Source organism: Sus scrofa, chromosome 1 (genome assembly GCF_000003025.6).
Source record: "Sus scrofa isolate TJ Tabasco breed Duroc chromosome 1, Sscrofa11.1, whole genome shotgun sequence".
In the NCBI taxonomy this organism is placed as follows: Eukaryota; Metazoa; Chordata; class Mammalia; order Artiodactyla; family Suidae; genus Sus; species Sus scrofa.
The window spans coordinates 238,221,602-238,365,780 of NC_010443.5; the positions used below are offsets into that span (position 1 = coordinate 238,221,602).

Below are 144,179 nucleotides of genomic sequence, written 5' to 3' on the forward strand. Positions count from 1 at the left end.
CAAGTTATTTGCCATAACGTCGCTTGAAGAAAAAGAGACTCTTTGAAGAAAAAGAGACTATGGGCTAGATGCCTGTACCCTTCATAAGATTTGCAGTGGAATAATCTTTTTTTTTTTTTTTTTTTTTTTTTTTTGCTATTTCTTGGGCCACTCCTGTGGCACGTGGAGGTTCCCAGGCTAGAGGTTGAATTGGAGCTGTAGCCACCGGCCTATGCCAGAGCCACAGCAACTCGGACCCGAGCCACGTCTGTGACCTACACCACAGCTCACGGCAACGCCAGATCCTTGACCCACTGAGCAAGGGCAGGGACCGAACCTGCACCCTCGTTGTTCCTAGTTGCATTTGTTAACCACTGTGCCTGATGACAGGAACTCTGAAATAATCTTAACTTACGGGTGTTAACAAAATGAAGTCTGTTTGCTGGAGGCAAGTCTCTGTGGTCCTGACCCATGGGACACTTAACAGCAATGAGGTCTAAGAAAATGTATTTACCGTACTTGCAGAGGGCCCAACCTGGAGATAGCTAATTAGGTAAAATTCTTTCAAGTGTCTCCTTGTAAGAACTTGATTTTGATATAGTCATACTTAGAAAATAGTTGCACGAATGGTACAAAGAACTCTGTATCCTTGACCCAGATTGTCCAACTGTTCGTTTGTTGTCCTTTTATTCCTAAGAATGAGGACTTTCTCTTCCGTAAGTGCATCACACTTAACAAAAGCAGGAACTAGAGCAATGATACAATACTGGTATCTATAGCCCACAGCTCATTTTGACATTTTGCCAATCAGACTTTTTTTTTTTTTTTTTTGCTTTTTAGTGCTGCACTAGCAGCATATGCAAGTTCCCAGGCTAGGGGTTGAATCGGAGCTACAGCTGCCAGCCTATGCCACAGCCACAGCAATGCTGGATCCTTAACCCATGGAGCGAGGCCAGGGATTGAACCCATATCCTCATGGATACTAGTCAGATTTGTTTCTGCTGTACCACAATGGGCGCTCCACCAGTCACACATCTTTGGTGTTATTTAGTCTAAAACAGTTCCTCCATCTTTACCTTTCTTAACCTTGACATTTTGAAGAGTAAAGTCAGCTATTTTGTAGGGTATTCCTCGATTTGGGTTTGTCTGGTGTTTCCTTAGGATTAGTTTGAGGATATATGTTTCCCGGCAAGGAATTCACAGACACGATGCTATGACCCAAGTGCATCATAGAGGCATGTGATGTTGGTTTATCTAGTTCTTGCAGATGTTAACTTTCACTACTTGGTTGAGGTTAATGCTCTCTCTGCTGCGAAGTTACTATTTTTTCTTTTTGTAATTTTTTTTTCCCACCAATACATTGATTTATGCAACTACAGCACTTTTCCCTTTAGGACACATATCAGAAGATGGGTGGGGCTGGCTGGAGGGGGGGTGCTGGTGTCTCATTTTCTGAGACCTCCTGGGAAGTGCCTCATCTCTCTGGGTTTCATCTTTTTTTTTTTTTTTAATTACTCAAATGAATTTATCACATCTGTAGTTGTATAATGATCATAACAATCTGATTTCACAGGATTTCCATCCCACAGCCCAAGCACATCCCCCCACCCCCCAAACTGTCTCCTCCAGAGACCATAAGTTTTTCAATGTCTGTGAGTCAGCATCTGTTCTGCAAAGAAGTTCAGTCTGTCCTTTTTCAGATTCCACATGTCAGTGAAAGCATTTGATGTTGGTGTCTCATTGTATGGCTGACTTCACTTAACATGATAGTTTCTAGGTCCATCCATGTTGTAAAAAATGCTGGTATTTCGTTCCTTTTAATGGCTGAGTAATATTCCACTGTGTATATGTACCACATCTTCTTGATCCACTCCTCTGTTGATGGACATTTAGGTTGTTTCCATGTTTTGGCTATTGTAAATAGTGCTGCAATGAACATTGGAGTACATGTGTCTTTGTGAGTCGTGGTTTTCTCTGGATAGATGCCCAGGAGTGGGATTGCTGGATCAAATGGTAGTTCTGTGTTTAGTTTTCTGAGGAATCTCCATACTGCTTTCCACTGTGGTTGCACCAATTTACAATCCCACCAGCAGTGCACTAGTGTTCCTTTTTCTCCACATCCTCTCTAGCACTTATTGTTTGTAGACTTTTTGATGATGGCCATTCTGGCTGTGTAAGGTGGTACCTCGGAGTGGTTTTGATTTGCATCTTTCTAATGATGAGTTACGTTAAATATCTTTTCATGTTTCTCGGCCATCTGTATGTCTTCTTTGGAGAATTGTCTGTTTCTGCCCATTTTTTGATAGGCTTGTTTGTTTTTTTGGTATGGAGCTACAGAAGTTGTATATAAATTTTGGAGATTAATCCCTTGTCAGTTGAATCACTTGCAAAGATTTTCTCCCATTCTGTGGGTTGTCTTTTTGTGTTGTTTAGGGTTTCCTTTGCTGTGCAGAAACTTTGAAGTTTGATTAGGTCCCATTTGTTTATTTTTGTTTTTGTTGTCAATACTCTGAGAGGTGGATCTGAGAAGATGTTGCTGTCGCTTATGTCAGAGAGTGTTTGGCCTATGTTTTCCTCTAAGAGTTTTATAATGTCTGGTCTTATATCTAGGTCTTTAATCCATCTGGAGTTTATTTTTGTGTATGGTGTTAGGGAGTGTTCTTATTTCATTCTTTTCCATGTGGCTGTCCAGTTTTCCCAGCACCACTTACTGAAGGGGCTGTCCTTTCTCCATTGTATATTCTTGCCTCCTTTGTCACAGATTAGTTGGCTGTAGATGCATGGGTTTAATTCTGGGCTTTCTATCCTGTTCCACTGATCTATATTTCTGTCTTTGTGCCAGTACCATGCGGTTTTGATGACTGTTGCTTTGTAGTATAGTCTGAAGTCCGGGAGCCTGAATCCTCCAGCTCCATTTTTCTTTTTCAGGATGTCTTTGGCTATCCTGGGTCTTTTGTGCTTCCAAACAAACTTTAAAATATTTTGTTCAAGTTCTGTGAAAAATGTCCTTGGTAATTTGATAGGGATTGCATTGAATCTGTAGATTGCCTTAGGTAGTATAGTCATTTTGATAATATTAACTCTTCCAATCCACGAGCATGGTATATCTTTCCATCTGTTTGTGTTATCTTTGATTTCTTTCATCAGTGTCTTATAGTTTTCAGAGTACAGGTCTTTTGTCTCTTTAGGTAGGTTTACTCCTAGATATTTTATTCTTTTGGATGTGATGGTAAACAGGATTGCTTCCCTAATTTCCTTTTCTGCTCTTTCATTGTTAGTGTATAGAAATACCATCGATTTCTGTGTATTGATTTTGTATCCTGCAACTTTGCCAAATTCGTGGATGAGCTCTAACAGTTTTCTGGTAGAGTCTTTAGGATTCTCTAGGTATAGTATCATGTCATCTGCAAATAGGGATAGTTTTACTTCTTCCTTTCCAATTTGGATTCCTTTTATTTCTTTTACTTATCTGATTGCTGTGGCTAGGACTTCCAGAACTATGTTGAAGAGTAGTGGCAAAAGCGGACATCCTTGTCTTGTTCCTGATCTCAGTGGGAATTCTTTCAGCTTTTCACCATTGAGAATGTTTGCTGTGGGTTTGTCGTATATGGGCTTTATTATGTTGAGGTAGGTTCCTGTTATGCCCACTTTCTGAAGGGTTTTTATCAGAAATGGGTGTTGGGTTTTGTCAAAGGCTTTTTCCGAGTCTATTGAGAGGATCATATGGTTTTTATTCTTCAGTTTGTTAATGTGGTGTATCACACTGATGGATTTGTGGATATTGAAGAACCCTTGCATCCCTGGGATAAATCCCCCATGATCATGATGTATAATCCTTTTAATGTATTGTTGGATTTGGTTTGCTAGTATTTTGTTGAGGATTTTTGCATTGACGTTCATCAGTGAAACTGGCCTATAGTTTTCTTTTTTTGTGGACTCTTTGTCTGGCTTTGGTACCAGGGTGATGGTGGCCTCATAGAATGAGTTTGGGAGTATCCCTTCCTCTGCAATTTTTTGAAATAGTTTCAGAAGGAGAGGTGTTAGCTCTTCTCCAAATGTTTGATAGAATTCGCCTGTGAAGCCATCTGGTCCTGGACTTTTGTTTGTTGGAAGTTTTTAAATCACAGTTTCAATTTCAGTTCTTGTGATTGGTCCATTCATCTTTTCTATTTCATCTTGGTTTAGTCTTGGAATATTGTATTTTTCTAAGAATTTGTCCATTTCTTCTAGGTTTTCCATTTTATTGGCATATAGTTGCATATAGTAGTCTCTTATGATCCTTTGTATTTCTGTGATGTCTGTTGTTCCTTCTCCTTTTTCATTTCTAATTTTATTGATTTGAGTCTTCTCCTTTTTTTGTTTGATAAGTCTGGCTAGGGGTTTATCAATTCTGTTGATCTTTTCAAAGAATCAGCTTTTCGTTTCATTGATCTTTTCTATGGTTTTCTTTGTTTCTATTTCAGTGATTTCTGCTTTGATCTTTATGATATCTTTCCTTCTACTAACTTTAGGTCTTGTCTGTTCTCTCTTGAGCTGCTTTAGATGTAAAGTTAGCTTGTTTATTTGAGCTTTTTCTTGTTTCCTGAAGTGGGCTTGTATTAGAACAGCTTCCCTCTTAGAACAGCTTTTGCTGCATCCATAGGTTTTGGAGTGTTGTGTCTTCGTTGTCATTTGCTGCTAGGTATTTTTTTAATTTCCTCTTTGATTCCTTCAGTGATCCATTGGTTGTTTAGTAGCATGTTGTTTAGTCTGCATGTGTTTGTGTTTTTTGCAGTTTTTTTCTTGTTGATTTCCAGTCGTATAGTGTTGTGGTCAGAAAAGATGCTTGATATGATTTCAGTTTTCTTAAAGGTACTGAGGTTGGATTTGTAGCCCAGGATGTGATCAGTCTTAGAGAATGTTCCATGTGCACTTGAGAAGAGTGTATATTCTGTTGCTTTTGGATGAAATGTCCTATAAATATCTATTAAGTCCATCTGGTTTAATGCATCATTCAGGGCCTCTGTTTCCTTATTGATTTTCTGTCTGGTTGATCTGTCCATTGCTGTAAGTGGGGTGTTAAAGTCCCCCGCTATGACTGTGTTATTGTTGATTCCTCCTTTCTTTTTTTATTGTCTTTTTGCTATTTCTTGGGCTGCTCCCACAGCATATGGAGTTTCCCAAGTTAGGGGTCTAATTGGAGCTGTAGCCGCCAGCCTACGCCAGAGCCACAGCAACGCAGGATCCGAGCCGCATCTGTGACCTACACCACAGCTCACAGCAACGCCGGATCCTTAACCCACTGAGCAAGGGCAGGGATCGAACCCACAACCTCATGGTTCCTAGTCGGATTCGTTACCCACTGCACCACGACAGGAACTCTGATTCCTCCTTTTAAGGTTGTTAGTAGTTGCCTTATATATTGTGGTGAACCTGTGTTGGGTGCATAGATATTTAAAATTGTTGTATCATCTTCTTGGATTGATTCTTTGATCATTATATAATGTCCTTCTTTTTCCCTTAAAATATTCTTCATTTTAAAGTCTATTTTGTCTGATATGAGTATTGCTACTCCAGCATTCCTTTGATCCCCATTTGCATGAAATATTTTCTTCCATCCTCTCACTTTCAATTTGTATATGTCCCTAGAAGTGAAGTGGGTCTCTTGACGACAGCATATATATGGGTCTTGTTTTTGTATCCATTCAGCAAGTCTATGTCTTTTGGTTGGGGCGTTTAGTCCATTCACATTTAAGGTAATTATTGATATGTATGTTCTTACTGCCATTTTATTAATTGCTTTGGATTTGTTTTTGCTGCTCTTTTTTCTTCTTCTCATGTTCTTTACTGCCTATAGAAGTTCCTTTAGTATTTGTTGTAAGGCTGGTTTAGTGTTGCTGAATTCTCTCAGCTTTTGCTTATCTGTAAAGGTTTTGACTTCTCCTTCAAATGTGAATGAGAGCCTTGCTGGGTAGAGTAGTCTTGGTTGGAGGTTTTTTCCTTTCATCACATTAAGTATATCATGCCACTCCCTTCTGGCCTGCAAAGTTTCTGTTGAAAAATCTGCCGATAGCCTTATTGGGGTTCCCTTGTATGTTATTTGTTTCTTTTCCCTAGCTGCTTTCAAGATTTTCTCTGTCTTTAATTTTGGTCAGTTTGATTAATATGTGTCTCGGGGTGTTCCTCCTTGGGTTTATTTTATATGGTACTCGTTGTGCTTCCTGGATTTGAGTGAGTGATTCCTTTCCCCATGTTAGGGAAGTTTTTGGCTGTTATCTCTTGGAATATTTTTTCTGTCTCCTTCTCTCTCTCTCTCTTCTCCTTCTGGCACCTCTATAATACAGATGTTGGTGCGTTTAACATTGTCCCAGAGTTCTCTGAGACTCTTCATTTCTTTTCAGTCTTTTTTCTCTTTTCTGTTCTGCATCTGTAATTTCCACTAATCTGTCCTCCGCCTTGCTTATTCGTTCTTCTGCCTCGTGTATTCTGCTGTTAGCTGCCTCTAGTGAGTTTTTTACTTCAGTTATTGTATTTTGCATCTCTTCTTGTTTAAGTTTTATATCTTATATCTCTTTGCTGTTTCTTGTAAGTTATCCATCTTTTCCTCCAGTTTGTTTCCAATGTCTTGCATCATCTTCAGCATCAACAGTCTAAAGTCTTTTTCCTGGAGGCTAAGAATCTCCTCCTCGCTTAGCTGTTTTTCCGGGGTTTTTTCTTTCTCCCTCATCTGAGTTATAGTTTTCTGTCTTTTCATTTCTATAGGTTTTTGGTGTGGTGACCTTTTTACAGTTAATAAGAGTTATAGCCTTTCTTACTTCTGATGTCTGCTCCCCTGTGGCTGAAGTCGGTATGGGGGGCTTGCTGTAGGCTTCCTGATGGGAGGGGCTGATGCCTGCCCCCTGGTAGGTGGAGCTGATTCTAATCCCTCTGGTGGGTGGGGCTTAGTCTCTGGATGGGATTAGAGGCAGCTGTGTGCCTGAGGGTCTTTAGGTAGCCTGTTTACTGAGGGGAGGGGCTGTGATCCCACCTGGATTGTTGTTTGCCCTGGGGCTTCTCAGTGCTGACTGACAGGTGGGGCCAGATTTTCCCAAAATGGCCACCTCCAGAGAAAGGCACTGCTGCTGAATATTCCCGAGAGCTTTGCTTCCAGTGTCCTTCCCTCACAACAAGCCACGTTCACCCGTTTTCCCAGATGTCCTCCAAGAACTGCCGTCAGGTTTGACCCAGATTCCCATGGAGACTTTGCTTTGCCCTGGGACCCAGTGCACATGAACATCTGTGTGCGCCTTTTAAGAATGGGGTCTCCGTTTCTCCCAGTCCCGTGGAGCACCTGTGCACAAGCCCAACTGGCCTTCAATGCCAGATGCTCCAGGGCTTTCTCCCCGCTCCAGATCCCCACACGTGAGAGTTTGATGTGGGGCTCAGAACTCTCACTCCTGTAGGTGAGTCTCTGTGAACCAATAAATTTCCAGTCTGTGGAGCTTCCCACCCAGGAAGGTATGGGGTTGTTTATATCGTGAAATTGCCCCTCCTACGTCTTGATGTGTCCTCCTCTTTTTCTTCTGGAGTAGGATATCTTTTTTAAGGTTTCCGGTCCATTTGGGTGAAGAGTGTTCAGTCTTTAGTTGTGAATTTTGTTGTTTTTAGGAGAGAAGTTGAGCTCCAATCCTTCTATTCTGCCATCCTAATCCTGTCTCTCTTCTCTCTTTTTGTAATTTTTAAGTAATTTGTGGAAATACACTTTAAGCCTGAAAATATCCTGTTCCTCATCAAACTTCTATCACTGAATTTTAGCCTTGATTGATGATTTTGGCAGAATCAGTTACTAAGATGGCTTCAAAATGGTGAGTGATTTTTCTAACTCCCAAGGTATTCTTGTATAAGCAGATGCTTTCTTTTCATTATTTTTTTTCATTTAATTATCATTATGGACTCTTAGATTCTTATTCTGTGAATGTTGTTATTATCATTTATCTTGATGCTCAGATTGTACTATATTTGTCCTGAGCTCTTTCAAGCTAGCTCCTGTATCTTCATCATTTTAAGCGTGCCTCCATAATTTCTGGCACAAGATATTCTAGCTGTCTTGTACTTTCCCTGCTTTAGCCCTGGAATTGGCCTTTTATCCAAGGAGATGGGTAGATGACATGAATGATGGGCCCAAACCAAGAAGTGAAATAGCATCCTGACAAGACAGACGGGATCTTTGGCCACACGCAGGCAAGAACTGCTTTCTGAGCAGTGGTGACAGTTGTGTTGTGACTACACCAGAGGGCCACGCTAGGCTTGACTTCATTTAGAAAGGATGATAATCACAGTGGATGAGGAGTTCCTGTCGTGGCTCAGTGGTTAACAAATCTGACTAGGAACCATGAGGTTGCGGGTTCGGTCCCTGGCCTTGCTCAGTGGGTTAAGGATCCAGCGTTGCTGTGAGCTGTGGTGTAGGTTGCAGACGCGGCTCGGATCCTGAGTTGCTGTGGCTCTGGCATTGGCCAGCATCTACAGCTCTGATTCGACCCCTAGCCTGGGAACCTCCATATGCCGCGGGAGCGGCCCTAGAAAAGGCAAAAAGGGGAAGAAAAAAATCACAATGGATGGGAGAAAAAGAACTGGTGGGATGAGCGCGTTCTTATTGGGAGACTACTCAGGTTTGGAACAAGCCCAGCAGACCCCGTGTGAGTCCTCCAAGAGGAACCATTCAGAGAAGAGCCTATCTGTGCTCTTGGGAGGAAGTGGGGAAGAAGGTGGGCCCAGGGCTGCTGCCGAGGACAGTGTAGGCTCAGGTGCTCTTCTAAGACCCAACTGGCTCTTAGGTGTTCTGGCCACACCACACCCACCCACCACTCCCTGTAGTCAGGACCTCCTGTGGTTACAGGGGGTGGTGGCCTCAGCAGGACTTGGAGGCTTGGATGATGAAGTTGTATTTGGTCCTTTTTTTTTTTTAAGTTGAAATATAGTTGAGTGACAGTGTTTTAGGTGTACAGCAAAGTTTAATTCAGTTATACACACGTGTGTGTGTGTATAGATTTAGATTTTTTACCATTATAGGTTATTACAAGATAATTGAATATAGTTCCCTGCACTATATAGTAGGTCCTTGTTGTTTCCAGACAGAGAATAGACGTCCTTGGGGGACTCCAGAAGGTAGTGATACTAAGAATGGGGTTGGGTATGTATCCTTGTCTCTCCATCCATGCATCCAGCATTTAGTGAGTTTGCTCTGTGTTGGGTATAGAGGATCAGCGAGGCTTGACCTCACAGGCCATAAGGGAAGAGGGAGGATCAAACAAATGAACAGACTTTCCATGCAGAGGATTTGGTGCCACCATGGGGATAACACAGGTGGGAGCATGGAGCACGTGACTAAGATCTGAAGAGATCAGGGAAGGAGGTCCATAGAACGGTGATGAAGTAAGATCTTGAAGTATTGGGTAGGATTTAGCCAGGGACATAGATTTGGGCGTAATTAAGGAAACAATAATCAGATGGAATAGGTTGTCTTGGGCAGGTCTGGCCTGCTGTGTGGGAGAGCCAGTCCTGCACCCTCACCCAGTGCAGGCTACTGCAGAGCAGTCTTCCCTAGCCACAGAAGAGCTAGCATGAGCTGGGTGTTCTGTGTTCCTCCCACTCTGCCTTCAGATGACTTGGCAGAAGATGGGCTGTGTGTGTGTCCCGGCTGCTGTTACAGAAGCCCTAGGTCACAGCCCCACTCACACCTCTCTGCCTACAAGTGCTTAACATTTGGTAGGGATCTTTCACCTTCTGGGCCTTGGTAGGCATCAGCACTCAGAATTCAATTCCTTCGGTAAAGAAGGGGCAGTAACCTCACCAAGTCAGTGCTTAATATACTGTTGATGGGATGTGGGGTTTAAGATGATTTTAGTGACATTGGAAGTATATGAGCCTCTATGAGGTTATGCTAATTAACTGCAGTAACAAATTTCCCCCAGATGTTTGTTTTTTCCTTTTTATGGCCGCATCCACAGCCTATAGAAGTTCCTGGGCTAGGAGCCAAATTGGAGCTGTAGATGCCAGCCTACACCACAGCCACAGCAACCCCAGATCCAAGTGACATCTGTGACCTATGCCACAACTTGTGACAATGCTGGATCCTTAACCCACCGAGTGAGGCCAGGGATGGAACATGCATCTTCATGGATATTAGTCAGGTTCTTAATCCACTGAGCCACAAGAGGAACCCTCAAATATTTGGTTTATTTGCTTGTAAACTGTGGATATTTTCATTATAATAGTGTATTTTAAGACCACTAGCTTTTCACTTAAAGTATTGTAAACATTTTTTATCTTTTTTTTTTTTTTTTCAGGGCTGCACCAACAGCATATGGAAGTTCCCAGGCTAGGGGTTGAATTGGAGCTATAGCTGCCGGCCTGTGCCACAGCTCATGGCTATGCCAGATCTACTGAATGAGGCCAGGGCTTAAACTTGCATCCTCATGGTTACTAGTTGGATTCGTTTCCACTATATCCCAAAAGGAACTCCTAAACATTTCTTTTTGGTTAAGTGTTCTTGTATAGGATCCTGGGATGGAAAAAGGACGCTAGGTAATGACTAAGGAAATCTGAATAAACTATGGACATTAATGAGCCAGTAGACATAATATCATTACCCATCTGGTAAGGTTTTTTTGGGTTTTTTTTTTTTTTTTTTTGGTTTTTAGGGACGCGCCCATGGCACATGGCAGTTCCCAGGCTAGAGATCAAATCAGAGCTGTAGTCATTGGGCTAAGCCACAGCAACTTGGGATTCGAGCCGCATCTGCGACCTACACCAGACCTCACGGCAATGCCAGATCCTTAACCTACTGAGCAAGGGCCAGGGATCAAACCTGTATCCTCACGGATACTAGTTGCTTTCATGAACCGCTATGACACAATGGGAACTCCTATAAAATAGGATTTAAAAACATTTAAGCACTTTGTTCTCAACTGACATAAGGATATAGCAAAAACAATAAGATGCTGAGTGACTGAAGCTGGAGAAAATGTGGCCATGGATCTGAAAACCCTTTGCAGACCATCAAGCTACCCACACGAGGGACTTCGCTGTTGACATTCACCAAACCCACAGGGCATGCAGTCCCTGACTGATGCTCGAGGATACAGACCTTGGGATTCGGAATCTGTGGGAAGAGGCTGAGTGGACAAGATGGCCCGGGGTCTCCTGTCTCTTTCAGGGGAAGCAGTGGTGCCTGGGGGAGGTGGCGCAGTGATGGGACAGCATCTAGTGCACAGGAACCTTCGCATAGACCCAGACCCAGGAAAAGTCCCCCAAAAGTGCCTCTTTTAAAATATAGAATTTTATTTTGGTTACTGAAATTTTCATAAGCACTTGGTTCACAGAAAAGTCATTTCTTACAAAATATCAAAAGGCAGCATCTTGTACAGCGACTCACACTGGGGCCACAGAAAAGTGCAAAGGACAGTGATGGGGGGAGAGAGGCCCATGCTCTTGTGCTCAAAGTCCTCAGGGAAGCAGCCCATGCTCCCAGCTCCCACGAGCCCCCACCCTTCCCCACCTGGGAGAGCAGCACCGGGGGCCCTGGCAGAACCAGCCTGGAAAGCCAGCTGTGAGGTGCAGGACAACGATGCTACCAGGCTGGTGAGGCCCTGAGCGAAGGGCTGGGGACTGTTCTGGCTCAGCCGGGCCTGCATCAGGCTTCATTCCTTGAGCAGCGGGTCTGAACCTGCCTGGCCCTGGAACTTTGACACATTCACAGTTTGGTTCAGCACAACCCTTTCTCCTCTCCTCACTCAGGCTGCTACCTCAGCCCTGGCCCTGGTCTGGGGACACAGATGGTGACCCTCAGGGAGCTCAGGGCAGGAGAGTGGAACAGGAGGCAGAGGAGGGGGAGCAGTGCATCTGGAGGGTGTCCAGTGTCAAGCCTGGAAGGATGGGAGAACTTGGGTGTGTGCGGCTGGCAAGGAGGGCGCGCCTGGAAGAGGGGAGAGCGTGAGCCAAGGCACAGAGTGGGAAACCACGGGAGGGTCGGTAAAGGCAGGTCAGCATCCATGAGAACGTGGACACAGATGGGGGCCTGGGGCACATCCATCGCCACCGGTGTAGGGCCCAGGAGGGCGGCTGGTTCGGGTGTGCTTGTGGGATTTAAATCCTCGGTGCGGCAGGCACTGAGCCTGCTTACCTCCTCCTGAGTTTGGGAGCAACTGGAGGGGAGAGTGGAGTTGGCTGCCCACACCACCCAGCCCAGCGCTGTGGGGAAGCTGCCTCCACCCATGCCCTCCTGTTTCCAGTATGTCCCTGTCATCCCGGGGGCAGCCTGTCCCAAGCCCCCTCCATGTCTGAGAGAAACCAAACCCAACTCCTCCCATCTTGCAGCCAGCAGGGAGGGTGTGGCCGTGTCCCCAGAGGCTTGAGGACGAGGTCTGGGAATGGGGAGAGTTAGGGGGCTCTTTCCGCCTCTCACTAGAATCACTTTCTTCCCTTAGAATGAAAGCCGTTCTTCCCTGAGCAGAGGCGGGGTTTGGTGTATAAAGTACAGCTCCCTGTACCTTAACCGGAGACCCCTGCCCACCGTCTCCGTCTTGCTTCCCCCTAGCTCTTCATACACTCTACGAGAGCTCGAGGGAGGGCCTGGGGACCCACCACCTTCTGTTTCCATTTTCTCCTTGAAAAATAATGTCAAGTTCCTCCTGCTGAAGGTTTTGGAGGTACCTTGTGCTCAGTCCGCAGAAGACTCGGGGGCCTATTTTTTTCCGGGTGGTGCTAAGAGGACGGAGGAGCCCAGCGCCTTCACAAGAGCTACTTCCATCCTGGAGGCTGCAGCCTCATAGCTCGGTGGGCAGGGCCCGAGCCTGAGAGCAGGGCATGTGCTTGCTTCTGGAATCTTCAGACAGCCCCTGAGCTGCCCCACCCTGTGGCTCTCCACTCTCACAGGATCGTGCAGAAGATGCTGCGTTTGCTGTGGTAGCCACCTTCCACGTGGGCGGTGATCCTGGTCGCCATGGCTGTCACCTTCTGCCCACTGTGGGCAGCAGAGGGGCCTCGGAGAGAGTTTTCAAGGTGAGGCCGGGCTGGTGGGTTCACAAGGCGCCACGTGTCAGACCTGGAGGTGCAAAAATGAGAGGGAACTCTGAGCGTCTAGAGCATGTGCTGAATGCCCTGCACAACCGCATCTTTGCCTCAAGATCACTGGGTCCAGGTGTTTAAATCTAGGGAGGTTGCATCTCTACTTAAGTGAGAGCAGAAGGACATGTAATTCTAGTTCAAGCTCTCCCCTCAGTTCTGCATGTAACCTTGGACTAATTCCTTCTTGTCCTGGTTCCCCACCTTTAAACAAGGATCTAGATAAGACCAGTGGCTTTTGTTTTTTTCTTTCATTCCCCCACCCTCAACTTTTTTTCCAGATGTATGACCCTCGGCGTTAGACCAGCTTTATTCATAATCACCCAAGTCTAGAAACTACCTAAATATCCTTCAGCTGATGAATGGATAAACCATGTGGTACATCTGTACAACCGAGCACCACTCAGCGACAAAAGAATGAATACCACAAGTGAACCCCAAATGCACTGGGTTAAGGGTAAGAAGCCAGATTTAGGAGTTCCCATCGTGGCGCAGTGGAAACAAATCCGACTAGGAACCATGAGGTTGCCGGTTTCCTACCTGGCCTCGCTCAGTGGGTTAAGGATCTGGCGTGGCTGTGATGTAGGCTGGCAGCTACAGCTCTGATTCAACTCCTAGCCTGGGAACCTCCATATGCCCCAAAAAGCAAAAAAATAAAGCCAGATGCCAAAGATTGCAGACTGTATTATTTCTTTTATATGACATTCTGGAAAATGCAAATCCATGGGGGGATAGAAACTGCTGGCTTTCCAGTCTCTTGACCTCTTGAGATGATGAAGCCTTGGGACAAATCAAAGGATAGTGAAGCTTTGATGAGGGCTTTCTGCTTAAGTTACAAGGAACTGTCTCTTACAAACATCAAATTCTAAATTTCTTAAGTCAGTAACCATGTCTTCTCTTGTTTTGTTTGTTTTAGGGCCGCACCTGCAGCATATGGAAGTTCCCAGGCTAGGGGTCAAATCGGAGCTCAGCTGCTGGCCTACACCACAGCTCATGGCAACACCAGATCCTTAACCCACTAGTGAGGCCAGGGATCAAACTGCATCCTCCATGGATCCTAGTCAGATTTGTTAACCACTGAACGCCAAAGCAAACTCCTTCTCTCTACTTTTATGATAATACCATGAGTAGGACTATAAAAGTGTGGGTAGAGTCAGAGGTTGGCTACTGTGGGGTCAGTAAAAGCCTGGGACTATGTTCAAAGAATTGCAAGCATTGTTTCTGGCAGCAGAGTGAGCTCCTGAGAAAGGGTGAGGAAGAACAGGAAGTTAGGAGCAGGCAGTGCATGGTGCTGACAGGTCTGGCTGTACCCTGTACCCTCGGGTCTCCAAAGCGGGAGGAGGATTGGACCCCGGGGAGTTTGCAATATAACCTGTTGAGATATGGGAAGAAAATGGCAGAATTTCTACTTATACTTTCTGGGGGGTTTCCTCAAAAGATATTTTTCACTGAGAAAGGACGTAACAACAACAAAAGAGCAGAAATGATTACTCCAGAAAGAGAGGCTCCATCCAAGGTTTCTGACCATGCATATGACCTGACCAGAGCTGATTTAGAAAGATTACTCTGGCAGGACACAGAGTACAGCCTGCAGCGTCCAGGGTGGCTGACGGGGCAGGGGAACTGGGCAGGAAGCTGCTACGACGGGACAGAGGGATGAACAGGGCAGAGTGCTACCTCCAACCATGGCAGTAATCATTATTTTTACAACCAGTATTGCAAACTTGCAACCAATCAGCACAGAGTCCATCCGTAAACTGAAACGGCTGTACTGGTGACAGGGCCATGGGGCAAGGTGAGGGGTGCTGACCTGAACCAGGGTGGAGGCAGTTGGGAAGAGGAGGGGCCAGGGACACAAACATTTTAGAAGCAGAATCAGGTGGACCTGGTAACTGAATGAAGGAGAGGCAAAGGTTTTGCTGCCAGCACAGCATGGATGGCGATGTCGTCAACATGGGGAACAGGGAAGGACAAAAAGGAGGGGGATGGTGAGTGAGAAGCAACTACACTGAGGCAGAAATACGAAAAACAAGGGACAAAAGGGGCAGCAGCACTTAACACTCAGACATGCTGCTAGGTAATATGACCTTATCTTAAATTGGTGTTACAAAGCCATTATTAACTGTATTTTACCAAGGCTCAGAGGTGTTAACTAACTTCCCCAAGGTCACACAGCCAGTAACTAACAGAGGTGAGATTTGAAACGACATATCACTGACTCTTTTTTTCTTTTTTTTGGCTTTTTAGGGACGCACCGGCAGCATGTGGAAGTTCCTAGGCTAGGGTTGAATCAGAGCTATAGCTGCCGGCCTATGCCAGAGTCACAGCAACTTGGGCTCCGAGCAGCATCTGAGACCTACACCACAGCTCACAGCAACGCCATATCCTTAACCCACTCTGCGAGGCCAGGGATTGAACCTGCCACCTCCTGGTTCCTAGTCGGATTTGTTTCACCTGAGCCCCGATGGGAACTCCACCCCTGACTCTTTTGTTGTTGTTGTTTTTTGGGTTTTTTTTTTTTTTTTTTTGCCTTTTTCTGGGGCCGCACCCACAGCATATGATGGTTCCCAGGCTAGGGGTCAAATCAGAGCTGTAGCCGCCAGCCTACGCCAGAGCCACAGCAACTCGGGATCCAAGCAGCATCTGGGACCTACACTGCAGCTCACGGCAATGCCGGGTCCTTAACCCACTGAGCAAGGCCAGGGACCGAGCCTGCCACCTCATGGTTCCTAGTCGGATTCGTTAACTAACCACTGCTCCATGAAGGGAACTCCCACCCCTGACTTGTAAAGCTTATGCCCAGGTTCAGATCCTCAGCCCAGGCCTGACACAAAGCCCAAGCACAGGCCTTTATCTGATCAGAGTCGAAAGCTGGCAGAACCAGGAAGCAAGGGCAGCTGCAGTCACTGGCCTGGCTTCCCCAGTGAACTCCCTGCGGTTCTAGCAAATGGGCTTGGGCAACCCCCGCACTTACTTTTTCTTGAAGACCAAGAACTTGTTGTTTTGCACGATGCATTCTTGGTTGCTGGGAATCTGCTGAAAGATGGTCTTGTTGCTCTTGCCCTGGAAGATGATGTTCTCCTGCACCAGAGCCTTGGCGTGGCCTTGCACTGCAATGCCATAGGCCCGGAATGAATGGATCCGGTTCTTTATTACCTGGGAGAGGCAGCCAGAGCTTGTCACACCTCAGGGACTCCTAGACTGGTAGGGGAGCCAGTAAGTGAATCACCAGTTATAAAACTGAGGGGTAAGATCATGCTAAATAGGTCAGCACGGAGCCATGGGAGCTCAGGGAAGGGCTATTGAGACTAGCCCAGAGGGAACCAGGGATGGCTTCCTGGAGGAGGTGATGGGTAAGCTATAGGAGTTTATTGGGTACAGAGCAGGGGAGAGTTATCCCAGGAAGGAGGAGCCATGTGTGAGGGCCTGGCAGAAAGGCAGGTGGGGCCAGAGGCTTGGGCCCCTGGTGACCCAACTGAGGCAAGAGCAAGCCCTCCTCTCCCTTCCTCTGCTCCCACAGAACTTGGATGTAAAACCAAGGAATTCTTCACTCCTTGCCTAAGTCACTGACTCATGGAGCCACAAAGCCAAAGAGAGGCTTTGGGACTGTAATTTCACAAGGTCAGGGGCTGGAGCTGGCTCAGCGTTGACACTCTGGTACCCAGCTCAGTGCTGTGTAAAAAGGGAGCTCAGAGCTCACCATCCCATGGGGAAGAGAACCAGGCGAAGGACCAGACGCAGAGCACTGTGGGAAGCCTACGGGTGGGCCCGAGCACCTTAGCAGGGGTCCAGAGGAGGGGTACCTCAAACAGCCTAGAGGGGCAGGGAGGGCTTCCTGGAGGTGACAGCCAGGCCATAGGCCGTAGGAAAGGGGGGAGAAGTCTACTCCAGTTATACAGGGAAGAGTGTGCAAAGGCCCTGAGACAAGACTTCTTCCCTCATTAAGCACATACTATAATCCTGTATGAAATTACTTTCTTAGGGGAAGAGAGCTAAAATAGCCCTAATCTTGCCCTGAAGACCATAAAAAATGCCTTGGGTGGCACCCCCACCCCAGCTTCCTGCCCGCAACTCTTGTTTGCCTTTCAGAGCCCAGCTCATATGGCTCCTCCTGCATGAAGTCCCACCTGCACCTCCCAGGCTGGGTTTTGGCAGCACCCTTGCAGAGTGCTGAGAGCTCATGCTTCCGCTCAGCAGGGAGGGCACGAGGGCTCTCCCAGGGCTGTGCCCTGAGTTGCACACACATCACATACATCACACATACACACACACCTTTGTGTCGGATGTGGGCAGCAGCTGGAGCCCGCTGCCCCGGTTGCCAATGATGTCATTTTCAATGACGACGGTGCTGTCACCCTTGGTGATGATGCCGTGGCCCCTGTTGTCATAGATACCATTGCCCCGGAGCTCCACCTTGCACTGGGCCTCGACCTTGACCCCACTCTGGCGATTGCAGGAGATGCTGTTGTTGGCCATGCGGGTGAGCTGGCTGCTCTGGGCCACAGTGATGCCTCTGTCCCCGTTGGCATGGATCACATTGGTGATGACGTGCAGCGCCTCACTGCTCTGGACATAGAGTCCTGAGGCTACGGGTGCAGTGACAGGGGAGCAGAGAAAGTACGGGGGGTCCCAAGGTCAGTGCTGACAACATGAGCAGGAAAAGACTTCCTAGACCTGTGCACCCAAGAGAAGGCAGGGGAGGAGAGGTGGCACGCACAGAGCCAGCCCTTGGAGGTTATACCTTCCACGCTGATGACAAAAGCAACAGCAAGAAAACTCTGTTCTTCCTGGACCAAGTCCTCATGAAAGTGGTCAGGGAAACATGTGAGAAGATTCCTTCAGCTCTCGTCCTGCTCTGGAATGCCTCCTGTAGCACCCTCATCCTACCCTTTCTGCATGTGTAAGGGGGGCGCTCACTACCTGCTCAAGGCTGCCCATTCTGCCTTTTAACAGACAGACCCCACCTGCTAGAAATTTGTTTTGTTCCTCTTCCCATTCTGAGCTAGGATCTGCCTCGGTACTGTTTTGGAAAATTTTCTTAAGAAATTTCTTAGAGATACTATGTGCTTGTAGAAAACGAGCACGAAGCAGACTTGGAGCGGCACGACTTGGACAGGAAGAAGCAGCATGGCAGGTGGACCAAGGGTGAGGAAGAGGACTCCACAGTGGTGACATCCACCCACCTCAGGAGCAAGAGGCCTGGGGCAGCGCTTGGAGGAGGGTGTGGAGGGCAACGACTATGGGGTCATATGGGAGCAGTCTAGGCTGTGAGCTTTCAGGCACAAAGCTTTTGATGCCCCCTGCCTGTTGCTTCTCCTGACTTGGTTGAGAACAGTAAAAATACATCAAGTATTTATGAATTGATGTGGCTTTGTTTGTCCGACTGGACAGCATGGCCAGGTGGAGGAAACCCTGAACTCCACAGGTGGAGGGGACAAAACTCATTTTCCGGATAAGTGGCTGGGGCCACTGGCTAGCCAGCCCCCTGCCTCTGCCACTCCCAGGGGAATGAGCTTACTAGGGCCCAAGAACATCTTTAACAAGCCTTGCTCCATCAGCCCCCTGGAAGTGATTCTGCTCTTCAGCCAGGTTCAGGAGCCCTGGAGGTGTTTTGTTTTGAATTGGTCCTAAACTGTTTACGGCAATAAACCAAATATATTTAACATTTATGCAAATGTTTAACCTTCCAAAAAAAATACAAAAAAAAATTTTTTTTTTCACAAGCTGCAAAGCCAGGAAACAAGTTTCATTGGAGACACCACTGTTCTACCAAGGATAGACAGGAAGGGAACCTGTGATCTCAGCAGATGGCACACAAAGAAAAGGATGGACTCTGCCCTGGTCGGCAGGGGGAGCCCTAGAGTTAGAAAAATTCCACAGTATTATTTTTTTCCCAATTCAATAAATACCTACTATCATTTTTATCAAGATTAAGATAACATGGATTTTAAATATTTTCTGTAGCTCTAAGAAAGAAAACAACATTGCTAATTAAACCACGATCTGCCGTCAACTGCAAGAGGCATCTCATCAGAAATGTGCAAGCGTGTGCAAAATGTGCATCTCAGAATTTGATGGGAAACACATATGCCAGGTGTGTGCCGGGGGAACTGACAGGAGTGGGATTCAATACCTTGCCTCAAGTTCACAGCCTGTCAGAGTTGATGAAACAGCCGCAGAGCCAAATACAGTCCCAGCAGCCCCAGGGCCTGGGGGAGGGCACAGGTGAAAGAGGGAGTGACGGAGGGGGAGGGCTGGGCGCAGGCACAGGGGGCTCTGAGCTCCGAGTTGTTTGGGCTGTGTGAACGGGAGAAAGGGAACTGCAGGCAGAGAAATAGAATGAGAAAGGCGGCATGGGGTGGGGGCTGGGGCAGAAAAGAACGGAGTCAAGTCCAGGGGGCTGGGGTACCAGGCTGAGGGTGATGAAGAGAGCAGGGGGGGTTTGGAGCAGGAGCTGCAGGAGAGACGCTCACCTCCATTGTGATTCACACTGTTGGACTCAATCAGAGCTACCGTGACGGGCCGCCGCAGCGGGTCGTCATCCTTCTCCGGCTCCGGCTCCCAGAGGATGGCATCGCCGTCCTCGCTGAAGTTCTCCTGGGCCCCGTGGCCTCCAGGGAACTCCCCGGAGCCATCCTTCTGGCTGAACACTGCCAGTCCGTACAGGCCATTGTAGCTGACGTGGTTGCTGGTGACGTGGGGCAGGCTGGACGACATCATCCACACGCCACAGCCCTTATTCGCTGGGACAGGGAAAGGAGCCCGTCACTGACGCCGAGAGACGGGTGAGGCAGCACCCAGTGTCTCCCTGAGAGGGGAAGCAGAGAAGACCCTGGCTTGGGAGACAGAGTCCCTGATTTGCACATGGCCTTGGACAAGGCACGTGAGGGCCCGGGTGCAGGCTTCTCCTTCATACAGGAGGGGTAATAACAGGTCAGTCCCACAACTAGAATCAATCCATGGGAGAGAAGTGCTCTGGGAGCTGTCAAGGCCGCACTTCCAGATCTAAAGCACACAGGCCCATGGTGGTAGTGCCACAGGTGCCCTCCGTGCCGTGCCCATCTAGCCCAGCCCGCCCTCCACAGAGAGGAAGGTGGTCTCAGTTTGAGTCCCAGCCCTACTACATCTTAGCTGTGTGACCTTTGGCAGGTTATTGAGCCTCTCTGTGCCTGAGTTTCCTCACCTTTAAGATGGACTGAAGAGCTGTACCTACCTCAGAAGGCAGTCATGAGGATTAAATGTGATCATGCATATAAAGGGCCTAGCAAGAGTCTCGCGCCTGAAAGTAGGTCAGCTATGATTATTATTAGAGATGCAGTCCAGAGAGATCGAGGCTCTGCCCAAAGTCACAGAATGAGTGCAAACACTCTCCTTTCTATGATTGCCCGATTTCTCTCATTATCTATTTAGTTTTCTGGATCAAAAGAAAGGATAAGAGGAGTTAGATGCCCATGTGTCAGAAGTGGCCCTGTCCTTAAATAAGATCCACCCCAGCCTTGTGCCATTTTAGGCGAGGATAAAGCGCTCAGCTTTGCGGACCCCATGGGGTCAGTTTGGATTAGAAGGTAACTTATGAGAGGCTCATGCCTCTGAGCGGGGCTGTGAGGCTGTGACCTTCAAATGAACAACTGGGTCTTTGAGGCCCAGGGGAAGGTGGAAACTTTCTCAGCACCCACAACTGGAGATGGACCTGGGCTTCCTGCCCCCAGGCGGGTCTGGGGCCCAACCGCTTCCCCTGGCAACACGCCCCTCACCGTAGATGGTGTTTCCTTCTATCAGGCCTTTGCCTTCATCCCCCACAACCACGCCATCAGAATAGCCGAAGCAGATGAGGTTGCTCCTGAGGGCGGGGACCCCTCCTCGGCGGATGTCCACACCTCCCCACTGATTCTCTCGGATGACATTTTCTATACAAAGAGGCGGAGAAGAGAGTGAAGGGCCACCTCCAGTGATGGCAACAAGGGCCCGGACAGCCTATAGAAAGGCAAGTGCGGAAGGATCCCTAGGTCCTCCCCTGTCAGCGGCAGCACCGTGACTCTTGTCTGGCGTTTTGACTTTCCAGGGACTTCTCTGCTGTCTGCTTTCCCCAAAGGCAAGGTTTGTGTTTGTCTCCTGCTCTCCTATAGCCCCAGTATCCACTGTGCCGAGCAGCCTGGAGGACTGATGATCAGGAATAAACTGGCTTTAAAGTCCCTCAGTCAAGGCCAGGCAGGGCTGTCTGTCCTGGGGGGCTGTCCTCAAGAGGGCTTGAAGCAGAATCCAGCCAATGCCCTCAGGCCCAGGGAGGCGCTCGCTTGTCCTCAGCCTCCCTCCCCCATCCTCTCTGTCTCTGGGAGTGAGGGGGCTGAAGAGTCTCAAGGTAGAAGGGGCGTCCTGGGACACTGCTGCCCTGGCACCGTGGCAGGGCAGACTCAGCCTCCTGTGACGAGACGGTCATGGCTCATGAGACCGTGTGTGACAGGGCCCCTCCTGCCTCTGGGACCCCATCCCATACTGCTCACCCCTCACTCTGCCCACACTGCAGTTACGTGAGTGGCCTCTGTGCTCAGGCATGCCCACCAGGGCTGTGCCCACAGGTGGCCTCAGGTGGAGTCCTGGCTCCTTTCCTGGGCTCTTTCCCATCACCCAGCTTCTGGCTTACATGTCACCTGCTCAGCAAGGCCTGCCCCGACCATATAATCCTAAAAACCCACACAGTTCCCCTATCACCTTATTTTAATTATCTGTAGAGCACTTGTCCCCCTCAGATAAGACTTTTCTTGAAAAGCAATATATGTTTTTTTTTTTTGCTTCCTAAAAATCAGTTCCTGACAGCAGAAATCCTATCTGCTTTGTTCACGGCTGTATCCCCAACTCCTGTGTACAGTGTGTGCTCAAAAAGTGTCTGATAAATGAAGGAAGGCTGGATTCAGTCAAGCGGATTCACTGGCCCAATATTTACTGGATCTCTTTAATGCCCCAGGTATGCCTATGCTCTGGGCTGTATGTCTACACGGATGTACCAGACAGACCTGATCCCTGCCTTCCAGAACACAGCACAGGAGACTGACATTAACCAGGTCACAGGAAATGAAGTAAAATATCCTGCAAGCCTACTGGGTACAGTCAGTGTGTATATGTATGACGGGAGGTCAGGGTGGGCTTCCCTGAGGAAGTGACACTCGGGCTCAGACTCGAAGGATGAGCAGGAGTTGGCCAGGCAGAGGGAAGTGGGGATGGGTTGTCAGAGCAGCAAAAGCCAAGAGGAGGGATTCAGATGGTTTGTGCCGCCTAAAAGTTTCTGACTGTCATGTGAGCCGTTCATTCAGATCCTGTAAGCACCAGGCTGGCAAGGAGCAGACACCCCCTCCCCTGCCTGATAAGCATGGCCAGTGCATGGAGTTGGCATCCCTGGGTGCCACCCACTGTCATGGAAGCCAGTCTGTTGAGGTGAAGGACGGGGCTGGTAGGAAGCCAGGGCTTGGCTGGGGTTGCCTGGCCGGCCGCAGCTCCAGGCAATTCCTCTCCTACCTGTGATGAGGCCTCTGCCGTTCTCGTTCACAGCTATGCCGGCCGCATGGCCCCTGAAAATGTGGTTCCGGCTAGAATGGAAGAAGACAAAAAGTTGAGACCAGACCCATGTCATGGATCAAAGACAAGGCCCATCAAGGGGGCTTCCTTTTGTGGGCTTCCCAGAAGGCTCAGGTCCACAGGGGCATGAAGCACCTCCTCAAGCCCCAGATGCCAGGCAGTTAGCAACCTTGTTACCACTGACCCACAAGGATGTCCATGTCCCTGCAGCCTCTCTGGACCATTATCCACATAGAAACACCAGGGTGGTTTTTTTGGCCATGCCTGCAGCATGTGGAAGTTCCCAGGCTAGGGATCAAACCTACGTCACAGTAGCAACCTGAGACGCTGTGGTGACAATACCCGATCCTTAACCCTCCATGCCACCAGGGAGCTTTAGAAACACGAATGTCATCATTGTGCATGATGACAGGTAAAGTTTTAGTGGTGTCAAGAATTCCTAGGAGGTTGTGTTACGCTTGTCTGGGAGCGATCTGTGTCCACAGCCTGAATCAGACCCTGCCTGTAACAAGCCTACCAGCTTCTGTTTGTATCTAACAGCTACTCTTTACCTTCTTTTCTGTTAACTCCATCACCTATCCACTGAATCAAAACATAAAACAATCACATGTGTTGTCAAAAAGAAAACCAGATTTTTTTTTAGGGCCGCACCTGCGGCATATGGAGGTTCCCAGGCTAGGGGTCCAATGGGAGGTGGAGCCGCCAGCCTACGCCAGAGCCACAGCAACTTGGGATCCGAGCCGCATCTGCAACCTACACCACAGCTGAGGGCAACGCCGGATCCTTAACCCGCTGAGCAAGGCCAGGGATCGAACCCACCACCCCATGGTTCCTAGCCATCGGATCCGTTAACCACTGAGCCATGATGGGAACTCCAAGGATGTGGATTTGATCCCTGGCCTCACTCAGTGGGTCGGGGATTCAGCCTTGCCATGAGCTGTTGTGTAGGTCACAGACACAGCTGGGTTAAGGATCCTGCGTGGCTGTGGCTGTGGTGTAGGCTGGCAGCTGTAGCTCTGATTCGATCCCTAGCCTGGGAACCTCCATAGGCTGCAGGTGCGGTCCTAAAAAGCAAAGCAAAACAAAACAAAACACTCTGTTTTTTCTCAGACAGATCTGAAGCATCTGCTTTGATGTGGCGATGACGCAATCAGCTGATGGTTACTCCAGATTTCTGGAATTCAGGGTTAGATGCAGGCTCCGGGCTAGGGCATGCCTCATCCACACATCCATGTTTCTCAGAGCCATGCCATAGCAGCAAATGCATGGCTGGTATACTTTTAATGCAAATCTCACCTTCGGGAAGGACCTGTGGCCACTTGGAGAAACACGTATGTGTGTGTATATTCAGGGTGGGCAGAATAAAGAGAAAGGAGGTATCAGAAAACTTCAGCAAAGGGGGACAGATCATTGCTCCAAGAACCAAGGGTAGGACGGTAAATACAGATGAGCCAGTCTGAGTCCTGCAGCCAAAGGCAAAAAAGAGAGACCCAATAGGCTATACATATGACTCTCACTGGCAAACAAATATGCTGTGGTTTGCCTTATCTAGGCCACTCCAGGAATCTCAAAATGCATAAGAACATAAGAAAAAGAATGTTATCTATATATATGACGGGGTCACTTAGCTGTACAACAGAAACTGGCACAACACTGTAAATCAACTATACTTTCTTTTTTTTTTTTTTTTTGTCTTTTTAGGGCTGCAACCACAGCTCATGGAGGCTCCCAGGCTAGGGGTCCAATCGGAGCTATAGCCACTGGCCTGTGTCACAGCCAGAGCAACTCCAGATCCAAGCCACGTTTGCAACCTACAATGCAGCTCGCGGGAACTCTGGATCCTTAACCCACTGACTGAGGCCAGAGATCAAACCTGCGTCCTCATGGATACTAGTCAGATTCATTTCTGCTGAGCCACGACGGGAACTCCTTGTTTTTTTTTTTTTTTTTTTAATCAACTATACTTTAATAAAAACATATACAAATAAAACTTTTATCTTACTAAATTAAAAAAAATGGAAAAAAGGGAAAAAAACATGGAATGATGCAGGGAAAAGTTCTCTGAATACAATTGCTGCACATTAATGCCAGTTATTTTTGTAAAGCTCAGATATCACTGTGTGAGTTTTCTGCTCAAATTATGATTCCCCATTATCTAGACAGAATAAACTCCACATTCCTCAATGGACTACATAAGGCCTTCTTCACCCAGCACAAAGCTCTCCACAACACTGCATAGCAAAGATGGACTGCCACAAGGATATAAAAAAGTCAGGCTGCAGTGACCACAGGATCCAACACTGTCTGGGCCAGTCCTGATTTAAGATGTTTTACACCCACGTGTCAGGCTTCCTCAAACCCCAGCAACCTGTGTGTTAACCCCCAAATCTGCTGTGCTCTGCTGCCTTTGCTCGTGCTGCTCCCTCCACTGACGTCCACTCTCCATTTCCATGAGCGTCCAAGCTCTACCCACATTTCAAAGTCAAACTCCAATGCCACCTCCGAAATGAGGCCTTCCCACAGCCCCCTAGTCAGAATGATTCTCTCCCTCTCCTGGCACTACTTGCATAGCATTCATCACAGTCCACTGTATGAGAGTTGGAGGGCACATCCACAGCCCCTCCCACCTACAGCTTACACCACGGATGAACCAGGGCACACTTCAGGCTGAGGTCAGATGTAGCCTCTGAATCTTTTTTTTTTTCCTTGCCAGCTGTGCCCATGGAATGCAGAAGTTCCTGGGCCAGGGATCTAACAGCAGGGACACCACCAAATCCTTAACCTGTTGCGCCATAGGAGAACTCCACCTTTGGATTTTTTTTTTTTCCTTTTCTAGGGCCGCTCCTGCAGCATGTGGAGGTTCCCAGGCTAAGGGTCTAATCGGAGCTGTAGCTGCCGGCCTACACAAGAGCCACAGCAACGCCAGAGCCAAGCTGCATCTACGACCTACACCACAGCTCACGGCAATGCCGGATCCTTAACCCACTGAACAAGGCCAGGGATCGAACCCACAACCTCATGGTTCCTAGTTCCCTCATGGTTAACCACTGAGCCACGACGGGAACTCCCACCTTTGGATCTTAATACAGCACCCCAGGTAGTCACTCTCAACTGACCTGAGTGCTCAGGTGAGCTGAAATCTCTATGCCACTCCTACCCTAGCATTATTCTGGGCCCATGTGTCCTCCAGACCAGAGTAAGCTGCTAGGGAATAGGTTCTGCCCCTTGTGTTCCTTGTTAAAATTATTACAAGTGCTCAGTGGTGTTTGCTAAATAGAATGGCCACACAGTTAATTCGAAGGAACGCACAGAACACAGATTGGCAACAAAAAGTTGTGTTACCGAGGTGGGATTATGGGTGAAATCTGTGCTTGCATCTGCATGGCTGTTTCAGTAAACAAAAATGGTTTTGAATGAAGCAAAGACTGGGAGGAGGGAATGGTGAGGGAGGAGGGAATGGTGAGCAGGATGGTCTGGGGACAGCGGCACCTACCTCACGATTGGATTTCCGTGGTACAGGATATAAATGCCAGCCTCCTTATTTGAAAAGATCTGGTTATTCCGGATGATGCCTTTCCCATTGCCGAGAACAACAATGCCAGAGCGAAGGCCATGGTGGATCTGGTTACACTGCAAGGGAACATCAGACACCAGAGAGGGCAGATCAGACACGCCAGTGAGCAGCAAAGTCAACACCACCCCACAGCACCCGAACTAGCGGAGAAAACCAGGTGGGTGCAGGATCCCTGGCACCAAAGAGAGGATGGACCAGGTTGCTGTCGTGCCTTCTGCACGGGCAGACGTGGACACCTGTGAGGGAGGCTCCCGAGAGAGGAGTCCTTCCCACCCTGCCTCTCAGGATGTAGTTACTGCTGTGGGCTCTCGCCCTTCGCCTGCAATGCAGCTGAAAATTTCAGAGCCTCCAAGAGGCCCCCAAGCCCACCATCATCTGGCTAGGCCCCGTCACCCAGGGTGCCCACCTCTCAGGAAGGGGACAGCACCTTAGTACTCAGGAGCATTGGCAAAGTGCAATCCGGAGGGGCCACCCAGGGAAGGGGGCAGCCACTGGCAACTGGGCCTCCCTTCTCACTCAGGGGGCCTGTGGAGGGTGCGGCCCCAGGGAGCTTAAGTGTCCCATGAGGCATGATGTCACAGATAGTGTATGACCTACCCTTGGAGAAATTCATACTATACCTCTCTGTGCCTTACAGGGAAATGGGCCCAGAGTCAGACGTAATGGTTGTGGCAGAGCCGCACCTGAAACCTTGTTTTTCAATTTTCTAGTCAGCTGCTTTGGCACAGTGATAAAAATTTTAATAGAATTATAATAAATTTTAATAAATTATAATAAAATAACTGCACTCTAATTGTTAATTTACAGCCGAAATATAACCCTACGCTTAAACTAGGAAGCTAACTGTTTCTCTTCCAAAATCACTGTGCGGAAACCAAGTTCCAGTTTGCTTGAAAGGGTATCATGTTGCAAGCTCTCCTATTCTAACTCACTTTCCAGATTTTCCCCTGAAGGATCTGGCTGACTCCCCAGGGTGACTAACCACTGCCTAGAGAAGTTTCTCACAGGGTTGAAAAGCAGGGGGAGAGAGGTGTAAGCAGTGTCCACCCCACACCCTTTCACAAAGCCGGGCACTACTCCCTTGCCCCTCCACCTGCTAAACAGGCCGGTCCTTCTGCGCCTGAGAAGGCAAACTCCTCTCACCTCTGTGACAACAGTGGTGATAATCTAAGCCAAGGCCACACATCACATACCAGCAGCAAGGCAGAAAGAATGAGAGGATCGGATGAGGAGAGGACACTGGCTAGGTGTGCCTTTTGAAATATAGCTAGAAACTTGCCTTTCTCTGCATTTGCAAGGGCAGTTTAGAAATTCTAGGTTAAGAATATCCCAATAAATTCATTTGAATAATAAAAAAAAGAAAAGGAAAAAAAAAAAAGAATATCAATGCTGAGGAGTTCCTACTGGGGCTCAGTGGATTAAGATCCCAACTGGTATTCATGAGGATGCACGGGATGCTCAGTGGGTTATGGGCCTGAAGTTGCTGCAGGCTGTGGCGTAGGTCAAAACTGGCCCAGATGTGGTATTGCTGTGGCAGTGGCGTAGGCTGGCACCTGCAACTCCAGTTTGATACCTGGCCTGGGAACTTACAAGTGCAGCCTTAAAAAAAAAAAAAAAAAGAAAAAAAAGAAAAAAGAAATAAAATCAGTTTTAGGAGTTTCCATCATGGCTCCAGAGTAATGAACCCGACTAGTATTGATGAGGACGTGGGTCTGCTCCCTGGCCCTGCTCAGTGGGGTAAGGATCTGTGAGTCGTAGATTCCAATCCCAGCTCTGTCACTAGACATGTGATCTGTGGGCGAGATCCTTAACGTCTTTTTTTTTTTTTTTTTTTGGTCTTTTTGCCTTTCCTAGGGCCGCTCCTGCGGCATATGGAGGTTCCCAGGCTAGGGGTCTAACCGGAGCTGTAGCCGCCAGCCTACACCAGAGCCACAGCAACGCGGGATCCGAGCCGCATCTGTGACCTACACCACAGCTCACGGCAACGCTGGATCCTTAACCCGCAGAGCAAGGCCAGAAATCAAACAGAAACCTCGTGGTTCCTAGTTGAATTCGTTAACCACTGAGCCACGACGGGAACTCCAAGATCCTTAGCCTCTTTGTGCCTTAGCATCTTCACCTAAAAAATGAGGATAATAGTAATTCTATCTAACAGGGTTGTGTAAAGATTAAACCATAATTAAATACATAGATACCAAGTGCTTTACAACAGTATCTGGCATATAAGCACTAGACATAAGGGTGAATATTATTTTTCCAAGCCCATAAAAACTCTATCATGTTTCCCAGTTTCTGTGAAATCTTGTCTCTCAGAGAAGGCTGGAGAAAAAAAAAAAAAATGGGGCAAGCTTCTCATGTCACTGGCCTCACACTCTAGGATTTTAAGTGGCTTTCACACTGGCATAAGATCAAACTCACTATGGCCTCACGCTATCAGGGAGACAAGTAATCTTCAGAACTAAGTATCCTAAATGTCTTTGCTATAGTAACGAATGAACTACATTTTTTTTTTTTTTTTTTTTGCTGTTTAGGGCCACACAGGTGGCACATGGAAGTTCCCAGTGTAGGGGTCAAGTCAGAGCTATAGCATTCAGCCTACACCACAGCCAAGGCAACGTGGGATCCGAGCCACGTCTACGAACTATATCTCAGCTCATGGCCATGCCGGATCCCTGACCCACTGACTGAGGCCAGGGATTGAACCTGCATCCTCATGGATACTAGTTGGATTCGTTTCTGCTGCAACACAACAGGAACTCCCGTAACTTTATTTTTAATCCATGTGTGCTTTATTTTTGACCCAAGTTATTTTTCACGGCAGATATGATATCTTTATTCTTACCAAACTCAGAGCCCAAGAGAGCATTTCAGGGCTGAGGGAGGGAATAGCCCATGAATGTCCCTGTCTATCCAGTCCTCTTCTTTATGGGGGAGACTACAGGGATGTGACTCTCAATACACAGAAAAAGAGATGCTGAGTCACAAGGACACACAGAGAAAAGGGCAGGAACCACTTGCAAAGAGAAAGCAGTGGAAATTCAAGATGGCAACATATGCTTAAACATCCTTAGAAAAACAAGGTCTGTGAGAACCAAGAGCCACACTGCAAAAGGGCACGAAGGTGGAAGGAAGTACCAGAATGAGAGGGTTGGACTTTTTCCGGATGTCGATGCCGGCCTCCGAGTTGTGGTCAATGTTGTTGCCAGCGATCAGGCCTCCGCCCTCCAAGCGAAGGAAGATGCCTGACGCTCTGCAGTGGTGGATGTGGTTCCTGAGCATGACGACCTGGGCAGAGAAGAGAGAGCCATTCACTCTCCTGTCACAGGGTATGTGTAAGAGGGCTCAGGGAACCCTTCTTCCTTCTCATCTGCTGAGTGCGGTCTACCTGCGGCCGGCCCCGCCACTCTCTACTGAGCCACCTTTGTGCCCTTCCCCACTTGCCCTGCAGGCTCTCTGCCACCCTCCCACCGGTTCTTCACTAAAGCCTGGATCTAAGCTGGGCCCTGCACTTCCAGTCACACCTTCTGAGCAGAATGAAAAAGGAGGCTTGGAGTTCCCTTCCTGGTGCAGTGGTTAACGAATCCGACTAGGAACCATGAGGTTGCGGCAGGTTCAATCCCTGGCCTCGCTTGGTGGGTTAAGGATCTGGTGTTGCTATGAGCTTTGATGTAGGTCACAGATATGGCTCGAATCTGGCATTGCTGTGGCTGTGGCATAGGCCGGCGGCTACAGCTCCGATTAGACCCCTAGCCTGGGAACCTCCATATGCCACGGGTACAGCCCTAAAAAAGACAGAAAGACAAAAAAAAAAAAAGGGGGGGGGATGCTTGGAGGAGATGGGATTTAGTCGTCTGCAAACTCTACATGCACTGTGGTTACATGAAGATTTCCCCAGGGGGCCAGGGGCACAGCTTCTTTGAATGGAATCAAGTGCAGATCCGCCACTTCTACATGCCCCGTTGCTGCAGTTCACCTGCCCGAGGGAGCGCCTGAGGGTAAGGACCCCACCTCTCCCACCTGCCTTTTCACTCTTCACTCTGAAGACAAATGCCCATTCCTGCCTATTCTGCATCTTTCCTGAGGCATCATCCTAGGGTGGAAAACCCACAACTAGAAGTGCCGGTATAAGGATAATGAGGTCTCTTTAAAACAAGGTACCATAACCCAGTGCACAGCTTATTAAGGGCATGCAGTAAAGCCACTTACATTTTCTTTTTACATTTACTAATTACATACAAAATTTAGAATATACATATATATTTTTTCTTTTTCTTTTTAGGGCCGCTCCCACGGCATATGGAGGTTCCCAGGCTAGGGGTCGAATTGGAACTGTAGCTGCTGGCCTACGCCACAGCCATAGCAATTCGGGATCTGAGCCACATCTGTGACCTACACCACTGCTCACTGCAAACGCAGGATCCTTAACCCACTGAGAGAGCCAGGGATCGAACCTGCGTCCTCATGGATACTAGTCAGATTCATTTCTGCTGAGCCACGATGGGAACTCCAAGAACATATATTGTTTTAAACAACTGTACATAAACAATAAAATTTTATGTTAAGGTAAACTGTGTACTAACAATATATTACATTAGGATAAAACTCTGGGCTGGGTAAAGAATAATGGCAGTAAAATTTCAAGGAGAAGCTTTCTGCTTAGGATGGAGAAAGCTGGGAAAAGCATTGCTCCTACACTTAGAACAAGACACCAAACCATAACTTTCTTGAAGCCATCTGAGAGCCTCGGCTGCAGGGACACCCAAGTAGCCTAGAATCTAAGAGAAACAGGTGCCTCTAAGGACACGAGGCATGAACACTTGGTTGCCTCAACTGATGCCAGTGCCAACCAAACTGGTAAGAAGAGCTCAGCTAAACACATTTGTGAGTTGTTAAAGGCTGAATGTGAACTAGTGTGAGAACAGAGAAACTCTGGGAGCAGCGGCATCTATTCACGTCCCCGTGGACCTGACCACATGCTCGTGGACAAAGACTGAGGGCAGGACCAGAGACAGGAGACGGCCTCCCTCCTGGTGGGTGCAGGGGGGAGAGCACATCAGCCACCACGGAGAAGCTCTGGGCCCCTCCTGGCTTTCTCATCCCTAACTTTCCCAGAGAACAAGCCTTTCGCAACTGTGGGGAGGTCAGCAAAACCTTGTGGCTGTTAAGGAAGAGAACAACAAACCCTTTAACCCTGAGGGAGGTGGGAGGAAAATAACCCTGGAAGAAGATGTGGTACATATATACACAATGGAATATTACTCAGCCATTAAAAGGAACGAAATACCGGCATTTTTAGCAACATGGATGGACCTAGATATTATCAGGCTAGGTGAAGTTTGGCCATACAGTGAGACACCAACATCAAATGCTTTCACTGACATGTGGAATCTGAAAAAAGGACAGAATGAACTTCTTTGCAGAATAGATACTGACTCACAGACTTTGAAAAACTTACGGTTTCCAAAGGAGACAGGTTGGGGGGTGGGAGGATGCGCTGGGGTTGTGGGATGGAAATCCTATAAAACTGGATTGTGATGATCATTATACAACTACAAATGTGATAAATTCATTGAGTAATAAAAAATAAATTAAAAAAAAAAGAAAAAACAACCTTGGGCCTCGATCAGGAGAGCCCCTGAGTGCTGGGGGAGAGGCAGGACCACTGCCAAGGGCCTACTGCCAAGGTGCTAAACCCATGGACACAGCACCTACCTAAGACTAAGGATAAACTGGGACACGAGAGACCCCTTACCACCCACCACGCCACCAGGCTGGCTAGCCAGAGCCACCAACGGCAGCGGCCTATTGCTGGGATGGGCGGGAACATGGAGGAGCAGGTGCAAGGACCTAAAGCAGACAAAAGCCCATTGGCAAGCAGCCCAGGTAATGCCAGAGGAATCAGGAGCCTGCGGTTCACCGCCGAAGTCCTCACAACAGCAAGAAAATCTGAGCCTTGCAAAAGAAGTATGCCCCTACCCATGTGTATACACAATTTATTTCCGTCTCAACCGTCCTACACAAGACACCTGACTCTAAACTAAAAATTACCACCAGATAACCAAAGAAGCAAGAACTAATTTCTTTGTTCCTTCGGCCAGCTTCCACCTTCCCGGGGATAGAGGGCAAGGCTGGGCAGTTGCCCTCTGGCCACTCATTCAAGGACTTGGTCCTGGGACCAGCTCACCAGGCCCTGCACTCTGGGCCTCAGCTCCCTGATTGTATTTATGTCACTTGGCATATACGTGTTCCTGAGGCTGGGGGTGGGTTTAATCAAAAACCAGTCACAATCAGTTGTTTTCAGGTGCCCTTCTGGAGACTCACTGGGAATAGCTGGCTGCACGATTCAAGAGGGTACAACCAAAGCCGTGATGACTCCAGCTACCACTGGCTTTCAAGTCTGCACGTCAGGGCACATCTCTCTGCAGAGCTCTAGACCCAAGTGACAGAGGGCACCTGTGCAGAGATCACTGGTGCTCCCAACTCGACATGACTTCTTTCCACACCCTAATCTTCTCCCATGTTCCTGCCTCTGCCTCAGTCACTCCGGCCAGAAATCTAAGCTCTATAGCCTTGACTGCTCCCTCCCCAGGCTGCCCTGTCCCCTCCTCTCCAGCTTTGGACCGTAACTATTTCACTGCCTCTCACTGATTTTGTCTCCAATCTTGATCTCCTCCATCCTACACCAAGCTGACAGGAGGAGCTTTCCAGATGCAGAGCTGGTTACAATTCTCTGCTTAAAATCTCACAGTGAGGTCCCACTGCCTTCAGGACAACTCCAATCTCTCTGGCAAGACACCTGTGCCTCGCTCACTGGCTCCTGCTGACCCCGCCCTCGTCTCCTCTTGCAGCCCTCGTCTCTGGATGCTGAGGTTACTTGTAAATCCCTGAATGTCCTGTGTCCTCTCTACGTCTGGGCCTTCCTGCAGCCTCTGCTGCCTCACAACTTCACCTGCCAACTCCTGGTCTTCCTGGACAGCTTGGCCCAGGCACTACCCTTCATGAAAGCTTTTTTAAAACAGTTAAAAAAAAAAAATGTATGGAGTACCTGCTATGCACCAGACACACTGCTAAGCATACACACACACTCACACAAACACACACACACACACACACACCACACCACACACAACCCTAATTAATCCTTACCACACCTTGGAGTAGGTTGTATCATCATCAGTCCAAAGGAATATACACAGCTATTAAGGGGTAGAACCAGAGTCTTTGTTTTTTTGTTTGTTTTTTTCTTCTTCTGGGTTTCTTTGCTTTTTAGGGCTGCACCCATGGTATATGGACGTTCCCAGGCTAGGGGTCGAATTAGAGCTGTAGCCGCTGGCCTACACCACAGCCACAGCAACACTGGATCTGAGCTGTGTCTGTGATCTACACCACAGCTCACGGAAACGCTGGATCCTTAACCCACTGGGCAAGGCCAGGGATGGAACCTGCATCCTCATGGATCCTAGACGGATTAGTTTCCACTGAGCCATGACAGGAACTCCCTGGAACCATATTCTTAATAACTATGCAGGGAGGAAAGCCTCCCTTAAGGGCTCACCCCAGGTCCTTTCACTGCAGTAACCCTGAGAGCCAAAGCTACCACCCACTCCTTTTATTTGATCATTATTTTTTATGCTCTGTTTAAAGCACAGTCTTTTTTTTTTTTTTTTTTTTTTTGCCTTTCCTAGGGCCGCTCCCAAGGCATATGGAGGTTCCCAGGTTAGGGGTCTAACCAGAGCTGCAGCCACCAGCTTACACCACAGCCACAGCAACATGCGATCCGAGCCACGTCTGCGACCTACACCACAGCTCACTGGCAACACCGGATCCTTAACCCACTGAGCAAGGCCAAGGATCAAACCCACAACCTCATGGTTCCTAGTTGGATTTGTTAACCACTGCGCCACAATGGGAACTTCCTAAAGCACAGTCTTATATGATGCCTTCAGCATAACACCATGTGAAATCCTTTTTGGAAGGGGGGAAAATACAATTAAGATGCAATTGCTATTAACCATTCTAGAAGCCTTCAGAGACTTGCAAGACCCACATGTGACATCTGTACGATGCCCTACAGTTTCCTAAGTGCTTTTGCCAACATCACAGAATTGAATCTTCACAACCCTCACCCCCCCCCCCCCCCCGTGAAACAGGCGGGGCAGGAATGCTTATTTCCACTTCAGAGAAGAGGAAGGTAATGTTCACAGTGAATTAGTGGAGAGGTGAGACCCAAACCTAGAAGCTATCTTGGCTTCCTTCTAAAAGGCCATGTCTTTCCTTTTTCTTCTCATTCTTTTTAGGGCTGCACCCAAGGCATATGGAGGTTCCCGGGCTAGGGGTCGAATGGGAGCTGCAGCTGCCGGTCTGTGTCACAGCCATAGCAACACGGGATCCAAGCCACATCTGCAACCTACACCGTGTCTTTCCTTTTAGAAGCCCTTCCTGGAGTTCCCTTCATGGCTCAGTGGTTAACAAATCCGACTAGGAACCATGAGGTTGAGGGTTCGATCCCTGGCCTTGCTCAGTGGGTTAAGGATCCAGCGTTGCTGTGAGCTGTGGGGTAGGTTGCAGACGAGGCTCAGATCCCACGTTGCTGTGGCTCTGGTGTAGGGCGGTGGCTACAGCTCCGATTAGACCCCTAGCCTGGGAACCTCCATATGCCACGGGAGCAGCCCAAGAAATGGCAAAAAAAAAAAAAAAAAAAAAAAGAAGCCTTTCCTGTCCCCAGCCTTTTACAGGATCTGCAGACTGTCCTGCGGTGCCCGAAAGGGCTGCAGGAACCAGGTGCTGACAGCGTCCAGGGCGGGATGAGCCATACTTAGCATGATGTCCTCACGTCTCAATGGGGCTTTCCAGGTCTTGGGCAAGGTGGCTTCTGCTCACCTCCCCTGCACACTTTTCCACACCTTGTCTGTCTCCACCATGTGGCTGAATTCAGCCTCACACCCAGGCCCCCGGTGCAAGATGTCTGCTGCCTGCATCCTCACGTTGCACCTCTTTTTCACCACATGCATCCCCAACTTGCCTCTCCTCTCCTCGTTCTACTCAGCTTAGCCATCTCCTCACCTAAGAAGCCTTCTCGAACCACCCCCTACAGTTTGGATCAAAGGCAGTGATCTTATCTCTCTGAAGTTTCTCAAATCCAGGCTCAAGAGCCCTTGTTCCTCTTACTAGAAGTTGGGTGACATGTTCAAGAAGCAGCATAACGTAGCAAAAGGAGGTGGAAGACACAGGTCCCAGCCCCCATTCCTCTAAATGGCTGTGTGATCCTGAGTTAAGTCACCTTCCTCTCTCGGCCGGCTTCCCCTCTGTAAAGAGGGAAGAATAGTTTTCTGCCCTGTCTAATCAGATGGCAGACATGACGCAAGTGAGGGTTATAAGCTTATAAGACAATGATTTTTTTTAAAAATGCAGAATTGGAGTTCCCGTCGTGGCTCAGTGGTTAACGAATCCGACTAGGAACCATGAGGTGACGGGTTCAATCCCTGGCCTCGCTCAGTGGGTTCAGGATCCGGCGTTTCTGTGAGCTGTGATGTAGGTCGCAGATGTGGCTCGGATCCCATGTTGCTGTGGCTCTGGTGTAGGCCGGCGGCTACAGCTCTGATTTGACCCCTAGCCTGGGAGCCTCCATATGCTGCGGGAGTGGCCCTAGAAAAAGCAAAAAGACAAAAAAAAAAAGAAAGAAAGAAAAAAATGCAGACTAGCTCCACCCCAGCTCTCCTGCATATGGCCACGGACGCTCCTCCCCACTCAGAAATCAGGTTCCTGGTGACCCAGTGAGGCCTCCCGGGTCTGTACAGGAAGCCCCGTGACAGCACCTTGCTATTGTGAATGCACCGCACCGCGTAAGTCAGGTTCCGGAAGATGTTCCCTTCCATCTTGGCTCGGCCATAGGAGCAAACGAAGACGCCTCCCTTCCCATCCTGGAAGAGGCACTTGCGGATGAGGCAGCCCTGCACGGAGCTGGCCAGTGCCATGGCCTCCCTGTCCCTCTGCAGCTCCTGCTGCAGCGAATTCAGCACCAGGCAGCTGGGCAGCTGGATGGATGCTCCTGGCAGTGGGGGACCCAAAAAGGAGCCCCCCAGGACGGGCCGCGGGCCCTGCACTTGGTAGGACAGTCTGTACGTGAGCTGGTCCTCGTCCTCATCCTCACTGCTGGGACTCAGGCCTCCGTCGCTGCTGTCGGGGGTCCGGGCCACCCGTTCCCCATCGCTGCCCACCTCTGCCTCCCGAGCGCCGGCTTTGGGGGGGCTGGAGGCTGGACTGGTAGGGCTCTGGCTGCCCTCAATGACCATGCCACAGGTCCTCGGGCTCCAGGCCTGGTCTCTGCTCTCCAGGTCCAGGGCCATGACTGAATCAGAGTCCTCTGCTGGGAGCACGCTGGGAGAGGACTTGATAAGCCCTAAGAGATACGTGTAGGCCCAGTTTTTTTCTGAGGACGGGTGGCCCTCAACAGTCACAGAGTTGTTTTCGCTGCCCACAAATTCACAGTTTTCCAGGACACACAGGGGCACGTTGTGCAGAAAGACATGGGTGTTTTTGAAGGTGCAAAACTTCACTTGGCAGGTGCCCGGGCCATGGACCTGGATGTGGCCATTCTCAAAGTTGCAGTTGTCAAACTGGACATGACCCGAAGTTGTCTGAGGAATGAAAGAGAGAAAGAGGTTGTCACAGGGATAAGATCTGTTTTGCTGGGCACAGCTCTAACTGCTCCATGGGGGGGCGGGGTGGAGCCTGGAGGGGCCATCCATCCTGCTGGTTCCTTTCCTGAGCCGCTTTGTATCATAAGGCAGATCATTTGGAGGTGCCTGTCCTTCCCCCCCTTCCAATCCCAAAGGGCAGGGACCAGAGTGAAATGGATAATGGTAGAAAAAGTCATACTCTGTAGCAAGACCCTCCCTGACACCCTCAAATCTCAAGGAAATTCCCCTAATTCTCATGGAGCACTTAGTGAGAATAAAGAGTGTGAGGGGGAGTTCCCATGGTGAGGCAGTGGAAACAAATCCGAAGAGGAACCATGAGGTTGCGGGTTCGATCCCTGGCCCTGCTCAGTGGGTTAAGGATATGGTGTTGCCGTGAGTTGTGGTGTAGGTTGCAGACATGGTTCGGATCTGGCATTGCTGTGGATGTGGTGTAGACCAGCAGCTGTAGTCTGATTTGACCCCTAGCCTGGGAACTTCCATAAGTCATAGATGCGGCCCTAAAAAGACCTCAAAAAAAAAAAAAAAAAGAGTTTGAGGGGTGCCATGGAGAAGAGGGAAGATGCTGAAAGCTCACAGGATGCTGAGTGAAACAGGATGGACATGTGTTAATACCAGAGGTGACTAGGAGACTGGTGCTTTGGGGATGATCAGAAATGATGGGGAAAGCTTCAGATTTGCACAGACACTGGAACTGGCTGGGATGCAAGCCCAGCTTCACCAAGCTGTCTGACGGGTGAGGGGTCCCAGTGTGGTGTCTCAGTTACGCGAAGACTGTGTCCCATTACAGGGTGCTCCTCTGGGTCTCACCCTCCAGAGCTGTCCCTTCATTTGCATCCTCTCTTGGCCCTGCAAGCCTGCCTCCACCTAAGCCTGCTGCCCTGCACCTCACCCCAGAGGCCAGCCTGGTGTCTGGACTCAGAGCAGAGCCACGTGAAGCTGGAGGGGCTGAGCAGGCAGTGGGAGGCCCGGCCACAGATGCTGAGAAAGTCTGCATGGGAACTGATGCCAGTGTGCAGAAATGCAGCAAGAGATGGTAGGCCCCGTCCCTAGAGAGGGGACAAGGAGCTCTGCCATGGTCAGGCGAGCAGTACTGAGCAGTGGCTAAGCGCAAGGCTCTGGGGTCTGGCTGCAGGGCACAGTGCCCAGCTCTGCCCCTTCCACGTCTTCCCTTGGACACATATGTCACTTCTCAGCCTCAGCGTCTCTGTCTGCAGCATAGGGCTCACTAGCTAACCAAGCACCGGGCACAAAGCTGGCACCCAATAAAAGTTAGCTATTATCACCTGGGGTGGGGGATCCTCAGCCCTCAGCACAACTCGCCTGAGCCACTCAGCTCCCTTTGGGCCTGATGGAGAAGCCCTGCCACTCTGTATCCTGAGGAAGAACTGTTTCTGAACTTCACGCCAAGTTCCATGTGATGTATTTGAACCATAAAATGAGGGAGTGCCTCTTGATCCCACTTAGTAATCCTTGCATGACTTTTATATTTCCTAGCAGGGACCTCTCTTGAGAGCTTGTTCCAGAACTTAAGTCCCCTTCACTTCTCCAGCCCTTCACTATGGCTAACCTAATTTTGTCTTGTTGCAATTTAAATCCATTCTCTCTTATCCAATCCTCTTTTTTTGTTTTGTTTTGTTTTTGTTTGTTTTTGTCTTTCTGTCTTTTCTAGGGCCGCTCCCACAGCATATGGAGGTTCCCAGGCTAGGGGTCGAATCGGAGCTTTAGCCACTGGCCTACGCCAGAGCCACAGCAACACAGGATCTGAGCTGCATCCGCAACCTACACCACAGCTCACGGCAACGCCAGATCCTTAACCCACTGAGCAAGGTCAGGGATTGAACCCGAAACCTCATGGTTCCTAGTCGGATTCATTAACCACTGAGCCATGATGGGAACTCCTCGATCCTCTTTGTAGGTAAAGACTGGCTCTTGAGAGACACAGAGCCATTGATTGGCTCCTCCTCAGAAGTTGTAGGAAATGTTTGGGAAATCATCTGGGCCTTTGCTTCTTTCAGATGCAAGACAATCATGGATTGAGCACCAGCATACGCCAAGCACGAAGCCGGATGGTGCACTGGGCTACCAAGTCTACGGCCAGGACTCATCCCTTGGGGATCTGTTGCTGCACTTGGGAGTGGAAAGTAGAGGCTGAAATGACTATACTAGTCTATGAAATGCAAAGGTTCTGGAAATGCACTCTTCTTCTGGGTCTATAAATTGGCGCAGGAGAACCTCATAGGTCCTTCTCAACTGCTCTAGCCCTAAAAAGCAAGGAGACTTTTAAGCTTCCAGGGAACCCAGCACAATGTAATTTCGAAAGTGCTTAGGGAATTTCCGCTGTGGCTCAGTGGGTTAAGAACCTGACTGCAGCGGCTTGGGTCCTGCGGAGGCTCATGTTTGTTCCCTAGCCTGGTGCAGTGGGTTAAAGGATCCAGGGTTGCTGCAGCTGTGGCAATGGTCATGGCAGCAGCTCAGATTCAATCCCTGGCCCAGGGTTTGGCCATTTAAAAAAAAAAAAAGTGCTTAGAAACAAAGGCCTGGACTTGAGTAATTTCTACTTAAGAAAGTTACTCAGCAACTCTAAGCTTCCGTGTCCCTCATCTACAAAATAGCAAGATACCTACTCTACCCCAAATGATTGCTGTGGGGATCAAATGAGGTCGCAGATAGAAAGTCGCCTATATTATGATTATAGGCTTTGGATCCTAGCCTGGTCCCTTACAGAGGCTTAGTTTGCTCATCTATAAAGCCTGGCAACACTACCCATCCTAATCACGGCTGTAAAGACATGCCTGGCACACAGTAAGTACATCATAAATGACTGGTGGCATAATTACGAACCTGAGAGACAATTTCGTTGTTATTGGCACAAGAGTGGCAATATAATTTTTTGTTGACTAGGTACCCAATCTATATATTGCCATCAGTTTCTAGGCAACATAAAAGCTGTAGATTGTTCCGCCAGGAGCTACCAACGCCTCGACCCACGCTTGTCTTTGACCACAACTGCTCTGTATTCCTAGAAGGAATGTGGTCCTGAGAGTCAGTTGTCCTCTCTCCAGTCACTCTTGGCAAAGGCTTGATCTTCTTTGACCCTCCACAGGGTGCGCTAATGGGCTGAAGGTCCCTGGCCGCCAGAGCCTCTCCTCTTTGGCCATCTCTCTGGGAACGCTGTCTTGAAGAGCCAACCTGTTCTCTGCTTCCTGTCACCACGTGGCAGGCTCCTGGAACCTGGCTTTCTCCCCTGGCTGCTCTCCCTGTGGCCTCAGCGGGTCCAGTTTGGAAGGGAAGAAGTACAAAGCAATTTCGGCCTCTAGTCCAAGGCTCTTTTTTTTTTTTTTTTTTTGTCTTTTTGCCATTTCTTGGGCCGCTCCCATGGCATATGGAGGTTCCCAGGCTAGGGGTCGAATCGGAGCTGTAGCTGTCGGCCTACACCAGAGCCACAGCAACACAGGATCTGAGCCGCGTCTGTGACCTACACCACAGCTCACAGCAATGCCAGATCCTTAACCCACTGAGCAAGGCCAGGGATCGAACCCACAACCTCATCGTTCCGAGTCAGATTCATTAACCACTGAGCCACCACGGAAACTCCCTCAAGGCTCATTTTTTAAAATACAGCTTTGAAGTTCCAGTCGTGGCTCAGAGGAAAAGAAAATGACTAGTGTCCGTGAGGACACAGGTTCGATCCCTGGCCTCCCTCAGTGGGTCAGAGATCCGGGGTTGCTGTGGCTGTGGTGTAAGCCGGCAGCTGTGGCTCTGATTAGACTCCTAGCCTCGGAACCCCCATGCTGAGGGTGTTGCCCTAAAGAAACAAGAAAAAAAAAATACAGCTTTGCCAGGAATAAAGCAAAAGTGTGATCTCTACTGCTTCATGTGCCTCTTTCTCAGCTGGTGCAGAACTTAGAGAAGGTTGTCGGAAGAATAATGACTGAACCCTCAACTCCAACAAAAAAGGAGTTACGGACCCACTTAGAAGAGGCCAAAGCCTAGAGTCAGGATGGGAGAGGCCATCCCTGGGAACTGGACACCCACCTTGAACATGAACGGTGAGAACCAGGCCGGCATGAAGACGAGGTTGCACAGGCGTGTGGTCGAGCACTGCTGGTCAATGCTGGCCAGCAGGGCCACTTCGCCCAATTTCCCGTGGCCTACAATCTCCACAGGCACCTTCAGGATGATTTCCCCTTGCTCTTCGTGCAGGCCTGGGAACAGCAGGATGCGGTCAAATAGGCTGGACATGGCCAGGGCACTGCCTAGGCTGTGAAACTCATGGCCTGGCCCGACGCTCAGGGTACGGCGCGTCCTTCTCCGGCGAAACAGAGAAAAGCAGACAGAAGTCTCCAAGATGGGGGCGTTCTTGGTCCACGTCTTGGAGGCCAGGTAGTGCTGCTTGAAGGCCTCCCTCCAAGATGCAGGCTCCACATCAGGCTGGTTGGGCCAGTTGGGGTGGCGGCACTCGATGCAGCCCAGATACAGCTGCCGCCAGCGCGTTCTATCGAGACTGAGGATGAGTTCATACCAGGCCCTGCACACCAGGCTGCAGCGGCCCAGGTCAGGAAGGGGCAGGTAGGCCAAGATCATGCGCCACAGCTCCAGGGGGAGGCCGCCAGCCTCCATGGTCACCTGGGAGACAGACACAGAAGAGAAGTGGTTTTTGTCTACCCTGCTTACGGTCAGTCCCTCTTCTTAAAACATCACCTGCCTTCTGACCCAGGGGTGAACATGCACCCAGGCCCAGCCAATCACAGGAGCCCATCTACTCAGTCAGAATCCTTTCCTGGGATGTTTCTACCTGGAATCAGCAGGAAGACTCTCTTTTCTCTTAAAAACACTGTAAGGCTATGACCCTGGAACTGCTGGCAGCCACGTTCCCTGCCTTGTGGAGAAGCCCAGGAGAAATGAGGAGACGCTAAAGATAAGAATTGAAAGAGAGGAAATTCCCGTTGTGGCTTAGTGGGTTAAGAACCCAACTACCATCCATGAGGATGCGGGTTCGATTCCTCGCCTTGCTCAGGGGGTTAAGGATCTGGTGTTGCTGTGAGCTGTGGTGTAGGCTGCAGACACAGCTCAGACCCTGCAATTGCTGTGGCGGTGGTGAAGGCTGGCAGCTGCAGCTCCAATTTGACCCCTAGCCTGGGAATGTCCACATGCTATGGGTGTGACCCTAAAAAGTCAAACAAAACAAAACACCCCCAAAACAAAAACAGTGCACATGTGTATATGTGTCCTGGTAGAACTGACTCCAGATTCAAGATGGCCTGCAAATCTGAGAGATACCTCAACAGCCTACTAAGAAATCCCCCTTCTGCTTAAGCTGGTTTGATGTGGGTTTCTGTGACTTGCAACTAAAAGGGTTTGCACTAGCACGAAGGGAGCCCACCTTTGGCTATTCCGGTCCTAGAGCTATGTCTCCTTATCATGGACCAAATCCCCATGGGAGACAACCTCAGGGAGACTGCTGCTGGATCAGAGGCTGTGGGGTTGGTCCTGGCTCTGCCACTTGCTACTGATGCAACCCTCGTGTCCCAAACATCTAGTGGGCTGGCTGCCCAGCCGCCTGCCCTCTTATTGTTCTCTAGAAAATATCCCCCCCGCCACCAACAGTTGACACCACTTGGTTACAGAGGCAGGGGCTTCCCGCAGCCGTGTGTCTAGAACAACCCTTCCCAGCTCCCTGGCTGCAGATGCCTGGACTCGGGATGGCTCCACTGGCTGCCAGGACCACTAGGGGAATTGGAGTTGCGATTCTAGAACCAGGTTGATGTCTTTTCTGAATGGAAGAGAACGGATGGCTAAGCTATAAATTCAGGAATAGCTGTTGGTATTTCTCTGGGGGGTGAGGGAGGGTGGAGGCACAAAAAGCTGGTCTGCATTGAGAGAAGAAGGCATCAGGGGAAAAAAGCAGAGAAGCGGGCAGAAACAAGGGGCATCCCAGGGTCTCTACAGCACTCCAGGTCAGGACTCCAGTCCACTCGCAAAGCTCAACTTCATCCTCACTTTTGGAATCTCATCGCAACCTGTGTTCTCTTCCAGCAAATTCCCTTTGTTGCTGAAGCCGACTTCACTGCATTTATGTTACTTACACTTAGATTAAGCTCTCTCTACTTATTAGTGTCAGTCTTCCCACTTAAAAACTAAGGAGGCTGAGTTCGATGACCCAGAGGAACTTTCAAGTCTGAACCCTGTAAAGTCTCTACACAACTAGAAACAAAAGCTGGAAACAGGGCAGATTTCACCATTGACTTTAATCACCAAGTTGTCTACCTCTCCAGGTGTTCCCTTTAATTTTATAAAAAATTATGACCACGGAGTTCCCATGGTGGTGCAGTGGTTAACGAATCCGACTAGGAACCATGAGGTTGTGGGTTCGATCCCTGGCCTTGCTCAGTGGGTTAAGGATCCGGCATTGCCATGAGCTGTGGTATAGGTTGCAGACGCGGCTCGGATCCTGCGCTGCTGTGGCTCTGGCGTAGGCTGCAGCTACAGTTCCCATTGGACCCCTAGCCTGGGAACCTCCATATGCCATGGGAGTGGCCCAAGAAATGGCAAAAAGACAAAAAAAAAAAAAAAATGACCATACTTGTCAGCTCCCTCAAGAAGGCTAGAAGGTTAGGTCTGGAAAAAATTCTTAGCCTCCTCAAGACAGATGTGGTTTTGACTGTACAGATGAGTACTGAGCCCAGGTATATAGGTTTTTCTACCATGATCACCCAGTCAAACTCCATGACGTCCTCGGCAGCACTGACAAACGGTGGCTCCAGACTGGCAAGGGTTCCGTACAGAGGAAAGGCTGAGACGCCCCCAGATAAAAGCCACTTTACTCATGGTGGCCTGCGACCCTGTGTCCCCTGTTCCTCACCCACTCCTGTCACACCACCTTCTCAGGCCTTTAGGGAGTAGAACGTTCTTCTATTCCTTCTCTAACCATTCTGGAGGAGGGATCACATCCATTCCCTCAGCTTCAACTACCAGTGTGAACTCAGGACTACAAAATCCATCTCCAGCCACGGCTCCTTCAGGCTCCACACCTGAACACCCTATTGCTGGCCGGGCACGTCTACCTAGATGTTCCACAGATGCTAAAACCTCAGCAATGCATCCAAAACGGAACCTGAATTTCCACTTCAGGCCAGGACAGAATACCTGGAATCGGATTCACCCTCCTGCCAGAAGCAACTACAAAGCTGGAGAGAATACATGAAGCGACGGAATCGATGTTTTCAGGCCCTGAACTGCAAGTCACACAGGCCTGTGATCTCAGAGAGCAGGGAAACAGGAGGGGGGTGCACGATTGCTCCAGCTGTCATCCTTGGCACCTTCTCACCGTCGGTAGGGAGACGGAGCCCAAGCAGAGAAGCAGTTCGCCAAGCACGTGGGTCTGAGTTCTGTGCTGCTGAGGTGGCGGGAATCTGCGAAGCAGGGTACCCAGATGGAGTGAGTGGCACAGAGTAGCGGTGGGTGGGGTGGGCCAGGCGGGCCATGCACATAGGGTAGGACTTCATCAGACCTGGTGATACCAGAGATCACGTGGAGCTGGGAGACCACAGAACTCCAGCCCAGAATATGGAGCATTCACTGAACAAGCATATGGAGTCTCACATCCTTTCTGAGAACTGAGACTCAGAAAGGATGTGCCATGGGAACGAATTCAAATTACAATAATAAAAGCAAGCCTGACAGGATCAAAGGGTTCTGCCAGTAAACTGACTGCCTTCTAGAGTAGTATTTAGGAATTCACGTTGTGGCTCAGCAGTTAAAGAATCTGGCTAGCATCCACGAGGATACGGGTTTGATCCCTGGCCTTGCTCAGTGGGTTCAGGATCCAGCGCTGCCATGAGCTGTAGTGTAGGTTGCAGACTCAGCTGGGATCCTTTGCTGCTGCGGCTCTGGCGTGGGCTGGCAGCTACAGCTCTGACTGGACCCCTAGCCTGGGAACCTCCATACGCTGCCAGTATGGTTCTGAAAAGACACATACACACACACACAAAAGAAAGAGTAAAATTTAACACTCTTAAAAAAAACAAAAAGCACAACATAATCTAGGCTCCTGCAACATGTCAGCTACCACACAGGGTACTGTTAGTGTAAGAAAACTGGAGAGTCCAGAAACGGATCTGTACATGTATTGGTCAGTTGATTTTTGACAAAATGGTAATGCTATTCAATGGGCGAAGAAAAGCCTTTTCATCAAACGGTGCTGGAAAAACTTGATAGTCATATGGAGAAAAAAATGAACTTTTGACACATACCTCATACTGCACACAAAAAATTAACTAGAGTTTGATTACAGGCCAAACATAAAAACTCAATCTAGAAAACCCCTACAACAAAATTTAGGAAAAAATGTTTGCAACTTTGGGTTAGGTAGATTACTAAAAACACCAAAGGCATCAATCATAAAAGAAAAAACTAATAAATTGGCCTATAGAAATTAAAATTTTCTGTTCAGCAAAAGTCATCATTAGGAAAAGGAAAAGACAAATGGTGGAATGGGAAAAATATTTGCAATACAGAATATACAGGACAAAGAGCTTGAATCCAGGATACATTAAGAAATCCTACAACTCAATAATAACAAAATCTAATAAGAAATAGGCAAAGACTTGAGTAGAACCTTCATAAAAGAAAAATGAATGGCCAATAAATTCCTGCAGCGATGCTCAACATCATTAGTAGTCACTGTTACTCAATTTGTATTAAAACCATAATGAGATAAATGATAACACTGAAAGCATTAAAGCAGCAAAGACGTGAAGCAACTAAAACTCCCAAACATTGCTGGCAGGAGTATGAAATACTAGAATCACTTTAGGAAACTGTTATGCAGTTTTTTCTGCAGTTATATACTTATCCTGTGACCCACAAATTCCACTGCTAGATATAAACCCAAGGTTAGCAAAAATGTACATTTGCCAAACAACTTATATACAAATGTTAAAAAGTTTTTTTTTTCTTCTTAGAGCCGCACCTGCGACATATGGAAGTTCCCAGGCCAGGGGTCGAACCAGAGCTGCAGTTGCTGGCCTGCACCACAGCCACGGCAACACTGATCCGGGCTGCATCTGCAACCCACACTGCAGCTTATGGCCTCACTGGATTCTTAACCCACTGAGCGAGGACAAGATCAACCTGCATTGTCACGGACACTACATCAGGTTCTTAACCCACTGAGCCACAGTGGGAACTCCTGTAAGAATGTTTACAGCAGCTTTATTATTAATGGTAAAACAGACAGAAAACTGGACACAAGCAAATGTCCATCAGCAAAAAAATGGATAAACAGTGGAGAACTCATACAATGGAATACTAGTCAGCAACAGAAACAGATGAACTGCTAATACACTCAATAAGATGGATGAATTAAGAATACATAAAGGAGTTCCCGTTGTGGCTCAGCAGGTTACAAACCCGACCGGTATCCATGAGGATGTGGGTTTAATTGCTGGTCTCGCTCAGTGGGTTAAGGATCTGGCATTGCCATGAGCTGTGGTGTAGGTCGCAGACACGGTTTGGATTTGGTGTTGCTATGGCTGTGGTGCAGGCCAGCAACTGCAGCTCTAATTTGACCCCTAGCCTGGGAATGTCCATATGCCACAGGTGTAGCCCTTAAAACAAAACAAATGAAAAAAAAGAATATGTAACGCAAAAGAAACCAGTCACAAAAGACCATGGATTGTAGGATTCCATTTCAGGGAAGTTCAAAAACGGACGAAATAAATCTATGGTGATAAACGTCAGAACGATGCTTTCAAATGAGGTACGGACTGACTGGCAGGGATCAAGGAGAAACCTTGAGGGTGAAGGAAATATTTTATATTTTCACTGGTATGTTAGTTACAGGGGTGAATACATCTTAAAAAACCTCACTGGACTGTACACCTCTATTCTGTGCATTTTATTTTTATTCATTTTTTGCTTTTTTAGGGCCTCACTCACAGCATATGGAAATTCCCAGGCTAGGGGTTCAATCGGAGCTACAGCTGCCGGCCTACACCTCAGCCACAGCAATGCTGAATCCAAGCCACATCTGCAACCTACACCACAGGTCATGGCAACACTGGATCCTTAGCCCACTGAGCTGGTCCAAGGATCAAACCTGCATCCTCATGGATACCAGTCAGATTCATTTCTGCTGAGCCATGACGGGAACTCCTGTGCATTTTATTGAATGTAAACTTTGCCTCAAATTTAGGGAAACCTTCTTGATTTCGGTCTCTCTTATTCCCTCCCTCTCTCTCCCAGACAGTCTCTCAAGCCCTGCATTTATGACTCAAATTAGTCTTTCCTCTCTACCCTCTCAGTCACTGTGTTAGTTCTGGCTTCACCACCTTTAGTCTGGATACTCAGTAGATTCTTAACAGGTCTCCCTGAAACCAGGTCTGTCTCCAACTAATCCATCTGACATTCAGCTGCCAAGGAGATTTTTCTCAAACACGAAACTGGTCCTGCCACATAGTGTAACATTCCTCAGTGGCTCCCCAAAGCTTCTACGATAAAGCCTAAGGCTTTAGTTTGTTTATATCTAGGACACAGGTCATTAGCTTGTTTGTTTCTCTGGCTTCATCCCTGACATCCTTCCCCCCACCCTCACTTTCCCAATATCATCTCTACAGAGCCTTCTCTCACCCTCTCTCAAGTACTAAATATGCCTCCGAGGGCTTCCGACAGCAACCTAAGAACAGTTCTAGCACATACTTTTCAAAATGGAAAACAAAAGAGAGGACACAAAGCAAATGTGTAGTGTAGCAAATAGTTTTATAAGGCGACATCCTGGAGTTCCCATCACGGCGCAGCAGAAACGAATTTGATTAGGAACCATGAGGTTGTGGGTTCGATCCCTGGCCTCGCTCTATGGGTTAAGGATCTAGCGTTGCCCTGACCTGTGGTGTAGGTCACAGACAAGGCTTGGATCTGGTGTTGCTGTGGCTGTGGTGTAGGCCAGCAGCTGTAGCTCTGATTCCACCCCTAGCCTGGGAACCTCCATGTGCCTCAAGTGCGCGCCCACTCAAAAAAAAAAAGAAAGAATAAGGCAATATCCTGCTAACTTCCTCCTAGAGCAAAAACCGGAATTTTGCCAGCCACTCCAGAAGCCTCTTTATGTACCCCATCCCAATCCCCAGCCCTCCTTAAGGTCAATGTATTCCTCCTGACTCTGTAGGAAGCCCTTCCTTAGCTTTCTTTGTGGTTTTATCACATCAGCACGCATCCTTAGGTGGTATAGTTTAAGTTTTGTGCTTCGGTTGTTAGCTTGCTGTGTGTTTGAGTTCCCATTCCATCTACAGGTTCCCCTTCCATACCCTTCTTTTCTTTACAATGTACCTGTGGATGCATCTGAACCATGTGACCAAAGTTTCTCAGTCTGGACTTTGATGATGGCAACTCAAGGGAGAGTTCAACCTGTTGCCCTGTCAGCTATATCTCCTGCATATTGTCAGCTGGATTGGAGGCCTGACCAGACTCAAGTTCCATTCCCTTAACAGAGCTACAAGGGGTGGTGTATCTTCTTACCAGGAGATGCTACAGGTCTGGCTGTCCCTTTTTTGATATTTGTGCCCACTGATGCCCAATGCCTAGACCCATTTGTTCCCTGGAGGTAAAAACAGCAACATTCCAACTGGATCATCTGGTTTTGATTTATTTGCTGATGTAACTTTCAGCAAATACGAGAATCTCCTCCTCATCTACCATGTGGTTGCCAGAGGTATAGTCCACTGAGGAAAAGCCAGCTTGACTCTCATTTCTCATTCCCCTATTACTCTTTGAAGTAACCAATGTGGTGTGTGTGTGCATGTTTAAACTATTATTATAAACACATGGACGTAAGCACATTTGACGGGTTTCAAGTTTCTGAATTTGCTCTTCCTACTGAAGCTCAGATTGAACCAACTGTAGCCTCATTTTGGTTCCTCAGTCCTTATGGCACAATCTCAATAATACTGGATAGTGTATGTGCTATGTGGTTTGTCAAGATGTTCTTGGCTCATTTTCTACATTTCCTGACCAGACATGGTATCAGACATTTCTCTAAGAATTTGTGGGTTTTAAACACAACCATTCAAAATCTATGGGATGCTACAAAAGCAGTTCTTAGAGGAAAGTTCATAGTGATACAGGTCTTCCTCAGAAAGAAGAAAAATCTCAAATCAACAACTTAACCTACCACCTAAAACAATTAGAAAAAGAAGGAGTTCCCATCATGGTGCAGCAGAAATGAATCCAACTAGGAACGATGAGGTTGCAGGTTCAATTGCCAGCCTTGGTTAGGGGGTTAAGGATCTAGTGTTGCTGTGAGCTGTGGTGGAGGTCGCAGACATGGCTCAGATCTGATGTGGCTGTGGCACAGGCTGGCAGCTGTAGCTCTGATTTGACCCCTAGCCTGGGAACCTCCATGTGCCCCAGGTGTGGTCCTAAAAAGCAAAAAAGAATGAGAGAAAGAACAAACAAAACCTAAAGTCAACAAGGAAGGAATCATAAAGATCAGAGAAGAAATCAATAAAATAGAGACTCAAAAAACAAGAGCAAAAAAAATCAATAAAACCAAGAGTTGGTTCTTTGCCTTTCAACTTTGCCTTTGTAAACAAAGTTGACAAACCACTGGCCAGACTCACCAAGAAAAGGAGAGAAAAAACCCAAATTAAAAAAAATAGAAGAATTGGAGTTCCCGTTGTGGCGCAGTGGTCAACGAATCCGACTAGGAACCATGAGGTAGTGGGTTTGATCCCTGGCCTTGCTCAGTGGGTTAATGATCCAGCATGCCATGAGCTGTGGTGTAGGTCACAGATTCGGCTCGGATCCCGTGTTGCTGTGGCTCTGGCGTAGGCAGTGGCTGCAGCTCCGATTCGACCCCTAGCCTGGGACCCTCCATATGCCGCAGGAGTGGCCCAAGAAATGGCAAAAAAAGGCAAAAAAAAAAAAAAAAAGAATTAAAAAAGGAGAAATCTCAACAGATACTGTGGAAATACAACTAAACATAAGAGAATACTATAAACAATTATATGCCAACAAATTCGACAACCTAGAAGAAAGACAACTTTCTAAGGACCTACTGCCTGCCAAAACTGAATCGAGAAGAAATAGATCAACAGACCGATCACTAGAAATGAAATTGAATATGTAATAAAAACACTCCCTACAAACAAAAGGCCAGGACCAGAGGGCTTCACAGGTGAATTCTACTAAACATACAAACAAGAACTTATACCCATCCTTCTTAAACTTTTCCAAAAGACTGAAGAAGATGGAACACTCCCAAAGACATTCTATGAGGCACCATCACCATAATGATTAAACCAGACAAAGATACTACCCAAAGAGAAAATCATAGGCCAATATCTTTGATGAACATAGATGCAAAAATCCTCAACAAGGGAGTTCCTTTTGTGGTCCAGTGGAAACGAATCTGACTGGTATCCATGAGGATGAGGGATCAATCCCTGGCCTCCCTCAGTGGGTAGGAGATCCGGTGTTGCAGTAAGTGTGGTGTGCGTCATGATGCTGCTTGGATCCTGCATCACTGTGGCTACAGTGTAGGCCAGCAGCTGCAGCTCCGATTTGACCCCTAGCCTGGGAACTTCCATGTGCCGGGGTGCAGCTTTAAAAAAAAAAAAAAAAAAATGGAGCTCCTGTCATGGCTCAGTAGTTAACAAACCCAACTAGCATCCATGAGGATGTGGGTTCAATCCGTGGCCCTGCTCAGTGGATTAAGGATCCAGCATTGCCATGAGCTGTGTTGTAGGTCGCAGACATGGCTCGGATGCTGAGTTGCTGTGGCAGGGGTGTAGGCCAGCAGCTGTAGCTCTGATTCAACCTCTAGCCTGGGAACCTCCATATGCGGTAGGTGTGGCCCTAAAGAAATTATTAAAAAGACAAAAAATAAAAAGCAAACAACCACAACAAAACCTCAACAAAATTTTAGCCAACTGAATCCAACAACGTATAAAAAAGATCATATACCACAACCAAGTGGGATTCATCCCAAGCTCACAAGGATGATTCAACATACACAAATCAAAGTCATATACCACATCAACAAAAGAAAGGTCAAAAACTACATGATCATCTCAATAGACGCAGAAAAAGCATCTGACAAAATCCAACATCCATTTATGGTAAAAACTCTTACCAAAGTAAGTACAGAGGGAACATACCTTAACATAATAAAAGCCATTTATGACAAATCCACAGCCAATATAACACTCATTGGAGAAAAGCTGAAAGCCTTCCCACTAAAATCTGAAACAAGACAAGGATGCCCACTCTCACCACTTTTAGTCAACATAGTATTGAAGTCTTAGCCACATCAATCAGAAAAACAAAAGAAATAAAAGGCATCCAAATTGGAAAAGAAGAGGTAAAATTGTCACTTTATGCAGATGATATGATACTATATATAGAAAACCCTAAGGACTCCACCCAAAAACTATTTGAACTGATCAATGAATTCAGCAAAGTAGCAGGATACAAGATTAACATTCAGAAATAGGTTGCATTTCTGTATACTACCAATGAAATATTTTAAAAAATAATATAAGATTACAAACCCTTTTAAAATCACAACCCCCAAAATTAAATATCTCGGAGTAAACCTGACCAAGGAGGTGAAAGACTTATATGCTGAGAACTATAAAACATGAATCAAGGAAATTAAAGAAGATGCAAAAAAACAGAAAAGGAAAGATATTCCATGCCCCTGGATTGGAAGAATTATATCATTAAAGTGGCCATACTATCCAAAGCAATCTACAGATTCAATGCAATCCCTATCAAATTACCCATCACATTTTTCATGGAACTAGAACAAACAATCCAAAAATTTATATGGGACCATAAAAGGCCCAGAATTGCCAAAGCAATCCCGAGGAAAAAAAGAAACAGCAAAAGGTGTAACTCTCCCAGACCTCAGACAATATTACAAAGCTAGGAGTTCCCATTGTGGCTCAGTGGCTAACGAATCCGACTAGGAACCATGAGGTTGCGGGTTCAATCCCTGACCTTGCTCAGTGGGTTGAAGATCTGGCATTGCTGTGAGCTGTGGTATAGGTCACAGATATGGCTCCGATCCCGAGTTGCTGTGGCTCTGGCGTAGGCCAGTGGCTACAGCTCCAATTAGACCCCTAGCCTGGGAACCTCTATATGCCGTGGGAGTGGCCCCAGAAAAGGCAAAAAGGCAAAAAAAAAAAAAAAAAAAAGAAAGAAAAAAAATTACAAAGCTATAGTCATCAAGTCAGTGTGGTACTGGTACAAAAACACACATACAGACCAATGGAACAGAACAGAGCGGCCAGACATAAATCAGGATACCTATGGCCAATCAATCTTCAACAAAGGATGCAAGAATATAAAATGGGAAAAAGACAGTCTCTTCAGCAAGTGGTACTGACAAAATTGGACAGCTGCATGTAAATAATGAAACTGGAACACACCTTCACACCATGCACAAAAATAAACTCAAAATGGCTTAAAGACTTAAACATAAGACACCATAAAACTCCAGAAGAGAACATAGGCAAAACATTCTTTGACATCAACCATACAAATGTTTTCTTAGATCAGTCTCCCAAGGCACAGAAATAAAAACAAAAATAAACCAATGGGACCTGATCAAACTTACAAGCTTTGGAAATTACACAGACAGACACACAAAACCCACAAAAAGACAACCTATGGAATGGGAGAAAATAGTTTCAAATGATGCAACCAACAAGGACTTAATCTCTAGAATATACAAACAACTCATACAACATACAACTCAATGGAAAAAAAAAATTGAAAAATGGGCAGAAGACCTGAATAGACATTTCTCCAAAGAAGACATATGGATGGCCAACAAGCACATGAAAAATTGCTCAACATTGCTAATTATTAGCGAAATGCAAATCAAAACTACACTGAGGTTCCACCTCACACCTGTCAGAATGGCCATCATTAACAAGTCAACAAATGCTGGAGAGGGTGTGGAGAAAAGGGTACCTTCCTTCACTGTTGGTGGGAATGTAAACTGGTACGACCACTATGAAAACACAGTACGGAGGTACTTCAGAAAACTAAATATAGAACTACTATATGATTCAGCAGTCTCATTTCTGGGCATATATTGGGACAAAACTTTCATTGAAAAAGATAGATGCACCATATGCTCACCGAAGTGCTATTCACAATAGCCAAGATATAAAAACAATCCAAATGTCCATCAATAGATGAATGGATTAAGAAGATGTGGTATATATACACAATGGAATATTACTCAGCCATAAAAAAGAAAATAATGCCATTTGCAGCAACATGGATGGAACTAGAAACTCTGATACTAGGTGAAGTAAGAAAGACAAATACCAAATGATACTACTCATATCTGGAATCTATTAAATGGCACAAATGAACCTACCTACAGAAAAGAAACAAACTCATGGACATGGAGAACAGACTTATGGTTGCCAAGGGGAGGGGGAGGGAGTGGGATGGACAGTGAGTTTGGGGTTAGTAAATGCAAACTATTGCACTGGGAGTGGATAAGCAATGAGATCCTGCTCTCAATCTCAGGGAACTATATCTAGACACTTGTGATGGAACATGAGTGAGGATAATGTGAGAAAAAGAATGTGTGTATATGTATGACTGGGTCATTTTGCTGTATAGCAGGAAATTGACAGAACATTGTAAATCAACTATAATAAAGAAGTAAAAAAAGAATATGTGTGGTTTTTTAATTGAAAATTTTCTAAAAGCTTTGAGGTTTTAACTTTGACATTTCGGCCTACAATCCATTGTGAATTAATTTTTTTTTTTTTCCTATGGATGCCCCTGCGGCATATGGAAGTTCCCAGGCCAGGTATCAAATCCATGGCATGGTTGTGACCTACACTACAGTTCCGGCAACACCGGATCCTTAACCCACTGCTGGGGTGGGGACTGAACCCGTGCTTATGTAGTGACCCAAGCTGCTGAGTAGGATTCCTAACCTACTATACCACAGCAGGAGCCCCTGAAAATGTGAATATCCAGTTATTCTGGCACTGTTTGTTGAAAAGAATCTCCTTTCCCTATTGGTTACTTTGGTGCCTTTGTCAAATTTCAAATGACAGTAGTGTGATTCTATTCCTGGATGATTTATCCTGTTTCATGGAACTACTTGTCAATCCTTGTATCAGCACCACACGACATTTTTATACTTAGATGCATTAGGCTTTTCATGTCAAGTCCAAGAATCCCTTACCTAGCTCTAGGATCCTGACCATTTTCTGTTTTTCTTTTTCCTAAAAGTTTTAGGTTTTACCTTTCAAGTCTATGACCCATTTTGAGTTAATTTTTGATTCAGGTAGATAAGGTTTAATTTGAAGTTGATTTTGGGGGGTCTGTGGTTGTCCCATTATTCCAGCACCATTTGTTGAAAAAGCTACACTTCTTCCATTGAATTGCTTTTCTACTTTTGTCAAAATTCAGTTGAGCATATTTTTGTCCTGGTTTCTTTTAATGGAAGCAGTATTTGCAGACCACAAACTATGGATCAGACGTGGTTATTCCTACTAGGTTTGGTCATGATTTCAAAGCCTTTTCAGCTCAATTCTGTATCCTCCACTAGAACGTGGGTTTATTTCACAGAGACAGGACACCTTGATCTCCGAAGATCCAAGAGCTGGGGTTGGACCCTCTTCTCTACTTTTTTTTTTTTTTTTTGCTTCTTAGGGATGCACCTGTGGCATATGGAAGTTCCCAGGCTTCTGACTATAGCTTGAAAAGGAGCTACAGTTTCAGGCCTACGCCACAGCCACAGCCATGCCAGATCTGAGCCATGTCTGTGACCTACACCACAGCCCACAGCAATGCCAGATTCTTAACCCACTGAGTGAGGCCAGGGATTGAACCTGCATCCTCATGGCTACTAGTTGGATTCGTTTCTGCTGAGCCATGATGGGAACTCCTTCTACTCTATTTAGAGCAACAGAAAAGACAGAATCATTCTAAGTGACAGAGACCCTAAGTTACTCCAATAGCTTATACTCCGATACTCCAAGACCACATGTCTGAGGTACTAGGAGAAGGGGATTTTGCTTTTTTTTTGCCTTTTAAAATTTTATTTATTTTTTTTTTTATTAATGGCTGCACCCACAGCATATGGAAGTTCCCAGCAAGGGATCAAATCTGAGCTGCAGATCCAACCTATGCTACAGCTTCAGCAAAGCTGGATCTTTAACTCAATGAGCTGGGCCGGGAACCGAACCCACACTGCTATAGAGACAATGCCGAATTTTTAACCCACTGTACCATAGCGAGAACTCTTGATTCTGCTTTTTATGTTCAACTCTCACATAACTCATTCTTTCTCTCAGAGCTTCACATCTTCACACTCCACAGCCCTCCCAAATGTTTCCTAGACCTTTCAAATCTCTGCCTCTAATCGCCCTTTTCCTAGTGTGAGTGTTGCTTTTCTCATCACAGTGGCATTTGCATGAGGGAGGGGCTCTGATGCCAGGACTCCGATGCAATTCATTCTCAGGTGGGCCCCTCCTCCAGCTAGGGTCTTCGCTCACTCCATTTATGAGGTAATTTAATTTAAAATGTTATTTTGGGAGTTCCCATTGTGGCTCAGTGATAATGAACCCAACTAGTATCCACGAGGGCCTGGGTATGATCCTTGGCCTTGCTCAGTGGGTTAAGGATCCAGCGTTGCCATGTAGTGTAGGTTGCAGACGTGGCTGTGGTGTAGGCCAGCGGCTACAGCTCTGATTTGACCCCTAGCCTGGGAACTTCAATATGCTGCAGGTATGTCCCCAAAAAGATAAATAAAATAAAATAAAATGTTATTTTGATGTCTTTCTATCAGGTCTTGGTGACTGTACATGGTTCTCTGAGTTCAGTGATTTCATATGTCACATTTCTTTTAGCCTTGTCCCTTCTCACAGTCCCTTCCTGCTACCTAGCTCAGATATAGCCTCTTCCTCCCAGTGATCACAGATGGCCCTCTGATCATGCTGTGTCTCACAAAGCGTACATCTTTCTAGACTTTTTATCTCCCAATTAAGAGGAGTTCACTTGCAATCATTTTCTCTCTCTGTCCCTTGCTTCACTTCTTTATTATTTTTCCACTTCTGTTTAAAACCACCAGAAGAACATTGTTAACCCCACTTTAACAAGTCCTTACAATAAAATGATATAAACTCTCAATCACCCAAACATTTCTTCCCGGAGGGTAACCTCGTCTTAACCGGGGCCACCTGCTGCACCTGCAAAGCGTATATTTTGATCATCAGTAAGTGCTTTGCCCTACTTCTTAGACTTCTTGTTCTCGTCCCCATCTCCCACTTTCCAATTTATTAGCACCTCTGATTATAACTGTATGCTGTTCTTCCAGGGAGCACCATCTACTGGGTACTTTATGACATGCCGTATCCATTATGCTATTTCCTAATACAAGCGCCAACTCCAACAGGTGTGCAAGAGTGAATCAGCAAACCCTAAAGGAATATAATGGAGGACATTTCCCTGTGGCACAGTAAGTGAAAGATCCAGCATTGCCACTGCAGTGGATTGGGTTGCTGCCGGGCTGTGGGTTTGATCCCTGGCCCAGGAACTTTCATATGCTGTGGACATAGCCAAAAAAAAAGAGAGGCACCTAATCTAGACAGCCTTCCAGGACACAGGCTTCCACACAGCCATGTACAACCTGCCCAGGAGGAACCTCTCTGGGACCTATTACTAATAGTCACTATTCCAGTTCTCAGGAGGACGTAAGAGACCCAAATCACAACTACTCAAACTACAACCACCAACCCTGAAAACCGCCATCCTATCTCACTGCTGACTTGAACTTATTTCCCTATCTATCAGCATTCAACCCAGCCAACCTGCTGTGTGCCCCATGTGACCTTCCTAGGCACCCTGCACTGCCAACTTTTGTCCCAAATGAATTTCCCACAGTTACCATAGCAGCCCATCAATAAGGAATACATTGGGCCACCAAAACTGAAGTACAGAGAATACAGCAAGAACCAAACACACCATCTAATACCTAGCACAAAGTACACACTTACTAGCCATGTTTTTACGTAACGGAATAAGCGGAAATGAACTGCCATCATGCCTCCACCCCAATTTTTAGGTGAAGAATTCATTTTTGCAAATTATGTAAATTTACTACACAAACACAGTTTGAAGGGCCCTCCCCCCACAAGATTCCTGCATCTACAGAGAAATTCTTCAAGTTTCACTGTGTATAAAAACAGTAACTAGAAATCCCTTTTATTCCTCAGTTCATTTGTTTTGCCAACATAGCCCTTACAGAGTGTGGGGGATTCTGGGATGAGATAAAAGTGACAGGAAATGGACGCAGCTGATAACAACATGGGCTAGAAACAATTAAGCACTACTGCAGCTTACAGAGCTCAAGAGGATAGAAAAATCTTTACATTAGACTTGGTGGGACTTCATATAACAGGGGTTCTTGACCATTCTTCCTCAGAATCACCTGGGGCCTGTTTCTAGCTCCATTCAGATCTCCAGAATCAGAATGTCTGGAGTGGAACCATTAATTACCTGCATTTTTACCAAGCTCCCCAGTGACTCCAATGAAAAGGACCCCCTTTCCACACTTGGGTGCCACACCCTCAATAAAGGGCTTTCTTCAGCTTCAACCCTTTTAACAAGCGGCTCTCCAGGTATCATGCAAAGTCAGAAGACTTGGGATCAAGTGGCAGGTGACCTTGAGCAAGTCATTTAACCTCCTTGGGCCTTGGATACCACCTCAAAGGCTGCTGTGCCGATGAAAAGATCGAATGCATATATATCGTCAGTAATTCCTGCTCTTCACCAACTACGTCCAGTTTTCCCGGCTTCTGGGCACATGATAAGATGGCAGTCTTGGTCCCTCTTGAGTTGGTGGGTGAGGCCACTTGTCCAGCACTAATCATGAGTTTTGAGAAGAAGGGAAGTGGGTCACTTCTCAACCCAAGCACTTCACAGCCTGTGCAAGACCATCCAGAGAGCCCTCCTTTCCGGCACAGTGACTGGCAACATTTGAGATGATGGCTACTCTGGTAGCCTGGGTCCTTGAGTGATTAGGGTAAGTTGATTCCCCAGCCAACCCAAAATGGATACACACAGTGGATGAAATGTAATTACGTGCTGGATTGGCATAACCAAGCCCTTTCAACTCATAAAGGCGTGTGAAACTCTCAAGAACACTGCTATGAAAACCCTGGAGATCCTCCATTCCATGACTCGCCTGCACCGATTCAGTATAGTATTGTCCAATTCTGAGCAGAAATCTAGTTCCCAGTTACTTCCTCAGGTTGTTCTCCATCTTGTCCCCCTGGGGCCACTGGGGTTCTGCTGTATATTTAGTATAAGATTGGATGCCAAACTCAGAAGCTTGTGCTCTGTGTATTGTAGGTTCCTCAATAGGAGGGGTGTGGCCTGCCACAGGCTGTATTTTAAGGAGTTCCAACTAGGAGAGGTATGTTGGGTCAAACACTGAAGGCAAAAACTCACAATCTGCAAATATTAAATGGCAGTTTATTTCCCTCAAGATGATATGAGGGTCTAGGAAGGATTTGGGGCAAAGCTGCCTGACACAGAAACTACTGGGGCTTCAGTTTTCTTGGGGTTCCAAGAAGCCCACCTCATAGTGAGAAGCAAAGGGGCTTGGATCTGGCCTCTCAGGAATAGAAGGATTTCCCAGCAAGGAATGTTTAAATCCTTCAGCAATTGTCTTCCTCCAAACTTTCCTATGTCCCCAACTCTAGGCAACACCCCAAGGCTGAATTTAGAATGAGGCCAACAACTGTCCCCTCAAGAGCCCTCTGAGCTTAAAGAGGATTTCCTTTTATGCAAGTGGCACATCCCCTATTCCATTTGGTGTTTACTGTATCTTCACAGCACTAATCCATGGGGATCTTGTAGCAAGAGGGATTTCTATAACCAAGTAACACTTAAAAAAAAGTATTCCCACATGATCATCTCAATAGATGTAGACACAGCACGTAACAAAATTCAACAGCCATTTATGATTAAAAGAAAATCATCAAAGTGAGTACAGAGGGAACATATCACAACATAATAAAAGCTGTCTATGACAATCCCACAGCCAACGTTAATATTCAACTGTGAAAAGCTGAAAGTCTCGATAAATTCAAAAATAAAACAAGAATGTCACTCTTACTACTTCTATTCAACACAGTATTGGAAGTCCTAGCCACAGAAATCAGACAAGAAAAAGAAATAAAAGGTATCCAAATTGGAAGGGGAGAGGAAAAACTCACAATTTGCAGATGCACGACACTCTACAGAGAACTCTAAAGTTTCCACACAAAACAATATTAGAATAAATGAATTCAGCAAGGTAGTAGATACAAGATTAATATGCAATAACATGTTGCATTTCTTTTTCTTTTGTTTTTCTTTTTTTCTTTTTAGGGCTGTACCCACGGCATATAGAAGTTCCCAGGCTAGGGGTCAAATCCGAGCTATAGCTGCCAGTCCACAGCCACAACAACGTGGCTGTGACCTATATCACAGCTCATGGCAACACCAAATCCTTAACCCACTGAGTGAGGCCAGGGATTGAACCCTCATCCTGATGGATCCTAGTCAGGTTACTTACCACAGAGCCATGATGGGAATTCCCATGTGTTGCATTTCTTTACACTAGCAATTAAACATTAGAAAGAGAAAGTAAAAAAGTAATCTCTTTCAAAATTATATAAAAAACCACCCAAAACCTAGGAATAAACTATAAAACACAGATAAAGGAAACTAGATGATTCAAAGAAATGGAAAGATATTCTACATTCTTATTTGAAGAATATTGCTAAAATGACCATATGACCCAAAGCAATCTACAGATTTAATGCAATTCCTATCAAAATACCCATAAGATTTTTCACAGAGCTAGAACAAACATCCCTAAAATTTAATATGGAATCACAAAATACCCAGAATTGTTAAAGCAATCTTGAGAAAAAAGAACAAAGCTGGATGTATCACCATTCCAGATCTCAGACTACATTATAAAGCTACAGTAATCAAAACAGTACAAAAGAAGACATACAATCAATGGAACAGAATAGAGAGGCCAGAAATAAACCCTCATACATACAGTCTATTAATCTATGACAAAGAAGGCAAGACTATAAAATGGGGAAAAGACAGTCTGTTCAGCAAGTGGTGTTGGGAAAGCCGGACATCCACATGTAAGTCAATCAAGCTAGAACACACCTTCACACCATGCACAAGAATAAACTCAAAATGGCTTAAAGACTTAAAAGACATAAAACCATAAAACTCATAGAAGAGAAAACAGGTAAAACATTCTACAATATAAACCATACAAATGTTTTCTTAGGTCAGTCCCCCAAGGGCAATAGAAATGAAATAAAAAATAAACAAGTGGGACCTAAACAAACTTACAAGCTTTTGCACAGTAAAGGAAACCATAAGCAAAATGAAAAGACAACTTATGGACTGAGAGAAAATATTTGCAAATGATGAGACTGACAAGGGCTTAATTTCCAAAATGTTCAAAGAGCTCACACAATTCTATAACAACAACAACAAAATAACCCAACTGAAAAATGGGGAGAAGACCTAAATAGACATTTCTCTAAAGACACAGAGATGGCCTGAAGACTCATGAAAAGATGTTCATCATCATTAATTATTATTTGCTTAGCTTCCACTTATTTTTGATTAAAAAACTACAATGAGGTACCCCCTCACAGTAGGAGAAGGTGTAGAGAAAGGGAACCCTCTTATACTGTTGGTGGGAATATAAATTGATACGCCCACTATGGACAACAGTATGGAGGTTCCTCAAAAAACTAAAAATAGAGTTGCCATATGATCCAACGATTCCACTCCTGAGCATATACCCAGACAAAACTATAATTTGAAAAGATACATGGACCCCTATGTTCACTGCAGAACTATTTACAATAGCCAAGACATGGAAACAATCTTTTTTATGGCCAAGTAGTATTCCAGTGTATATATGTACCATATGTAAAGAAGGTGTGGTACATATATACACTGGAATACTACACAGCCATAAAAGAGAATAAAATAATGCATTTGCAGCAACAGAGATGGACCTAGAGATAATCATACTAAGTGAAGTTAAGTTAGAGAGACAAATACCATATGATATCACTTATATGTGGAATCTAAAATATGACACAAATGAACATATCTACAAAACAAAGACTCACAGATATAGAGAAGAGACTTGTGGATTGGGAGTTTGGGATTAGCAGAGGCAGATTACTATACATAGGAAAAATAAACAATAAAAACCTACTGTATAGTACAGGGAACTATATTCAAAATCCTGTGATTAAACCATAAAGACAAAGAATATGGAAACAGTTCAGGTACACGTCTACCTAAATCACTTTCCTATACAGTAAATTAACACATTATAATTAAACTTCAATAAAATTCTAAAACAAAAACTCCCCAAGAAATGGAAAGATATCCCATGCTCTTAGATTGGAAGAATTAATATTGTTAAAATGACCATATGGCCCAAAGCAAACTACACATTTAATGAAATTCCTATCAAAACACCCATAGCATTTTTCACAGAGCTAGAACAAATAATCCTAAAATTTATATTGAACCGCAAAAGCTAGAATTGCTGAAACAATCTTGACAGAAAAGAACAAAGCTGGAGGTATCACTCTTCCAGACTTTAGACTATACTACAAAGACAATAATCAAAACAGTGTGGTCTTGACACAAGGACATGTAGATCCATGGAACAGAAGAGAGCCCAGAAATAAAGCCACATCTACAGTCAATCTATGACAAAGGAGGCAAGACTATACAATGGAAACAAGACAGTCCCTTTAACAAGTGGTGCTGGGAAAGCTGGACAGCTATATGTAAATCAATGAAATTAGAATACACTCTCACATTGTATACAAATAAACCCCCTCAAAATCGGAGTTCCCATCGTGGCTCAGTGGTTAACAAATCTGACTAGGAACCATGAGGTTGAGGGTTCGATCCCTGGCCTTGCTCAGTGGGTTAAGGATCCGGTGTTGCCATGAGCTGTGGTGTAGGTTGCAGGCGTGGCTCGGATCCTGCATTGCTGTGGCTCTAGTGTAGGCCAATGGCAACAGCTCTGATTAGACCCCTAGCCTGGGAACCTCCATATGCCGAGAGAGCAGCCCTAGAAAAGACAAAAACAAAAAACAAACAATCAAAATGGTTTAAAGACATGACATAAATGTAAGACATGACACCATAAAACATTCAGAAGAGAACTTAGGCAAAACATTCTGACATGAATCATACCTGACATGAATCATACCAGTATTTCCTTAGATTGACCTCTCAAAATAAAAGCAAAATTAAACTTAAAAGCTTTTGCACAGCAAAAAGAAATTATCATCAAAATGAAAAGACAAATTATGGAATGGGAGGAAATATTTCCAAATGATGTGACTGACGAGGACTTAATCTCCAAAATATACAAACAGCTCATATAACTCAATATCAAAAATCCAAACAACCCAAAAAAAAAAAAACATGAGCAGAAGACCTAAGAAGACATCTCTCCAAAAAAATGTACAGATGGCCAACAGGCGTGGGAAAGGACGCTCATCATTGCTCATTATTAGAGCAATGTAAATCAAACCACAATGAGGTACCACCTCACAGCTTTCAGAATGACCATCAAAAGTCTACAAATATTTATTTATTTATTTATTTATTTATTTATTTTTTTATTATTTTCCCACTGTACAGCAAGGGGGTCGGGTCATCCTTAGATGTATACATTGCAGTTACAGTTTTTTCCCCCACCCTTTCTTCTGTTGCGACATGAGTATCTAGACATAGTTCTCAATGCTATTCAGCGGGATCTCCTTATAAATCTATTCTAGGTTGTGTCTGATAAGCCCAAGCTCCCGATCCCTCCCACTCCCTCCCCCTCCCATCAGGCAGCCACAAGTCTCTTCTCCAAGTCCATGATTTTCTTTTCTTAGGAGATGTTCATTTGTGCTGGATATTAGATTCCAGTTATAAGTGATATCATATGGTATTTGTCTTTGTCTTTCTGGCTCATTTCACTCAGTATGAGATTCTCTAGTTCCATCCATGTTGCTGCAAATGGCATGATGTCATCCTTTTTTATGGCTGAGTAGTATTCCATTGTGTATATATACCACATCTTCCGAATCCAATCATCCGTCGATGGACATTTGGATTGTTTCCATGTCCTGGCTATTGTGAATAGGGCTGCAATGAACATGTGGGTGCACGTGTCTCTTTTAAGTAGAGCTTTGTCCGGATAGATGCCCAAGAGTGGGATTGCAGGGTCATATGGAAGTTCTATGTATAGATTTCTAAGGTATCTCCAAACTGTTCTCCATAGTGGCTGTACCAGTTGACATTCCCACCAGCAGTGCAGGAGGGTTCCCTTTTCTCCACAGCCCCTCCAGCACTTGTTATTTGTGGATTTATTAATGATGGCCATTCTGACTGGCGTGAGGTGGTATCTCATGGTAGTTTTGATTTGCATTTCTCTTATAATCAGCGATGTTGAGCATTTTTTCATGTGTTTGTTGGCCATCTGTATATCTTCCTTGGAGAAATGTCTATTCAGGTCTTTTGCCCATTTTTCCATTAATTGATTGGCTTTTTTGCTGTTGAGTTGTATAAGTTGCTTGTATATTCTAGAGATTAAGCCCTTGTCAGTTGCATCATTTGAAACTATTTTCTCCCATTCTGTAAGTTGTCTTTTTGTTTTCTTTTTGGTTTCCTTTGCTGTGCAAAAGCTTTTCAGTTTGATGAGGTCCCATGGGTTTATTTTTGCTCTAATTTCTATTGCTTTGGGAGACTGACCTGAGAAAATATTCATGATGTTGATGTCAGAGAGTGTTTTGCCTATGTTTTCTTCTAAGAGTTTGATGGTGTCCTGTCGTCAAATATTTATTTTTAAAGTGTTATTTTTTCTCTTCACGCCCCCAGCTGTGGCATATGGAAGTTCCCAGGCTAGGGGTCGAACTGGAGCTGTGGCTACCAGTCTATGCCACAGCCACAGCAACTCGGGATCCAAGCCGCATCTGTGACCTACACCACAGCTTGTGGCAATGTGGGATCTACAACCCACTGATTGAGGCCAGGAATTGAACCTGCCTCCTCACAGTGACAGGTCAGGTCTTACTAACCCAATGAGCCACAACAGAAACTCCAAACACCTGCACATAATAAATGCTGGAGAGGCTGGAGAGAAAAGGGTACCCTCCTACATTGCTGGTGGGAATGTAAATTGGCGCAGCTACCATAGGAAACCACATGACAATTCCTTAAAATACTAAAAATAGAACTACCATGTGATCCAGCAATCCCTCTCCTGGATATATATCTGGCAAAGGCCAAAAACTCTTAATTCAGAAAGATAATGCACCCCAAAGTTCACAGCAGCACTATTCACAATAGCCAAGACATGGAAGCAACCCAAGTGCCTATCAACAGGCGATCGTGGTGTATATATACAATGGAATAGTGCTCAGCTCTTTATGGCAACATGGATGGACTCAGAAAACATTATGCTTGGTGAAGTAAGTCAGATAAAGACAAATGTGATACCACTTATATGCTGAATCTAAAAAATAATACAAATAAAGCTACACACAAAACAGAAAGACTCAGGGACATAGAAACAAACTTATAGTTGCCAAAAAGCGATGGGATAAAGAGGGAGTAAGGCATTAACAGATACAAACTTCTATACATAAAGTAGATAAGCAACAGCAATTTACCACATAGCACAGAACACTGTATTCAATACCGTACAAGAACATATAACGGAAAACAATCTAAAAAAACATATGTAACTGAATCCCTTTGCTGTACACCCAAGGTTAACACAGTATTGTACATCAATTATACGTGAATAGAAAGAAAAAGTATTCAAGTTGTGACCCTTCTTTTTGCCATGGTGGCCTCTGAGCTATGGAATTAAAAGTAACAAATGTCCTGCAGGGCCTGTACCTGCAAAGAACTGGAAAGGCAACAGTGGCAACTTGTTTGGATGGGAGGGAGCAGGTCCTGAGGCAGGCTTCAAGCGCTTCCTTTTTCAATGTGTTCCCAGGAGTGTGCGAATACTCAGGGTTTCTGCATGGCCCCCACCAAACCACACACTGGAGGGATCCACATGCCTCTGGGCCACCTGGTGTCCCCAGCCTCAGAGGGCAAAGCAGAGGTCACCCTCTTGGGAGATGAGTCCCATGGAACCTGGCTCTCAACAAGCTGCCTCGACTGCTTCCTTGACTTGAGGTAAATCCTTTAACCCCTGAGCCTATTCCCTCATCTGCAAACAGGCTAATGATGGCTACCCTGCTACACCTCATGAGGACTTTGACAACTTCCAAAGGGGGAAAATGCCATTTATTCAACAAATATTCACGAATTGTCTACCACTGTGCTAGGCGCCGTGCCAAGTACTGACAAGCAGTAAACAAGACAAAGTCCCTACCTTCAGGGGCAGACAATACATTTAAAAATTAGTAACATAAATGCTATAAAAAGAAACAAAGCAGGCTAAGGGATGTGTATGTGCATGCCTGCATATGTGTATGTGTGTGTGTGTGTCTGCACGTGTGTATGTGTGTGTGTGTGTGTGCATGTGCGCTGTTTTATATAGGCTTGTCAAGGAAGGTCTCTGTGGAAGTGATCTTTGAACAGAGACCTGAATGACATTTAAAGCCACGGATGGCATGAAGTCACGAGGGAGAGTGAAGAGAGAGAAGTCAATGACCAAGGCTTTGCTGGTCTAACATCTAAAGGGCATGACATGGCGATGGAGGGACTGGGAAGGAACTCCCTGAGAAAACTCTACAGAACTCTGGTCACATGTGGTCCTGGAACCAAATTTGCTGTGCTTTGTTCTGCTGTCTAGGCTAGGCTGCCACTGCTTCTGAGAGGGCAGCTGCTATGGTTCATTTAGGCCACTGAGCATCGTGATGGGTTGGCAAGTCGGGGTCAGGAACAAAACCTTGAGTTACGTCTGTGCAGCTCACTAATGCTTTTATGTGAGTAGGTCTGTGGGGTAGGGGAAGGGGACATGAGGAAGTACCGAGTTACAGCACAGGGACTACGTGTGTGAGCAGTGAGACAGCACATGTGGACATAGGGTGGCCAGGTGGCCCAGTGCCTGAACACCTACTGTGAAGAAATTCATGGCGACGAATTAGACATTTTCTGCCTACTTTTGTTCATCGCTGGTCTCCCCTGAGTAAAATGTAAGCTCCTTAAGGTGGAAGCTTTGTATTGCTGCTTTGTATTATGCCTAACCTGTGCTGGGCACACCCGGAGGTGCTCAATAAATGCTTACTGAGTGGATGAATAATCACCATCATTACCTGGTATATCACAATAGCTGAGACTATTCAAACCATTAGCTATAAAACACCTACTGTGACACAGATCCTTGTGGAATGAAAAAAAAAAAAAAACACAGAAACAAAAAACAAAGAAATAAAACCAAGGGAGTCAGGAATAAGACCCCACCTTCAAGTCTGGTCAGAGACAAAGATATCTCTACCAAAAAACCAAACCAAACCAATACAAGGGAGAAAGTACTTAGCGCCATAAAAGAGGGAAAGCCCTTGTGTGAAGAATAAAAAACATGACACCCCAAGGAGTTCCCGTCGTGGCTCAGTGGTTAACGAACCCAACTAGCAACTGTGAGGATGTGGATTCAATCCTTGGGCTCGCTCATTGGGTTGAGGATCCGGCGTTGCCGTGAGCTGTGGTGTAGGTCGCAGATGTGGCTCGGATCCCGCGTTGCTGTGGCTCTGGCGTAGGCCGGTGGCTACAGCTCTGGTGGACCCCTAGCCTGGGAACCTCCATATGCTGCAGGTGCAGCCCTAAAAAAAGACACACACACACACACACACACACACGCACGCGCGCGCGCGTGCAAAAACAACAACCGTGACCCCCAGTTGGGGGTCATAACAGAAGGCAACAAAAACAGGAGGAGCAACTGTTTACTTAGCATGACCCTCTGAAGGACACAGTACTAAGCACTTTTCACGCTTATTTCCTTTTATTCTCTCAACATCTCTTCTCATCAAAGCCATACAACTCAGAATGCTGTTCCCAGGACCTAGGAACTGTTTAGAAATGCCAATGCTTGGGCACCATTCTATATCTATGGGATCAGAATTGGCATTTTAACAGTTTCCCCAGGGAACTTGTGGGCATCATGTGTTTAAGAAGCACCGATTTAAAGTATTATTGCCTTCATTTTACAGATGAAGAAACTAAGTCTGAGACAACTTAAGAGTGACAAATGGCTTCTCTCAAATCACTCGGCTAGAGAGCAGCAGAGCCCCCTTTTTAAGCCAGGCCTGACCCCAAAGACTGGGGTTGTAACCATTAAGCCAAACTTCATGGACAAGCCAGCATCTGAGCTGGGATATGAGTAGGAGTGGAGCATCCAGAGAATGCACGAAGGGGGACTGGGGGGAGAGGAAAAGTGGCAGCCAAGCCCCAGGGTAGGAACTTCCTGCTGGGCTGAAGACACAGTAAGAAGCTCAGTCCGGCCAAAGCTCCTGGAGTCCGGAGGGTCAGGGAGAAAGGGCAGCTGGATCAGAGTTTTTGTTAATTTGGGAGGCAGTGGGGAGCTGCTTTGAGTCCCAGCACAGAAGGTGCTACCCCATGCTGAGATGAATCACACAGATGGACCCAACTGGCTTCCAGTTGGGGCTCTGCTCTCCCTGCCTGGGTGATATTGATGGTGAGGACTTAACTTTGGAGTCATGTCCCATGTTTGTATAATGAAGAAAATGCACTTACTTCCTATCTAGGGGAGGCCATATCAGTATCAAAGTGGTGGGAATTTTGCTTTTAATAAAGAAGGAAAAAAGAGCCAGAACAGCTCAGAACTCTATTTAGTATTAACAAAGGGGGGGGGGAGATATTTTCCTCCCCCATCACTGAGGTTTACTAAACCCCAGAACAAATAACTACCAACTATTAGCTGAGGAATTTTAATGGGTTAATGATTTTAGATTCTTCTTCAACTCAAAGTACATTTTCTAGTGTTTTGCGGATCTTAGCTTGCAAGTACACAGAGAGTAAAATATATAGTGAACCATGAAAGAGCCCCATACACATTCCTACACCTACACACATGCATACACACTATTGGAAAACGAGACAAAACTTAAAACTCTGAAGATGACAAAAATCTCATCTGGTTTTTTTTTTTTTTTTAATCATTTCTTCAAATCTCAGTTCTCTTCAGCCTGAGAAATAACCAACTGTTGTTCTTTTCAGCTTGGAACTCTGATGACACAGATCAGAACGCCGTGTTCTGATGCACCTACAGTGCTCGCTGAGTTGTGGGTGGGCTCTCTAAGGGCCCTCTCGCCCTCCTTCAACGCACTGCTCTTTCATTCTCCCCTTTTCATCCTCTCTTTCCACTGGGTGAGGAAACCCAAAGCCTGGGTTTTAGTCTCGAATCTAATTCACTGGGTGAACTGAAGGGACAGAAAAGGTGTGGTGGGAGCTTAGTAAATACCAGGTGCTTTTTATATGTCATCTCAATAAGCACCTTCCACCACCCAGGACGTAGTGGTCTTCGCGTACCCAATTCCAGGAATAAACTCACTCCTTTTTTCACTTAGTTAATAAGCAGCACAGCAGCCATTCTCAGCCTGGACTGAGTCCAAAGTCCAGTATAAGAGCCTGCTCCTGGGTTCCTCCCTGAGGTTCTGGGGTTCCTAACTTGTGACATGATGTTCGTAAAGGCCCTTCTAATCTCACCATTACAAATAAGCTCACAGATCACCACATAAGACTGAATTTATTCCTGCAATTTATGATGCATTGGAGTATTGCACAGTGTCTGAGTTGGATGTGACATAGCAGTGCTGTGTTAGGAAGCATGGCCGAAAAGGTGTAGGATCTCAAGCCAGAATTTGTGAGAATCAAGGCACCTCTACCCCGCAGCAGATCTCTGGCCAGCAAGGAGCAGTGCAGCAGGAACAGGAATGAATACAGTCCTTATGCAGACCCCAACCCGCCCCTGTCTGGCCTCCCAGGCATCTAGGTCTGACTGCACGTCTCTTTCTCACCACCCCCAGCCTCTCACTCAGCCACGTACAGCTTCCCAGCCATTTCTCCTTCATCACTCTCAGCTTGAAACAATTCCACCCAGAACTACATTCAATAGTCAGACCATCCTGGGTTTCAGCTTCCTCATCTCTAAGAGTAGGGGGTAATAATACCTAGGGAGTTGTGAGAATAAAATCAGAGAATGGAAATCACTTAACATTGTGCCTGACACATAGAAAACACGACAAATGGTCATGAATTCTTTCTTTTCCCTAAATTCCTTTCTCTTTTTCTGTATTGCCTCTCAATCAACCCTCCAACATCTTAAATAATTAATCATATCGAACAAGTTAGGGTTTTGTATAGTGAGAAAAGGAAACAAGGAGACCAGAGATGGAGTGGAGCTCACTGCCCCTCTTCCTGGACAACAAAGCAGAACAAGGAGGTGGGTGTAGAGGATTTTTTTTTTTTTGTCTTTTAAGGCCACACCTGCGCATATGGAGGTCCTCAGGCCAGGGGTCAAATCAGAGCTACAGCTGCCAGCCTACACCACAGCCACAGCAACGCAGGATCCGAGCCACGTCTGCAACCTATACCACAGCTCATGGCAACGCCGGATCCTTAACCCACTGAGCGAGGCCAGGGATTGAACCCGCATCCTCATGGATACTAGTTGGATTTGATTCGGCTGCACCACAAAAGGAACTCCGGTGTAGAGGACTCTTGACTATAACTGAGCTAACAAGGTTCAGAGCTGCTGATCAGCCGGTGGCAAAGAGATTGAGTTTTCAGAGCAGTACGACTGGAAAAACACCAGCAGCCACAGAAATCCACCCATGCAGGCACTGCCACCACGTCCTCAATGTCTGTTCTAGTGAGTCTTTTGACTGCAAATAAGGGAAAGTCCATCCTAAGGGTACATGTGGTATTAAGGATACAGGATTTTATGGGAATCCAAGAACAGAACCATAGTAGGGCCAGAAAGAATCTAGAAAGGTCTGGATCAAGGGCAGCCCCAAGGCCCTTGGTAGCTGGAACCTGGGTCTTCACTCATCACATGACTTAGCCACTCTCCAAGGGTCTGCTCCACTCTCCTCTTGCCTGGAATGGACACAAAATTTTCTCTACCTCATTGCTTCTTGCTTCCTCCTAAGATCAGCTAGCCAGGACTCCTCAAAGACTTGACTCGACCTCATGGCTTCTCTCGATAGACCGTTTCAGTGTCAATTTCTGTAGCTAAGGGTCCTTCTTTAGGTCTCTCCTTTGAATATCTAAGAGAGTATGCATCTTTTTTTCCCACTAGGTCACATCACAGATCCCTGGTGTGACCATCAGTTGGCTATTCTTGGGTGTGACATTCATCTCTGCTTTAGTAAGTTTTGACCAGGAGGTAGGAACAGAGCAGGATTTTATGGTAGAAATATGGCTGTCTGGGGCTGCCCCTCCATGAATAGGAGTGGGGATATATAAGTTTCTCTTAGAAAGGGCTGTGGGAAAAGCAAGAACCATGGCTGAGATGTTGAAACCCCCCATACTAAAGAACCCCTCACTTCTGCTGTGATGTCCATCAGTGCCAAAGTGCCCAGTGGTGGGTGGGTGAAGGAATTGTTTGATGAGCCGCCTCCCTCCCTAGCACTGGGCTCATGAACAGGTGATGTCCTCCTCTTCCTTTCTTGCACAGATTAACTGAGTTAATTCCAACTGCAACCCCTCTACCCCTCTTCTTTCTTTGTATCTCTTACGGCCATTACTCACTGTAGTGGACCATGGTAGCTGTAACTTTTGTCTGCCTGGCTCACCTTCCCTCTTTTGGTTTCTTAGAACTATTTCCACTTCATTTAGTCTTGGTGAGGCCATCATGCAGAGTGCCTCAGTCCACACCACAGAGGATGGATATTTGACCCAAAGCAGATGATCAGAATATCCCATCCCTCTTGTCAGTGATGGAGACAACTCAGAAGAGTCTACTTGAGGAATAAAACCAAATTAAGAAAAGCAGCGCTGGGAGTTCCCATCGTGGCACAGTGGTTTACAAATCTGACTAGGAACCATGAGGCTGCGGGTTCGATCCCTGGCCTTGCTCAGTGGGTTAAGAATCTGGCATTGCCGTGAGCTGTGGTGCAGGTCGCAGACGTGGCTTGGATCCCCGTGTTGCTGTGGCTCTGGCGTAGGCCGGTGGCTACAGCTCCGATTAGACCCCTAGCCTGGGAACCTCCACATGCCACGGGTATGGCCCAAGAAATGGCAAAAAGACAAAAGAGAAAAAGAAAAAAGAAAAGCAAGGTTCAACAACCGAGAGAGACAGCGCTCTAAAAATATTTTCTGAGCCCCTGGATCCAGCTATGCAGTTTTTTATAAACCAAAAGATTTTCTTTTCAAAGTTAAGAGTACCCAAGCTGGAGTTCCTTTGCAGCACGGTGGAAACAATCTGACTATTATCCAGGTTTGATCCCTGGCCTCGCTCAGTGGGTTGGGGATCCCCTGTTGCTGTGGCTGTGGCGTAGGCCAGTGGCTGCAGCTCTGATTTGACCCCTAGCTTAGGAACTTCCATATGTTGCGGTTGTGGCCCTTTAAAAAAAAAAAAAGAAAGAAAAAAGAAAAAAAGACCTAAGCTGGTCACTTGGAATCAAGAGAGTTCTGACAAATTAACAGACACATAGTCTTCTCAAGTAAATTTTTTGCTCTCTCACTTTTTTCCTCTCTCTTCTCATTTGTTCCATCTGTGGGTTCTTAAATGACTCTAATCAAAACTGACACACTGTATTATAAGTCTACTGCTAAGTGCCAAGAGTAAAAAACAGTTCAAGTGGTCTTAAGGTCACTGTACCACCCAAAAGAAGAGTAGGGATATTTATCACTGCCATAATTTATCAACTTTGGTTAAATTAAAATTTCTAGGGTACCATTAGAAAAGAACAAATGCATAAAATCCAAACTAGAAGGAAAAAAGCAAATGATAAAAAGTAACACCCCAGAAAGAAAAGAAGGAGATAAAGTGAAACAGTACTAGCAGGACAAACACACTGAAAACATAAAATATGAAGACAAACTTAAACCTAAATACATCTGTGGTTATATTAAATGAATATGGACTAAATGCCAAGTTAAGAGGCAAAGGCTATAAAACCAAAACCCAATTAGATGATATTTATAAAAGACACAACTAAAACACATAGGGAGTTCCCGTTGTAGCTCAGTGGGTTACAAACCCAACCAGTATCCATGAGAATGTGGGTTTGATCCCTGGCCTCACTCAATGGGTTAAGGATCTGGCATTGCTGTGAGCTGTGGTGTAGATTACAGATGAGGCTCAGATCTGGCGTTGCAGTGGCTGTGACATAGGCCAACAGCTGCAGCTCAGATCAACCCCTAGGCTAGGAACTTCCATATGCTGCAGGTGCAGCCCTAAAAAGCAAAACAACAAAACAACAAAACAAAACAACAACAAAAAGATACATGGATTGGGAATTTGTGGCTAGCAAATGAAAACTATTATATATGGATGGATAATTAACAAGGTCCTACTGTATAGCACAGGGAACTATATTCAATACCCTGTGATAAAACCTAATGGAAAAGATATAAAAAAAAGAATGTACATATGAATACCTGAATTTCTTGCTGTACAGCAGAAGTTAACACAACATTGTCAATCAATCATACTTCAATAAAAGAAAAAACACAAAGACGCAGAAGGATGAAACTAAAAGGGTGGGAAAAGATATACCTTGCATAACTTAACAAAAGATGGCAGAAATAATTATATGCCAAGAGATTTGACAACCTAGAAGAAATGGACAACTTTCCAAAATCGTGCAGCCCACCAAAACTGAATCAAGAAGAAACAGATAATGTGAACAGACCCATCACTAGTTTTTTTTAAAGAACTCCCTATGAACAAAAAGTCCAGGATCAGGTGGTTTCAGAGGCAAATTCTATCAAACATACAAAGAAGAACTTATACCCGTCCTTCCAAAAGATTGAAGAGGAAGGAACACTCCCCAAGACATTCTATGAAGCCACCATCACCCTAATACCAAAACCAGACAAAGATACAACCAAAAAAGAAAATTATAAGCCAGTATCTTTGATGAACACAGATGCATAAATTCTCAAAAAATTTTGGCCGAATCCAACAGCACATAAAAAAGATCATAATCACAACAAATTGGTATTCATCCCAAGTTCACAAGTTTGGTTCGACATACACAGATCAATCAATGTAATAAACCACATTAACAAAAGAAAAGTCAAAAACCACATGATCGTCTCAATAGATGCAGAGAAAGCATTTGAGGAGTTCCTCTTGTGACTCAGTGGAAATGAACCCGACTAGTATCCATAAGAATGCAGGTTCATTCACTGGCCTTGCTCAGTGGGTTAAGGATATGACATTGCTGTAAGCTGCAGTGGAGGTTGCAGATGAGGCTTAGATCCCACCTTGCAGTAGCTGTGGTGTAGGCTAGCAGCTGTTGCTCCAATTTGACCCCTAGCCTGGGAACTTCCATATGCCACAGGTGTGGCCCTAAAAAGGAGAAAAAAAAAATCTGACAAAATTCAACATGCATTCATGATAAAAACTCTTACTAAAATGGGTACAGAGGGAACATACCTCAACACAATAAAAGCCATTTATGACAAACCCACAGCCAATATAATACTCAAGAGAGAAAAGCTGAAAGGCTTCCTGCTAAAATCTGGAACAAAAAAAGGATGCCTGCTCTCAACACTTTTATTCAGCATAGTATTGGAAGTCCTAGCCACAGCAATCAGACAAACAAAAGCTATCCAAATTGGAAGAGAAAACTGTCACTCTATGCAGATGACATGATACTATATAGAGAAAACCCTAAGGACTCCACACAAAAATGATTTTACCTGATTAACGAATTTAGCCAAGTAGCAGGATACAAGATTAACATTCAGAAACTGGCTGCCAAAAGAAAAGCAAAGTGTCACTTACAAGGGAACCCCCATAAGGCTATCAGCTGATTTCTCTACAGAAACTCTACAGGCCAGGAAGGAATGGCAAGAGATATTTAAAGAGCTGAAAGGAAAAAATATGCAACCTAGAATACTCCATCCGGCAAGAATATCATTTAAAATAGAAGAGGAGATAAAATTTTTTCCAACAAACAAAAGCTAAAAGAATACAGCAATACAAAACCCATTCTAAAAAATATTGAAAGGGCTTCTCTAAATCAAAAAAAAAAAAAAAAAAAGAGAGAGAGAGAGAGGAAGAACTAGGATGGAGGAAACCACAGAGAGCAGTCACTCAAATAAGCCAGCATACAGATCTAATCATGAACATGTTTGAAACAAAATAAAATTAAAAAGAGACATCAAAATCATAAAATGTGGGCAAGGGAAGTAAGGAAATAAATAGATTCTTTTTTTTTTTTTTTTTGCATTTCTTGGGCCGCTCCCGCGCATATGGAGGTTCCCAGGCTAGGGGTCAATCGGAGCTGTAGCAACCGGCCTATGCCAGAGCCACGCAACGCGGATCCGAGCCGCTTCTGCAACCTACACCACAGCTCACGGCAACGCCGGATCGTTAACCCACTGAGCAAGGGCAGGGACCGAACCCGCAACCTCATGGTTCCTAGTCGGATTCGTTAACCACTGTGCCACAACGGGAACTCCCGCTTTTTTTTAAATTTTAGTATGGTAATGAAGTGTTTGAACCTACAGGACTATTAGGCTAAAACACACAATTATAGGAAGGGTTAACATACTTAAAAAACAGGGCAACCACAAATCAAAACCAAACATTACATTCACAAAAAATGAAAAGAAAAACAGTCAAGCAGAAAACAGATGGAGACCATCCAACCAAAAAAAGAAAGAATGGAGAATCATAGAATCAACAGCAAAACGAGGTTTAAAATGGCAAAAATAATCATCTATCAATTACCACCTTAAATGTTAATGGACTGAATGCCCAATCAAAAGGCACAGAGTGGCTGATTGGATAAAAAACCAAAAACCTTCAATCTGCTGCCTACAAGAAACTCACCTTAGGACAAAGGACACATATGGATTACAAGTGAGGGGGTGGGAAAAAATATTTCACGCCAATGGACATGACAGGAAAGCAGGAGTTGCCATACTCATACCAGACAAAACAGACTTTAAAACAAAAGCCATAAAGAAAGACAAAGAAGGACACTCTTTAATGATTAAAGGATCCATTCAAGAAGAGGATATCACTATCAGCAACATATATACCTCAAATATAGAAGCACCCAAATACATACAACAAATATTAACAGACATAAAGGGAGAATTGATGGGAAGACAATCATAGTAGGAGACTTTAACACCTCACTCACATCAATGGACAGATCCTCTAGACAGAAAACCAATAAAGCATCAGAGACCCTAAAGGAAACAATAGAAAAGTTAGACTTAATTGACATCTTCAGGACACTACGTCCAAAAAAATCAGAATACACATTCTTCTCAAGTGTGCATGGAATTCTCAAGAATTGATCACGTATTGGGGCACAAAGCTAACCTAAACAAATTTAGGAGCATAGAAGTTATTTCAAGCATCTTCTCTGACCACAATGGTATGAAACTAGAAATCAACCACAGGAAAATAAATGAGAAAAAACCTACTACATGGAGACTAAACAACATGCTACTAAAAAACCAGTGGGTCAATGAGGAAATCAAGAAGGAAATTAAAAAATACTTCAAGACAAACAATAACGAAGGCACAACCACTCAAAATCTGTGGGATGCTGCAAAAGCAGTGCTCAGAGGGAAATTCATAGCAATACAGGCCTTCCTCAAAAAAGAAGATCTCAAATGACAACTTAACCCTCCACCTAAAGGAATTAGAAAAAGAAGAACAAAAAAGACCTAAAGTCAGCAGAAGGTAGGAAATTATAAAGATCAAAGAGGAAATCGATAAAATAGAGATTCAAAAAACAATAATAATTAATAAAACCAAGAGCTGGTTCTTTGAAAAGGTAAACAAAATTGACAAAACTCTGGCTAGAATCACTAAGAAGAGGAGAGAAAGAACCCAAATAAGCAAAATCAGAAATGAAAAAGGAGAAACCACAACAGATACTGCAGAAATACAAAAAACCATAAGAGAATACTATGAACAACTATATGCCAACCAATTTGACAATCTGGAAGAAATGGACAACTTTCTAGAATCTTACAACCTGCCAAAACTGAATCAAGAAGAAATAGACCAACTGAACAGAATGATCACTAGAAATAAAATTGAATACATCATAAAAACACTCTCTACAAATAAAAGCCCAGATGGTTCACAGGCGAATTCTACCAAACATACAAAGAGGATCTGATGCCCATCCTCCTTAAACTTTTTCAAAAGGTTGAGGAAGAAGGAACACTCCCAAAGACATACTATGATGCCACCATCACCCTAATTCCAAAGCCAGACAAAGATTCCACCAAAAAAGAAAACTATAGGCCAAAATCTTTGATGAATATAGATGCAAAAATTCTAAACAAAATTCTAGCCAACCAAATCTGACAACATATCAAAAAGATCGGGAGTTCCCATCATGACACAGTGGTTAACAAATCTGACTAGGAACCATGAGGTTGCGGGTTCGGTCCCTGCCCTTGCTCAGTGGGTTAATGATCCGGCGTTGCCGTAAGCTGTGGTGTAGGTGCAGACACAGCTCAGATCCTGCGTTGCTGTGGCTCTGGCGTAGGCCGGTGGCTACAGCTCCGATTCGACCCCTAGATGGGAACCTCCATATGCCACAGGAGTGGCCCAAGAAATAGCAAAAGACAAAAAAAAAAAAAAAAAAAAAAAAAAGAAACATCGTACACCATGACCAGGTGGGGGTTCATCCCAGGTTCACAAGGATGGTGCAACAGACATAAATCAATCAATGTCATACACCACATTAACAAAAGAAAAGTCAAAAATCACATGATCATCTCAATAGACGCAGAAAAAGCATCTGACAAAGCCCAACAGCCATTTATGATAAAAACTCTCACCAAAGTGGGTATAGAGGAACATTCCTGAACATAATCAAAGCCATTTATGACAAACCCACAGCAAATAAATTGAAAGCCTTCTCACTCAAATGTGGAATAAGACAGGGATGCCCACTCTCACCACTGCTATTCAACATGGTTTTGGAAGTCCTAGCCACAGCAATCAGACAAACGAAAGAACTAAAAGGCATCTAAATAGGAAGAGAAGAGGTAAAACTGTCACTGTATGCAGATGACATGAAACCTAAGGACTCAACTCCAAAACTACTTGAAATTCAGCAAAGTAGCAGGATATAAGATTAACATTCAGGAATCAGTCGCATTTCTGTATACTAACAACGAAATATAGAAAAGGAATACAAAAATGCAATACCTTTTAAAATTGTACCCCAAAAAATCAAATACCTGGGAATACACCTGACCAAGGAGGTAAAGGACCTATATGCTGAGAACTATAAAACTTTAATCAAGAAATAAAGAAGATGTAAAGAAATGGAAAGATATTCCATGTTCCTGGATTGGGAAAATCAATATTGTAAAAATGGTCATACTACCCAAAGCAATCTACAGATTCAATGCAATCCCTATCAAATTACCCATGACATTTTTCACAGAACTAGAACAAACAATCCAAAAATTTATATGGAACCACAAAGACCCAGAATTGCCAAAGCAATCCTGGGAAACAAAAACCAAGCAGGAGGCATAACTCTCCCAGACTTCAAGCACTATTACAAAGCCACAGTCATCAAAACAGTGTGGTACTGGTATCAAAACAGACAGTCAGACCAATGGAACAGAATGGAGAGCCCAGAAATAAACCCAGACACCTACGGTCAATTAATCTTTGACAAAGGAGGCAAGAGCATAAAATGGGAAAAAGAAAGTCTATTCAGCAAGCATTGCTGGGAAAACTGGACAGCTGCATGCAAATCAATGAAACTAGAACACACCCTCACACCAGGCACGAAAATAAACTCAAAATGGCTTAAAGACTTAAATATAAGACAAGACACCATCAAACTCCTGGAAGAGAACATAGGCAAAACATTGTCTGACATCAACCTCATGAATATTTTCTCAGGTCAGTCTCCCAAGGCAACAGAAATAAGAGCGAAAATAAACCAATGGGACATCATCAAACTGATAGGCTTTTGCACAGCAAAGGAAACTAAAAAGAAAACAAAAAGACAATTACAGAGTGGGAGAAAGTAATTTCAAACGATGCAATGACAAGGGCTTAATCTCTAGGATATAAAAGCAACTTATATAACTCATAGCAAAAAAGCCAACCACCCAATGGAAAAATGGCCAAAAGACCTGAATAGACCATTCTCCAAGGAAGATATACAGATGGCCAATAAACACATGAAAAAATGCTCAACATCACTGATTATTAGAGAAATGCAAATCAAAACTACCATGAGATACTACCTCACACCAGTCAGAAGGGTCATCATTAATAAGTCCACAAATAACAAGTGCTGGAGCGGGTGTGGGGAAAAGGGAACCCTCCTGCACTGTTGGTGGGAATGGAAGCTGGTACAGCCACTATGGAGAACAGTATGGAGGTACCTTAGAAATCCATATGTAGAACTACCATATCACCCAGAAATCCCACTCTTGGGCACATATCCAGACAAAACTCTCCTTAAAAAAGACACATGCACCCGCATGTTCACTGCAGCACTATTCACAACAGCCAAGAATGGAAACAACCCAAATGTCCACTGACAGATGATTGGATTAGGGAGATGTGGTGTATATATACACAATGGAATACTACTCAGCCATAAAAAAGAACAACATAATGCCATTTGCAGCAACATGGATGGAACTAGAGGTGTTCATACTGAGTAAAATAAGTCAGAAAGAGAAAGACAAATACCATATGATATCACTTATAACTGGAATCTAATATACAGCACAAATGAACATTTCCATAGAAAAGAACATCAAAGACTTGGAGAGTAGACTTGTGGCTGCCCAGGGGGAGAGGTAGGGAGCGGGAAGGATCGGGAGCTTGGGTTAATGGAAGCTAACTATTGCTCTTGGAATGGATTCACAATGAGTTCCTGCTGTGTAGCATTGAGAACTATGTCTAGATACTTACATCGAAACACAACAATGGGAAGAAAAAGCATGTATACATGTATGTGTAACTTAGTCCCCATGCTGTACAGTGGAAAAAAATAAATTAAAAAAAAAAAAAGAAACTGGCTGCCTTTCTGTATACCAACAATGACATATTTAAAAAGGAATACTTAAAAAATTACCTTTTAAAACCACACCAAAATTTAAATACCTAGGAATAAATCTGACTGAGGAGGTGACAGACTTATACACCGAGAACTATGAAACATTAATCTAGGAAATTAAAGAGGGCATGCTCCTGGATTGGAAAAATTAATGTTGTTAAAATGGCCATACTATCAAAGCCATCTACAGATTTAATGCATTCCCTATCAAATTACCCATGGCATTTTTCACAGAACTAGAACAAATAACCCAAAAATTTATGTGGAACCATAAAAGACCCAGAATTTCCAAAGCAATCCTGAGGGAAAAAAACCAAGCAGGAGATATAACTCTCCCAGAATTCAGGCAACATTACAAAGCTATAGTAATCAAGACAGTGTGGTGCTTGGTTGACATGCGGATCGATGGAACAAATAGAAACCCAGAAATAAATGCACACACCTACAGTCTATTAATCTATGACAAAGGAGGCAAGACTATAAAATGGGGAAAAGACAGTCTCTTCAGCAATTGTGCTGGCGAAACTGGACAGCTCCATGTAAATCAATAAAACTAGAACACACCTTCACACAACGTAGAAAAATAAACTCAAAATGGCTTAAACACTTAGATATAAGAGGAGACTCCATAAAACTCCTACAAGGGAACATAGGCAAACATTCTCTGACATCAACTGCATCAATGTTTCTTAGGCCGGTTTCCCAAGGCAATAGAAAAAACAAACAAACGAACAAAGAAAAAACCCAATGGGTCCTAATCAAAGTTACAATCTTTTGCACAGCAATGGAAACCATAAAAAAGAAAGAAAGACAGCTTACAGAACGGGAGAAAATAGTGGACACGAGGCAACCGATAACGGCTTAATCTCCAAAATACACAAACTACTCATACAACTCAACAACCAAAAAAATCTAACAACTCAGTTGAAAAATGTGCAGAAGACCTAAATAGACATTTCTCCAAAAGAGACACAAGGATGGCTAGTGGGCACATGAAAAGATGTTCAACATCATTAATTATTAGAGAAATGCAAATCAGAACTACAAGGAGGTACCACCTCACAATGGTCAGAATGGCCATCATTAGTAAGTCTACAAACAACAAATGCCAGAGAGGATGTGGAGAAAAGGGAGCCCTCCTACACTGTCAGTGAGTACACTGGCACAACCACTATGGAAAACAGTATGAAGGTTCCTCAGAAAACTCAAAGAATTACCATATGGTCCAGCAATCCCACTCCCGGACATATATCCGGACAAAACTACAATTCAAAAAGAGACAGGCACCCCTATTTTCACAGCAGCACCATTCCCAATTACCCAGACATGCAAGCATCCTAAATGTCATGGATAAATTAATGGGTTAGGAAGGTGTGGTACATATACACAATGGAATACTGCTCTCTATAATAGCTAGAAGAGGACAAAAATCGGTAACACTGAATCCAATAATTGTAGAATACACTTTACTTTCAAGCACACCATAATCAGAACCCTTACAGAAATTTCAACAAATTTTAAAGGATTAATATTATACAGAACAAGCTTGCTGACTATAATCAATTAATAAAAGATAACTAGAAAATACTCATGTTTGGAAATTAAGAAACACATTTCTAAGATACCTATGAGCCAGAGGGGAAATCACAATGGAAAATAGAAAATATTAGAAATAAATTATTAAAATACTACGTATCAAAACTTGTGAGCTCTTGCTAAACAGTATTTGGAGAAAAATGTTTAACCTCAAATGGAAAGAATAACAATTAAAAGGATAAAGATTAATGAACTAAACATCCATTTCAAGAAGCTAGAGAAAAAAGAGCCAAAATATACCTCATATATAAGGAATGTAAAATAAATAAAGAGCAGAACTTAATGAAGTAGAAACAAACTTACCATGGAAAAAATCAATTAAGACAAAATTTGGTTCTTTGAAAGGAACTTCTACTGAAGCTCAAGAAGGAAAAAAAAGAGAGAAAGCATAAAAATGAAATCAGAATGAAAAGGGGACGTTGCTATAGATGTCACAGGCATTAAAAAAAATAAACAATATATAACTTTGAAAGCTTTCAAGTAAAAATTCCTAGAAAAACATTACTTACTAAAACTAACTGAAGAAGAACTTTTAAAATTTATCCTAGCACCATTAAAAACATTGAAGCTGTGGTCAAACACAACAGAACAAAAGAAAACAAACTTCCAGGCCGGGTGGCTTCATCACTGAGTTCTCTCCAATATTCAAGGGACAAAGGACGGGAAATGAAAACAGATGGTGGAGGCGGAAGAAGATAGGTTTTTAGTTAGATCTCTGGGCTAACTCTAACAGCAGGGATTGTAGTTTGTCCCACTAACCTTCATCTTGTAAGGTGCCCCAGAAATGGTGACCAACCAGAATCCTGCAGAGGTTGTATCTGGATGGAGTGAATATAACATAGAAGGGGATGTACTGGAGGACTAGAGAGAGTACTACTGGTACCCCACCCAGATCCTCCATACTGGCCAGCACACTCATGCCCCAGACAGAAGTGCCAGCTGATAATGGACAGAGGTTACCCCTACCAGAAACTGGCCACCTCACCTAGTTATTCTCATCTTCCCTCCTTCCTCATTCTGCTTCCCCCATTCTCCTTTTCCTGAGCACTTCTCCCAATATATCATTTGAACACAAATCCCCAATACATCATCTGAACATGAATTTCAGGCCCTGCTTCTATAGAATAGGGTCTAAAACATCAACATTTAAGAGGGTGAAAAGCGTCGTGAATAGAAGATACTTTTAAAATACCTAACTGACAAGGAACCACTAACCAAACTTTATAAAGACCTCTGATAAATCACTAAGAAAAACTGAAAAACAGGCAAAAGACTTAATAGGCAGTTTACAAAAGAGGCCAGGAAAAAAGTGCTCATCAGTAGCAATGAAGGAAAAAAAGGAAAACCACAGAGATACAATCCTTAAAAAAATTTAAACTGACAATACCAAGTACTTGCAAGGATGTGAAACAACTGGAATTCTCATATATCGCTGGTAGGAAAGTAAATTGGTACAATCACTTGGAAAATTGTTTGGTATTATCCAGCAAAACAATTCTACTTTGATGTATTATATAACCAAAGAAACACATTCGCATACATAATAGAAAATACCTAAGGATGTTCTTAGCTACACTCTTCTTGGTATTCAGAAACTATAAGCAACACAAGTATCTGGCACCCACAGGATGAATAACTATATTGTGACATATTAATATCAAGAAGCACTGTTAGTGATGAAAATACGTGTGCTCGTGATATGGATTCAGTTCATGAACAAGCGCAAAAAAAGCAAACACAAAATGTACACAGTATGATTCTACATGTAGGAAGTTAAAAAACTAGTAAAAAAAAAAAAAAAAAAACCAACCTTGTTTGCAAATGCAAACACAGGTGACAAAACCACAAAGAAAAGCAAAGAAATGATTATTGTAAAAGTCAAGATGATTTTTTTCTGGGGAGGTGGTTATGATTTGGCATGGGGTGCTACTGAGTACTGGCAATGTTTTATTTCTTTTCCTTTTTTTTTGTCTTTTTAGGGCCACACCTGAAGCATATGGAGGCTCCCAGGCTAGGGATCAAATCGGAGCTGCAACTGCCGGCCTACGCCATAGCCACAGAAACTCGAGATCCTAAACCCACTGAGTGAGGCCAGGGATTAAACTCTCACCCTCATGGATGCTAGTCAGGTTCCTTAACCACTGAGCCATATTCCTGGCAATGTTATCTATTTCTTGTGCATTTTCCTTAGAATTGTTATGCTATACATTGCTAGATTTTACCTGCATACCTTCTTGTTATTGTTCATATTTTTAAAAGTTTAAAAGGAGTGAATTAAACATAGTGATTATTGTTTGAATCTTAGACAAGTTGAGAGAACTGAAAATCCTTCATTTTTAAATTAAAAACTTGCCCCAAGAATCCCTAACAGGATACATGTTAAATAAATTTGCAACAATGCCTACTTCTCTTAGGGCTGTAAGTGGAGACAGAATCTCTGGGGAACAGATCTATGCTTTCCCAAGCACCATCAGAGTACTCCTCTCACATATGAAAATTGAGGGGAGGAGACACATCAAGTCCTGGGGTAAATACCTGGGTGAAGGCTGTGTATCCTTAGTAGGCAGAAGCCTGGAGAGGAGTGGAAGCCATGTGCCAAAAAGCCTTTGGTTAGGGTTAAGAAGGAAAGGGATTCAGCCTCCAAACCCTGATAAAAGGTGGAAAATAGGTAAATCTCTTGGGTGTTCTGGGGTGACCGTGACCAAAGCTGCTAGTAGGAAAGGGCCCTCTGTGTCCCCGCAAGGGAACTCACCAGGCAACGGGGAACCCAGCCTGGCGAGAAGTTCAACACAGGGTCCACTACACAGTGCTGTGGAAGAATGGCTGAGTAACTGAGCAAACTATAAAAGCTCTAACCTTGGAATGCATGCCTGGGATGGAATTGGCAGGAACCTGGTGCATTAAGGGCACCGGGCAGCAGTGACCACACATCCTTGGATTGTGCAGAACTGCTCTTCAATGGTGACACCATAAACGATGTGGGTGGGCTGCTCAGACTCCGCAGTTCTCTCCCCTCTGGAAAGTGGGAGTAAAACGGACTTCTTTGGACTGCTTTAAGCCCTTAGGGGACTTGGAAATAGGAACCATCAGAATACTCACTTAGAAGGGCATTAAAGACTTGGGGAGATTATTTGGAAAAATAAAAAAATGTTACTGCTTAGAAGGTAACTGCTGATATGAGACATATAGGTTAGTAAACATCCAAAATGAAATAGACAAAATCTTAATCAAATATCTATCTACTTTTATGTACACAATACTGTGTAGGAAACTAATATATCACTAAGCTAACAGAAAGAGAGTAATGAGAGGAAAAAACAGACATTTTAAACAAAGCCCATGATAGGTGACTAAAGAGAAGGCTCATTCATTAAGGCAAACTGAAAAGAACAAAATGCTTTTTTTTTTTTTTTTTTTTAAGGACAGCACCCACGGCATATGGAGGTTCCCAGGCTAGGGGTCCAATCAGAGCTGCAGCCACTGGCCTATGCCACAGCCACAGCCATGAGCCACGTCTGCAACCCACACCACAGCTCACGGCAACGCCGGATCCTCAACCCACTGAGCAAGGCAGGGATCGAACCCACAACCTCATGGTTCCTAGTCGATTCGTTAACCACTGCACCACGATGGGAACTCCCCACAAAATGCTTCTTGTACCATCTATTATTACCATGTGACTGAGAAACATAAAAGAAATTTGTTGCTTTCTTACACCTTCCTTGAAAAGCATATCAGTGTGTGATGTCTTCTTGGTTGCCCAGGACACTATCCTTCCATCTCCAAAAGCTCTCACTGGCTTGTAATCTACATCTTTTTCAGAGCCCCACTTATTTGCCCTTGCATGTGGTAATGCTCCTGGATCATCCCTACAGAGATGCTGAGATCCCTAAGCCAGGGTCAATACATGTTTTTATCTGTTTCTAGTCCCACTCCTGCTGGCCCTGCCATCGATGTATGTTTGTTAAAGAAAACAAGAAAAAGTAAAGAGGCTGGAAGTAAGAAAGGATAGTGTGACTGCCCTGCAACTGAGAAAAAAAAAAAGGACCACCATCAGAAAGCAAATCCACAGGGAACTGGGGCTGCTTGACCATGGATTTCTCAACAGCTACTTGTGCTATCATAAAAATACAATTCATCTGATAACCATGGAAACCATAATGAAGGCACTGTAGTAAGGGTGGCTCTTTTCAGAAATTTAAAAACAGTAAGAGGCCAGAAACCAGAAAAAGAAACCCAAGCACTGCAGCCCCAGGAAATCCCTTACTAAAAGCCCTGACAAAGCAGCATTTTCTCCAGTCTCTACAATCTCACCAGGCTTCAACAAGGGCTCTGGGACTGCTGTTACTGAACATGAAACAATTCAGGCCTCTCTGTGTGCTTCCGTCCCTTGGGGCCAGCTGCTATGAGAAAGGCTCAAGGGGAGGTGGAATTTACTGTTATTTTGAGATGTATTGAGAACCAGCAGAGGAGTACTTGTGTATTTCTTCTCCAGCTCCTAGTAGGTATACAAGCACATAGTAGGCTGTTCATAAATACTTGTTGTATAAATGAGGAATTGGGTTATAATTCAGGGAAAGCACAGCATCTGGTAAATACTATGTGTTCCAACATTTTGTCTGTCTTGTGCCAACATTTTGTCTGGTCTTGTGAAAAATCAAAATCCTGTCCTCAAATCTGGGCCTAGGAGTTCCCACCATGGCTCAGCGGTAACGAACCTAACTAGTATCCATCCTCATGACTAGTACCATGAGGTTGCCAGTTCAATCCCTGGCCTTGCTCAGTGACTTAAGGATCTGGTGTAGCCACGAGCTGTGGTGTAACTCACAGACATGGCTCAGATCCCGCATTGCTGTGGCTGTGGTGCAGGCTGGCCACTGCAGCTCCCTTTCGACCCTAGCCTGGGAGCCTCCATATGCCACAGGTGCAGCTGAGGAGCAGCCTAAGGAGGAAGCTAGATTAAACTGTTTCCCAGGCATCTGCTGGGTCTGACAGTCAATCACTATATTGCACTTTTTTTTGGGGTGGCAACACATGCCTGGCACTTTTCTTTCCCCTCATTGGGAACCTGATACTGATCTGCTTCAGAACATTAATGTTCCCATCCTGCCTGACTCATCTGGTAGGAACAACTGGTTCACATGCCAACTGTAAATGAGAAGGCAAAGGATCCCACTTGGCTTCTTTCTCGTGAAATCAAAACAGCACTCTTTTTAGGACTAAATATATAGAAACGGAGGTGTGTGATGATTCTACACACCCTTCCCTAGTTTACTGATTTTATACAACTTGTACTAAGAGAACTAATTACTGATCATTTCTGTTCCCGGACATTGTGCTGAGCCCTATTACACTTAACATTCACAACAATCTCCTGAGCTAATTACTGTTATTATTTTGTTTTAACAGGTGAGGGTAATATCTGGCTCGAGATCACACAGTAAGTGGCAGAACTAGGATTTGAACCTAGGTCTGACTGACTCCAGACTTCTGGCTCTTCAAATCACTTTCCCATCTGTTCTTCACTGTAGTCCTGTGAGCGACGCAGGGCTAGGGTTATCATCTTATTTTAAATATGGAGAAGACGAGTCTCAGGAGAGGCTTATAAAAAACAGAGAAAATACAAGATGCCCGGCCCCAGACGCTCCTGCGTTCCTAGGTGAGGGTTCTATTCCATCTCAAGAGTGCTTTTTCTCTTCGACTTCATTAACACACTCGCAAAACCTCAAGGCTGAAGGCAACCGGAGAGATGCACTTTCCCAGCCCGATCATTTCACAGGAGGGGAAACCGAGGCACAGCTGTTCTTCGGCGCAGCTGAGCCTCCAGCTGCCAGCAGAGTGCGGGAGCTCTGGGCCGTGGGCGGCCCGAGGGCACCTTCTCCGGGTCCCGCCGGGGCCGGGTGCTCAGCCTCCGGTAACACCGAGCGGCGCCAGCTCCGCCGGGCGTCTAGAGAAGCGCCCCAGGTCCCGGGGAGGTAGCCCCCAGGCGCCCGAGCCCCTTCCCAGGGCGGCCCCCAGCTCCGGGGCCGGGGCATCCCAGGGACGCGGGCGGAACGACTTGGCCCACAGCCTCCTCGGGCCGTCCCCTCTTACCTCGCCAGGAGCTGTCCGGGACGCTTGCCCACACCAGTGCGGGCCGCGGGCACCGGGCCGCAGCGTTAGCGGGGAAGGACTGCGGCGCGCGGCCAGAGGCGGGCGGGCACGTTTGGAGCCCCGCCCGGGGGCGGTATTTGTAGGGCTGGTGCAGGGCGAGCGTCGTCACGTGACGCGCAGGGTGGGGGATGCCGGGAGAGGCGGGCGCGGGGCTGGCTGGGCTTCTTGGACCACCGCGGAAGGGAACGCTTGAGGAGTCGCTGCAGGGAGGACTGGAAAGGGGGACGCTTGGAAAGGGGGACGCTAAGGCGGCGAATGAGTCTTAAGATGCTGCGATGTCGAGCTTGAATAAGGGCGGTTAAGGCTTGTACTACGTGGCCCCACAAAGGTAGAAATAGAATCAGTGGGCGGAAATTGCAGGGAGGCAGCTGCGGTCAATATAAAGATTCTTCCAATCACCAGTTATCTATCAGAGTAATGGGCTTTTTCTGGGAGGAGGTAGCAACTTTGTAGGTGTGTACATAGAGGCTGGGTTTATTCATTCAACAAACTGACCACTGGCTATGGGCCAAACAATATACTGGGAGGATACATTAAATAGTTTTACATATAGTGTTCAGCACAATGCCTTCCATGAAGTAAATGTCATCTAAGTGTTAGTTGCTGCTGCTGCTGCTGTTATTATTCCAGCACCAGGGTGAATAAAGCTGATGTGGTTCCTGTCCTTCTTAATTCTCAAGTGGAGAAGGTAGTCATCAGATATCATTTAAATAAATATGTACTTAAAATTGTGTGAAGTAGAGTGAAGGAACCCATATTTAAAACTAGGGGGTAAGGGATAGGGGTCTGGGAAGACCTTTCAGATACAGGTAAGGAGTTGACCAGATAGAAGAGAGGCAGGGAAAGCCTGTGTGAAAGCTCTTGGGTGGGGTGGAACAGAAGAGAGAAGGCTGCTCTTTGAGTAAATGGAAGATGTCCAGTTTGCCTGAAACTTCTTGTGTTGACAGAGAACAGTGTTAAGTGAAGTTAAAGGTAGGTAGGGTCCAGATCATGCAGCACTTAGTAGGCCATGATAAATTTTTTTTTTTTTTGTCTTTTTTGCCTTTTCTAGGGCCTCTCCCACGGCATATGGAAGTTCCCAGGCTAGGGGTCTAATTGGAGCTGTAGCCGCCAGCCTATGCCAGAGCCACAGCAACGCGGGATCCAAGCCGTGTCTGCAACCTACACCACAGCTCTCGGATCCTTAACTGAGCAAGGCCAGGGATTGAACCCACAACCTCATGATTTTTAGTCAGATTCGTTAACCACTGAGCCACGATGGGAACTCCCATGATAAATATTTTTAAATTTTATGTAAAAGGAAGCTGTTGAAGGGGTGGAGGATGTGGGTGATTTGATACCTTTTTTTTAAAAAAACAAAGTAGGCCGGCTACTCTGTAAAGAATAGACAAAAATAAGAGTGGAAGTAGTCAGATGGGTTAAGACTTGGACTGGAGTAATGGTAGTAAAGGTGGAGAGAAGTGGATTTGAGATATTTGAGGTAAAACCAGCCTGGCTTCATGTAGGATATTAGAGGGTATTCCCAGTCTTCAAGTTTAACCTACTGACTGGGCCCACAAAAGTGCGTTAGTGAAACCCTAACTATTGTTCAGTGGAACATATGGGGGAGGGGAGTTATCAGTACCTCAGTTTGGACCCATTGAATTTTAAATGCCTGTGTGTCATCCAAATGAAGAGATCAAAAGGCATTTGGATACAGACCTATGGATCTTAGGAGAGAATGTCAACTACAAAAATCTAACTTAAGAATGCTGTGAGGAGTTCCCGTTGTGGTGCAGCAGAAACGAATCTGACTAGTAACAATGAGGTTGCCGGTTCAATCCCTGGCCTTGCTCAGTGGGTTAAGGATCCTGCATTGCCACAGCTGTGGTGTAGATCACAGATGCGGCTGGACCTGGTGTTGCCATGGCTGTGGCATGGGCCTTGGCTCCAGTTCGACACCTAGTCTGGGAACTTACATGTGTCGCAGGTGCAGCCATAAAAAGAAAAAAAAAAAAAGAAATAACTGTGCCAGATTGGGGTAATAGCTAACCTCTGTGGTCCTACTGACCTATATTAGTCCTTAGTTCTACAGAATTTATTCTATAAAAAACATTCTATTATTACCATATGATGAATTTAGTATTATCACAGATTCTGGGTCAGGCCTAAGTTATCATGCAGCTGCTCTCTTTTATAAATGGAAAATTAAAAAAACAAAACCACACAGCCTAAGCCTAAGGCCAACTTTATTATAAGCAAAGACGCAGTAGCTACATATAAATAGTAGACTACTCTTAGGTCAGATCAGAACAGGGAAGGTTCACAGTACAATGAGCTTATCTATCTCATTATTAATGACTGGCAAAGCTAGAACATGTTAAATCCTTTGAAGTGTCCTGCTGTATGAAACTGGCAGTCTAGATATTTATCAAAAAGCAATCAAAACTCAGGTTTCTGGAATTGTGCCAGCAAATATTATTTTGGCATTTCTATAAAACAGCTAAGCCTTTCAAAGGAGTACAACCATATTTTACAAGAGCAGGCTGTCTTTCTCATTAATGGTACAAACATCATTTACAAGGAAAATCTGTTTTTAAATATAAGTACTTAAAATATAAGAACATCATTTGTAAACCAGTTAAGTTCCCGCTTCATTTTTCTTTTTTGGCTTTTTAGGACCACACCCATGACATATGGAGGTTCCCAGGCTAGGGGTTGAATTGGAGCTACAGCTGCTGGCCTACGCCACAGCCACAGTAATGCGAGATCCAAGCCGAGTCTGCAACCTAAACCACAGCTCACGGCAACGACAGATCCTTAACCCACTAAGTAAGACCAGGGATCGAACCTGTGTCCTCAAAGATACTAGTCAGATTCATTTCCTCTGAGCCATAAAGGGAACTCCAAGTTCCCTCTTCTTTCAGCCCTCTTCTTGCCTGTGCCTGCCTCTATCCTACTACTGGCTATCTATTGATTTCTCTCCTCCTTTAGACCAGAGAGGACTTGCTCATTTTGCCTTCTGGCATATAGTTAGTATTTATTGTGTAATCAATAAGTAAACATACAGTATCTCCTCTGCCACGTGAATCTTATTTACCTTGTTTTATAAAAAAAGTGAGGATCAGAGTGATTTGTCCAGGGTCAACATAGCAGACATCTGTCATCTTTTGGGCTGCCCAGTATCTGAGCTCCTTTCCAACGTTAATTCCATCTCGAGCTTGTTGGGACTCAGAGTATGCCTTTCACTATAGAAGCTGAAATTCAGATTTTTTTTCTCTGCCTAATGGGACCCTAACACTACAAATTAAACTTTGAACTGGGAGACGGAGACACAACAAAGTGGAATCTTAAAGTGTCTCTTTGGTGACAATGGCAAATGCAGCAAGATGAAGTTGTTTGAGCAATACTGGTTGTCATGATAGTCTAGGGATCTGTGGCCTTGATAATAAGTGGTGGCACCTAATCCTCAGCAGAGATGGTGTCCCCCTGCACCAGTTATGTGGAGTGACCAAGTGACCAGATGGGTGATGTTCCAGTTGCCAGTCTCCTGATGATGTTAAACTACCTATAATCCTTTTAATGAATTACCTTTCTCCTAAATTTATCAAAACTGGATTTTGGTCTTTGCAAGTAAAAAAATCCAACTTGGAGGTCCTGCTGTGGTTTAGCAGGATCCATGAGGATGCAGGTTCAATCCCTGGCCTTGCTCAGTGGGTTAAGGATTTGGTGTTGCTGTGAGCTGTGATGTAGGTCACAGACATGGCTTGGATCCTGAGTTGCTGTGGTTGTGTGGTGTAGACTGGCAGCTGTAACTCTGATTCAACCTGTAAGTAGGCTGGGAAACTCCATATGCCGCAGGTGCTGCCCTAAAAAGAAGAAAATCCAACTCACGTGGTCACATGATTAATAGCAGAGCTGAGAACTTTGAGCAAATTCTAGTGTTCCTTCCTAACAGATGGGTACCCTCCAAGAACCCACATTTTTCTATGTTACATACCAATGTCTCTGAGTCACCCTTTATTCATGAAATTTGTCTTTTTTTTTTTTTTTTTAAGGCTTCGCCTGTGGCATATAGAAGTTCCCAGGCTATGGTTCCAATAGGAGTTGCAGCTGCCAGCCTACACCACAGCCACAGCAACGCAGGATCCAAGCCACATCTGTGACCTATGCCACAGCTTTCAGCAACAACGGATCCTAAACCCAGTGAGTGAGTCCAGGGATCAAACCTGAATCCTCATGGATATTAGTAGGGTTCTTAACACACTGAGCTACAATGGGAACTCGCAAATTTACTTTTTTTTTTTTTTTTTTTTTTTTGTCTTTTTAGGGCCGCACTCGTGGCATATGGAATTTCCCATGCTAGGGGTCTAATTGGAGCTATAGCTGCCAGCCTACGCCAGAGCCAGAGCCACAGTAATGCAGGATCCGAGCCACGTCTGTGACCTACACCACAGCTCATGGCAATGCTGGATCCTTAACCCACTGAGCGAGGCCAGGGATTGAACCCGCAACATCATGGTTCCTAGTTGGATTTGTTTCCACTGCGCCACGAGGGAAACTCCCCAAATTTATCTTTTAATGTCACCTGATTAATGAATATTTTGAGCAATTGCATGGTGAGGCAACTGCCAGTGGAACATTGTTTCAAATGCAGCAGAATCACTGTACAGCTCTTTATGTAATATTAAAAATAATTTTATATTTTTGTCCTTTATAGACATATATGGAAAATAAAAATACTACTACTAATGTGACTGAGAAAAAGATGAAAATTATCAGACATGCTTAATGCAGACATTTATTATTAGCAGAATGCTTATCAGACTAAAGCAAGCTGTATGTTTATGAAAACAATTTAAGAACCTTTTATAAATCTGAAAATATTTCATGAGACATTGTGTTTAAAAGTTCCCAGGCTGGGGGTCGAATCAGAGCTACAGCTGAGGCCTACACCACAGCCACATCACATCAGATCCAAGCTGCATCTGTGACCTACATCACTTGCGGCAATGCCAGATCCTTAACCCACTGGGTGAAGCCTGCATCCTCATGGATACTAGTTGGGTTTGTTACCGCTGAGCCACAACAGGAACTCCTATTCAACTTTTTTTTGGTTGTTTTTTTACGGCCACACCCTCAGCATATGGAGGTTCCCAGGCTAGGGTTCAAATTGGGGCTGTAGCTGCCAGCTTAAGCCAGAGCCACAGCTCACAGCAATGCCCAATCCTTAACCCACTAAGCAAGGCCAGGGATCGAATCTGCATCCTCATGAATGCTAGTCAAGTTCATTAAGCGCTGAGCCATGATGAGAACTCCCTCAACTTTTTTTAATTCAACTTTCACACATGTGATTTCTGTTTTTGTGAACACATAAAAGCAGGCAAATGGTATCACATAAACAGAGGTGTAATGCTTAGTGCACACAAGTAGCAACCGTTCATTGTCTTCTGTGTGCTGTATATAAGAGAGTAGGGAAGAGACCTGGTGCTTTCTTTCTAATTTATTGTCGTAGTCTTTAAAAAACAGGTTGTTACATAGGCTTTCTTGTGTAGTATAATTTGGAATTGCAGTATATATACTAGCCAACAGATGTCAGGAAGATCTCTAAGTATGAAAACACAGCACACAGGAGTTTCTGAAAGAATGAAGGTCATTTGTGCTCAACATACTTCAGTCACACTGGCGTGTTTAACACAAGTGGTGTGTTTAAACACATATGCTTTAATACTTTTTCAAAGTCTCCCCTCCATCCCCAGGTCTTTTATGTGGCCAGTTCCTATTTATCCGATCTTACTCTATATGTCTCTTCGTGAGCCCTCCCTGCTTCCTCCCCAACCCAATAGGTCAGCGCTCACTTACGGCCTGATCAACAGGTAGTGTCCAAAAGCCAATCTTTTTCCACCTTCAATTCAGCAGTCATTAATTCAGCCCCTTCCTTGTAAAGATAATATGTGGGGCAGAAAAATGTGAGATAATACCTGTATTCAAGGGAAAGAGACAATTAAAGAACTCCCCCACCCCCGTGGCAATCCCTGCTGTAGAGTATCTATATTCAGATTCTCATACATTTCCAGTGAAGAACTGCCCCTTCTGCGGCCCAGCCCACAGTAGTTGTTAATTAATTCAGGAAGGAATCTTGCTTCTCAGGTACCAAACTTTTATCCTATTCTGCCTTCTGGGACCATTACTATTTCTTTGATACAACAACTCTTTTATTTATTTTTTTAAGTATGCATTCTTTTTGTTTTTGTTTTTTTTGTTTTTTTTTGCTTTTTTAGGGCCGCATTTGTGGCATATGAAGGTTCCCAGGCAAGGGGTGGATTTGGAGCTGTAGCTGCTGGCTGCACAGTCACAGCAATGCCAAATCCGAGCCCGCCTGCAACCTACACCACAGCTCATAGCAATGCTGGATCCTTAACCCACTGAGCAAAGGTCAGGGATCAAACCCGCATCCTTTTGGATACTAGTCAGGTTTGTAACCTGCTGAGCCACAAAGGGAACTCATTTTTTCTTTTTAATGGCTGCACCAGTGGCATATGGAAGTTCCTGGGTTAGAGGTTGAATCTAAGCTGCAACCGCAACCCAAGCTGCTGCAGTCGGATTCTTAAACCACTGTGCCACAGTGGGAACTCCCAGTAGTTTTATTTTTTAATTATTTTATTTTTTTAGGGCTGCACCCATGGCATATGGAGGTTCCCAGGCTAGGGGTCGAATCAGAGCTATAGCTGCCAGCCTACACCACAGCCACAGCGAGGCCAGATCCAAGCCGTGTCTGTGACCTACACTACAGCTCACGGTAGTCAGATCCTTAACCCACTGAGTGAGGCCAGGGATTGAATCTGCATCCTAATGGATGCTAGTCAGATTTGTTTCTGCTGAGCCACGATGGGAACTCCCTAGTTTTTAAAAACAGCTCTTAAATTCCTACTGTAGTCTTTTCAAGGCTAAACACCTCTAATTTTTTCAATCTTTTCTCTAGTAGCATGGTTTCCAGATACCTTCAGTACTCTGCCAAACTCTACCCTGGCAAGGTGGCCACTCTTGAAGCATCTATCAAATCTGGAGACCTTAATTTTGTAATTTTACTAATGCAACCTAAAATTACTTTCATTTGTAGTTTTATCTTGTCTTATTCCTAAACCAATCCAGAATTTCAGAATTGGAAGAGCCCTTAATTTAAGGCAAGTTCACTGACTGGTTACCCAAAACAGATCCTGAGCCAATTAAGTCACCTGGACGCTTTACAAGCTCCCACTCCCGCTGTGGCACAGAGGGATCAGTGATGTCCTGGGCACACTGGGATGCAGGTTCAACCCCTGGCCTGGCACAGTGGGTTAAAGATCTAGCACTGCCAAAGCTGTGGCTTAGGTCGAGGATGTGGCTCTGATCTCTGGTGCAAGAGCTCCAAATGCTGCAGGGCGGCCAAAAAAGAAAAAAAAGAAAAAAAAAAAATTCCTGTGCTCCATTTATAGCAATTCTGATTGAGTAGGTCTTGTTTAAAAGCCTCTTATGTGATTTGGTTTGCAGCTTATTTTAGAAAGGACCTCTGCACATGATGCCTGACTCTGCCAGTGTTCTTTTCCCTATTATTCTTGAATCTCTCCTTTGTCAGGGAGCCCGTTGCCAAGAAGTTTCTGTGCACAAAAATCCTTGCAATAGTCCCCACTATGCACTTTTTGATTCCCAAATAAATGACACCTAGCACAATTTACTCTTAAAATTTTATGTGAACAGAAAATCATTTACCCATAAACCTGAAGACATAGTTATTTTGAATCCTTTTTCTACCAAAAAAGAAATATTAAAGGAATTCCCATTGTGGCTCCGCAGGTTAAGAACTCAACTAGTATCCATGGGTTTCATCCCTGGCTTAGCTCACTGGGTTAAGGATCCAGTGTTGCCCTGAGCTCCAGTGTGAGTTGCAGACGAGGCCCATTCTGGCATTACTGTGGCTGTGGTGTAGGCCAGCAGCTGTAGCTCCAATTCAACCCATAGCCTGGGAACTTCCATATGCCACAGGTACAGCCCTGGAAAAAAATAAAAAGATAAATGTTGAATTTTACTAATGATGTGAAGCTGAGCAATTTATTTGATTATTTCCTGGTTTTAATTCTTATTGACCACATTTCTAAAAATGTTTTTTTGCAATATATTATTCTAAATAATCTATATATTGCTTCTCTTCCATCAGCTCAAATAATCAGAGACAATGTAATTTGAATTTTGGGAAAAGAACCACATGCATGTCCATTGCCATATCATAACCAGCAGTCTTATTTCCACACCGTCCCATAAAAATTCGTCTTCAGTCCTTTGGTATCATGGACATATTTGCACTTAGCTACTTTCTTTCCTCCTAGTAGCTAAGTGCAAATATGTCCATGATTCTAAAGGGAGAGTAAATTGTGGTAGGTCAGACTACTCCATATAGGCTTAGCTGTAAAACCAGCAAACTATGACCTTGTAACAGGCCACAAGTTGGTGACATCTCTCTTTGGAAAACACAAAATGAGTGGATTGTTTTTCAGGACAAGAACCTTTCTCTCCATTAAAAGGCAAGGAAAGGTATTTGGGGCATAACAGGTTATCAGGGCTATTGTCGTGCTTGCACTCCTGCAGCTGCCCTCAGCAGGACTGACCCCTGTTTTCTTCCTGGCCTTCCGCTCCTTCTGCCTTTTCCTCCTTAACCAGCTTAGATGCCTCATGCATTATTTCAGCCACACCCTGACCCTGTCATATCGCCTTATCCATGTGGCAACCATGACCCCTGGATGAATCCAACTCTCTACTTGTCTGAGCTTGGGCAGCAGAGAGGTGGTTCAGAAAAAGCCCACATCCAAGCACTGCAACTTCATCATCACCTAATTTTAACGGGGGGTAGTACCAACACCATCTGACCTTCTTTCAGTTAGCTTACTCTCACATTTCCCATAACTAGTTAAAAACTTCTCCATTCTACTTCAATTCTATTATTCAAAGAATACTGAGTACCTATTAGGTGCCAGGCATTCTTCTACATTAAGCATATATTTGACAAAGGGAGCCAGATAATAAATAAAATAAAGAAGGAAAAAAAATTAAGTAAGTGCCAGGAATGAAAATAAAGAAGAGGGGGTATGGAATGCCGGAGAGTTTGTAATTAAAAAAAATTTTTTTTGATGTTAAAAAAAATTTTTGATATATAATGTTACTATAGAAAAATGCAAATATCCTAAGTGTACAACTTGCTGGATTTTCACAAACTGAAATATCTTGTGACCTTTGAAGAAGTTGGTAAAGGCCTCACTGGAAAAATGCTATTTAAGCAGAGACCCAAGGAGAGGGAGTGAGGTACTTGAAAATCTAAAGAAAGAGAGCATTCCAGGCAGAGGAAACAGCCCGTGCAAAGGCCCTGAGACAGTAGCATGTCTTGTTTGTTTGAGGGTGCAAGGAGAAGGGCACTATGGCCGGAGCACATGAGGGAGAGATAATCATAAAGAAGTAATGAGGCCATCATTAATAAGTCCACGAATAACAAATGCTGGAGGGGGTGTGGAGAAAAGGGAACCCTCCTGCACTGTTGGTGAATGGAAGCTGGTATAACCACTATGGAGGACAGTATGGAGATACCTTAGACATCTATACATAGAACTACCATATGACCCAGCAATCCCACTCTTGGGCATATATCCACACAAAACTTTCCTTAAAAAAGACACATGCACCCACATGTTCACCGCAGCTGTATTCACAATAGCCAAGTCATGGAAACAACCCAAATGTCCATCAACAGATGATTGGATTAGGAAGATGTGGTATATATACACAATAGAGTACTACTCAGCCATAAAAAAAAACAACATAATGCCATTTGCAGCAACATGGGTGGAACTAGAGACTCTCATACTAAGTGAAGACAGAAAGAGAAAGACAAATACCATGTGGTATCACATATCTGGAATCTAATACAAGGCACAAATGAAGCTTTCCACAGAAAAAAAATCATGGACTAGCAGAATATACTTGTGGTTGCCAAGGGGGAGAGGGAGGGGGAGAGAGTGGGGTGGTTGGGGAGTTTGGGGTTAATAGATACAAAATATTGCCTTTGGAATGGATCAGCAATGAGATCCTGCTGTGTAGCACTGGGAACTATGTTTAGTCACTTATGATGGAGCATGATAATGTGCAAAAATAGAATGTGTACATATATGTGTAACTGGGTCACCATGCTGTACAGTAGAAAAAAAATTGTATTGGGGAAATAACTATTAAAAAAATAATAACAAAAAATTGAACCCTGATCATACATAATCCACAAAAAAAATAATTTTAGGAGACAACATGATTTCAATGACACAAAATGTAGATACAATAAAAAGAATATTTCACTTTGTAAAAAAAAAAAAAGAAGTAACGAGGACCGGACTGTACAGAACTTTGTGGGCAAGCAGCAGGACTTCAGCTTTTACTATGAGTAGGACCGGAAGTCACGGAGGGATTTCAGCAGGAGTGATTAGTTTCATTTTCAGAGAGCCAATGATTGTTATGTTGAAGCAGTTAATGCAGAGGGGCAAGGGTGGAAGCGGGGAGTCTACAGCAGTAATTCAGAAGAGAGATGATGATGGTTTGGATCATGGTGGTGCAATGACACTGGTGAGAAGAGGTCAGATTTTTCATTTAAACAACTGGAAAGATAGAATTATCCTTTCCTGGAGTTCCCTGTGTGGCTCAGTGGTTAACAAACCCTAGTAGGATCCATGAGGATGCAGGTTTGATCCCTGGCCTCATTCAGTGGGTTAAGGATCTGGCGTTGCCGAGAGCTGTGGTATAGGTCGCAGACCCAGCTCAGATCTGGTGTTGCTGTGGCTGTGGTGTAGACTAGCAGCTGTAGCTCCAGTTCGACCCTTAGCCTGGGAACTTCCATATGCCACGGGTGTGGCCCTAAAAAGTGAAAAAAAAGAATGATCCTTTCCTGAGACTGAGAGAGGAATAGGTTTCATGAAAGGGCAAGACTGAGAATTTGTTATTAGACAAATTTGGAATTAAGGGGAGAGGTGTAGGCTAGAGATATAAATTTGAGAGTTCTAAGCCCATAAATGTCACTTAAAGCCAAGGACTCACAGAAGATCACCAAGTGTCAGTGCAGAATCTATACTGTATAAAGGGGTCTGAGGACTGAAGCCTAGGGTACTCCAAGTTTCAAAAGTTTGAGATGAAGAACCAACAAAAGAATCTGTGGAAGGGTGGATGAGTGGAATAAACGGGTGGATAGGAAGGAAATTAAGAAGGCCCACAAGGAGTTCCCGTCGTGGCACAGTGGTTAACGAATCCGACTAGGAACCATGAGATTGCGGGTTCGGTCCCTGCCCTTGCTCAGTGGGTTAACGATCTGGCATTGCCGTGAGCTGTGGTGTAGGTTGCAGACGCGGCTCGGATCCCGCGTTGCTGTGGCTCTGGCGTAGGCCGGTGGCTACAGCTCCGATTAGACCCCTAGCCTGGGAACCTCCATATGCCATGGAAGCGGCCCAAGAAATAGCAACAACAACAACAACAACAACAACAAAAAAAAGACAAAAGATGGCCCAGAAGATGGTTAAAACAGTAAGAGTGAGTTAAATGCTGCTGACAGGGTAAGATAGGCCAGTGTTAACCTTGACAAGAGCAGTCTCAGAAGATTGGTAGGGATGCAAGCCTAACTGGATTGGGTTCTGGAGATAATGGGAGGAAGGAAGTGAAAATATAAACAAACCTTATGCAGGCACTTAATGGAGAGCAGAGAAATGGGATGGGAGACGGCGAGGGGCAAGGATTCAAGAGGACTATGGCAGATGCTGTGGTGAACCACCCAGATCTCAACTTTGGAATCACAGAATTCATTTCCCTGGCAGCTCGGAATGTTGGCTGCTGCGGCTGCCCTCAGCTGAAGGAAGCTGCCTCCAATGTTACACACTCACCCAGCAGCCCCCATGCAACGGCTAGTCCATGCAAGAGGCCAAAGGCACTCTGGCCTTGTTTAGGATTTTGCTGAAGGGCCACCCAGCATCAAATACCTGTGGGAATGACTAAAGCTGCTATTGTAACTAGAGTGACCAAACATTCTGGTTTGCCCAGGACTGAGAGGTTTCCTAGAATGCAGGAGTCTCAGTGCTAAAACCAGGCCTGTCCTGGGTGGTTGATCGCCCTATTTGCAGCTGCATCAAAGTGCCACTTCTCTACCTGGCCAAACTTGTTTTACTTGCTCTCTAAAGTGTTCTTCCCCAAAATATCCCCCACCCCAACCTCCCACACAAAATCTCAGCATCTCCTTGGGGGAACAGATTGGTAACAGGGCTTTTTTTTAAAAAAAATTATTTCTGGGAGTTCCTATCATGGCTCAGAGGTAATGAACCCAACTAGCATCCATGAGGACGCGGGTTCAATTCCTGGCCTTGCTCAGTGGGTTAACGATCCAGCATTGCCATGAGCTGTGGTGTAGGTCACAGACGCAGTTCGGATCTGGCATGGCTGTGGCTGTGGTGTAGGCCAGCAGCTACAGCTCTGATTCAACTCCTAGCCTGGCAACTTCCACATGCCTCAGGTGCAGCCACAAAAACAAAAACAAAAACAAATTTTTTTTTAATTAAAGTGTAATTGATAAAAAAAAATTCTTTCTGAGACAGAAGAAATCACAGCCCTTTTGAATACCATTGCCAATGATCCAAGAAAGTAAGAAAAGTGGATGACAGAGAAGAGGGGAAGTTGCTGGAGCAAATTCTTGGGTAGCTGATGCAGGGTGTGATTGGCCTTAAATAGGGGCCAACATTCCTAATAGGAGGAAGGGTACAAATGCTGTTGGGTGGGTATCATAGCGTAAAAGATTATGGAAGCTTTCCTCTGTTTTCTCAGGGCAAGAAGAAGCAACATCATCAGCTGAGTTTGAAGATGAAGGGAGATCCCAGAGTGTGAGAAGGTATGAAATGTTTGTTGAATAGAGAAGAAAGAATGAGCTAAGGAATGATGGTGGTCCTGCAGGACCCAACTGAAGGTAACAGTTATCATTTTCCAAGTGGAACCTGTTAGGATGTTTCTGTCCTTCCAGAAACTTTCAGCTGCACAGAGGAGGCAGGGTTGGATTTGACCAGGGTGGGGTTTTGCCAAGGAAGTACAATGAAGCTAGAAGCAGGGAACAGAATTGGAGGCATATGCAAGAACAATGACAGTGATGGCTAACGGAGTATAAGCTGAGGCAGGAGGGTGGTGAAGCAGAGACTAGGTGGTAGGGTGAATAGATCCAGGATGGGGACTGATGGGGCTACATTCTTTGTATTGGAGGAAAGAAATTAAATCTAGGCTATGGCCGTGGGGTTGAGTGACTAAAGAAGGCTGAAGTCAGCAATGACTTTCCAGAGACAGCAGATTTGGCCAGAAGGAAACTCTCAACCTAACCCCCAAATCTAGGGGTTCAATCAGAGCTACAGCTGCTGGCCTACACCATAGTCACAGCAATGCAGGATCCAAGCCACATCTGCAACCTACACCATAGCTCACTGCAACGCCGGTTCCTTAACTCACTGAGCGAGGCCAGGGACAGAACCCTCGTCCTCATGGATACTAGTCAGATTTGTTACCACTGAGCCACAAAGGCTTTATTACAAACCTTTATTACACTTGGTAGGCAGAACGCCCCACCCCAAAATTCCATGTCCTAATTTCCAAACCTTTTAATGTGTATGGCAAAAGGATTTCAGAGATGTGATTATGGATTCAAGGAAGTCTCTTTGATGTCCGGTTTAAGCAGCTATGTTGATGGTGTCATTACTGAATTAAGCAACAAGTTTCAAAGGAATAATGGTAAGTTTTGGACCTGCTAAGCTGAAAATTTCTGTGAGCTGGAGATACTCGGTGGGCACCTGGATATCCAAACATGGCCAACATTTCAACCTGAAGTAAACATTGGGAGTTTCTTCTAGATAGATGGCAATTAAAGCCATGGTCATGGCTGAGAAAGTTTTTAAAGAGAAGGTAATCCAGGACCAGGAAGTATTTCAAGAATGATCACACAGTGAGTGAATAATAAAGTCTGCAAAAGGTAGCAAAACAGGTAAGGGGTTTACCCTAGATATAAAGAGGATAAGGCCATGATAAGAAGAAATGAAAGAAGGAGTGCTAGGAGTTCCTGTCGTGGCTCAGTGGTTAACGAATCCGATTAGGAACCATGAGGTTGCAGGCTCGATTCCTGGCCTCTCTCGGTGGGTTAAGTATCCGATGTTGCTGTGAGCTGTGGCGTAGGTCACAGACGGGTCTTGGATCTTGCATGGCTGTGGCTGTGGTGTAGGCTGGCAGCTGTAGCTCCGATTCGACCCCTAGCCTGGGAACCTCCATATGCCACAGGTGTGGCCCTAAAAAGACAAAAAAAAAAGGAGTGCTATAAATGTCTTAGTTTGCTATTGCTGCTGTAATAAATTATTCAAACTTAGTGGCTTCAAACAACACAAATTATCTTTTGGTTGTGGAGGTCCGAGGTTTGAAACAGGTGGTTTTTTGTGTTGTTTTATTTTGTTTTGTCTTTTTGCCTCTCTGGGGCCACTTCCGCAGCATATGGAGGTTCCCAGGCTAGGGGTCTAATCAGAGATGTAGCCGCCGCCGGCCTACAACCAGAGCCATAGCAACTTGGGATCCTTAACCCACCGAGCAAGGCCAGGGATCAAACCCGCAACCTCATGGTTCCTAGTCGGATTCGTTAACCACTGCGCCACGAGAGGAACTCCTGAAACAGGTCTTAAGGGGTTAAAGTCAAGGGATCAGCAGCACTGTGGTCCTTCTTAAGGCTCAAGGTGGGGTATCTGTGCCTTATCCTTCCCAGCTTCTGGAAAAGAGGCTGCCCACATTCCAACCTCTGCTTCTTTGTAACAGCTTCTCTGAACCTTCTTTCTCCTTCTTATAAGACCTTTGTGATTACACTGGGTTCACCCAGATCATCTAGGATGTTCTCCACACCTCCAGGGTCTTCCCTGAATTCTTTCTTTTCCCTGCACTGCACTGACTGACTCAATACATACAGGTCTGCTCATTTATCCCTGATCTCCCCTTCAAGTCTAGTCCCCACAGTGCATCCAGGTTTAAGGATTTGAACACTCAACCAATGATTCCTGCCTCACCCTCCCCTCTCTCCCTTTCCCCATAGATAACCAGTCATTTAATCCTTCAAGTCTGAACCTCTAGTAATGGGAGGTCCCTTCTGATATCCAGTTCCCTGGCAGTCTTTAAAGACCTGTAGACAACCAAAGTGTGGTCTCGTGACTGTTCATTCCCGGCTTCTAGCACAGAGCATGGCATAGAGTAGAAAGTCAGTAACTGATGAATCAATTTACAACCTCTGGGACTTTAAAGAGCCAGATCCTATGTTAAATCATTTTCCCTATATGATTTGCAATAGAACTAAACATCTCACCTAATAATAAAACAGTTCTGTATTGGTGGAGGCCATTTCAGACTTGGCCAAATTCGGCCCTTTTGGAGCAGGTGCCTTGTAAACCAAATCCAGCCTGCCCCGTTTCTGCATAAAGTGCTACTGGATCACAGCCGTGCCCATCTGTTTACATGTTGTCTATGGCTGTTTTCACTCTGCAGCTGAAGAGGTGACAGGGACCAGAGAGCTCACAAAGTCTAAAGTATTTACCATCTGACCTTGAGCAGAAAGCTTGCCAATTCCTCTTTAGTGGCTTCTTTGATGACCTAAGCTACATGCAGAATTTATCAAGTGATCAAGTTACAGCAAAATAGAGTAAAATGTCTGGCTGATTTCTTTTTGATACTATCTACAACACTCTCTGGTGCCTGGATCTTACAGGTAAAGAGATGCCTCAGCTCAAGGAAAGGAGGGGGAAGAGAAAAAGAAGTTGATTCCTTACTTGTTCTTCATTCCAAATCTAGGCCTAAGTTTGCCCAGCTGTAAAGCACGGAACACACTGTAATTGAAATGCTAACTCACTTCACAGAAGAACTACAAAGAGCGATGTTAAAGCAGTCTGAAGTGAAATGCACTGGTAGCACAACACTAGCCTAATTTTATTTTATTTTATTTGTCTTTTTGCCTCTTCTAGGCTGCTCCCACAGCATAAGGAGGTTCCCAGGCTAGGGGTCCAATCAGAGCTGTAGCCGCTGGCCTATGCCAGAGCCACAGCAACTTGGACCCAAGCCGTGTCTGTGACCTACACCACAACTCACAGCAACGCCGGATCCTTAACCCACTGAGCAAGGCCAGGGATCAAACCCGCAACCTCATGATTCCTAGTTGTTATTTGTTAACCACTGAGCCACGACGGGAACTCCGGACACTAGCCTAATTCAGGAGCAAAATTCCTACTTTTTTTTTTTTTGGTCTTGTCTTTTAAGGGCCTCACCTGCAGCACATGGAGGTTCCCAGGCTAGGGGTCGAATCTGAGCTACAGCTGCCCGCCTACGCCAGAGCCACAGCAACACCAGATCCGAGCCGCATCTGCAACCTTCAGCATAGCTCACAGCAACACAGGATCCTTGACCCACTGAGCGAGGCCAGGGATCAAACCCGCAACCTCATGGTTCCTAGTTAGATTCGTTTCTGCTGTGCCACAATGAGAAGTCCGCAAAATTCGTATTTCCCTCTATGCAAACCTGTTTGGGGAGAATTAACAAAAATTTTCTCCCAATTATCCCCATTTCTTTCAATGATACTTTTCAAGAGTTTACACAATTCAAATTTGCTAGGTTCTTTCCTATTTCATATTACATATTCAAACCAAACACATACATATCTACTTGTATCTATCTCTCCAACTGTGTTCTAATATACTGTTTCAGAATGTTAATTACAAGTATTAGACACCCTGGTACAGTTTACGGCCTGAATTTTTAAAAGTCAGCCATAAAAAACTGCACTGTCACATTTTCTCTTGTTCTGGCTTGAACATATGCCAGAACCAGGGTAACACCCCATCAAGCACTAAAGGATAGGGTACAATAAATAAACATCAAAAGGCCCTAAACCTTGGCCAGCTGCTATTTACTGGCCACTGAAACTTCCAGAGTCTCAAACCCTCCATAGGTAAAATGACATTAACACTGATTAGTTAGGGTTCTTTTTTAGATAATGAATTTAATGTGCTCAGTACATTTGAAGTTTATATACAGATAGCAAGTATGCTATCTCACAGCATCTGGAGAAAGGAACAAAACCTATTAATGCAGTGAATGCAAGCACAGTCACTTCTGAACACCTTATACCAAAGACTAACCATTAATAACCAGTTTACCAAACATCATTACTGTGTTTTTTTTTTGAGGGCCATACCTGTGGCCTATGGAGGTTCCCAGGCTAGGAGTCAAACCAGAGCTGCAGCTGCCAGCCACAGCAATGCAGGATCCGTGCCGCATGTGTGACCTACACCACAGCTTACGACACAGAACCTGCATCCTCATGGATATTGGCCAGGTTCATTACTGCTGAGCCAGGAAGGGAACTCCCACTACTGTGCTAACCGCTCTATTTGTATTCTTTCATATCACCCTTAGCACACAGTGAAGCAGATTGATATATCTATTTTGCTAATTTTACAGATGAAGAAAATGAGATACAGACATTCAGCTGCTAAAAGTCAACCATCTCTTAAGTCTTGGAGCCAGGACCCAAAATCAGGTCTGCTTGTCTTTAGAGCCAGTGTTTATGACCATGGTGCTATATACTCACCCTCTTAAGTTTGGAATGGATATAAATTACCAGCATGAAACATAGCATCACATGGGTGCCGAGACCAGCTCAGCAGGTGAGAGCCAAAGAACAGGTGCTGTGAAACTTAAGAAAAAGGTTAAAATAAAACAAGACATAGAGACATTTATCTTAATTAAAGGTGGGAACTGGGGGACTCAAGGTCTCAGGGACCAAGAGCACTGCCTCAAGAAACCACACTGCTTTTATTGTGCTCTTTAGGATTACATCAAGTGTGGAGGGGGTTGTAGATGCAGGATATAGTTTTTTTTTTAATTATTTTTAAAAGTTCTTTTATCATTTTAAAAGCCACATAGCTTGTAGATGGTTAAGCTTTCATTCTGACCTTTAGGCATTTAACAATCATTAGTGTTTGGGGAAGCTTGGTGTTAGCTGTCTATGCATAGCATCTAGAGAATCATTATTGTGCTTCCACAAAGGGCACCCGGCAACCTGGTGTGCCTAGGTTTGCACCTGGGTCTCCTTGCTGATGCACATTCTGCTAATGACCACTCATAAACCCCTGGGGCCGTGAGGTTCCTCTTTCTCTTATTTTAACAGGACATATGCTGTGCAAGCAGCTGCCAGTCTGCACAGGTCGAGCATGCCTAGACCAACGCATTATGTCCTCATTCAGGTGACCATATGAATAACATATGCCTTTAGGTCTTGGTTCTTAAGTCATTTACCACCACTGCGACTGTTTTTCAAGCAGGAATATGGGGTAAAGTAAAGCAGGACAAGATGGCGTTTTCAGCATAGAAAATAGAAGCAAAGAGGCTAAGAAAAGATTGTAGAAACATGTCTCCCGACACATGGGTAAAATACATGCTCTCTGGGCAAAGATGCTGGATTGAGAACCAGCTTCTAATTCCTCTGCCTCCTGAGATTCCATTAAACAACATCAAAGATTTTTTGTTTAAGATGTTTGTTTAAAGATTAGGTATAAACCTAAAAGGATAGAAAAGGAAAGGAGACAATAGCAACAAAGTCAGAAGTTGGAAAGCAGGTGGACAAACAGTAAATAAATGATAGACCCAAGAAAACTAAATTTGGAGTCAGCAGAAGCAAAAGCAAAACAACTCAATTTACATCATAGAATCCCTAAAACATTTGGGAACCAGTGACGTCGTGTACCTTTTAAAAGTAGGCCATGAAGGAATAGATACCAAAAAAAAAAAAAAAAAAAAATTTGGTTGGGGGTTCCCATTATGGCTCAGCCAATTAAGAACCCAACTAGTATCCATGAGGATGCAGATTTGACCCCTGGCCTTGCTCAGTGAGTTACGGTTCTGGTGTTGCCACAAGCTGTGGTGTAGGCTGCAGATGCAACTTGGCTCCCACGTTGCTGTGGCTGTGGCAGAGGCTGGCAGCTGCAGCTCAAATTCAACCCCTACTCTGGGAACTTCCATATGCCACAGGTACGGCTGTAAAAAGAAAATGAAATTGGTTGTAGGTTTAAGTAGTTAGATGCTCTATGCAACTCTCCAGAGCTAAGCAGCCTCTCTTCCCCACCTCCCTCCCCAAATTAGAATTTTATTTCTGACAAGGGTAAATTAGAGGGTTCTCTGGGTTGTGAGATACTGGACAGTTATGGGCAGGGGTACTGTACTCAACACAGAGATTCAGGGACACACACTGGCCACGAGATATGGAAAACAAGAGCTTCAGCATGAGAGAAGAGGGAAAAGGCATTCCCAGGATGGTGGTGAAGGGAGATCCCAGAATACAGCCAGGCACCAGGCACAGAAGACTATCAGTCCAGACTGGGACAGGTCCAAAAGCATCAGGAAAGGCTTACTCAGGAAGACAAAACAAGTGTACCTGCTGATACTAAATGCCGTAAGCAATTTAGACATATGGCAAAAAGTTTAGCTGATCTAGTGTGTTAAGTGCACAGAAAACTCTAACTAGGAAAATAAAAAAAGGAAAAAGAAAACAATGAACAGCATTTGGAGCCCTAATGAAATCAATCTAATCAAAATCACACTAATATTAACTGGAAGAAAAAAAGAAATGAGATGTGTGAGAGATGGAGTCAAGGAGAGGAAAGACACAAATCCTTACATACAAAAGTCAGGAGATAATGTCTACAACAGAAAAATCACAACATAACAACATACTCATGTTACTGAGAGACAAAAACGTAAACCCAACAGAATTAGATAAAAGGAAATGAATGTAGTTGCATCTGGGAAGAAGGTTAAGCACCATCCCCTTCTCCCAACAAACTTCAAGAAGCATCTGACTTAACTATAACATTTTCCCCTTTGGTGGCATTACATATTCTTGGCATCCTGCAGTAACACTGCCTTTTGCAAAGACTGCTTAAGCATAAAACCATGGCATTTTATCAGGATTAGTAAATTCTCCAGTCCCTAACAAGAAGGACTCAGTAACAGTCACATTATAATAGCCTCACCAGTGACTGTCAGTTTGCTGCAAAACATGGGTTAAGCCAAATAAAAGCCCTATTGTCTTGGCTGGTACACGTATTAAAATATAGACGAATGGTCTTGTGCTTAAATGATGGCATTGTGTGCTGGCTTCCACAAAACATAACAAATTGAAGGGAACTCTTCAACAAATATACTCCAGATGAAAGTAAAAAAGTACACAGAAATGACTCACAAGACAGTGCCATTGCAGATATAATTCCCTTATAATTAACACTTGCTAGAAAATGGAGTTTGACATCATTTACAATTATATCAACATTCATGAAGGCTGATTATCACAGGCAAAAAGGGTGTACTATGACCACAAAACATCTTTTCCTAATTCCCAAATGGCTTTATCTTTTAGCTATAAACGTCAGTTACCAAAGCCAAACTTGTTCTTAACAAGCAGAATGTTTATGTCCATTCAAAGAGTCTCTTACATCTCTCTGGGCTTATTCATCTGCAGACAAGAGTAGAAACTGTAACCAGGCTCTTCACATCATGCGTTCACACGTGATGCCCACTCTTCATATGCTGTCCAATTTCTTTAAGATAAAAGGAGCTGAAAGAAAAGTAAACCCAGCATTTGTTTTCAGATCTATTAGCCTACAAGTTATATTACAGAACTTTAAGAATGGGGAATAAACCTGACAGATTTAGTTCAACACATTTTTCAAAACAACTCCAAGTCCACACCCAGCAAAATGGATGCACTGTCTTTCAAGGCAGCCCATTTCCTGTCATGCAGCTCGGACTATTATAAAGTTCATTCTTGCACTATATAAAATCTTTTCTCCAGGTAGTTCTCCCTCTTAGGACCATAAAGAGTAAATCCAGTCCTCCTTCAACTGACAAGCCTTTACGTTGTGATTTAACTGTCGAAGAAACAAACAAATTGTGATTTTTCACTTTTTTCTTTTCTACGGCATATGGAATATGGTAGATCCCAGGCCAGGGGTCAAAATGTGGCAATGCCAGATATTTAACCCACTAAGCAAGGCCAGGGATCGAACTCACATCCTCAAGGACACTGTGTTGGGTTCTTAACCCGCTAAGCCACAACAGGAAGTCCTGGCATTTTTTGCTTGTAAAAACTCATTTGAAAGAAGGCAGAGGGTAGGGGAAAACACTGAGGCAGGGATCCAGAAGAGCTGGACACATATTTTGGTTCCCCTGCTGATTGACTGTACACCATTTTTGTGCTCTAGGTCATACCTGCTACAGTCCTACTTCAGTTATGATGAGGGTCCAGTGAGGTGATGTAGATATAAATGTCTAGAAAACAAGGAAGGGTTGTAAAAGGGATCTAAGGAAGTGATAGTGTTCTGTGTAAAAGGCTACAGCCAAAACAAGCACATGAAAAGATGCTCAGCACCACTCATCATTAGGAAAATGGAAATGAAAACTACGGTGAGATACCACTCACACCCACTAGGATGGCTGGCAAGGATGTGGAGAAACTGGAACCCTTGTGCACTGTTGCTGGGAATGTAAAACAGTCTAGCTGCTATAGAATACAGCATAGTGTTTCCTCAAAAAACTAAGAGTAGAGATATCTATACCTCCACGTTCACAGCAGCATTCTTTACAACAGATAAAATAAAGAGGCAACCCAAGTGTCCCAAGACACTTGGACAATGAATGGATAAGCAAAATGGGTATATATATACAAATGGATATCATTCAGCCTTAAAAAGGAAGGAAATTTTGACATATGCCACAACACAGATGAATGTTAGGACATTTTGCAAAATTAAAAGTCAGTTACAAAAAAACAAATACTGTTATGATTCCACTTAGATGGATACTTGGTCAAAATCACAAAGACTTAAAGTAGAATGGTGGTTGCCAGGAGCTGGGAGGAGGGGGGAACAAGGAATTATTGTTTAATAGCTATAGCTTCAGTTTTACAAGATAAAGAGTTCTGGAAATAGTCTTTCTGGTAGTGCTGGTTACATATGCTAATATTAAACTGAACACACGGAAATCTCTCAGAAGCTGACAAAGTCAACAGTATGACCAGTCTTTAAAAACAACAATAAAATAAAATAAAATAAAGTAAAAGTGTTGTGAAAAAAAAAAAAAAAAAAAAAAGGAGTTCCTGTCGTGGCGCAGAGGTTAACGAATCCGACTAGGAACCATGAGGTTGCGGGTTCGGTCCCTGCCCTTGCTCAGTGGGTTAACGATCCGGCGTTGCCGTGAGCTGTGGTGTAGGTTGCAGACGCGGCTCGGATCCCACGTTGCTGTGGCTCTGGCATAGGCTGGTGGCTACAGCTCCGATTGGACCCCTAGCCTGGGAACCTCCATATGCCGCAGGAGTGGCCCAAGAAAAGGCAAAAAATAAATAAATAAATAAAATGAATAACCTAAAGTGTTGTGAAAAAAAAAAAACAATAAATTCTAATCACAAAAAAAAGTTAACAGCCATCAAAAGAATGGACAAAGTATGATATATCCAGAAATTGGCATACTATTTGGCAATAAAAAAGTATAGATGAACCCTGAAAACATTATGCTAGACACAAAGTCACAGTACTGTACAATTCTATTTATATGAAATGTCCAGAATTGGAAAATCCCTAAAGACAAAAAATGGGAATGATCAGTAATGACATGGTGTTTCTTTCAGAGGGAAATAAAATGTTCTAAAATAGATTGTAGTGATGGCTGCACAACTCTGACTACACTAGCAACCAATAAATTGTACACTTTGAGTGACTTGTATAACATGCATATTGTATCAATTTAAAAATCATAAGGAACAGTATTCTGTATTTTTTTTTAAAAAAACAACTCATATCGAATACAAAGGTCATTGAAAAGAAGCAAATATTTTACCGGCAGCTAAGTCAACCAAAAAAAGAGGAAGAAATAAATTGGGAGTTGTAAAAAGCTGTTGGAGCTGGACAATCTGAGGTGGCCTGTTCACCAGGGCTCCCTCTTCCGGGGAAGCACAGTATTACCACAGACAGCGAAGGGGGCAGATTAAGGGGACAAGACTTTAGGGAGTTCTGGCCCTAGGCCCAAAAGGAGCCCTCTACAAGATGACCTTAGTATGACCTTCATTTATTTGAATCGTCTCTTCCTCTTCATCAAGGACCTACTAACATACAGCAAGGAACAAGGAAAAGAACACTGAACTGAAAATGAGACGGAGGGGCAAAGTGCTTCTCAAATTCCTATCAGTAAAACTAGAAAACTGATCTATAAAACTGCATCCAGATCTAATATTGTGTGCTGGTAATTCTGATAATTTGCGTAAGTGCCCTCTAAATGTGGAGTTCTTATTTGCAAAGTGGACAGAGATTTATGTCCTGCCTCTCCCAGGGCTATTGTGAAGATCAGGCAGTGCAAATAGTTTCTATCAAAAATAAAATCGAATAAACTCTCAGGTATTATCATCAGTCCTATTAGGAAGTTTCCACTGTGGCCCAGTGATTAACACATCGGGTTTGTTTCTGTGGAGGCGCGGTTCCAGCCCCGGTCCAGAGCAGTTGTTAAGGATCCGGCTGTTACTGCAGCCGTGGCATAGGCTGCAGCTCTGGCTCAGATTAGATTCCTAGCCGGGTAACTTCCATATGCCTCTGTGTGGCCAAGAGAAAAAAAAATTAATCCTATTAACTCATACTCTTTTTTCGTCATTCTTTTAAAATAGCAATTATTTACTCCGCCCTCCATACAAATAAAAGGAACAAAACCTTTTGGATTTCAGAGGTCAGCAATAATGGAAGGAAACTTGGCAGCGAGTAAAGAATTCTGGATTCTAGGTCAAGATCATTCACCAAATCGCTGAGTGACCTTGAGCCTGCCATTTATCCACTCTAGACACAAGTTTTTCTGTGTGCAAAACGAGGTAGCTGCTCTGGGAGATAACCCTTGAGGCGCTTTCATTTCAAACGGTCGGGCTGGGTGATTACCCTGGACCGTGATTCAACCTCGAGGTCCAGGTCGCCGCGTGCCCTAAAACACTCCAGCCCTCACAAGCAGATCCTAACCGCGTCGCGCATGCGCCCGCTGCCCTCGACGTGCACGTCCCTTGCGCCCAGCGACCGCTTAGTTTAGTTCAAGGCCCCCAAAGGCCAATGGGATCAAAGTTGGAGGGCAGTGTCCGCGAGCTCCCTGTTAGTTTCACGGCCACAGCCTGAAAGGACACTCACTGACTCGCAGCAGGGCCACATAGATGAGGAAGTTCCGTATGGAAGAGATCACATCCTCACGCATCTTCCGTTTCATCTCCTCAGGGTCCAGCTTCGGCGCGAGGCCCTCGATCCGGAACATCGCGGCTCTGCCTCACCAATTCCAGTGGTCGCGCTCTGCAATTCTCAGCTTCCGTGTGGCGCCCGGAACTCGACCCAATCCCATTTCCTGTTCCCGCCCCTCGTTTTCGACTCCTGCGACGGGAGCCTGCGAAGGACAAAATTCATCCTTACATTGACTTGTTCTGAAGGAGGGCGGCCTGAAGGGGGCACACGCCATCTTAGCGACGCGCGACTCGGGTTCCTGCAGGCTCCTGTCTTGAGCCCCGCGCGTGGAGCGGCAAAGTGGTTTTGCGCCTCGGAGGGGGAGGTGCACTTAGGTACCATCTTAAATAATAATAGTTAGCATTTATTAAATACGCAGTACATTTCTACTCATGAATTCGATATTATTATTTTCATTTTCTAGATAAGAAAATTAAAGCACAGAGATCTTTAAAACAACTTGCCCAGATAGTGTTTAAAATACCTCAGGGGGAAAAAAAAGGGTTGGGAAAGAGAGATGAAAGGATATTAGCAAAATATTGAAAATAACTTAGGTGGTGATTAGTGTATCATTTCAGTTAATTATTCCAGTCTTTTATTATGAATAATTTTGAACTTTTTAATGATGAGCTAAAATAAAAAGACAAAGATGATGACATTTGCTCAAGGTACACAACTAGTCAATTCTGAGCAGGGTTGTGTACCTAGTTAGACCAGTAGGGTCCCAGACACATAGTTTTTAACATTTTACGTTTTATTATTGTCATCTCATTTTCAGTGTTAACTGATCATCACAAATTACAGTATTGGCCCAGTGATACAGTGTATATAAATCAAGTTTAGATCTGTTCAACATTCTACAGATAAGGACAGAGAGGTTTAGAAACCCAGTGTAATTCCTAAAGTCTTTCTACTAATGATGGGCAGAGGCAGGGTTCTAATGCAAATAATTATAATATTAAATTGAATTCTCTTTCCCCTGCACCCTTTTGTTCCTCTGTTAGTCTTTATTAGCTATTAGTGCCTGCTTGGATGGGCATCTCTGGAAGCAGAAGGTAGGAATTTAATGCAACCAGATTTCCTGTCACGGAATGATCAAAACAGTTGTTAGAAGGCTGCTGCCCCAAATTATGCATGCCAACTAGCCATATATAATTCTCAGACACGAACCAGATGACTGACTTGCTCACATAATTCAAGACCAGAATGCTCCTTCTAGACTGTACATTGCATAGCAACAATGGATTTTAGATAAATTTGAACAGTAATTTACTATGGAAGCAACAGATAACTCTTAAATCTTGCTCTTCCCCCCCCCCCAACCCCCTGCCTTCCTGATTGACAGAATGTAACACATTGAGTCAAGAAAGGGAACTCATTTGCTTATTCAGGCTTTAGTAACCTCTTGCATCTATAATTCATGCAGTGGAATAGCAGAGGCAGCCCTGGAGTGGGAGGGGCTGATTCCCAAGGAATGGCTCCATCTAACCCTTGGAGAGCGTTTAGAAAGCCTGCACTGATGGTGGAAAGCAGTGGGGGCTGCGGAAAGAACCTGAAAAAGGAGGTGGGGGGAATGAAAGTATGTTTCTTTAGTTAAAGGGAGGAGATACAATTTTTTTTTTGTCTTTGCTTTTTGGGGCTGCACCCTCAGCATATGGAAGTTCCTGGGCTAGGGATAGAATTGGAGCTATAGCTGCCAGCCTGTGCCACAGTCACAGTCACCGCAGACATGGGATCCAAGCCGTGTCTCCACAGCTCAGGGCAACACCAGATCCTTAATCCACTGAACGGGGCCAGGAATTGAACCCTCATCCTCATGGATACTAGCCATATTCGTTTCTGTTGCAGCACAACAGGAACTCCCAAAGGGAAGAGATGTAATTAAATGCGCTTGAGAGTCCCTTTCAGTTCTAACAGTCTGTGCATTTAAATTCTAAATGTGTTATCTAGGGCATTCTGGTCTGGAATGTATGGACATCAAAATATTATCAAATGTGGTGAGATATGGAAACAGCCTGTGTGTGTTTTCCATGGTAGGAAGAACATAACAATAAGGCACACCTCATCCATCTGAAGAGTGAGGCAAAGCAGATGTGCAAAAAATGAGTTCTTATGTGATTCCAGTAACTTACATCCTTAGTGTTGCCCGAGTTTAGATATACAGTTCTCAAATGAAATTACCAATTTTTTTTCTTCACTGAGATGCTCTTGAATAACTTGCCTGGATTCACAGGGAACTGAAGAGAGAAGAAATTAACAGAAGATCATGTTTCTTGGTAAAAAGCACAGATTTTTAGCATTCATCCAATGTAAACACCTGTTTATTTGAAAACATGGTTGTAAATGGCTGATTCGTTAAAGTGCAATATTATTCTCTAAAAGCCTGGGGCTTGCCTCCTTGTAAAGAGACTGGAAGGTAGTGGGTAGAAATATGGTGTAGCTGTGTCTTGGGGGTAAGGAACTGGTTCTGGATGCGAACGATTTAGGAGGTGAACTGTTTCTGTCTCAGAGACGTTCATCCTGAAGGACTCTCTTCCCTTTCGTGGCTCTTCTAGTTGTAAAGGAGGAAACATGAAAAGATGTTAGATACTTTCATTGTCTTTCCTTTTCCTGGTTTTTGTTTGTTTGGCATGTAGGTGGAGGTATTGTCTAGTTGAGGTAGGCTTAGGTGAGGCAAACTGAGAGAGCATACTTCAGGAAGTTAACGCTGGAATGAGCTGTTCCGTGTCTCGGACACCTCATTTGTTCCTCCTTGGAAGGATGAGGGAGTGGGAGCTAATCTCTAAAATCACTGGCAGCTCTAAAATGCTGAAGCTCCATGCTTGTTTTTCCTGCTCTTCCTTCATAACCTTGCACTTTAGTGCTAATAGTAAAGGATTCCCTGTGATATGCCATGAAAGGCAAGAAATAAAAAGTATGCACACATACTTCAACATTGATATTTGTATTCATTAATCTGTTCACAGAAGAAATCGTGGCTGCTGTCATAGCCTGTCTTGCTTTCCATTTCAATCTCTGGAGGGATTTAGAAGCTGCTTCCCTTGCCTCGACTTTCCAGACAGCACTGCACTCAAGCATTCAGTGTGTACAACCTACCTGTAAAAGAATTAAGTGTTTTAATTTCTATCAATGGGGAGGAATTTGTATTTGCAAGGTCAGAGATTGACAGGTGACTCACGATTGAGGAAAAACCCCAGCATATAATCTCAGGAATCTTGTGGTTTCTAATTGATAGGGAATGTGTGCACTTCACATATTGAACAGTTGAACCCCTTCCCTTGGTAGATGAGAAAACTGAGGTCCAGAGAAAAGCTAGTTAGAGGCAGAGCCCCCAGGGGGCTAGGGTAAGTCTCTGGGCTCCTAGTTCAGAATTTTTTCCCATCGTACCCTCCAGCAGTTTGATACTTGGTGGATATTCTCATTGATAATCCTCTCCTCGGGGGTACAGACTAGAAGAATGGGGTGTGGGTGAACTTCCATTTGAAAGGGGCAGGAGAAGGGGTCCTGCTATTCATCAACAGGCTGAGGGTAGCCCCTCTTTCCATGCTTCCACACCCGACACCAGGAAACTAATCTGGGCTATGTTGTTAGCTAGCTCCACACCTCTCCTTCCTCATTCCTTCAGAGATGAGCATAGTCTGGTGTTCCCAAAATAAACTTGACTTCATCGGGACCCAAGATGAAGGAAACAAAGGTCAGGACAAGGAAGGGCAGGACACCTGGGCCTCAATGAGGGTTGCTCTGTGACAGATGCTAACCAGAGTCCTCACCTGTGAGATGGAATAATAATTGTAGAAATCACTGCCTAGCAAGAGGCATCTTCTGGAAGAGGGTCCTTTTGAGCCTCAAAGGATGAGTAAAATTTTGATCACCTTTTCCTCACTGGCATTTGCTTTCCCTAATACCCTGTTCTCTGTCTAATTTTTAGGACTATGTTGTCGGGACATTTTTGGTCTCTTACCAAGTAGACTGTAAGCAGCTCAAGTACAAGCAACATGTACTTTAAGCCTCCAAACAGTTGAGGACAGGTATTGACACAAGGTGAAAACTGAGTTTTTACCCCGTGAATGAATGAATGAATGAATGAGCTTCCTATCTTCTAACCTTTAGAATTAAAACATTGGTAGCTTTTTGGCCACAAAAGAAGTTTTCCCCAGATTCTTTTTATATAGTTAATTATTTCTCATTATTTTAGTACAAACTGTTTTTTGTTTGACTAAATAAAATTCATTTAAATAACTTTAATGTACATAGGCAAAGTTAATGAATGAAATTTAATTTACTTGCTTTATGAGTTCCCTGGTGGCTCAGTGGGTTAAGGACATGGCATTGTCACTGCTGTGGCTTGGGTCACTGTTGAGGCAGAGGTTTGATCCCTGGCCCAGGATCTTTTGCCTACTATGGGTATAGCCAAAAAAAAAAGATTTCTTTTCTTTCTTTTCTTTTTTTTTTTTTTCAGGCTACAACTGCAGCATTTGGATGTTTCCAGGCTAGGGGTGGAATTGCAGCAGCAGTCGCTGGCCTATGCCACAGCTACAGCAACTTGGGATCCGAGCCACATCTTTAACCTACACCACAGCTCACAGCAACACTGGATCCTTAACCCACTGAGTGATGCCAGGAATAGAACTCACACCCTCATGGATACTAGTTGGGTTCATCACCACTGAGCTACAATGGGAACTCCTATTTTCTTTAATGCATCTTTAGCAATAGAATTATATATTAAACTCACATTATACTTTTAATAACTTTCCCCCACAAAAGTATATTATTATAAATATTATAGATATTATTAAGCATTAATTTATTAAATATTTTTAAATTGTTATAAATTTTAGAAAAAAAATTAGAGAAAAAAAGAAAATAGCAACTTTCCATCATCCCACAACCTATTAACATTAGTGGTAATCCTTTCAGCCTTTCTACTATCATATACATAAGTAGCTCTCACTCTGTTTCTATATATGTATATATTTTTATTTTTTTACCAAAATAGATCATGTAATATATGCTGTATTGTGTGTTCCATTTAAGTTATATGACTATTTTCTTATATATTTAAATATTCTTCTAGGCATCCCTGCTGTGGCACAACAGGATTGTCAATATCTCTGCAGCATCATGATGCAGGTTTGATCCCCAGCTCTGCACAGTGGGTTAAAGGATGGGGAATTCCATATGGCATGGGGCGGCCAAAACCCAAAAATAAATAAGTAAATATTCTTCTCAATATCATTAGTGATGGTTCTATGGTGTTCTTTATATGGATGTACTATCTTTAATTAATCGCTAACCTTTTGAGTATTTAGGGTGCTTCCATATTCTCCCTATAAATAATGCTCTGACACATTCTTGTAACACAATCTTTGTGTACCCTTTTTTTCCCATCATTATAATTACTACCTTCAATTCAGAATGCTCAATTTTCCCCAGTGACCTTTTTTTTTCTGAGGAAAAAAAGCAGTCTCTGGCCATGAGTGTAGGTTTCAGATCTATAGACCTCTGAGTACTCCAAACAAGGGATGGGAAATTTTGTTTGTTTTTTGAAGATATAAGTTCCTGTTTTGCAGCAGGAAAAGTAAAGCAAACCCAAGGGCTTAGTTTGCATTGATATTATTTAGAGCACATAATAATTACCAGCCATCTCCTTGCAGGGATTAGAGAGTTGATCTTACCACCACTCCCACCACACCTCCACTATGCAAAAACACACATGGTATATGTTGTGGAAGTGTGTTATATCCACCTGGATATAGTTACTTGCCTTTCAGTGAAAATGTAGTGCCTGTCATATAATAGGTGCTCAATTAATATTTATCAAGTGAAAGAAAGAGGTAGAAGGGAAAAAAGAATCTTTTATTGATTCAGTGATTACAGAGCCACTTCATACTGTTAGACTTGCCCTGATTCCATGTTAGGAGAAAAGCTGGGAATGAGCTCTTTATTTTTAACCTCCGCAGGAAAGACAGATGAGGCTACCAGTATCCATTCTCCACACGGTGTTTCAGCATTTTCAGGATAACACACCTGCTTGATCAAAGCCAACATATTTTCTCATCTTAGAAAACACAGAGGAGTTCCCGTCGTGGTGCAGTGGTTAACGAATCCGACTAGGAACCATGAGGTTGCGGGTTCAGTCCCTGCCCTTGCTCAGTGTGTTGACGATCCGGCGTTGCCGTGAGCTGTGGTGTAGGTTGCAGACGCGGCTCGGATCACGCATTGCTGTGGCTCTGGTGTAGGCTGGTGGCTACAGCTCCGATGCGACCCCTAGCCTGGGAATCTCCATATGCTGCGGGATGGCCCAAGAAATAGCAAAAAGACAAAAAAAAAAAAAAAAAAAAAAGAAAGAAAAGAAAACACAGAGCTTCCTAAAGGTAGGAACACATTTTGTTCCTCCATGTCAAAGTTGAATTGCTATACAATGTTTGTACAAATTATGAGTGAAGAAACATGCCATTCTCCTCATTATGTAATATTTAGAATTCATTTGGGGAGAATGAAGGCCAAGCCTTAACATGTGAAACCTTATCCTAGCCATTTTCTCCAGAGTGTCTCCAAATCAGGTCTGGAATGGCCTGAAAAGCCATCCAAGCCTTCTCTGGTGCGTGGCCCCTACCTCCAGCATCCCTGCTTCTGCTTGAGCAGCTCCAGTGATGGAGAGCTCACCACTTTAATGAGTAGGTCCATTCATCTTTTTTTTTTTTTAGGTTTTTATTTTTTCTATCATAGTTGATTTACATTGTTCTGTCAGTTTCTGCTGTACAACAAAGTGACCCAGTCATATATGTATTCTTTTTCTCACATTATCCTCCATCATGTTCCATCACAAGTGACTAGATATAGTTCCCTGTGCTATACAGCAGGATCTCATTGCTAATCCACTCCAAATGCAATAGTTTACATCTACTAACCCCAAGCTCCCAGTCCATCTCACTCCCTCCTTTACCTTGGCAACCACAAGTCTGTTCTCCCAGGGGGAGGGGGAGGGAGTGGGATGGACTGGGAATCTGGGGTTAATAGATGCTAACTATTGCATCTGGAATGGATAAGCAATGAGATCCTGCTGTTTAGCACTGGGAACTATATCTAGTCACTTGTGATGGAGCATGATGGAGGATAATGGAAGAAAAAGAATGTATATATATATATGTATGTATGACTGGGTCACTTTGCTGTATAGTAGAAAATTAACAGAACACTGTAACCAACTATAATGGAAAAAATTAAAATCATTTAAAAAATTAAAGGGAGGGAGAAAAAAAAAAACCCAAGTCTGTTCTCCAAGTCCATGAGTTTGTTTCTTTTCTGTGGAAAGGTTTATTTGTGCCATAGATTAGATTCCAGGTATAAGTGATATCATATGGTATGTGGCTTTCTCCTTCTGTCTTACTTCACTTAGTATGAGAGTCTCTAGTTCCATCCATGTTGCTGCAAATGGAATTATTTTGTTCTTTTTTATGGCTGAGTAGTATTCCATTGTGTGTATATATACCACATCTTAATCCTTTCATCTGTCAATGGACATTTGGGTTGTTTCCATATCTTGGCTATTGTGAATGGTGTTGAAATGAACATAGGGGTGCCCATTCATCTTTAGATAGGGAGCTCTTCTTGTTAGAGCCAAAATCTGCCACATTCTCACTGGCCCCAGTAATGTCCTCCAGTGTGTCAACAACAAATCTGATCGATCTTCCTCATGGATGTATAAAGGCAGCTTGGGTCCTCCTTGTTACTTGTTTTCTCCAGGATAAAAAAACTGTTTGCAAAATTCTCTGAAAACATTCCAGTTTCCCTTACCCATAGCCTTTACTTTTCTGGTTAGCAATGATGGACTGATTTACTCTAGTTCTCTGGCCCTACATCTCCACCCTGACCAAAGGAGACATATCGGGGTCCCTGGCAAGGACCTCTGGGATTCAAATCAAGAGACTCTTCCTTATTCAGAGATTGTTCATGAACAAGAAGTGTGTGGCTGGGTTATCTGTTTGTTCCCTCAAGGGTTTCACAGTGGTGGATGGAATTATCTGACCACCCATTTTATTTTATTTTATTTATTTTTAGGGCTGCACCCCAGGCATATGGAAATTCCCAGGGTAGGGGTGGAATCGGAGCTATAGCAGTCGGCTTACACCACAGCCACAGCAATGCCAGATCTAAGGCAGATCTGTGACCTACACCACAGCTCCCAGCAACACCAGATCCTTCCTTAGCCAGGGATTGAATCCTCATGGATACTAGTTGGGTTCATTACCACTGAGTCACAGCGGGAACTCCCATGACCACCCATTTTAGTCCCTGGCTTTTGCTCTGTAAAGCGAAGGCCAGATGTAGGAAGTATTCAGGAGAGACAGTGTGGTTCCAAGAGAAAAGCAGGGGCTTTGGAGTGAAAGTTAGGTTTACGTTTCAGCTCCTCTATGAAGTTGTTTTGAGACCTTGTGAGACCTTGTACTGAACAGTTGATTTTTCTTGGCTTTTGTTTCTTCATCTATAACAGAGGCATCTAATATCTACTCTTAAGTGTCGCTTTTGGAGTTCCTGTCATGGCTCAATGGTGAATGAACCTGATTAGATTCTTGGCCTCACTCAGTAGGTTAAGGATCTGGCGTTGCTGTGAGCTGTGGTGTAGGTCATAGACATGGCTCAGATCCCACGTTGCTGTGGCTGTGATGTAGGCTGGCAGCTGCAGCTCCGACTTGACCCTAAGCCTGGGAACCTCCATATGCTGCGGGTGCAGCCCTAAAAAAGACAAAAATAAATAAATAAAAAATAAAAAATAAAGTGTCATTTTTAAGGGCAAATGAAATCATGTACTTAAAGTGCCTGGCTTGTGGTGGGCATTTTATAAATGGTAGCTACTACTACTAATAAGAAATAATTTTTCACTAGGAAAATTATGGCTTAGTCATTCTCTAAGTGGAACAAGTAGTATATATATATTTTTTACTACAACAGTATCTGTTATCAGTTATTCGTCACATTTAAATTATCTTTGGCCTCCAATTTATGATAAATATTTTTAAAAGAATAACCTACACTTACAGTTCTCTTATCACCTCCTATTCATTCTGCAGCCCAGGGACAGATCAGCCTTCTGGCCCCACCTGGTATCTGAAACTGCCTCTTTTAAGGGAAGTCTTTATTGCCAAGTCCAAGGACCCATGTGGACCTCGACCCCTCTGCAGCACTTGACACTATTGGTCCCACAACCGTTTCAGCAAAGCGCTTCCCTCCTAGGAGATATTACATTCTTCTGGTTTTCCTCTCCAGATGCTCCATACCTCCTTCCACATCTCTTCCTAGGGTCCTCTCCATGCAGCATTCTACAAGATTCCTTCCCAGGCCCTCCCCTCTTCTATACTCACAGGCAGTCTAGTCTAGCTTCAATTGCCATCCTTAGACTAAGTATTCACTGCATATATACTTTTCCTCACTAGCCTCATTCCTGTCCAGAAACAAAGACCTGTATATCCAACCAACTTCTTGACTTCATTTTCTCCTTGGCTGTCCCATGGGTGCTTCACGCTCTACTGTTCGAAGTAGAACCAGTCATCTTCCTTCCTAATCAAACTTAACTCCTGTAGTTCCTTAACAGGATTGGTGGCATCTCTGCAGCACTAGGATGCAGGTTCAATCCTCAGCCCAGCACAGTGCATTAAAAATTCGGCATTGCCACGGCTGCAGTATAGGTTGCAACTGTGGCTCAGATCTGATCCCTGACCTGGAAACTCCATATGCCATGGGGCAGCAAAAAACCAAAACAAATGAAAAACTTTAACTCCTTTGCTCTGTTGAATAATGATTGACACCACCGTCCAGTCCCTCCAGTTGCCAAAGCCAAAAATCCAGGAGTCAGCTTTAATTCTTCCCTCTCCCTTAGGCTTTGGATGTACTTAATGACCAAGTTCTATCAATTCTACCTCCTTAATATCTGAAATTCATGATGTTCTTTCTCAGGCCATCCAGCAACTGTTTTTTTCCATGCCACACTCTATGTGATCTTTCTAAATATCATGTTTGTCAGTCTCCTGAATAAAATAGTTTATTTTTCATTGCCCTTGGATAAAAGTACAGACACTTTGGCCCTGCTTAGAAGGCTTTTCTTCATCTGGTTGTCATTTTCCTCACTAGCCTCATTTCTTTCCACTCTTCTTTCCCCACCTGGTGCCTCTCTATTCTTCCTCAATCCTTCTCTTTTCCCTCTAGATCTCCCACCTCCATCCCCACATACTGCTACTGGCTGTTATGTGAACTCACCAAACTCATAGTTCTGGGACTTTTGCACATACTTTTCTTTCCGATTAAAATTCTTTTTCCTGCCTCTATCTGACTAACTCCCACTGTCATTCAGAAATCACTTTAGGTGTCACTTCCTTCAAAAAGTCCATACTAGTTTAGTTAAAAGTAACATGCCAGTGGTGGTTCCTCTGTTGTAAGAATGTACCAAAGTAATATGCTAAAACTATAGGAACCTAGAGTGAGAGATATATGGGAACTTTCTGTACTATCTTTGTACCTTTGCTATAAATCTTAAAACTATTCTAAAGTAAAAAGATCATTTTTTAAAAGCCTCACTGGATTTCTCTTATGATGCAAAGGGCTAAGGATCTGGCACTGTCACTGCTGTGGCTAGAGTCACTGCTGTGGCTGTCAATACTGTGACTCAGGTTCAATCTTTGGCCTAGGAACCTCTGAATACCATAGGTGTGGCCAACAAACAAACAAAAACCAAAAAAAAAAAAAAAACCCAAAACCCATACATAACAATGGCTAGAATCTGGTCCCGCCCACTGGTCACCAGCACTAGCCCTGGGGCCCCCTAGGGCTACACACTCAGTCATCAGGACCCAGCTTTGCCCACAGCAAGCCAACATCAACTCCAGGACCCCTAGGGCCCTGCAGCCAGAGACCTCAGGATGTGGCTCTACTTAACAGTGGGTGGACACCAGCCCCATGAACACTGCAGCCCTGCAGCCCCATAGCCTGCTATATCAGGACCCAGCCCACCTATCCAGCAGGCCAGCACCAGCCCCAGGACTTCCTGGGCCTCAGCCTCACCCACTAGTAGTCCAACACTAGCTCCAGGAGTGCCAGGGTCCTGTGGCCAGAGGCCTTAGGATAGTCTCTATCCACCAGTGAGTCAGCACTAGCCTCAAGACTCCCATTGCCCTGCCCACCAGCAGGCCAGTGCCAGCTCTAGAACCCCACAGGGCCATGTAGCCAGAGAATTCATGACCTGATTCTGTCCATCGGCAGGCTGACACTAGCTCCAGGTTCCCTTGGGTTCCTCAGCCAGCTACCCAAGGATTCAACCTCACTCACCAGTGGGCCAATACCAGCTTTAGGACACTTCATACCCCACAACCAGCCATGTCAGGAACTGGCCCTGCCAGCAGGATTACACCCCAGCCTTGCAATCATCCACTCAGGGAGCTGCTCCACCCACCAGTGGGCCAGCAGTAGCCCTGGGACACCACCACCTCAGGACTCTGTAGGCAGCCATCTCATGATCTGGCCCTGCCAAACAGCAACCAGCAGCCTCTGCATAAGGAAGACCTAGCAACAAACTGGGCGGGGGCCAGCCATGCCTAACAGAGCACCCACAATAGTCAACCTGTCACAACATAAGGGCCCTTGCAACCCACAGTGGGAGTACCCCTAGAGCACATAGTCTGAACTGGAGGAGTGTACTATTGTGACACATAGTTTATCTCCTACAAAAGGCTATTTCTCCAAAATCAGGAAACTTAACTAACCTACCAAATATGTAGTGATAAAAATAGCATATTAAGGCAAGACAAGGCAAAAGAGGAATATGTTCCTAATGAAGGAACAAGATAAAATTCCAGAAAAATGACTAAGTGAAGTGGAGATAGGTAATCTAGTAGATAAAGAGTTCAAGATAATGATCATAAAGATGCTCAAATAACTAGGATAAGGATAAATGAACACATCTTTGCTTAACAAAGACTTAGAAAATATAAAGATGAGCTGAAGACTGCAATAATTGAAATGAAAAGTACACTAGAAGGAATCAACAGTAGATTAGATGATAACAGAGAAATGGATCAACAAATTAAAAAATGGAGTAGTGAAAATCACTGAAATCAAACAGAAAAAGAGAAAAGTATTTTAAAAAATGAGGACAATTTAAGAGATCTCTGAGGTGACATCAAGGGAAGTAAATATCCAAGTCCAGGAAGCATAGAATCCCAAGTGAGATCAACCCACATAGGACCACACCAAAAAACATTGTAATTAAAACGGCAAAAATTAAAGATAAAGAGAGAATATTAAAAGCATCAAGGAAAAAATTGGAGTTCCCGTTGTGGTGCAGTGATTAATGAATCCGAATAGGAACCATGAGGTTGTGGGTTCGATCCCTGGCCTTGCTCAGTGGGTTACGGATCTGGTGTTGCTGTGAGCTGTGGTGTAGGTTGCAGATGCAGCTCGGATCCCACGTTGCTATGGCTCTGGTGTAGGCCAGTGGCTACAGCTCTGATTAGACCCCTAGCGTGGAAACCTCCATATGCTTTGGGAAGCAGCCCTAGAAAAGGCAAAAAGACCAAAAAAAAAAAAAAAAATGCATCAAGGAAGAAATCAATAAGTTACTTACAAGAGAACTCCCGTAAGTCCATCAGCTGACTTTTCAGCAGAAACTCTGAAGGCCAGAGGGAACAGCATGATACATTTGAAGTGATGAATGCAGAAAAAAAACTATAACCAATAATATTTTAGTTAGCAAGTCTCTCATTCAGATTTGATGGAGAGATCAAAAGTTTCACAGACAAGCAAAAGCTAAAAGAGTTTAGCACTACCAAACAAGCTTTATGAGAACTGTTAACAAGACTTCTCTAAGTGAAGAAGAAAAGGCCACATCTAGAAACATGAAAATTATAGAAGAAAAAGTTTCATTAGTAAAGGCAGATATCCAGTAAAGACAGTAAATTAACCATTAATAAAACTAGTGAGACAGTTAATGGAGTTCCTGTCGTGGCGCAGTGGTTAACGAATCCGACTAGGAACCATGAGGTTGCGGGTTCGATCCCTGCCCTTGCTCAGTGGGTTAACGATCCAGCGTTGCCGTGAGCTGTGGTGTAGGTTGCAGACACAGCTCGGATCTTGCATTGCTGTGGCTCTGGCGCAGGCCGGCGGCTACAGCTCTGATTCGACCCCCTAGCGCTGCTGGAGCAGCCCAAGAAATGGCAAAAACAAAAAAAAAAAAAAAGCAAAAACTAGTGGGACAGTTAAAGACAAAAGTAAACAATCTTTGTCTACAATAAGTAGTTGAGGGATATACAAAACAAAAAAATATAAAATCTCAAAAACAGTAAACAGGAATTCCTGTTGTGGCACAGCAGGTTATGAACCCAACTAATATCCATGAGGATGAGGGTTTGATCCCTGACCTCACTCATTGGGTTAAGGATCTTGGGTTGCCATGTGCTGTGGTGTAGGTTGCTGATGTAGCTCGGATCTGACTATTGCTGTGGCTGTGTCATAGGCTGGCATCTACAACTCCGAATGAACCCTTAGCCTGGGAACTTCTATATGCTGTGGGTGTGGCCCTAAAAAGACAAAGAGCAAACAACCCCCCCCCAAAAAAAAAACAGTAAACATGTAGGAAGATAGTAAAAATGCAGATTTGTTAAAATGCAGTTGAATTTAAGAGATCAGCAACTTAACTTATATTTAACTTATACATGTAAAACCATCTAAATACATAAAGCAAATATTAACAGACATAAAGGCAGAAATTAACAGTACCACAACAATATTAGGGGACTTTAACACCTTATTGAACATCAATGGACAGATCATCTAGACAGAAAATCAAGAAGGAAATGCTGCCCTTAAATACATTAGACCAAACAGACTTAATAGATATATGTAGAACAATCCATACAAGAGCAGCAGAATGTGCATTCTTTTCAAGTGCATATGGAACATTCTGCAGGATAGATCACATTCTAGGCCACAAAACAAATATCAATAAATTTAAGAAGATTGAAATCACATCGAGCTCCTCTTTTAACCACAACAGAGACTAGAAATCAATTATATCTTCAATCGTCAATAAATGGTGTTGGGAAAACTGGACAGCGACATGCAAAAGAATAAAACTGGACTACTTTCTTTCTTTTTTTTTTTTTTTGTCTCTTTGCTATTTCTTGGGCCACTTCCACGGCATATGGAGGTTCCCAGGCTAGGGGTCGAATCAGAGCTGTAGCCGCCGGCCTACGCCAGAGCCACAGCAACACAGGATCTGAGCCACATTTGCGACCTACACCACAGCTCACGGCAACGCCGGATCCTTAATCCACTGAGCAAGGGCAGGGATCGAACCCGCAACCTCATGGTTCCTAGTCGGATTTGTTAACCACTGTGCCACAATGGGAGCTCCATGGGCTACTTTCTTATACAATGCCCAAAAATAAATTCAAAATGGATTAAAGACTTAAACATACCTGAAACCACAAAAATACCAGAAAAAAAAAAAAACAGGTGGTATGCTCTTTGAAATCAGTCTTGATAATATTTTTGGGGGGATATGTCTCCTCAGTTGTTAAGAGAGTCAGTTCTGGAGTTCCCTTCATGGCTCAGTGGTTAATGAACCCAACTAGGATCCAGGAGGATGCAGGTTTGATTCCTGACCTCATTCAGTGAGTTAAGGATCTGGTGTTACTGTGGCTATGGTGTAGGCTGGTGGCTACAGCTCCAATTCAATCCATAGCCGGGGAACCTCCATATGCCCTTTTTTAGGATGTGGCCCTGAAAAGAAGGAAAAAAAAAAAAAAAGGAAATTCTGAGTTCTTATCACAATGAAAAATATTTTTTTAAATTTAATTTTCTATTTATATGAGATGATGGTTATTCATTAAACACTGTGGTAACCATTTCATGACATATGTAAGTCAAATCATTATGCTGCTCACCTAAAACACATACAGTGCTATAGGTCAATTTTATCTTAGTAAAACTGGAAGACAAAATTAAAAATAAATAAAAATAAAAAAAAAATAAGAAAAAGCCTCCCCTAACTCTCCTGTGTCAGCTTAGCTGTTGCTTCTATGTGTCTACAGGACCTATCCCTACTCCTGTCAGAGTGTCAAAGCTCTTAGCACATTATCTTGCCATTGTGCATGTGCTCTTGTCTGGCACTTAAAAAAGGACAGGAATCATGTCATGTTCTTTTTTTTATCCCTAATGCTAGCCTAGTGCCTAGCAAATGGGAACTTCTCAGTAAGTATCTCCTAAGTAAATGTTTGTCATAAAGTAAGTAGACTTTGGAGAACAGTACCAAAGCTTTTGTTGTAGGGTAAGTTGAAATTCATAGGCCTGGAAAAAAGAACTTAAAAGTCTTAAAAACAAGACATTGTAAATGGCTTGTAGGCTCTGCTTTCTTTTCAACCTAATGGACTTGACAGGCATGCAATGATGGACACATCTGAATACTGCATACGTCCCTCCACAGTGCATGTGTTTCCAAGAAAGTCACATGACCTTCATTCCTCTGCAGGTAAAGAGCCCAGGGCCAGCTAAGCTGGATTAGTTCACTCTGAGTGAGCCTTGCAGGCTGCACACTTCCGGAGGGTGTGGACTGTGTGTCAAGTGCACAAAAGCCAACTGGGGCAGAGAGCATGAGAACTGGTTGGAATGGACCACAGGGAGATGAATCTGTTCAGCAGTTCTCATCCCAGCTCTTTCATTCATGAGCTGTGTGACCTTGGACAAGTGTCATCCTCTTTGTAGGCTCCATATTTGTAAAATGAGGGTTTGCATTGGCTGTTCTCTAAAGTCCCATCCAGATTTGATGCTCTGGGGTTCTGTGATCAGCGTGAAGACTGTGAACATCAGTGGAAGGAAGCAGGTAAGTGCGTCTTAGGAGCATGTGGCGACTGGTCCATCAGTTCCAGGCCTTCAGCAACCTTCAGCAAAAGGGAACCAAGCTAGGACAGAGATTTGCTTTAAATCACACTAGCAGGAGAGACCTGTGGGTCACCATTGTGTCATAAGGATCTAACTTCAGTCTGTCAGAAAGAAACATTTCCAAGAATTGGAGTAGGGTAGGTGGGTGGCAGAGCAGGGTTAATTTTCACTTAATAATACACTTACCCCATTTGGGGAATGTTTTTGTATTTGTTGGCCAATAGTGTTGATTATTTCCTTTACACTGAAATTATCCAAAATTTAAGTGTTGGAAATGATGCGAAGAGTACCACCTGGAACTTAGCCAGGGCAGGCACGATACCAGTGCAGTGTTTTTCTTTCTTTTTTAAAAAAATCTTTTAGCAGTGCAGTGTTTTTGAAGGGAAGTATTATGTGGGTGAATTGAGATAATTTTGAGTTTGAGGCTGTGAACCATCAAGTTATAGAAATTCAGAGTTGTCTTAGCTGAGTGAAAAAACTCCACTTTATTCTGAAGTTTCCCTGTCTTAAATGGGTAATAGTGGCTTTAATAATTATAGTAAAGGCTCCTTGGGAAGCATAAAGAAAAGCACACATACACAAGTGAATAATACATCATAACCAACTGTTACTAATCAATTAGCTCTTTTTTTTTTTTTTTTTTTTTTTTTTTTGTCTTTTTAGGGCCACACCTGCAGCATATGGAAGTTCCTAGGCTAAGGGTCTAATCGGAGCTGTAGCTGCCAGCCTACACCACAGCCACAGCAATGCCAGATCTGAGCTGTGTCTGCGACCTACATCACAGTTCAAAGCAACACCAGATCCTTAACCCACTGAGCAAGGCCAGGGATCGAACCCACAACCTCATGGTTCCTAGTCAGATTTGTTTCCACTGTGCCATGATGGGAACTCCTTAATTAGCTCTAGTACTTGGCAGAGAACTTAAGGTGAGTAAAGAAGAAAATACCATTATGATTTTTAAAATCCTGGGAATATTTTTATTGGCCATGGTTTACTGGTGTCAGAATTTCTGAGAGGGTGTGGAAACTCCCACCTTTGTCTCTGAAAGAACTGAAAATATGTGGGCGCTAGGTGTGCTCAGGAATTCGAGCTTCTGGCTCAGGGTGACTCCTTTCAAAACTGCTCCTTCCTTTTTGATGACCAAAAGTTTCCTCACCTTCTTAGAAAAATGCTTGTGTGATGATTCACTTGGGTTCAGAGAAGGAAGATATATAATCACTTAACTTCTTGGAGGTGTTTGGGTTAGAATCCTAGTGGACAAAGTACAAGCCAAATGTTGGTGTGGAGAAGTGTCATTTTGGGCTCTCAGCATTGAGGTGGGCCAGGAGCAAAGAAAATCTTCTCCCGAGAAATGAGAGAACCAGCCAGATGCAGAGAAAATGAAGGAAAATAGACCTCCAGGAAGAGAAGCCAGAACACAAAAACAGTAATAGTTAAATTTACTGAGTATTTGCTCTGTGCCAAGCAGGATTCCAAATCATAATGATCATCATCAGAATTATGCTATTAATAGTTCTCACACTAGCTCTCTGAGGCAGGCTCTCTTATTTCCATTTTCTAAATGGAAAACTCAGGTACAGAGAGGTTAAATATTCACCCAAGGAAAATCAGGTGGTAATTGTAGAGCTACGATACAAATCCAGGCAGTTGGGCTGCAGAGTCATTGCTGTTAACCACCCATGCCCTGCTGCACGTATAACCTTTCAAGGTCGTGTACAACTCTCATTCTGTATCTTCAGCATCTAGTTTTGCACAGGGAAAGTGATGGGCTTTGTTTAGTGCTAAACTGAATGGAAACCAGCAGACTCAGCCCGTGCTCACCTGGAGTCTGTGGGAGGCTCTCTTTGGCTCAGCACAATACTTAAGAGAAGCAGAATGCTAGCCAATCCTTGGAGGCTGGGAACAGAAGCCCAGTCCAGCCACTTGGCAAGGGATCACGGGAAGGATTCCCCCTCACTGCCCAGAAATGGGAAGGAAAACCATGGGTATCCAGGAGCCCAGAACTGGGGGACTGTGAGGAAGCAGCCTGCTGGTTCCATAGCACATGCTGAGAGCTCACCCCTTCCCCGGTTGCTGGCGACTGTGGACACAGAATTGGACTGGACACATTCCACACCCTAGAGGAGCTCCATGCTGGGATTGGGAAGGGTTGTCTATCTGATAGGACCCAGGAGATTGCCTTAGGACCCCTGTGATGCTTTGTAGGGCCAGAAAAGATTCATTCTTAATCCTGTTTTCTCTCTTGTGAAGTTTTAAACATTCAGTTCACTGCCACTAAATGGATTCGGGAGATAAGTTATATAACTTTCAGACTCCTGGGTGAACTTTCTGGATCAAGGATGCAGGGCGAAAGTGGTGGCAAGGCTAGGTAGACAGAACTTGGGAAAGGGTTCTGCGATTAAAATGGCTAGAGAGGAGTTCCCATCGTGGCTCAGTGGAGACGAATCTAAGAACCATGAGGTTGCAGGTTTTTTCCCTGGCCTCACTCAGTGGGTTAAGGATCTGGTGTTGCTGTGAGCTGAGGTGTAGGTCGCAGACTCGGCTCAGATCTGGCGTTGCTGTGGCTCTGGTGTGTAGGCTGGCATCTACAGCTCTGATTCCACCCCTAGCTTGGGAACCTCCATATGCTGTGGGTGTGGCCCTAAAAAGCAAAAAAAAAAAAAAAAAAAAAAAAAAAAAGGCCTAGAGAGGTTGCTGGGTAAGAGAAAGGAGAAAAAAAAAGACACATGTTCTTGCATTCATAAAACACTAGGACCCATTTATCCTGGTAGAGAGGAGAGGCCATTTATTCTCTGTGTTAGCCATGGATCCTTCTTTTGGGTGAAGTCCCTTGAGTGATGATGAAATTTTTGTAGGCAAGGCACTCATTTGGTGATGAGTAATGAAGGTGATGCCTGGTTTGCCTTGATACTCCCAGTTTATGCTTGTTATACTGGTGGCATTATTCATATTGCCTTGTTTCACTCTAAAAAGTGTCCTGGTTTGGATAGTACATTTTATGGTCATGCTTCCTGTGGACCAAAAAACACCTGCATTTTTCTGGTGAGCTTGAATTCTGAATTTTAAGACCAAAGAGATGTTGGGGTATAAACACCTCTCGCTGAATAGCCTTTTCCTCTGTCACCACCATGCCTGAATATGGAAAAATCTCAACCCTTTCCTCCCTTAGCTTGGCTGGAAAATATAAAACCAAAATTTACTCTAAAATTTAATAGAAAACAAATTTTTAAAATTCCTTTAAAATAGGAAAACAGACACAGGGTACAAATTCATTAAGTTTTTACTGTAGATCACCTTGACTGTTTCCACTTAGAGTTATCAGTTCTTGGATCTATTAGCTTTCTCCACCTAGAGCTTGGGGGCTCACATCCAGACAGAGGCTGAGGTAGGGTGCTGGCAGGAAAGGATAGATGTAAGGGGGCCCCACAGCCTGCTGTTCTATGGGACCCTGAGGTGTTAGTCCTGAGGGAAGGGAGAGAGGAGAGTTATTTTCTCACGTGGAACCTTCCCCACCCCCCAACTTTACCCCAGAGATCTGCCTGAAACATAATCACTGTGAATATAGTAATTATTAGAAACTTGCAAAAGAATCAAGGAGAAGGAATGAACTTGGTGTTCCATGAAGTTTAACTGAGCATCACCCTATTAATTAGCAGCAATCAGCTCAGTTTATATGGCCTCATTTACAGATGGAAGGAACACAGATTTGAGGAAGATGCCTTTCTTATGTGTCCTTTGCTCTCTCTCTCCTCACTAGTGCAACTGCTCATGTCTGGTTTGTTGTGCTGCTATTGCTAAATCCATCAAATGAGACCTGTGACTGCACTTGACCTTAGTCATCTATTTGTTACGGAAGCATTTTTGGATTGTTTGAACTACTTCATCACCTCTTTCCTTTGGATACAGATGGAGATTAGAGGGAATATTAATAGACAATTATTGAGCTTTAGACCTGTCATAGATGTTGAAGAGAATTATAGTCAAAATTTATAGAGATGTAAAAAGAATGAGACGTTGTCAAGGAATCATAGTCAAAATTCAAAGAGATGTAAAAAGAATGAGACGTTGTTTAGGTTTTGATGTTAGAAACTCATTGCTTCAAACATCTAGAAGTGTATAATAAAATTGTGCTAGCTCTTGTTTCCACTTTCCTAACATATAACAACTAAAGATCATTGACTCAATTAATAAGAGATAGCAAGGGTGTGCTTCTTCAAGGAAAGTGCCCCTAACCTTGCTGTTTCAGGAAGACATGGGTCATAGATTTTGTGAATCGGTTTTTAAAAAGCCCAGATGAGCTTGTGACCAGCAATAACATCTGTAGCTATTAAAGTCAAGACAGGGTAGTCAATCAGTTCTCATGCTTCCTTCATGTCACATTCATGTCCCAGGGGACACATGAATGGGCTGGGAATGTTTTCCCTGCAAGGTCCTTGCTGATACTTGATTTCCTCTGATAAACTGTCTCATTCTTCAAGTCAAATCCTCTTCAAAACAAAATAAATTCTGAGTTGATGAAATAACACACTGATGATTTAAGAACCATGATATAGCCTACCTGTGAACACTATTAAATGTGTGCCGATGCCTTCCAAATTTTAAATCTGGGGGATAGAGACCAATTCCAAAGCCACTTCCATTGAAAGAAACCTTGTTTTCATTTGCAAATCATGCTTAAGAACTGTCACTAGAAACAACTTACAAGCAACCATACTAATAACTTGAGGTAATGATAGAAATACTGAGAGTATTTGTTCTAATAAAAACAATGGTTAAATGTGAGGGCATATTGTATACCAGGTCTTGCCCCAAGAGCTTTACATGCATTGTCTTGTTTAATCTTCCCAATAAGTATTCTTTTTTTTTTGTTGTTGTTGTTGTTGTTGTTGTTGTTGTTGTTGCTATTTCTTGGGCCGATCCTGCGGCATTTGGAGGTTCCCAGGCTAGGGGTCGAATCAGAGCTGCAGCCGCCAGCCTACGCCAGAGCCACAGCAACACGGGATCCGAGCCGCGTCTGCAACCTACACCACAGCTCAGGGCAACACCGGATCGTTAACCCACTGAGCAAGGGCAGGGACCGAACCCACAACCTCATGGTTCCTAGTCGGATTCGTTAACCACTGCGCCACGACGGGAACTCCCCAATAAGTATTCTTACGTAGGCATTATATTACTATTATAATTTTACAGATGAATAATTCCACAGTCCAACCTCTCTCCAGAATTCACGACCAGACTTTTGACTGTCTGCTCAACATCTCTGTTTGGATATTTAGCAGGCATCTCAAGCTTAAAGTGTCCAAACTTGGCTGCTAATATTCCCCTTCTCTTTCTCCTTCTTCCAGTAAACTTGCACCCATTCAGTCTTCCTCATCCCAGGTATTGGCAGCTCCACCTTTCAGGTTGCTCAGGCTAAAAACTGTGGCGTCATCTTTGACTGTGTGCAGGCGCCACAACCCATCTGGTTAGCAAATCCTGACACTGTACCTTCAAATTATATCAGAATCTTACCACGTCTCACTCATCCACTGCTGCTACCTGGGTTCAAACTACTGTCCTCTCTCCCCTGGATGACTGCAGTAATCTGCATCTGCCCCTTTTAGTCCATCCTCATTACAGTAGCCAGACTACCCCTGTTGAAATGCAAGTTCAAAACCCTCCAGTGGCTTCCCATCCGACTCAGAGTGGAAATCAAATCCTCATCAGGGGCCAGCTTCTTTTTTGATCTTTAACTTGAGTTCACAGACAGACCCTGAATTTTATGCTGTATTTTGTGCGTATGTGAATCTATGCATCATTCTGGGAAAGCCTATGCAGTGGTCAGCAGATTCTCGAGGACTCAAAATCTCCCTAAGAATAATTGCTTGGAGGAAACCTCATCCTTGAAAATCCATTTTAAAGAAGGCATTTATTCAACAGTTCCCTTCATGGCTCAGTGGTTGACGAACCTGGACTAGAATCCGTGAGGATGTGGGTTTGATCCCTGGCCTCGCTCAGTGGGTTAAGGATCCAGTGTTGCTGCGAGCTATGGTGTAGGTCGCAGATGTGGTTTGGATCCCATGTTGCTATGGCTGCAGCCGTAGGCCGGCAGCTGTAGCTCCGATTTGACCCCTAGCCTGGGGACTTCCATATGCCATGGGTGCGGCCCTAAAGAAAAAAAAAAAAAAGGAAGGCATTTATTCAAGTTATAAAATGATTTGGAGAGGATTCTTTGACAAAAGGAGTTGCTGGAATTGTTTTGTGCATTTACAATATAGTGAAATCAATGATTAAATATATGCACCTAGTTCAGTAGACTCTTTGTGACCCAGGAGTTTCGGTTCTAAGAGGATTCAGAGTAAATATAACTACAATAGAATCTATGTGTAACAAATAGATGTTTGAGCCCCTAGCTAAAGTTCTCTTATTTCAAATAATATCAAACCTGTATGTACAGGCCTGTTATATGTAAGGTGTTGTATTTGGAAACATTTTTGACATTTTTTCAGTACAGAGAGCCTAAGGGCATAGCTTGGCACAGAGTAAACCCTTGATATCTGTCTTCTGTATGCTCTTCTCCCTCTATCCCTCATCCTAGAATTTGTAGCATTTCACAGATTTGCAAATTGTAAAATGAGATTGGACCTAAAGTGATTTTCTCCGTAAAGGAAGAGACCAGCAGTGATTGCAGTGGATCAGCCTGCATATGGGCTCTTGAGTGGCTGAGATTCCAACACTCAATCATCTTTTGCCTTATTCCCTCAACCATTTATAGACTAGAAACCCTGACCTGTATCCCAGGGGTGTTATGTGGATTAATCAGTAAGCCATAATTAGTTTCGAAGTAAACATTAATTAGTGTTTTCACAGTCGGTTCTGGTCTGGGTTTCTGACCTGGACAGAGAACCTGCTCACGGAGTGGCCTCTGTAGGGGTTCAAAGAACCCCACAAACCCAAGAGGGCTGTGTCCTTCTTTGATGCTAGGAGTCTTCAAAGTGTTGCAAAGCACTTGTTCTCATGCTAGAGAGGTATCCTGTTTGTAAGGAACTCCAGGGGACCTGCTCTCCATCGCCAACACCATGATGGCTGCCATGGGGCAGAGGCTGCAGGATTGTTCTTCACAGGCCCAGAGGGCATAACCAGGAGCAGTGGGGAGGCAAATGTTAGCCCAAGAGTAGGAAGAACTGTAACAGATGGAGCAGTTCAACTATGGAACCAATGCCCGAAAAAGCAGAGAGTTCTTACCAGCCATGGAAACATTCTAGGAAAGGCTAGATACTTTTTCTTTTCAAATAATTTATTGATTAATTACCTAACCTGTGCAGGGTGTTATGCTGGGTTCTGGAGGGACCCAAAGGTGAACTAGACAAGTCCTATGTTCTTAGCACAGATGTAAGAAGGAAGATAAAATCCATCCATCCAATGAATATGTAGTCATCCCTCAGTATTCATGGGAGACTAGTTGCAGGACCTCTGCCCCCACCCAACTGATACCAAAATCCAAATACGCTCAAGTTCCTTACAGTATAGTCTGTATAAAATAGTACAGTCTGGGATTTCCTGTCGTGGCACAGTGGTTAACAAATCCAACTAGGAACCATGAGGTTTCGGGTTCGATCCCTGGCCTTGCTCAATGGGTTGGGGATCCAGCATTGCCATGAGCTGTGGTGTAGGTTGCAGACATGGCTCAGATCTTGCGTTGCTGTGGCTCTGGCGTAGGCCGGTGGCTATGGCTCCGATTAGACCCCTAGCCTGGGAATCTCCATATGCCGCGGAAGCGGCCCTAGAAAAGGCAAAAAAGACAAAAAAAAAAAAAAATTAGTACAGTCTGCCCTCCATGTCTGTGGATGTGGAACCATTACATATGTAGGGCCAACCATATATTGAGGCCTCATAGCACTGGGTGCTATACAGCACTGAACAATACAAAGATTTTTGTGTCTTACAGGTGGTAGATGAGATTGACAATAAGAACCCCTAAAGCGGAGTTCAAATCTGATTAGCATCATGAGGATGCAGCTTTGATCCCTGGCCTTGCTCAGTGGGTTAAGGATCCAGTGTTGTCATGAGCTGTGGTGTAGGTTGCAGACGTGGCTCAGATCCTGTATTGCTGTAGCTATGGTGCAGGCCAGCAGCTATAGCTCCCATTCAACCCCTAGCTTGGGAACTTAAATATGCTGCGGGTGTGGCCCTAAAAAGGCAGAAAAAAAAAATCCTTAAAGCATGAAGTTAATGTTAGCCTTTGAGAATGCAACTAGGAAAAGTTAACATGAAACAAAATCAGTTACCTAATGGGGATGTACTTAAAACCAAGATAGCTTAAGTAAAACAAATCATAGCAACTGTGATGACTGTTAGTGTAAAGAAGGTAATCTGCCTGGATCTAGAGGTCAGGGAATCAGAGGAAAACATTTGCAGATTTGTTCCTAGCATGATCTGAATACAGGATCATAGACCAGGGATTGAGGACATCAGGCTGTCATAGCTCACGACACTAGCCATTGAAATCATACAACTCATACTCTTCCAAGAACCTCTTTCTATTCTCCTGGCTGGCTCCTACTTACTGTCAGGTTTTAACTTAATGTAACTTTCCTGGAAAAGCCTCATTTGTACTCTCATAGTGCTATGTGTGTCTTCTGCTTGGCACTTATCACATCTATAATTTATTGTTTCTTAGCATCTGTCTTTTCCACTAGACCAGAAACTGCATGAGGCCAGAAGCCCCGTCAGTCTTACTCACCCCTGTATCCCATTGCCTGGCACGCAGAGGCCCTCAGTAAATATTTTTTAAATGACTGGATAAATAAAAGACAGAATGAATCTGATTTTCCAGGAAGATTTCCTATAAGGGAAGAATTCTCTGAGCAGAGAGATGAGTTTTATTTCTGGAATTCTTGGAGACCTCATTTACAGCAGAAGTCTAACATAAGGGAGAAATGTGAGTGAACAGGAAACAGGCTCTGGGACTTCAGAGATGGAATAGCAATCAAGGAAGTAATTATGTAAGAGCAGGCACCTGGCCTGAGTATTGAATCAAAAATGGGATCTGGCATGTGAAGCTGAGAGGTGGAGGAAAAAAGGTTATTCTAGCCAGAGATGGGCAGCAAGAATAGAGATCAGGTTTGGAATGCAGAGGGCATGGAGGGCAGTAATGGGACATAACATGGGAAAGGCAGGCTGAGATCCCACTGAGATAGGCAGGATAAAGGGTTTGGACTTAGACATCTGTTTGCAGGCTTTGCCTTAAAGGGGATCCCTGCACTGCATGGGGTGGGGGTCAGTTCCTTTTGTAGTGTCCCAAAAGGTATGGCACAGATAACAACAAGGACTAGGTGACTCCAGGAGAAGGCCAACTGACTGTCTCCCTAAAGATCCTCAGAGTGGGATGTAATAGGCTGTAATTGTGGGATCTCATAGGGTCCAGGTTCTGGCCCTTTGCCTGTCAGACTCAGAAATCTGATTATCAGCACTCAAAGACAAATCTAAGCTCATAAGGCTATTATATATAACCAAGATGCTAATTTAGTAATTCACAAGGAAAATTAGCCTTAGGTAGCAAATGCTAAAGTTATGACAAGAACAGTCTAGCCCTGTAAGCAGACCACAAAAGTCATACTCTGATCAGGTATCAGTTTGTTAACTCACAAGAAATATATTGCCCAAGGATGCCTAAGTTCAGTGGTGTGGTAGTCATTTCCTGTAGGTGGTTCTGTGTGGGAAGCCAAACTACCATCAGTTGCTTGATTCATGGCTCAGCGGTTAACAAACCTGACTAGCATCCATGAGGATGTGGATTCAATCCCTGGCCTTGTTCAGGATCCAGTGTTGCCATGAGCTGTGGTACAGGTGGCAGGTGCAGCTTGGATCTGGTGTTGCTGTGCCTGTGGTGGAGGCCAACAGCTACAGCTCTGATTCAACCCCTAGCCCGGGAACCTCCATAGGCTGCAAGTGTGGCCCTAAAAAGAAAAAAAAAAGAAAAAAAAGAAAGAAAGAATGTTTTGAGATATCTGACTTAGTCCTCTATAATAGGCACGTACTTGCCATCAGAACTACCTAGATCATCTTTTTAATCAGAACCCTTCTTTCCTGGATGGTATTAGACGGGCAACACCAAGATTGCTTGTCTGACCTCCTTTCCTTGCATTTTCATGGCTGGCCAACCTCCCTTCTGACTGATGCTTCCCTTCATTAGCTATATTAACACTTTAAATCAGGTTTCTTCAGGTTCTGCTGGTCTGAGAACCATTCAGTCTCTTTAGGGTGACTTAGCAAATCTCCCCTGAAATCAATGTTGTGTTAATGTCCCAACTTAACTCTCAGAGGACAATCTCATTTCTCATTTTTTCAGGGTCACTCACTGTTGCCCCTAGTACTGATAAAACTTTCCAGCCTCAAGATTCTAGGGCACCCAAGCCTCCAATAGCTAAGAACTGTCTTATTTAACATCGTCAGAATTTCACAAACTAGATAAAACCTCAGTGACAATAACACTCTCCATTCCATTCATGTGCCCCTTTGCCATCAAAACACTTGTTCACATCTGTTATTTTTCCCCATCAGTCTAAGATGGAGCTCTTTACCTCTGGCAGGAATTGGAATTGCTCATGGTCACAGTTAACAAGAGGTAGAAACAGATCTCAGAACCCAGGCGACTTTCAAGTACATCCTACTGCTTCACCAAGTAAGAGGAGATAATTTTCTTTTAAATTCTATGTACGTTGGAAAGAAAAATCAAATTACACTGATGTCTAATTTATCCATTTGAATGTCAAGTAGAGAAGTCAGGTGCTAAGGCTTAGCATGAAAGCCATGATGGAGAATTTTAGTATCAGACCCAGGGCTTGATCAGCAGTAGATACACCCAATTCCAAACAGAACAATGGGATTAGACAGACTCCTGTAGGCAGGAGCAGTAGGAACAAAGGCCAAATCACAGACTGGAGGGCCAATGGTGAGCCCAGAAAAGCGGGGACTGGTATCCTTGAGGGATATTGTCACCAAGTCACAGGGGAGATGTGGTGAATGGCTCCTCTTGGCCTTTCTAGAATCAAAACACTCTTCCCTCTAAGTATTGCTGGATATGAAGGATACATTGTCACTCTTTGCCCCAGACTTTACACAGCCCACCTCCCTTCGTGATAATGACCTATTAATGACCACCTCCCTGTCCCAGGTTGGGGCTATGGACATTATTTTGCTCATAACAACCTTGAAGATTGTATTGCCTCCAACTACACCCAAGAAACTGTAACCCTTAGAGGTTAAGTAACTTGTCCAAGGTCACTCACTAATATGTGTTGGAGATGGGTTCTAAGGAAGGTCTGTTTAGATGTAAAACTCAGGTTTTTCCCATTGTGCCAAGCTGACCCTTGATACATTCATGTCTCAAAATGAGATGTTACAGTTCAGGCCTCTTTTATCCTCCAGTACTGCTAGCCAGAGTGATGAGAACAAAGAGACAAGAGAATGCAGGAGAGTGTTGCATTCAGTACAACATGCGAATGGAATACATGCTAGAGCCAGACTGCCTGGATCCAAATTCTGGCTTCATCATCTGCCAGCTTTGTGACCCAAGGCAAGTCTTTCCTCTCTGTGCCTATTTCCTCACTTGTAAGGTGAGGATAATAATAGTACGCACTAAAAAAAGTTTTTTAAAATAGTAGGCTTTTGTGGAATTAATAATCCCACATTATGGGATTGTTGTGAGAATCAAATGTGTTAACACAACTATAATGCTTAGAAGAGTGTCTGGCACATAGTAAATACTCAATAATCACTACCTTTTTATTAAACTGAGGTCTTGACCTCAATGTAGCCTGACCTCCCTTCATTGGATTTGGAAGACACTGCAACCTCATTAATTCCATAACTCTAAACCATCTCTTGAGGAGGATTACTTCCTAGATGGGTCATCTTAGCTATGTGAATGAATCATCTTAACCATTTTAACAGATCCCTACTGATGCAAAGGTCAGACTTCATCTGGAATTCTAGGGTTACACCATGCATGGTCCCTATACTTTGCTTCTGCTCTACCTTCTCCCCCCTTGCCTAGAAATGCCTGCCTAAAGGGACCAGCGAGTTTACTGGAGATTTGCCTTGCTGTGGGTACCAGCAGCCCTCAGGTCGTTAGCACTCCCCAGAGAGCCCATTCCTTGCTTGCTTTGTAGCTCAGCAGGCTCCTGAGTCTTCTCAGCCAGTGAGGTTCCAGATGCCTGAGGTGGCAGGAAAGGGTGGGGCAGCCCCAGTTGGCTCCAGAAAGGAAACCAGCTCTGTCCACACAGACAGCTGCAGACCAATTAAAATGGTGCGTAAGCTAATTCAGGACTGTGAATGAGGTGCCACATAAATGCCAGATAACAACAGCCTTGGCAGGAACTTCTATGACTTGCAACTGGATGACGGTATTACAACAAAAAGGACAACAATCTGCAAGACATAAATTCAAACTTTCGAATTAAGTCTTTTTTTTTTTGGTCTTTTTAGGGCCGCCCCTGCAGCATATGGAGGTTCCCAGGCTAGGGGTCGAATCGGAGCTTTAGCCGCTGGCCTACACCACAGCCACAGCAATGCCAGATCCAATCCACGTCTGTGACCTACACCACAGCTCACGCCCACGCTGGATCCTTAACCCACTGAGCGAGGGCAGGGATCGAATCTTCATCCTCATGGTTACTAGTCAGATTCACTTCCACTGTGCCATGAAGGGAACTCTTCAAACAGAATCTTTAATATAGTTTATTTAATTTCGGAAGTCTTTATGAAATGTAAATAGGGTGGGAAACAGTGTTGGACATTATGGGGGCACAAATGGATGATGTTCAGTCCCTGACTCAAGGGTACCAGTTCCCTCTTTACTCCCACTTCTCACTGGTACCTATAGTTTCTCCCACATGGACTATTGTAATCATCCCTTAACTGGTCTCCCCATCTCTATGTTTCCTCAGCCATATCCATACAAACCAACTTCGGTCACATAACTCTTCCCACGGCCTACCCATTAAATGCAAACATCTTAGCAATATTAAAGATTGGTCCAAATTAACCTTTCCAGGTCTGTCTCTAAATACACTGCTCTCCTCCATGCCAGCCTTGTTGGTCTAATACTGTTCCCTCAAACACAGTCTTCATTTTCTCTCCCATCTTCCTACTTTTCCAGCATAACTTCCTTTCCATTTCCAACTGCAGAGATCTTGCCCCCCTTTCAAAACTCCTCTCCAGGGCCACATCTTCCCTAAAGCATTCCATGATGTTGGTCCCTCTTATGGGGTGTCATCGGTGCCCACATTATCCTCCATTGCACTTGGTTTATCCTCCTCTCCTATCTCAGTTTTCTTCCAGAGAGTCTCCCTCACCCCCAAAGAACTAGCCCTGGAATTGGCTTTGTTATTTTCCTCTCCCAGAGCAGAGCTAGCACAGTACTCACGTGGAGTGAATTATACTGAATGGAATGAGGGAGATAAACCCAGCCCAAAGTGACTCATAGAAGCCAAAATGCCAAAAAGGTTCTTTGACAGAGCCCTAGAGTGGAACAGAATTCAGGTCGGAGTGGGGATGGATGTATTCCAAACAGGAAAGACTGGGAAAGGTTTCGTTTTTTCATGTAAACCTTCCCTGATTTCTCCTCCTCTGCGATGTGTGTCTTTCCTATACCTGTCCCCCACCGTGGTGTTCACAACCTAGTATTGTAATTGTTTCCCTGTTTTTCCGATTTATCTACTAGACTAGAAGATCCTTGAGGGCAGGGACCAAATCTTAACTGGTCTCCCCATCTCTATGTTTCCTCAGCCATATCCATACAAACCAACTGAGATAGGAGAGGAGGATAAACCAAGTGCAATGGAGGACTTGCTGTTATATTCTTGTATCTAGCCCAGTGAATATTTGTAGGAGGAGGAAAAAGAGGGTGGGAGAGAGGGAAGGAAGGATTCATTAATGGTGGAGGAAGGTAAAGGCTACAAAGGAACTGAATCCAAAAAGGTACAGTCAGATGGGGGGACCCTGCCACACTGTCTTGGTGGATTAGCTTGCTAAAATGAAGGTGCCAGTATTACATACTGCTTTTTGTAGGTGCTAATTGGCCCTGAGTAAATAAGGAAAAAATCCCTGAACTCCCAGATCCTTTTGTCTCCCACTTCCCTGCCCCATCCTGGAATTGGCACTGTGATACTTTCCTCAATAGAAGAGAAGAGGCAGTTGGCAGCTGCAATCCATCCCTGCTCTGTGACAGAGGGTCATTATGATTGCTGGAGCTCCACTAACACAAAGACCAGTCGAAGGGCCACTTAAGGTAGCTCTTAAAAAAAAATCAACAGCTTCCAGATAATGCTGAAATTCCTTTTCCCTCATTTATACACAAATAGGCAAAATTCGGAGTCAAACATTTGCTTCTATCCTCCTCCAGCCAGAGTACCATGGCGTAGTGGTGGGGGCAGTGGTCCTGGCATTGCTGAGAGCCAGGCGTGTTTCACCAGTTACAAGACGCAACTTAAGACAAGTGCCTTAATCACCGAGGCTTATTTTCCTCAGCTATAAAATAGGAATAAATATTATCTTCTTCACAGGACTGTTGTGAGAATTAAATAGCAAGTACCGTAAATAACTTAGTGCAAAGAGAAAGCCCTACATAAATGTTAGCTGTTGATCATCATGATTATTTAAAAACAACAACAACAACAAAAAAACTATTTAGGGTAAGGATTCAATGGCTTAGTGAAGTAGACAGCTGTTATGTGTTTCAGAAATCCTGTTAGAGATTCCAGTTGTCTGGTTGGGTAGCTTTAGAGCACTTGATATTCCTTTCACCCCCTGTTTTTAATTTTATCCCATTCACATGCTTGTATTTATATTGACAGAGTTTTGTTGTTTCTTAGCAATAATTAAATTCCTTACTGGTCCCTATTTATCCTAAGCTTCTTTCCTACTACCTCAGGCCCTGCTAGGAACACATGATAAAGCACCTTCTTCGCTATAACATTTTAAAGATGTTTGCAGTAGTTTTGCAAGGACTTTGCAACATGAATAACCCAAATCCAAATAGACGACATTCTAGGCTTTAGGTTAAAAAAATTACCATACTTGTAAATCTTTGAAGTTAGAACACTTCCTCATACCATACACAAAAATAAACTCAAAATGGCTTAAAGATTTACATATAAGACATGGCATCACAAAACTCCTAGAAGAGAACATAGGCAAAACATTCTCTGACATAAATTACACTAATGTTGTCTTAGGTCAGTCTCCCAAGGCAATAGAAATAAAAGAAAAAGTAAACAAATGGGACCTAATCGAACTTACAGGCTTTTGCACAGCAAAGGAAATCATAAACAAATAAAAGACCACTTACCGACTGTGAGAAAATATTTGCATTTAAATGATGAGATCAACAAGGGCTTAATTCCCAAAATATACAACCAGCTCATATCCTCAATAACAAAAAGACATCCCAATCAAAAAATGGTCAGAAGACCTAAAGAGACATTTCTCTGAAGAAGACATACCAATGGCCAGTAGGCACATAAAAAGATGCTCAACATTACTAATTATTTGAGAAACGCAAATGAAAACCACAATGAGGTATCATCTCATACTTGTTAGAGTGGCCATCATCAAAAAAGCTATAAAAAATAAATGCTGAACAGGGTGTAGAGAAAAGGGAGCCCTTCTATACTGTTAATGGCCATTTAAGTTGGTGCAGCCACTATGGAAAATAGTAAGGAAGTTCCTCAGAAAACTAAAAATAGAGTAACCATACGAGTAATAGAGTAACCATACTAGTAATAGAGTCATCATACGAGTAGTAGAGTAACCATGTGATTCAGAATCCCCCTCCTGGGCATATACCCAGACAAAACCATAATTAGGAAAGATACTCGCACCCCAGTGTTCTTTGCAGAACTATTTACTGTAGCCAGAACATGGATACAACCTAAATGTTCACTGACAGATGAATGGATAAAGAAGATGTGGTACATATACACAATAGAATATCACTCAGCCATAAAAAGAATGAAATATTGCCGTTTCCGGCGACATGGATGGACCTAGACGTTATCATACAAGTGAAGTTAGAGACAGACAAATATCATATGGTATCATTTATATGTGGAACCTAAAAATTGGTGCACATGAACTTATTTACAAAACAGAAACAGACTCATAGAAAAGGGGAAAGATGTTGGGAGGGATAAATTAGGAATTTGGGATTAGCAGGTACAAACAATTACATATAAAATAAACAACAATGTCCTACTGTATAGCACAGGGAACTATATTTAATATCTTGTAATAAATAAAAATGAAAAGACTCTGAAAAAGAAAAATTATGTATGTATAGCTGAATCACTTTGCTGTACCCCAGAAATTAACACAACATTGTAAATCAACTATACTTCAATTAAAAAAATTACTATGCCTGTCAGATAATCTGACATCCAATATTTTCATTATTGTAGTTTTTTATTTTAAATTTGCTTGTTATCCATTTGGGTACAGAAAGTGAAAGCATTTTCTCACATGTATCTACAATGACAGCTAGAAATTTGTGGGGAAAGAGAAAGGGAGAGAGAAAAATTGATTCCTCATCATAACACTTGATGACAAGAAGGTGAAGAAGAAAATAAATGAGGAAGAAGAAGTAGGGAACAGGAGAGATTGCTCTGGGGTAGACCTTCGAAAACTGTTTGCGGGGAGTTCTCGTTGTGGCTCAGTGGTTAGCGAATCCAACTAGGAACCATGAGGTTGCAGGTTCGATCCCTGGCCTTGCTCAGTGGGTTAACGATCCGGCGTTGCTGTGAGCTGTGGTGTAGGTCGAAGACGAGGCTCGGATCCTGAGTTGCAGTGGCTCTGGCGTAGGCCGGCGGCTACAGCTCCAAATAGACCCCTATCCTGGGAACCTCCATGTGCCCCAGGAGCGGCCCAAGAA

The 144,179-nt window shown here is 44.2% G+C and overlaps 2 protein-coding genes and 1 long non-coding RNA gene across 5 annotated transcripts; 1 reads left to right on the forward strand and 2 right to left on the reverse strand.

Moving 5' to 3' along the window:
* Positions 11,254–87,060, reverse strand: FBXO10 (F-box protein 10). 3 transcript variants are annotated; one of them, XM_021066152.1, is made up of 11 exons: positions 86,916–87,056; positions 40,939–41,529; positions 36,019–36,840; positions 29,339–29,488; positions 26,123–26,259; positions 22,570–22,640; positions 20,814–20,966; positions 19,533–19,802; positions 17,332–17,645; positions 16,034–16,215; positions 11,254–13,039 (listed from the first exon to the last, which is right to left on the reverse strand). In XM_021066152.1, the coding sequence occupies exons 2-11, from the start codon at positions 41,521–41,523 to the stop codon at positions 12,865–12,867; spliced, it is 2,859 nt and encodes a 952-aa protein (XP_020921811.1). In that variant the 5' UTR covers positions 41,524–41,529; positions 86,916–87,056; the 3' UTR covers positions 11,254–12,864. The 3 variants fall into 3 exon arrangements, 2 of the variants coding, with proteins under 2 accessions (XP_020921811.1, XP_020921814.1); XM_021066155.1 differs by having other exon boundaries at positions 11,256–13,039; positions 16,034–16,255; positions 86,916–87,059; XR_002336813.1 differs by having other exon boundaries at positions 12,691–13,039; positions 16,034–16,260; positions 86,916–87,060.
* TOMM5 (translocase of outer mitochondrial membrane 5) lies at positions 107,293–111,465 on the reverse strand. Its single transcript, XM_003122021.5, has 2 exons — positions 111,257–111,465; positions 107,293–107,661 (listed from the first exon to the last, which is right to left on the reverse strand). The coding sequence occupies exons 1-2, from the start codon at positions 111,375–111,377 to the stop codon at positions 107,627–107,629; spliced, it is 156 nt and encodes a 51-aa protein (XP_003122069.1). The 5' UTR covers positions 111,378–111,465; the 3' UTR covers positions 107,293–107,626.
* Positions 111,584–117,096, forward strand: LOC102165621. Its single transcript, XR_301353.3, has 3 exons — positions 111,584–111,675; positions 115,269–115,381; positions 116,418–117,096. It is a non-coding gene; the product is annotated as an uncharacterized LOC102165621 (long non-coding RNA).

What these genes read in the sequence shown, in the direction of transcription:
- FBXO10 (XM_021066152.1), bottom strand. Translation starts at nt 41,523, where the DNA reads ATGGAGGCTGGCGGCCTCCCCCTGGAGCTGTGGCGCATGATCTTGGCC. An exon ending in GGTGCATTCACAATAGCAAG is followed by an intron (nt 29,489 to 36,018) that starts GTGCTGTCACGG and finishes TTCTCTGCCCAG; the next exon opens with GTCGTCATGCTCAGGAACCA. An exon ending in AGAAGGAAACACCATCTACG is followed by an intron (nt 19,803 to 20,813) that starts GTGAGGGGCGTG and finishes TCCCTGTCCCAG; the next exon opens with CGAATAAGGGCTGTGGCGTG.
- TOMM5 (XM_003122021.5), bottom strand. Translation starts at nt 111,377, where the DNA reads ATGTTCCGGATCGAGGGCCTCGCGCCGAAGCTGGACCCTGAGGAGATG. An exon ending in TGTGGCCCTGCTGCGAGTCA is followed by an intron (nt 107,662 to 111,256) that starts GTGAGTGTCCTT and finishes CTTTTCTTTCAG; the next exon opens with CTCCTTTTATCTTAAAGAAA.